We start from the raw sequence: 125,622 nt of genomic DNA on the forward strand, positions 1-125,622 counted from the left end.
TTCCTCTCTCACCACACCCAGAGCAAAACACATCTTCTGGAACCCTGCTAGCACTGTCCCTGCCCCACGCTGGACCCTTCACAGCCTGGCTCAAGCACCATTTCCCTTTCCAAGCCCATCCAGAACCCTCTCTACTGGGGACCGCTTGCACCTTTCCTTAAGAGGGCTTTGTCCGGAGCGGGCACCTTTTCTAATTCACGTAATGGCTCCTTAGGAGCTAGCAGCAGCCTTGTCAGAGTTGGATCCACCATCCTGCGGACCCTCCCACCAGCTCCCCTGGCCTAGGGAGTCACTGAGTCACTCCCGGAGCATTCTGAACATACCCTCTGCCGGCTGGGACAGCGCCAAGCAGAGGAGGAAGCAGAACTCATTGGAAAGCAAGGACACGTGATTAAAGTTGACAAAAATGTGTATATATTTATTGTACAATTACCGACCACTGGATTGGACTTAAGCCACCTAGAGGGTGCCTCTACCTTCCCAATTTATTCTTAGCTACTGAGACCTCACGGTAGAACACAGCCAAAGCTCCCGAAAAGTGATATGTTCCTGGAAGTTCACCACCTGGTCCCGTTCTGGTGCAGGCCAGCCGTTGGCATTGCACTTGGGGACTTCTGCAGCTTCCAAAGTGCTGCAGTGAAAAATTCAGACTCCGTGGTGATGAGAACCTGTGTTCTCTCTCTTTCACCCTCCCAGGCAGCCCTCTCTCCTGTAAATGGCTCAAGAGGGTACTCACTTGTCACCAGAGATCCCAATGCACCTTGGGTTCATTTGGCTTGACCCCTCCTTTGTGCCTGCCCCTCACTCAGAGGGAGTGAATGCCAGGCTGAGAGTATCCCCAACCCCTTCAGGGGAGTGGACCTATGAGCTCAGTAAGGCCAAGCCATGTGAACTAGGACCCCAGCATGCCAGTCAGATGCATTTAGCACCTCCCCCTTTCTAATCTGCTTCTAAAGGGCAGGAGGTAGGAAGAGCTAAGGAGGATGGGTGGTTTGGGGATTCTAAGGAACAGATAGGGCTGCAGCTGGAAACCATCCTCCAGGGGTTCCAAAAGAAGTAGGGAAGTGTGGGGTGGGGGGAGTGGAGGCTGCGAACCCAGCCCTTCACGCACAGCCTCACAGGGCCACACACCACAGGCTGACACACCCAAGAAGTGCCCTCTCACACTCCAGAAAAGCCTATGGTGGGAGCCACGCCACCAGAAGCCTTAGCCAGGATCCAACCCACACTCCTGACTCCTGCACAGACCTGCCCAGTCTGGAGCCCGCACGGTGGGCCTGAGCGGTACAGCTGCACCAGCCCCAGGGTGGCCAAGGGACAGCCAACCTGGCCAGAAGTCACCTTCTAGCTGCAGCCAAGCCAAAGAGAGTGTGGAGGGGATGCACTGAGTACTCGACCTGCCTGCAGCCGCTGGCCAGGGGTGCGCCACGCCCCACCCCATGGCTTGCACAACACCCACCAGGCCCATTCAACTTTTTCATGCCTCCTGCTCCGGAGCTGTTGAAGAGGGCAAGGGAGGGAGCTGGCGGGAAGGTGGGGGACCCAATGGAGACCACTGCTCAGTTTGCCTGCCTTGGTGACAAGTGGCATATGGTGACCTCATGGTGGAGAGCCAGAGCAGAGTGTGTGTGTGTGTGTGTGTGTGTGTGTACATGTGTAGGGGGAAGGTGGAAAAGGGTGCCCCACAGAGGGTGTTCAGGCTCAAACCTAGATAGAGGAGGGGGTGTAGCCAGTGATATGATTTAAATTTTGAAGGACTTCTACAACATCTACCCACCAGCAAAAATAAATTCCTACTACCACCCACCTTCCTCCTCCCACCCCCACCCTGGAATTCTACCTTCTACCTGGAGCTTTAGGATTAATGAGCCCGCCTGCCTGTAAGCATCACTAGTTACTGCCCCTCCACCGAGGGTAATGGCAGGAGTGGGGGTGGGATTTGCTGCTACCCAGGGGGGGAATGGAGGAGAGGGAAGAGGGCTGCCAAGTTTGCCCATCTTTTTTTTATGTATTGATATTAGGGAGAGAGAGGAAAGGAGAGAGAGGAGAGAGAAATACTTTGTCCCACTTATTGATGCGTTCATTGGTTGATTCTTGTATGTGCCCTGACCAGGGATTGAACCCACAACCTTGGTGTACCAAGTCTATGTTTTAAACAACTAAGTGACCTAGCCAGGGACCACGTTTGCCCTTCTTTTTTTTTTATTATTTTGTCTTATTTTTTATTTTGTTTTGGTGGAGGTGGGGCAGGGGGAGTTGTTATGTTTTGTTTTTGCCCTTCTTATTAGTGTCATCAGGGAAAACTCCTGTGAGCAAGGTAAACTCCACTACCCCCAGGTACCACACCCCAGACAACCCCGGTGTCCTCACTCTCAAAGCACTTTCCCCCTTAGCTTTCTCTGCATCTGAGCAGCATCCGTGGAGGGCAAGCAAGAGCCTGGCCCCACTTCCCCATTTTCCAGCAGAGCAAAACTAAGCCTGGAGAAGCTCAGCGAGGTCCACAGTGAAGAAGACCAGGAAGAGGAGTGGGAGCGCAGGGCCCTAGCTCCCGGAGGCTCTCAGCCCACCCGAGGAGAAGCTCTGCCTTGCCCACCCCACCCCCAGCCAAGGTGGACAAAATGTCTTCAAAACTAGCCCCCAGACACCTGGAGTGGGAAAATCTTTATTTCCGCTGGTGGAAGGGAAGGCTGAAGCGGGGCCCATCTGGGAGGGAGGGGGCGATAGGGCCGAGGAGCATCTGCGAAAGGAGCTGTAGAGGCCGGGGCGGCGGCTGAGCCCCGTCATTTGTGGTCCTCCAGGAAGAAGTCATTGTAGGCCATGCACAGCGTGGTCAGGAACACCGAGTACTCCTTAAAGTCGATCTCCTGGTCGCAGTTTTTGTCCAGGCTCTTCATCAGGTCATCGATACTGCCCTCCTGCATCTTCTTGGAGGGCCCAAGTACAGGGACACGTCAGCCAGCCCTCTTGGCCCTGCCCCACCACTGCAGGTGCCTCCTGCCCCTGGAAAGGCAGCCCCACGGTGACCCCCACCTGAGCCGGCAACACTCTGAGCATCTGGACCCCCGGTCCCTCCCCAGCCCACACCCAGCACAGGGCCTGGCACCAAGCAGGGTGTGGGGACCTGATACTTGAACTTAAATAAATTATAGTAGGAAGGCAAGGCCACCCGCCCTTTCCCTCACCACTTTCCACCATCCAGATTTTATATGACACCTGACAGGAACAGCTTGGTGACACTGTGGCATTGAGCATGATCCGAGTCTGACTTATGCTGTCCCTTTGGCAGATAGGTGAGGATGGACGCAGACTATTCGCATCTCTCCACGACAGCAGCGTGTGGGAGCTGAGGAGCCGCAGTACCCTTCACTGCTAGCAGAACTTGCAGGGCAGCTGGACGGAGATGAGTGCCTGGCACCCAACCGTCATCCCTGTCTGGTCCCCTGCCCTCCCAACCCAGCCCCACCAAGAGAACGGAGACAGGGCCCTGGAGCCGTGCAGGAAGAAAACACAGACACCCTGCCCTCCCCTCCCCACAGGGGGAAGCTCCAGCTTTTCCACAGGAGACAGGGCGTCAGGACGTACAGAGATGGAAACAGCTTCTCTGTGACGCAATCCTTGTCCCTAGTCTGGGCTCCTGTTGTAGCCAGACCCTCCCCAGGGCCTCTGTCCTCCTGTAATTAACCCCTACTGGACCCTTGGCCCCTCCCTCGGCCCTCATTAACTCCAGGATGCAGAACATCTGGCAGGAAAGCCGGAGAGCAGGCCTGGCGACACACACACACACCTGCTTCAGTCCCCTGCCCCCCTGCCCACAGGGGCACACTTGGGGGAGCTCCTCTCTGGGGAGGCCCACCAGGGTTCAGTATAAGACTGAACTTTAAAGGAAAAGGGAAGAGCGATACACAGGCCTTGCCTGGAATTCCAGCTCAGCCTCTCACAGGTCAGATGTCCCTAAACAAGTCATATAATGTATCTGAGCCTCAACTTTTTTAACTGTAAAAAAAATATCATAACTACTTCATAGGCCGTCCCCTCTGCCAGTTGTCTCTCTCCCAACATCTGCATCTGGCAACAAGCAGTCCTGTCTCCTTCCAAACCCGTGTTCACAAACTTGCAGAGCTATCCTTTTGGTTCCTGGGGCAGCGCCAGCTGAGAGCGGTGCGTGTAGGGGCTCTGCCCTTGAGCTGTGCCCAGCCCGGCCTAGACCCCCTGGGTCCCCTCATCCCCTGCAATGCCTCACATAGGCTCTGCCACCCCTGTGTGGGCCTGGCCTCCAATCAAAGATTCCTTGATTTCATTCTCTAAAGCCTCACACAGACTTCCTTCTTCCCAGTGAAATCCGACTGACCCCGCAGCCTGGAGGTCTAGAGTCCTGCGGGCCTAAAGCGCTCACCTTCTTCCTTCGGTCTCTGTCCCTTTTTGGCCACCCTGCTCCTGGCTGAGACTACAGTACCCTGGGGGCAGGCGTGTGTCCCCTCACTCTGGGTCTCTATGGAGGCAGGGCCGGGTCTCCCACCTCCACTGGAACACCCCCCCCCCCCCCCGACAGTGGTATCAATGCTTCGGTGCTTCCTCTTTTCCTCCCTCCCCTCCCGTGGGGCCCACAGGAAACACACACACTTGGGCGGGTGAGGCGGCGGCCACCTACCTCGCCAAGACACAGCTCCTTCTTGATCAGCTCCTTCAGTTCCTTCCTACTCAGCGTCAGTTTGCTGCCCTCTCTCCCAGAATATTTGTGGAAAGTGGTGACCATCGTGGCCAGGGCCTTCTCGAGAGGGGTCTCCATGAGGGTGTGCAATTCTGGAGGGGGAAGGGAGGGGACAGGTCACACTTCCTGGGAAGCCAGGTCTTCTGCTGCCCCCTATCACTAGCCCATCTCCCAGACCCATCCCTCAAGGATCAGAGACTGGAATCCATGAGACCAAAACCCACCAACAGGTGGACTCAAATGTGTCACGGATGGTTCTAGTGAGAGCCAAGCTCAAGTGGAACAGTCAGAGTGCAGAGAGACCAGCTCCCGAAGGAGGCTGCACACCGCCCTGCTCCGGGGACGCTCAAAACGGGGTCTCGGGGCCGAAGTATGACAAGATGAACTCTCCAAAAGAAGAACTGGTGATAGATGATGGAGCAAATAAGGGGTCAGGATTTTCTCCCTGCCCCATCCAGCCTAGACATTCCTTTCCAGAGGCACCCCAGTCACCCTCCTTTGCCTCCTGTCCTATGTGGGAGTAGGGAACAGGGCAAAGAGGGAGTTCAGAGGTTGGAGGGGGCTAGAGCTGGACCCGGGAGATAAGATCTCAACAGGAAACAGAACAGAGGTGACTGGGCTTGTCCAGCTGGTCTCCAGTCTCTGGCCCAGAGAACTGTGCCCGGAAACTGGCCACAAGGCAGCAAAGGGGGTGCACTTATTGAATCTCCAGATCATTCTGAGAGCTGGATCCAGAGGTAGCATTGGATGGGGCCCTCTGGTTCATCAGCACAGCCACACCCACCCAAGTAAAGAGGCAGCTGGAGCTCCTGTGACTCAGACTTGAAAACCACTTCCCCCTTTGGGAGGAAGGAGGCGACACCCAGGGAACTTGGAGGCTGCAGGTAAATCTGTGCAGAGTCCAGAGCAAGCAGGGAGAAGCTACTGGCTCTCATTGTCAACCCAAAGACCGCCCCATGATTCTCGAACTGGACCTGTCATTCACCTCACACCTACCAAAAACCTCAGCTTCTCCCCACCTCCTGGAGACTCAGCCAGGACCAAAGTGGAGGCAACCCCAGAACCCCTCTCAGGAAATGCTCAAAGCCACAGTTCAAATGCCCTGCTCACCTTTCCCTAAATAGACGCTTACTCATTGGGCCAGGTCTCCGTTGGTGGAGGTCATTGTGGCTTGTCACCCTCTGGCCCCATCATCACCCAGCTTGCCCTACCATGTAGATGAGCAGGGAGATAAGAAAGAAGAACTCACCAAGGAAAGACCAAACCAGAGAACTCTCGCAGCAAAAACAGGCTCCCTTCCACTTTTCTCCGCCTTTATTCCCTCTCTCTAGTCCCCAGGAAATTAGCAGAGGGGCAGGGCCAATGAGAAGGGGCTAGGGACATGAAGAGACCCAGGTCAGAGTCTCCTGGGACAGGGCTGGGGAGAAATCCCCTCTGCCAATCTTACCTTTCTATTTCCAAAGGAAGGGACGGCACACTGAGCCCCCTGAGACATACACATCATCAGCCCTGGAAGCTTTGTTTCCCCAACAGAAAACCAGAATTCACAATCTGATGGGTCAATAGGGCAGGAGAGAAAAGGCCAGGCTATCCTAGAAAGAAGAAGACCCAAGAGGTGTGGACCAAACACTGGGTATCTCCCATGCCCTAGGCTGCGGTCCACTTGGGCCCTCCCGACCTCTTCAAGAGCAGAGCAGACACACCTGGAGATGAGAATTAGATGGAAAGATGTTTCTTGCCAAGGCGATGGTCTAGGTCATTAGTTAGTATAGAGCCTAAGGTTTTGAAATGGCTTTCAAATGAACGATTTCTTCTACACCTCATTCAACTTCCTGAGAAAGAATTGTCAGAGGCTCTTGGAATGGAGGACTGCAAATCAGGGCCTGGGGAGGGGGTCCAGGGAAGGGTAGGTCCTGGTGATGGGATAGAGGTTTGGATTGTGGACAGCAAGTTCCAGGTGCAGTAATGAATGGGGTAGGGGTCAGGGAGAGTTGCCTTATCCCAAGAGAGACTCATTGTTCTACCATGAACCAGTCCAAGCCTGAGAACAGAATGGAGTTGGGGGCTTAGCCCCTGTGGCTGCTGTAGCCCCACCCTAGCTTGCCTAGGTCTTCTCTGCGGCCCCACTCCACACCTACCCCCAGCTTGCAAGGCCAGAAAGGCAGCGGGGACTGGTTGCCTAGCAACAGAAGTTTCCAAAGCAGAGTGTGAAACTGGAGGAGGCTCTGGGGAGGGCACTCCCCAGGGTTATGGGCAGACTTGGGGCAGGGCGGAAGGCAGAGAGAGAGGAGGGAAGAGGCAAACTTTTTCCTGGACCAAAGTTCTTCCAAAGTCTCTGTAGTCACACTGAGGGAATATCTGAGTCACCTACCCCATTCTTCTAAAACTTGAAAGAAAAACAACACGATGAGAAGGAAAAGGGAAAGCTTAGAAGGTCAAGGGGACAACCCCCTGCCTCTGGACCTGCCCTCTCTACTCAGCTCTTCCTTAGAGGTCCCCATGCACCCAGGTGTGGCCTGGGAAGCTAACCTCCATCCCACCCACTGGAGGCTGGAGCTACTGCCCTTTAACCTATAGAAAAGTAACGCCGTGCCTGACATTTTGGGGGTGGGGGGCAGCCTCAATTTTATTTATCAGATCATATGTCTGGAATTTTGTCTTCAGAACTGTGGCCGCCTCCCACTGTCTCCCTCACTCCCACTACAGCCCCTGTCCTCCACTCACCCCTTCCGAGCTGTTCCGTCCTTCTCTGAAGGAATGCGATCCCTAACTAATAACAGCTCTCACTCCTCCCAGGACCTCTGGGACAAAGACAGGGGGTTAGAGAAGGACAATATTCTCAGGCCGTTGCCAAGAGCCTGGTCTCCCTCCACATCGCCCCTCTGATCCGATCACGCCCAGGAAGGACTCACACTCATGCCTAGGGGTTTAAGCCGTGCAATGGAAGGAGGTACCAGGACCGAGCCCACCTCCACATCCCCCACGGCCTCCCCATGACTCAGCCCCTTCCCCCACCGCACCCTCAAGGCGCACAAGCTTCATCCCAGACACCAACCAGGAGCAGATGTGACCTTCCACCCATCCCAGCCTTAGTCAGAGGTCCGGCCGGAGCCACCATTGGAGAGGTGGGAGTAGCAAATGCCCCAACTAAGATTCTAGAGCTGGCACATTCCGAGCCTCTGGGGGTCCCTTTACCTGCCTTTGGTCCACTCAGAGTCAACTCCGTCACACACACACACACAGTCACACTACATCCCTCCCCCATCCTCCAGTTCTCTCCACAAAACTGCAGCTCAGCTCCCTTAGCCCTCAGCCTCGACCCCATGCCCCTAGCGTCTTTCAGACCATTAGACTCATAGTTTTCAAAAATCTTTATTGAATTTGCTCAGCATCCTGCACACATTCGGAGGAGCCAGGGCGAGGCTTTGTGCTCACTGCCCACAGGGGAAACTCCAGCTGGCAGGCCCCCACCGCATCTGAGGGGCCCTCATTTCTTCCGGGGCAGCTTGTCGGGGAAGCCCTCGAAGAACTCGTTGCACATCATGGCGATGCAGGAGAGGAAGACACAGTACTCCTGGAAGTCCACCTCGTTGTCCTTGTTGCTGTCTAAGTTGCTCATCAGCTTCTGGAATGCTGCTTCATCTGTCCTTTTCTGCAAGGGGAAGAAGCTACAGGTAGACACCAGCACCCGAGGGACGGAGCCAAGACCAGACCAGGTGTCCACATGCAGGTGGGCTCAAGAAGGCGCAGCCAGTGCTGGGGGGTCCAGCTTTGGAACTCCAGCCTCGGGGACTAAGCTAGGCCAGGAGGTGGGCTCCCTGCAGATGAGGAAATCTGAGCCCCAGGGTGTTACTGGAGAAGGGGACCGCATCTTCCCCCAAGGTCTTTTTAAGAATCCAATTCGCCAATGGTCATGAAAGCGGTACACAAACTGCATAAAGTCTGATACAGGTGGAAGCTGTGCCTGATCAGGGGAAATAAGCAGGTGAGTATCTCCTTAACTGTCTTCACATCTAAAAGCCAAATAGAAACTCAAAAGCTGTTCTTTGCTAAGTGATGTTGGGCCATCCTGGTTCGCAGATCTCAGCTTTGCACACTGACTGCCTCAGGATGTTACTTAGCTTCTCTGAGCTTTGGTTGCCCTTCAGTTAATTTGTGCAAAGCCCCTGGCCAATTGTTGGACCGGTAACCTGCCTGTTCATTCTCAGCCTCCTTTCTGCTGGGCGCCAGAAAGTGAGTGGTGGGTCCTCACTCTGTCTCCACCCCGGGCAACCAGAGTAAGCTCTCTGCCCCACCTTCCCCAACTCAACCTTAGGTGCCAGCTGAAGCCACGGCTCTGCAGAAAGACTGGTACCCCCCAGGGCCCTAACCCCTCCTCTGTGGGGGACGCCCCACAATGGAGACTCGTTCCCAGGCAGTAGTCACTCACCCCCAAGAAGCTGGGCATCTCCCGGGTCAGCAGGTCCTTTAGCTCTGACTTATTGAGCTTGAACTTGTCACCTTCCTTGCCCGAGTACTTGTGGAAGGTAGACACCATCACATCCAGGGCCTTCTCCAGAGGGTATGCCATGGTAGCAGTCGAGATCTGCGGGCGGGGGTCACAGAGGCCTCCTTATCTACCCCACCCCAGCTGTGTAATTAGAATGCCCCGCCCCACTCCCATCACTCAAGGTACCCTTGGTGACATTCTACTCCCACCACGGGGGGAGCCCAGAAAGGTGGGGCTCAACTCCTGGGGGGAGCACAGTGGGAAAGGTGTGTTTTGGCAGCACACACTTGCAGGATCCACTGAACGGGCTCTGGGTTTCAGGCAGCAAACTCCCGGGGCCTCACTCAGTCCACTCAGCCCACAGCAGCCCGCCCAGCTCATTCTCCCCCCTCCCAGCACTGGGCGAGGCTGCTGGAGCCTGCCCAGGAGCCTGTAGCGGAAAACACCAGCGGTCTAGTGTAGGGAGGGGCAGGGTGAGGTGGCAAAGGCAGGGATGCCGGGGAGGCCGATCGCCCATGGGCTGGGCTGCTGGGTGCTGGGCAGAGGCTCACGGACACTACCAGACAAAAGCTCGCAGTTGCCTTCTGCCTCCACTTTGCTTCCCACACCAGAGTATGCACACACAAGCCAGCAAACACAAGCCAATGTGCACACCCACCGGTCACACGCACACCAAACATACTAGAGCAATTGAACGTACTATAGCTCAAATCCAGCCACCTGCACGCGTCTTTCTTTGTTTTCTCTTTTGCACATTCACAGGTGTGCATGCACACACATCCCACCCCAGAGCCTCCACCTTGGAATCTCACATCTGGACCTCATCAGCACATCTGGCCCCTACCAGCCACCTCTTTTTCTTGCCCTGAGCCTCAACCTGCCACCCCTTGCTTGCCACTCAAGTGACCACAACTCACCAGTCCAAGAGAGAGGAAGCGCTGAGGAGAGAGGGTTGGGGAGACAGGAAGGGTGGGGAAAGCCCAGCGGTCTGACCTATTTATACCCCAGCCAGGCCCTGCCCATGGTGGTGGATGGGGGAGAGAGGGAGGCAGCCTTCCCGCCTGGGCCAATGTGGTGCATGCCAGGGCCCCCTCCACACGGCCCAGCCTGGAAACACAGCTCCCTGCCCTGAGGGGCCAAAGAGAGACAATGGGAGAGCCCAGTGGGCACAGCAGGGGCCTCAATGAGGTGGGCACCCTCCCCCCACAGTGTACACAGCTCGGCCTGAGTTTTAGGTAGCTGAAGGAAGGGGCAGTCTATGCCTGGGAATGGGGGGCAAAGAATAAGTGGCCCCACCCAGCAGCTAGGAAAGGGGATCCAGGTGTGGTGGGTGATGGGTGGGAAATTGCCCTGGAAACAGGACTGCCCAGGAATTAAGGGACAGGACCCCAGGCTCAGTGACTGGGACAGCTCACGCTGCCTTTCTCCCCTCCCCAAAGGGCTCTCTGCCATGCTGAGCGAGGCCCAGGGCAGGAGCTGGAGGTCTGGGAGGAGGAACAGGCTAACACCTAAAGGAGGCTCTGGGACCACCCAAGCTTGTCAGTGGAGAAGGGACCCTGGGAGAGGTAGTGACAGAGTAGGGAGTGGGAATCAGGTGTGGGAGTTCAGGGGCGGATTGGCGGTACCAGGAGCAGGTGGAGCAGGGAGGGCCCTCCCCAGTGGGAGTTTAGAATTGGGTAGGTGTCTGTAATGAAAAATGGGGTAGAAAGTTAGAGAGAAAAATGACACAAAATGGGAGAGTTAGGGATCAGGGTTAGCCCCTCAGGGTGGGATATGAATTCAGGGACTGAGTAAGGGTCAGAAGTAATGATTAAGACCCTCAAGTGGCTGTGGCTTCAGGGATGGGGTGCACCTCAAGGTCTCCCCTTCCCCTATGGTTTGCAAGGCACCCCTCCCTGGCTGGGACAACACCCTAATCCGATCTCAGGCACCCTAATCCAATTAGTGCTGCTCTCTGGGCTCACATAGCCCGGGGCAGGGAACAAACCCGCCCCAGCCCCACGGCCCCACCCTCCTTCACAACATCCTGTCAGAGGGCATCCCCGGGCTGCCCTCTCTCCCTCCCCAGGCTGCCCTCTCTCCCTCCTGAACAGCCCAATAAAGCTTGTCCCTCAAAGACCCCAGAGAGAGACCCCCAGCCTCTCCTGGACATCATCCTTGTGTAGATCCCACCCTCTCCTGCTGGACCACAGAGACCATTTCATTTCCACAGTGTCTGAAACTGCCCTCCGCCTCTTGTTCTCCAGTGGGAAAGGCCAGAGAGGAGCTAGAAGTCAGCAGACTTTGCCCTAAGGCCCTGGCTGTCCTCTTAAAAGAACAAAACCAAGCCAAGTGACACCAGTTCTTTATTAGGAGTTAAGTCGGCCTGTTCCTGTCGTGGTTTCATGTGTGCGCACACCCTGTCAGGCCCGGAGAGCCTCGAAACAAATCCCCACCCCTGCCCACCCCTCTCAGGCCGCTGTAGGGACGCAGAGCGTGGCTGCTGTACACGTCACTAGCTGTGATCCTGGAAACGGGTCCCTCATGGGTCCCCCACCAAGGGCAAAGGGAGAAGGCTCCAGATGGAGATATCAGGGGCAAAACTGGGAGACTCCTGGTGGAGAGGGTGCAGGAGAGGGGAGGGGGATGTGGGTGACATGATCAGGACCACCTCAGGCCAGGGACGGAGCGGATCCGAGCAGGCCCCGGCTTGCAGGTGCCCCACCTGCTGGAGCAGAGGCTACTGGGAGCAGGGAGGCTCCGGGGGGCAGTCCTTGAAGTAGTCGTGGCAGTAGGTGCAGAGGCAGGCAAGGGAGCGCACGTACTCAGCAAAGTCCACCTCGCAATCCTTGTTGGTGTCCAGAACGCTCATGAATTTATTGTAGTCACACTCCCGGAACTCCGTCTGTGAGGGGGTCGGGAGGGGTTGATGGGGGCAGGTTGAAGAAGGCAGGACACCTTACACAAGCACTGCTTCCTCCCCGCTACTCTTGTGTGATCCCACCCATCCCAACCCACACCCCCCCAGGGGCCAGTCTCACCCTCCCCACCCTGATAACTCACCACACCAGCCCCCTCCCAAACCCTCCTTCTCAGACCACGTACTGAGCACCCACTATTGCCACCGAGTGCCTCTATGTGCTAGGCATTCTTCCCATGCTCCCACTCCATCCTCCCAGCAGCCCTGGAAACCAGCAGGGCTGATGAGGAAACTGAGATTCCAGTGTCAGTTCCCTTCCCAGTACCCCCTCCGCATGGTCTAGCTCCACCCCTCTTGCTGTCCTATGCTCGGAGCTTGTCCAAGCAGTGCTTCCCCTCAGGGTCTGCACCCCAGGTGCTCACCGGGGTCCAGGTGGGCAGCTCCTTCTGTAGCAGCTCCTTGAGCTCTGCCTGACAGAGCTTGTGCTTGTCCCCACAGCGCCCCGCATACTCTCGGAAGGTGCACACGACGGCAGCCACCGCCTGCTCCAGAGGCCTAGCCATCCTCACTGTTGCAGAACAAGGATGTGACCCACAGCAGAAGCCCCGGTCACCCCCCGCCCCTCTACCCTCCATGTTTCTGGGACTGCTCCCAGGCCTGTCTTAATTTCCGCCAGGCTTCTGGCCCTACAAGCCCCTCCTCCTCCAAGCAGCCCACCCTGATTATACCAGTGTCACCTAATCTTCTTCCCTACAGCCCATCCCCTCCACCGAGTTGTTATTTTCCTGGACAGAGGTCTCATTTCCCCATCATCCCTGCAAGGCCCCCAAAGGACTCCCTGACTCTCTCCACATTTTCCCATTCCAGACACCCAAGAAAAACTCATCTCCCTCTGCGCCACCCCAGGACATATAACCCTTGGCCCTGGAAGCTTCCTCCCCTTCAGGACCCCAGAACTTCTGTAGGAACTTGCTCAAAGAGAGCCTTGCCCCATGCTCCCTGTCCTCAGGTTCTTGAAGAAGCTGGGCGTTCTTAGGAAGGGTCAGGTCCACGAGGGACGCCCACTGCCTCGCCATGCCTCACCGTCCCTCCCCTGACTCAGGGAAGCTGCATCCAAGGGAAATACTTCTGGGACCCTCTTGCCCCTCACTAGCTGCGCAGCCCTGGATGAACCGTTTACCCTGCCTGGGTCTCAGGCGCCTTATCTGTCAAGTGGGGTCAATCCCGTCTCACAGGCTGAGTCAGGCAGGTGTCATATCTACAAAGCGGGGCCAGTCTTACCTCCCGGGCCTAGACAGGGAGCTAGATCAGGTATTTGTCTACCTCTAATCTGCCCCGTCTGGGGCCATCCCAGCTTCCTGACCCCTGGGGGCCTTGAGACAGAAGGCTCTGCATAGGGGTACCCTGTTCTGTTGGAGGGGAAACCCTTTCTGGAATTTCCCTCCCCCCTTTCCACTGGCTCCTTTCACTGCCCTTCTGGGAGGACACTTGCAGCCTGGTGAGACCATCGGGCAGCCGGGAGCCAAGTGTTGTTTTCCTCTGAGCCCCATGACTCACTCCCGGTTCCCCCAGGGGATAGGAGTCTTACAACACGAGAGACCCAGGGCCAAGCCTCTGCTTCTAATCTGATGATTCCCCCTCTGCTGGGCCTATGGAACAAATGACCAGCAAACGGTTGTGGCTGTGTGGGAAGAGAAGGCAGGGGGAGCTGGGGCCAAGCACTCCCAGGGGTCTCTTTGTGGCAGCCCAGGATGGGAGCAGGGTGCCCAGGTTCCCAGGAGAAGACAGGGCCATGATCCCAGGGAGAGGAATCTCAGAGGTGCTCAGCTGCCCTTCTGGGCTCCTGCCAGCCTGCCCGGTGCCACCACTGCTGCTTTTCCAGAAGCTCGGTGCCTGGAAACTGGAGGGAATCCTCTCCTCCCCAAGCAGTCTGGCTTGTCTCAACCCGCAGCCAGGGAAGAAGGAAGGAAGCAAGGGGGAGGAGGAGGGAGCTAACCAAGGGTAGCCCCCGTGCTTTTAACCCATCGCCCCCACCCCAGGCCCAGCCCTCAGCTCTGACACACACCCCCTAACCCAAACTTCCCAGCGGACCCCCTCACCGTACAAGGGAACCTCTGAGTCCACTATATCTGACTTCCCTCACCTCATCAACCCTGCTGTGGTCATCCCTCCAGCCCCATGTCCGACCCTGGTCCTGGAGACAGATCCCGCGCTGCCTAACACCCAAACCAGAGCAGGACCCAAGCAGCCGGCACTTACCACTGGTGCTGGTGTTTCAACTGTAGGCACCTAGAAGCAGCATACCCCTATTTGTAGTCTGCCAGGGAAGGAAGAGGGTAATTATAGGAGAGCCCAAGCAGGTCAAGCGGAGGATGCCCCCGGGGCTCCCCCTCTTTCCGGAAGCACCTATTACTGGGGCTGTCACCCACCCACCTGTCCACGCACACATCAAAGGCCCTGTCTGGGCCTCAGTCATCACCCACTTCGTTCCTCCTCTGCTCTCCCCCAGGGCTGGGAACTGGGGCAGCCTCTCGCCCGTCTCCTCCTGGGCTAGCCCACCACTCCCATCCCCTACGCTTTGCTCTGGACAGGCGCCACAGAATGCAAAGTGGGAACACACTCCGCCCGGAGTAAGTTGGTACCCCAGAGAACCCCAGTGCCAGGGGGGTCTTGGAACATCTGGCTGAGCCCACCATTTACAGGTGATGAGAAGGAAGTCAGGGGACAGTCCCCTGCCTGATCTCGATTGCTTTGCGTTTGGTTGCTTTGGGCTGGTGACTGTACCTGCTCACAGCCCTAAGGAGACCACCTGTAGGATGTGTGAGGGAGGAAAAAATTTTTATTTTACCCTTCTAAGTTCTTTCGCTGATCTAATAATCAAATTAGATTACCAGGAGAAAAATTATTAACTTTGTATGTACAGGGATCTCCATAAGAATATGGGGTCCACAAGGGGTCAGACAAGTGGGGTGATAAGCTACTAGGAACTGAAGAGAAGGGGGCTGGAGGCTGGGACTTCAGAGGGGAGAAAGGCAATTCGCGTGGAGGTGGAAAAACAAATGTTCGCTGGGCCCGGAGGAGACACCGGGACACAGAGAGGACTCTGTCCCCAAGCCCGGCTGAGTCTCCCCTCCCGCACCCAGCCCAGCCCACGTTCTTTGCAGATCTTTCTGGTAATAGTGCTCTTCCTGGACCAGGTCCTTTATTTAAATTATTGTAGGCAGCTAAAGGGGACACAAATACTCTTCCTGAGACTTTTGGACCTCAATTGTCTTCGGCTCAAAGAATCCCCATGCCAGGGCGGTGCGTTCTGGGGATACGCATTCTGAACCCCTACAGGCGTCTTTGAGGCGCAGGAGGGAGGTGTGTTGCTCATAGGGCACTCGCAGCAGCGGTCTGGCTGGGCTGAGTTCTCTCACCAGCCCCTGCACGCCGGCCCCCACCACCGCCAAAGTGCCTTAAAGGAGTGTGGCCTGCAGACTCCTGCCCGGCCGCCTGTTTCCTGTCTTCCCCGCTCCCTTCAGCACCACCGCTCCTTGCAGTCCCATGAAGCAAAACGGGAGGCATGGGTTTCCTCTGGTTTTTAGCTTAAACACGTAGCCGTTTATGGCCACGGCATCATGGAGAGGGGTCCCCCTTGTCTCCCCAGCTCGAGTGGACCCTGGTCTTTAGCTCTGTCTTCTTTACTCCACAAACCAACAAAACTAAAGTTTGTTTTGGCTTAGTTCGGTCAATGTCTTCAGGGCACAAGGGGCCCTGGAGCCCCGCTCAACTCCTGGAGTCTGCTTTTACTTAGACTGTGATCCCTTCATTCCTTGCTGCTTTGTCAGCATTTACATACTTGAAAAAGTTGTGTTTTTTTTTCAATTCTGCGCAGCATTTTTTGATGTTTTTAGCTTGAACAGGGCACAGTTTACCATGTCACCAGAAATGGAAATCCCTCCTGTGGGGTTTGGAACAGGCCTCCCGAGACGCAGCATTTGGGCATGTGATTTATTTTGAGCTGAAGGCAATTGAGACCCTGTGGGTTCATAAGAAGATTTTACCTCTCCCTTAAAGTATTTAAATTAGGGGCTTTGTCCATAATAAGAGTATCACCAGAAATAACTTTTACAACCTACCTATATGGCAGTGCAAACAACTAATTACTGAACACCCGCTCTTTTTATCATCCTGCCAATAACCCTCCCCCCGAATCCCTGCCTCCCAACCCCATCCTTAGCTCAGAGTGTCATACATACCTCATTTTAACTTTCTGCCTCTGAACCCTGCATGTGTGGGGGGTCTCTGACTCTCTCGTGCGTGGGGGGTTTCCATGTGTACATCTGTAATTAAATTTGGCTATTTTCTTTTTTTAATCAGGCTCGTGTTGATTTAATTATTAGACCAGCTAGAAGAACCTAAAATGGGTAAAGGAAAGTTTCTTCCTCCCCACACTGCATATTCCTTCTCCATTCCTTATCCCTGAGCCGGACCCTTCCCGTTTCACAGGCGGAGAACCCAAGACCCAGAAGAGTGTGGAAGAGGGAGGAGAGGTCACGTGCCAGGCCCTTGAGGAAGCCCCGTGCTCGTGGAGGCAGCCAGAGAAATGACACCATGAGCTCACCCTGGCCCCCAGCACCCAAACCTTGCCTGCACCATCATCTCCTTGGAGACTCAGCCCCTGTGGCTGAGGGGAGAGAACAACGGGAGGGAAATGGGGCCTGTGATTAGCCCTGTTTTATTGGCAAGGAATTACAAGGAGCAGGGCACGGAAGTGGGGGCCAGAGTGGACCAGCAATTAACTCAGTTCTAGGTGGAACTCACCCCTGATACCCCAGCTTCGCCACCAGCCGCCTCTGGGCAGCAGGCCACTCCCTTACCACCACCACCCCTCATCTTCCTCATCTGTCAGTGACCAAGGATAATAATGGGGACCACTTCACAGGACTGCTGTGGGCCTCAAATGAATTCATCCACACAGAGTTCCTATATACGTAGTGCCTGGCTTTTGGTGAGGGCAGAAATGCAAACTGAGAGGTGGGTAACTTGCCCAAGGTCACGTAACTAATCAGCGGCAGGGCTTAGAGTCATTTATTATTTATATAAATATTTAGAGACACCTGTCCAAGGCATTGAGGATATAGCCACAAACAAAACTGACACAGTCCCTGTTCTGTGAAGATGGCAACTGAATGGCGAAGTCAGACAATAACAAATACATGTGCGGTACACTGTAAGCAGGCAGATTAAATGCCAGGGAGAACGAGAAGCAGGGTTGAGGGAAAGAAAGTGGTGGTGGGGCCCAGGGAACCTTACACAGGCGGTCGGTCAGAGCAGGGCTGGGTCGCCAGGCTCCTGAGCAATGTCCTCGTCCCCCAGCCCCTCATGGTTCTCGGCCTGGATGTCCCACCTTTGTTTGCCCAGTGGGAGAGGCTGAGACTTCCAGAGCAGGGCAGGCCGGAGCAGGTGGGGGGTGCAGACAGGGGTCTGAGTATAGGCATTTTGGGGTTGGAGGACCATCAGGGAAAGAACCCTTGGTGGGACACTTACTCTAAGCTCTAGCACCCTCTTGCCCACCTACCTGATTTGAACACACCCTCTACCTAGTTTGGACCTTAATTTCTTTTTCTCCAAAATGTGTTGTGAAGATTCCTATGGCGAGACTCTGCTGTGAAAGTCTTGCTGTTGCCGTAGCCAGTTCGGGGCAGAGGTCTCAGTCTCACACAGCAGTCGCACACAGCCCTCTCAATGGAGGTAGCAGCACCATGGGGGCAGCAGGGAGAAGGGAGGTGGGGGGAGAGAACCAGCCCTCCTCGCCAGGTCACTTTGTCCAGCCTTCCACCTCCACGCAGGCAGAGGGCCAAGCTGCAGCCTCTCTCCCCTGGCTTTCCAAGCTCTCCTCACAGTGGCTGGGACCTCCTGCACTGCTGGAAGCGCTGCCCAGCGTCCACCGGAATCGCCCCTGCCACAGTGGTTCCAAACGCAGGTCACACTAACCACCCCTCTGAGGCCCTCAAGGGACCAATCCTCCCCTCCCACCCCCACTGTCTACGATTCCACTTGATTCTCTGCCCTGGGGTGGAGCCCTGCCCTTGGCCTCTCACCAGAACTCTCGGGTGAGTGATGGACACGGCTCTGAGAAGCACACCACGTGGGGAGGGTCTCTCCCCGCAGAAGTAGCGCCAGAGTATAAAGGGTGAGACAAGATGCTATCTTGCCTGGCAGGACTTCTTACAGCACTGACCCTCTCCCCAGCTCTCACTGCCTCTGTCCCCCACTATCACCACCATCACCTCACAAAGGCCTCCCAGGAAACTGCCTTGCCTCCCAAAGGTCAGGTCTAGTGCTGCACGTCAGAGAGAAAGAAGACAAAGTGTCCCAGGGCACCTGGGTGTTCACGTGCTTGTGCCAGGAGGACTTGGGCCTGAGGGACAGGGTGACCCATGGGGCCAATGAACCTTGTCACACTGATCCACCTCCTTTCCCATCACCTGAGCCAAGTACAGAGGAAGCGTGGGGAGGGGTGTTTGATTCCTGGGGCTACAGCCAGGGAGGCCTTCGCTCCAGGACTGGGGGATAGGGGTGGGCAGAGGATCTGAAATGGGATCAAAGAGAGCCTGTGGGGCTTAGACCTACCACCCCTCTTGACTGCCAGGTCAATGCCCAATTATGTCCATTTCCCAGAATGGAGCAGTGAGTTGGTGGGGAGATCAAGTGATCCAAAGACAGGGAGATCTAAATAGGGAGAGCCCTATTTCAGTCATGCCCCTGTCTCAGAGCCCACCTTTGCTTTAAGTCTCTCTTTTTTTTAGAGGGTCAATAGGCTGCCAGGGGCTTACCTAAAAGACCAAAGGCCAAAGTGACAGCAGGACCCGATGGGAGGTGAGAGGTGTCTACCTAAGGCTCTCCTCCCGACCGCAGTCCCAGTAGGAGGTGAGAGAGAACCTGGTCAGCGGTCTTGCACACGGGGCCATTTTCCTGATCCTCCTGCTCTCTGCACCGGCACAGAGATGTGAGGGGAAGGTCAGGACCAGGAAAGATTGTTGAAATCAGCTAAGAAAGGATGACGTTTGTTAGATTATCAAATGCGAAAGGAAAAGATATTAGTCCCGTTCAGGCCCGGGCCAGCTGAGGCCAGTCTCCACCAGCCAAATAAGCCCCAGAACCTGGAACTGAGCCCCAGCAGAGGCTGGTGTCCACAGCAAACAGTCAGACTACAGTGTGCCACCACTAGCAATTGGGCCTTGTTCCCCGTTGATCCAGAGCATCTGGATTCTGCTCACCTAGGGTCCCGTCACCTGACACAAAGCCAAGGCTTTGGAGATGGCTCAGGGAAGGGGAGGAAGGCATAGGAGTGAGACCTTTCCTCAGAGACCCGGGTCAAGACCCAGCACGGCTCTTCTTAACCTCTCCCAGCCCCTATTTCCTCTTCCGTGAAGTGCAACAACGGATAGCAAATCCCTCATCCAACGCTGAGGAGTCAATGAGAAGGTGCCCGAATGGGCCAAGCACAGAGCCTGGCCGGAGGAAGTGCTCCACAAGTGACGAGTGCTCTTCCCTCCCAGTTTCCTCACCTATAAAAGCACCTAATGATAGCTCCTCCTGGTGCTACCAGGAGGCTGAAATGACAATGTACACAAACAGAGCTCTGAGAACTGCTATGGAAACGTTAATTACCATTATCATGATTCCCTGACCTATATTCACTGGCTCCCTTTCCTACAGAGTATTAGGAAGGTAGGCTTCTCGTGTTTTTATTGCTAGAACATACCTGGCCTTGCCTCACCAGCCCCAGGCGTGCAGTTAAGGCAGAAGAGTAAGTGAGAACAAGCAAGTGGTCCCAGCATCTCCTCACTCGGCTCCTCTCCATCTCTGGGGAGAAGAAACTCCAGGCACAGCCTTGAACTAATCTGGCAAAGGGTGGTGGGGTTTTCCTTTGGGTGTTTCAGAGGGAACGGGCTCTGAGGCAGAAGCCTGCCATTCTCCCAAAGTTGTGCGTCTTTTGAATAAACAACCTCTTCCCTTTTTCGCCAGGCCTCGGCCTCTGGAGTTTGCCGATAGAGAGCGGGCAGCAGAACCCCATTTCTGTTCAGTAACAATCCCAGTCTGCTCACAGAACCTTAAGAGATAATAAATTTACATTTGAATTCACCAAGTGTTGGGGTAGTTTGTTAGACAGTAACAGGTAACCAGAAGTACTGAACCAAACCTGAATTGCACACACCAGACTTGCTATTGTATAAGGCATTTAATGCCAACATTTAATAAGGTTTCCTGTAACTCACAACTGAATATATTCCTAACTGGTAGAGAATTTAGCAACTAGAAGTGAAATCCATTAAAAAAAAGGAACCAAAAATGTGGAATTGGATGAAGAGAGAAAAGAATAAAATATAAGGACCTAACCTTTGCAAACTGGAAAGTTGGTGACCTTGTTATGAGATGGCAAAGCATGGTCAAACCATCATCTGATAATGCACCATAGGATGCAAAATTTATGGCAATTTTAGGAAAAATGGTAGAAAAAATCAGAATGTTGTTATCAACCAGGTCCTAGTAGCTGTCAGTGGAGACCAACAGGATAGGAATGAACTCTGACTAGAGCTGGCCTGTCGGAAAGCAGATGTAAAAGGAAATACAGCTTTGCTGAAATCAGGGACACGGCCGGCAGTTAGACAAGAAGTCCCTAACACGAAGCTTTGCTGGTTGAGTAGACTAACACAGGTCTCCTGAGCAGATCCTCATACCATGACTTCTCACGGTATAGAACGTCAGAGTCTACCCTTTGTTCTGAGATTATGTCTTTCCTTCTTTGTTAGGATTTTCTTTTTTATGAAATGACAGTGATAGTAGACGGAATTTGCCTTTTTTAATATATTTATTTGGAAAAAAAAAGAAAGAAAGAAAGTTAGCAAACTATCTCAATTTCCAAATTTTCACTGGTATTTGAAACCCCAAAGTATGGGACCTCAGGCCTTGGGGAGACTTCTAGAAGGAGAGTCAGGGCCCAGAAGGGGGTCAGATCTAGGAGGCCTTCAGTTTTCAGCACTCCAACTAAGCCAGCCAGGTTAAGGGGCATCACTGGATTATTAAAATTTTATCAACAAACAAAAAAGTTTGTTGAGCACAAAACTAAAAAAATAGGAAGCCCTCCTGGGCCCAAGAGACCCATGGCAGGGAGCCGAGAGCTCTGCTGCAGGGCCGGTCCGGGGAGCCCTGGAAGAAGTCATTGCACGTAACAGTGATCGGGGCCAGAAAAATACATACTCCCGGAAGTCACCTCCTGGTCGCTGTCGTCATCCAGGCCTTCCATGAGCTTCTTCAGGCTCTCCTCATCCGCCTTCTCCTGAAGGCAAGAGAGAGTGGAGTCATCACCAGGCGGCTCTCCTCCCACCTCTACCCCAAACACACACTCACTGGTCAGAGCCCAGCTCTCCCTGTGAACTGGGCAGCCTGGTAAGGGGGGTGGGGGTGGGAGGGTGGGACCCAGAGCCCCTGGGAGCTACTCAGAGGCCCTGTGAGTAAGGACAGACAGGTGCTTATTGGTGAGAACACCCAGCTCTTTCTGCTGGGAGTGGGGAGCATGCCAGGTACCCCCTAAGCACGGGGTCAGCTCTGCTCCCCACAGGAGCCCAGTGAGGTGGGTATCATAACCCCTATTTTGCTGACAAAGAAACTAAAGCCTTCTGGAGCCACCACCTCTCCCCATTACCGGTAAGTTAAATTCACAAGAAAGCAAACTTTTTAAAAAATCCTCACCCAAGGATATGTTTATTGATTTCAGAGTGACAGGAAGGGAGGGAGGGAGGGAGGGAGAGAGGGAGGGAGGGAGGGAGGGAGGGAGGGAGGGAGGGAGGGAGGGAAAGAGAGAGACATTGATGTAAGAGAGAAACATCAATTGGTTGCCTCCTGACCAGGGATCAAACCCACAACCCAGGTATTTGCCCTAACTGGGGATGGAACACACAACGTTTTGGTGTATGGGACGAAGATTCAACCAGCTGAGCCACCCAGCCAAGGGAGGCAAGGCAAACTTTTTAATACTAGCCAAAATGAAACTAAATCTTAAAAGCTTGGCCAGAAAGAATTTTAATTAACTTTTAATTGATTTTAGAGAGACAGAGGAAGTACGGTGGTAGGGGGTGGGGACATCGATTTGTTGTCCTACTTGTTTATGCATTGATCAGTTGATTTTTATACGTGCCTCGACTGAGGATTGAACCCACAATCTTGGCGCATTGGGACAATGCTGTAACCAACTGAGCCACCTGGCCAGGGCCCAAAAATTTTTATAAAGGAAGGAAGGACATACCTCCTAGGTTCAGAGTCTGAGACCTGACTTAGGGATTATCCAGTAGTCGGTATGGAGAGGACGAGGGGCGAATGAAAGCTGAAAGTTGAAAAGTTGACTGCGTTTCTCTGCAAATGTCTCAGGGGTGCGTCTTAGCTGGACCACTCTTCCCCAGCACTATATATATACATATAAAATAAAAAATGGGGGAGAGCGCACACTGTGTGACCTTGGGCCAGGCTCTTCCCCTCTCTGGGCTCTGGTTTGCTCAACTCTCCAGCGAGGAGGATAGAACAGACAGACTTTGAAGGCGCTGAGAGCACATCCATTCTCTGGAGGGCTGCAGGGGACAGGCAGTAATAGGGCTCTCTCACACGTGGGCCTCTCCCATGGCAGCGAGGCCAGGAAGGGCCCAGCCCCGCCCTGGTGTCTGTGTCAGCAGGCACCTCCCAGAGGAGGGGAGAAGAGATCTAACCGGTGGCCCCACACTCACACAGCAGAACCCTGCCACCCCAGGCCGGCCCCACTCACCCCTACAAAGCTGGGCAACTCTCTTTCAGAAGTTCCTTCAGCTCCTTCTTCTCAGCTTGAACTTGTCCCCCTCTCAGCCGCAGTACTTGTGGGAGGTAGTGACCGTCACAGCCAGCACCTACTCCAGGGAGCCGGACATCTTGGATCTGCAGCCACATAGGTGACCGGTGATGGAGACACCTCAGCCCAACCCGCAGAACCCACTTCTGCCCTTGTGCCCAAACTGCCCCTCCAAACGAGGAAGGCAGGGGCTGTGTCTCCCCCTCTGTCTGGCTCCCTGGGCAAGAGCCGCACCTCCACCTCACACAGAGGGCAGGTCCTAAACCTTCCCTTGTGTATGGAAGTCCCCAAGGGCAGGGCCTCAAGCCTCCTCTTATCACTCTTGGGGCATACCTCTGAGGACAGGGCTCCTGCCTCTGAGTGTCTGTGGGAAGGGAAATGACAGGGGCACCAGAGTCCCATTTGGCTCCTTCTCAGGCCAATGGACTCTCTGCCAGCAGGGGGGTGACAGGCATCCCCATGGGTCAGTTAGTGGAAGATCACTGGGCTGGGCAGTAACCATGGCTACAGCCTAGGGGTGCAAGGTTCCCTGAGGAGCTGTTTCCCTCCTCAGACAGGGGCTCCTAAGGCCAAAGTTGTCACTCTCCCATTTAAATGGAAACTCCCTCAGGCAGGATGTTCCCTCCCTCAAACTAGGGACTTTCAGAGGGTACGAACTAAGGAGCCAGGGTGCTGGCTCCTTGCACATGGGACTTGAATGTCCTCTCCACCAGGAAGGGTCTTGTTGGGTTTGGAGTTAAGGAGATTAAATGCCCAGTGCCCTGGGATCAGGGTGGGGTCCTGGGACACAGGGGCAGATCTCAGAGGCCTTTCCCAAACTCCTGCCTCTGGAAATGCTCAGTCCAGCCCAGGAGGGTTGGGCAGGACCCAGGATGAGGCCAACAGAGCTGGTGAGGGAGACAAAAACCCCACCCCCATCCCGGGAGCCCATCCTGCCAGCAAGGGGCAGGCAGAAGCAGACAGGAAGCTGCAGCGGGCAGAGCTATGCTGCTGCTGGGATGGAGACCCAGTGGGCCCACACATCTGAGATCCCTGACTTGTGCTCCTTCGTCCTGCTAGAATCCAGGACTTTGCAAAAAACAAAATCAAACAAACTCAGGAGTCTCATTAAAGCACCACCCCCACACCTCATACTCCTAGTCCTGGATCCCCAAGAAAGGCCTCTAGACTGAAACATTCAGACTGAGAGACCCACAGATCCTCCCCCCCACATTGAGAGACCCACAGGGAGCCCCCATACTGAGACCCAAGAGGAGGCCTCAGAGTAACCCCTAAACTGAGACCTCACAGAGAAACTGGAAAGAAACCTTCAAACTGATCCTTCGTAGAAGTTCTGCCCGAGTGGGAGAGACGCAGAGAGGCCCCAAGCTGATCTATCGAGTAAATCAGAAACAGACAACTATGGAGAAAAAATCAGGACAAAAAGGCAAAGACAGAGACTCCTGGGGGTCCTCCCTACTCAGCCCTCAGCGAGGCAGAGGTACTCACCAGAAGAGACAGCAGGGAGACTCGGGAAGGAAAGTACAGGGCCAGGTGCCCAGAGTGGGGATTTATATGCCAGCCCCACTGGCCCTGAACTTGGCATTTCCAGGAAACTGAACCTGCCCTAACCTGATCCCTCCAAAGCCTGGCCTTCAGCCACCTCCATGCCCCCCCACCTGGTACCCTCCCTCTCAGAGACTGCCAGCTCCGCCACCAGCTGAAGGACAGCTCAAGGCCCAGAAGGCAGCCCCTGGGCCCACCCAGGCCCCAGAGGGAGTGGAAGGCATCATGGGGAAGGAACAGCCTGGGCCCAGCGTTTGTGGGGCCTGGAGACTCATGTTAGGCCTTGTTTTCATGACATGCCTGTGAGTCACAGCTCATTCATGCGTCACAGGCTACAAAGGCACACTGGGACTTCACAGGCCTGTGTATGTGTGTGTGTGTGTGTGTGTGTGTGTGTGAGAGAGAGAGAGAGGGAGAGAGGGCGTGTGTATGTGTGTGTGTATGTGTGTGTGAGAGAGAGAGGGAGAGTGGGTGTGTGTGTGTGAGAGAGGGAGAGAAAGAGTGTGTGTGTGTGTGTGTGTGTGTGTGTGTGTAAAGCAGTCTGGGATCACCCTTAGAAAGCTGGGGGCCAAAAAAAGGTGGGGGGCTACAGGAGGAGGAGGAGAATAGGGCTGACTTCACTGAATGGGGACAAACGAAGTTACTCTTTACAGCCACCACCAGAGTACTTGTTAATGAGGTAATGAGGAAAGTGCGTTTGCTTAAAAATGCCTTGAAAGGCCCACTTTGGGTAGGAAAAGGTCTGGAAGGAGACACAATGAGAGATGGAGACGGCTCTGTTTATCATCGGAGTCGGCGAGCGGCAGACTGTCCCGAGTGAAAGTGAGTCCAGAGCTGAAGGGAGAGCAGAGTCTCTGAACCCCCTCTCCTCAGTCTGGGGGTCGGGTGATTGAGGAGGGGTGCGACAGCTTTCTAAGCCTGGAGGCCAGTCCTAGGGCAGAGGCTACAGACCTCAGCTCTCCCTCAGCCTTGTCCTACAGGCAGTACCTACGCCCAGAGAACGGTGAACATGGTGGACATTCAGGACCCAGCTTCGGGTGCAGTTTCCTGGGGCAGAGCAGGACTCATGCTGCCCCCTCTCAGGCCTGCTCTGTTGGTCTCTCCCAAACTCAGTCTGGGCGCTGCCCTTCCTGCAGGCCCAGCTCCCCTCCCCCCTCCAGATGTCCTGCAGATTTTCCCCCATACCAGCCCCCTGCACTTCCCCTAGTCCTAGTGAGTCACGACTCACCCCTCGTGCAGGCCCAGATGCCCCAGGCAGTGAGTCAGCAGCTCCCTCACCGCCCTCCTCCCCCAGGGCCAGGGCAGCAGGCAGAAAACCCCAACCCTGCCTGAGACCCTCTACTGGCCCACCCGGGAGCTGTGGATTACCCCACAACAGAGAAGTTCAGACTGAGAACTGACTAGGACCAGAAGTGAAGCCAACTGGCCTCTTCCTGGGGGTCACCTTGGGACTTGGGGGGCAGCCACGCACCATAGATAAAGTCAGGCCCTGGAGCCCCAGTGTCCTCTTCTACACTTTTGCACACCAACCAGTGTCCCCTCCTTCCAAGACACCTGAACCTCCCGTGCTACTGCTCTTCCTCATCAAAACCCATCACGTGGAGCTTGGAATAAAAATTCTTTACCCTGAGTGCCAAGACCACTGGGGAGTGAGAAATGAGTGAAGAAAACAAGATGGAGTCTGCACAGCTAAGCTGACTTAAAATGTATTCTTTATAGTCAATCTGACAAAACTGGTTCAGACCAAATGGGCTGAAGCATGAGGAATAAATTTTATTTTACTTTAGCTAGCCTGAGGATTTAAAGTTTTGAACTTCCCGGTTATACATCAATGTCTGGAGATATATAAATTCCCACAGATAGCCCTCTGAAGGACTTAGAAAAGAATGAAAAAGTTAGGGAAGAGCCTTCACCAGTCCAGACCACCTGACATCCATTGGCCAGACCGCCGAACATCTGGAAGATTACTGCCACAGACCAGTCCAGAGGCTGGGAAAGCAGAACTGATTGTTCTCAAGAATGTACTTTTTCCTACAAGAACTCTCAGCTTTTCTTTCTTCTTCAGAACACTCTGGGTATTGCTTAGTTGTGTTTTCAATGTGCAAATCCTAAGGCCCTTGAATAAACCTTTGTCATTATTTTCTAGCCCGAGCCTCCTGACTCCTTGATGCTCGCTCATCAACAGGTGCAATGCATTATTCTTCTCAGCAGTTCTTCCACTTTAACTGAGGGTTTTAGCGGATGCCTCTCCTGCTCAGAAATTGCAGTGGTGTCCCCTGGCTGTTCTACAAAGCCCAGCAATGAGCCCCACCTGCTTTCCAACCGCCCCTGCATACGCCCTAACTGTCCTGCTCATTGTGCCTGAACGTACAGATACTGTACCTGGGGTGGCCGAGACCCTTTGCATATGCTGATCCCGCTGATCAGAATGTGTGGAGGGATCCTGTTGAAATCCCCCCTATCCTTCCAAGGCCAGGTATATGCCATCTACCTCATGGAGCTTCCCCGGGCCCAGCTGGATTCCATCTCTACCTGCTCTGTCCCGTACAAAGCACTCCTGTTTTTTTCCCTTGTGAGCATTCTGCTTTAGATGGAATGACTTGTGTATATGTCTTCCCTTGCCCTTGCCCCCACATGATGAGCTCACTGGGCAGGGACTGGGTCTTATTCATTTCTGCATGTGGAAAGGGTCTCTCCTGCACCAGCTGCCAACTAGCGTTTGTGATTACCGCATGGCAACAGGGATTGGGGAGCCTAGGGGTAGCATTTAGGAGGCAGGAGGCCTTCTCACCTCCCCAAGTTATGCTACCAGGTCGTAACATCTCTGGATCCCAGGAGTGGAAATGAGTGAGACACTGGGTTGGAAAACAGAGCTTCAGAGAGCTACAAATCCCTGAAGACTGGCTGCAGGAAACATCTCACTCCAGGGACCCAATGAACAAACTCCCATCAGGGAGCGATGGGGACAGGAACGAGAAACACAGAGGCAGACAGATGGAAACTGGGAGAAGAGATCAGAGAAAAATAGTTACAGAAACAAAGGAAACGTGATGGAGAAGCAAATAAGCTGGGAGAGAGAGAGACAGAGAGACAGAGAAAGAGAAGCTGAGCCAATGATTACTAAGGGCCCCACCTACAGATCTGCCCCTGACCTAAGAACTGAGGCTAGAGGGTGTCCATCCAGTGGCCATATGCCTCAGACTGGTGAAAATCACATTAATTTACCACCAACATGCTTTGTGATCTTGAGCCACTCCCTCCCCATCAGCAGAAGAGGAAGATTTGGATAGAACCAACCCTAGAATCCAATCGCCCCTCTTGACTTTTCACTTCTCTGTGAAGGCGGAGAAGCCAGGACACAGACAGGCAGTGGGCACATCCCTGACAGTGATGCTGGCCGCGCCCAGCCTGAGAAGCAGGGTCCTCAAGGAAGCACACTCCAAGGCACATCATAATTACATCACCCAAGGTTAAAGGTGAGGAGAGAATATTAAAAGCAGCAAGAGAAAAGAAGACAGTTACCTACCAAGGAGTTCCTGTAAGACTATTAGTTGATTTCTCAAAGGAAACCTTGTAGACAAGGAGGGGCCGGAAAGAAGTATTCCAAGTCATGAAAGGCAAGGACTTACATCCAAGATTACTCTATCCAGCAAAGCTTTCATTTAGAATGGAAGGGCAGATAAAGTGCTTCCCAGATAAGGTCAAGTTAAAGGAGTTCATCATCACCAAGCTCTTATTACATGAAACATTAAAGAGACTTATTTAAGAAAAGAAAAAGATCAAAAATATGAAGTGACAACAAACTCACAACTATCAATAACCAAACCTAAAAACAAGCAAACAAACAAACAAAAAACAAACTAAGCAAAAAACCAGAACAGGAACTCAATAACGGAAATGGAGATCATATGGAGGGTTATCAGCAGGGAGACGGAGGGAGACAGAGGGGGAACAGGTACAGGGAATACATAGCATAAATGGTAAGTAGAAAGTAGGGGGAGGTTAAGAATAGTATAGGAAATGGAGAAGCCAAAGAGCTTATCTGCATGACCCATGGACATGAACTAAAGTGGGGGAATGTGAGTGGGAGGGGGTGTGCTGGGCAAAGAGGAATAAAGAGGGGGAAATAGGACAACTGTAAAAGCATAATCAATACAATATATTTAAAAAGAAAATAAATAAATGGGATCCTCACTCTGTCCAGCACACACATATACACACACCAGTTTTTCCACCCACAGCGGCTTGTTTTTGCCTGCCTGATTTGTGCCCCCTGGTGGTTCTCTGCTCTCTCTTTCCCTTCCTCTTGGGGGCTGGCCAGCCCTTGCCCTGCCCTGCTCCTGACTCACACAGGAGGACGCTGCTCGGATTCATCTCCAAGGAGCCTTCCCACACCCACGCCCCTCATATCTGCCTCACATACAGTATAAGCTGTTTCCTGGACAGTCCCAGGTGGACTTTTGGAAGTAAGCCAAATGCCTGAAAGCTATTTTAAAAGCCTTAGGAGAGGGGTATGAAACAACAAGGCAACAGAATCCAGGGGCCAAACACTGCCCACTCACCCCTTTCCTTGGGGCGGTTGTGTGCGAAGGGAAATGGCCTCACCATTGGGGCCCCAGGCCTAAGTCCTGGAGTTCCCTGGGCTTCACCACCCCACCTTAGGGGACACACTTGTGAGCTTAAACTTCTTCACTGCAAGGACCACTCTGATTATTTCTCTGCCCTCAGAAATATGCTTTGAAACATTTTCCCCTAGAAAACTGAATTAAATAATTTATCTAGCCCTGGCTGGTGTGGTCCAGTGGATTGAGTGCCAGCCTACGAACCAAAAGGTCACCAGTTCGATTCCTAGTCAGGGCACATGCCTGGATTGAGGGCCAGGTCCCTGGTTGGTGGCATGCAAAAGGCAACTAACTGATGTTTCTCTCACACATGAATGTTTCTTTCCCTCTTTCTCCCTCTCTTCCCCATCTCTGAAAATAAATAAAACCTTTTAAAATGATAATAATAATTTATCTAACTATCCCCTGATAGCATGATCAACATGACAGTGTTGTCACAGTGGGTCTGAGTCATTCTGGACTTACTGTGTGATGGGTTTGTGCATTTGACATATGGAGCACCTACTGTGTGCTAGGTGAGTTCTGTGTATTTTCCCCTTTAATTTACACAATAATCCCAGCAAATTGGTATAATCTCACCTCACTTTACAGAGGAGGAAATTGAGGCTCAGGAAAGTTTGCCCAAGTTCACACAACTAACACGACATGATGAACACAGGTAGTCACCGTGTTAAACCTCCTCTATAGCCCCAGTCACTGAGAACCCCCAAGCTCCCTAACTTTCCAGTTCCTCTCAGACCAGCCTTGGTCTCTCTGCCCATCTTCTCCTCACCCACACGTTAAGTCTCATTTCACAACCTGCCCTGGTGCCCAGGAGCCCATCTCCGCTGCCTGTTCTGGTCTGTCATCTCCAAGGACTCTCTCTCCTCTTGCCTCCAAATCCTCTGGGCTGGATTTAAAATAAGCTTGAAAGAAACCTTCCTCATATCTCCCACCTCCCTTGGCCCTCCTCTTTGCCACAAATAACACCATCATCCACCCAATGACCCAAAGCAGAAACTTGACCATCCTCTTAGCCTCCTGTTTCCCCTTGGCTGCCCTCCAGGTATCTGATCAGTCGACCTTTTCATCCTGCCTTCTACATACTGCTCAGCTCCGTCCACGCTGCCTGCGCTTCTGCAGCCCCTGGATGCTCCAAACACATCTGGACTCTCTCCCCTACTCTAACATTGCCCCCCATTCTGACCCCTTCTCAGCTCTGCCACCAGGGTAATCTTAATATTCTAACCTGAGCGCATCATTCCCCAGGTGAAAACACTGAGTGAACCCTCATAACTCTCAGGAGAAGGCTACAGAGCATGGCACAACTTCCCAAGAATGAAACTTCACTATGCACACGCCAGGCCTGTCCATGCTCCGGAACCCTGCCTACGCCATTCATTCTCTTGGAGAGCCTTTCCTCAGTTTGTCCCTCGGTCAATCAATCTCCTCATCACCTTCTAAAGTCAGCTCATATATCATCTCCTCTGTACAGCATCCCTGAATCGACTTCCCACATACCAGAACACGTGAGTGTACATATGAGCATGTGCACATGCACACGCAGAGTTAGGTATTTCTTTTATGTAGTTTTGCAGCCCCTTGCTCATCCTTTAAGTTTAATTGCAGACTCATAGACACAGAGAGCAGGCTGATGGTCGCCAGATTGGGGGCGGGGGGCTGGGCAGAGATGGGGGATTGAGAAGTACAAACTGGCAGTCGCTGGGTGGTCAGGGATGTGGAGTGCAGCATGGAGAGTGTAGTCGACGGTATTGTAACAACTGTGTATAGTGAGCACTGGAGTTATTGGGGGATCACTTTGTGGGTTATATGGGTGTCTGGCTACTGTACTGTACTCCTGAAATTAATACAAAATGATGAATGTCAACTGCAACTAAAACATTATACACACACACACACATATATATATACATATATATATATGTATATATATATATATATATATAAAATTTTTTGCCTTGGTCAGTTAGCTTAATTGTTTGGAGTATTGTCCTGATAGGCCAAGGTTGAGGGTTCAATTCCCGGTCAGGGCAAATACAAGAGTCAACCAGTAGAACAACATAAATGAGTGGAACAACAAATTGCTCTCTCTCATCAATAACTTATTTTTTATTTTTTTAAATTTAATTGCGACTATTTATGTGTCTCCCCCACCAGACTGGGCTGCTGGGAAACACAGAGTACTGTTAATGACCAGGGTCCCAGGTGCCTCACACAGAGCAGGTGTTTGGTGAACGGCCAGAGGGGGGCACTAGTGCTGTCCCGATGGCCACCATCCTTCTCCCCCCTTCAATGCCACATTTCCAGACCCCGCCCTAAATTCTCTACCCTCACCCCTGAAACTTCTAAAAGCTCATTTGTTATACTCTATGGACCAACTTTCTCCAGTGGTACCAGAAACTTCTCTCTTGCTACTGGCAGTGTTCTGGGGAGGGAACAATATAACGCCCGCTCTCAGGGGGCTCTTGAGAGGGAGGAGCCCGTCCACCCCTCTCTCCATCACTCCCCCTCCTCTGCAGGAAGAGGGGTGAGTTGCTGCCCTGCCCCTTCCAGGTTACCAGCTCCCTCTTTCTCAAGCAGCCGGCCCCTCCCCCTCTGCACCCCCCAGGTGACCCCACCACCCCATGGGCAGGGTGCAGTTGGGCAGCTGTTCTCTGCGATGGGTTGAGGGAGGTCAGTAAGGAAGCAGCAACATTAGAATATAAAGATTTTTTTGGCTTCAGCTCCAGATTACATTCTCTGGTGCACAGGTAAGATTTGGAGATTTTATCAGCACTCAAAAGGAAGAGGGGTGTGCACAATCAGCACCCTTGGAAGCCCCAGTGCCAAGGCCTCCTCCTCCTCCTTGGTCCTTCTGTTGTCATCTATACCATTAACCAGGGTCATTCCTCAGAGAATCTGGTCAAGAACAAACCATTTCTTGTGCCCCCAACATCCATTTGTGTCCTCGTGAAAGCAGGCTCACAGGAGCACAGCCACTCTGGGCCACCCCCTGCACAGCTCAGGTTTGGAGACTTGCCTCCTCAGCCCACAGCATTTACAGAAACTCAGGCACAGAGACCTGTAGTTACTGAGGTCTGACACCTGACTCGGGACCCCAGGACACTTCACCCCAGCCTGTAGGCTCCTCACAGCCTCCCACAGCCTGGAGGCCAGCAGTTGTCCCAGCAAACAATCAGGCCTGGGTGTCAGGCAGACTTGGGTCTGAAGTTGGGCTCTGCCATTCGCCAGAATGGAAAGGCCAAGGATGGAAAATGTCACTTGGTGAAACCGGTGCTAACAAGAATCAACATAAAATGGAGTGATTAACCTCCTTCCCAGGAGACTCAACTTGAGAGACACTTTCTGATGTGTCCTGATAAACCCAGGGAACTTCACAAATCTCTGAAAGGGACTAAAACCAGCTTCAAAAAAAGAAAGGTGACTCAGGGGACTGAGCAGTGATTTTAAAAATTATAGGGTGTTGCTCTCGAGAAAGTGGTTTAAAGCTATGTTTTAAGAGATCAATGTGTAATAGTAGATGTTTATTGCAGAGAAGAGGATGGATTTGGGGTTTGAATCTTGACTCCCCCCTGTTGGAGTCCCATCAATGCCCACTGACGCAAAGAAAAGGGGAAGGAAGTGTCGTGTTACATACTGGTAAGGTCACTTGGGTGACACGCAGAATCAATGGACCACACGCTCGGAGGCTGCCACAAGAAGCTCCACAACAGCGATCCTTCCATCCGTCCATCCTTCTCTCACCACCGTTTGTCTCTCTTTGCTTGTTGGCTTTACTCTTGCTGTAACAGGACCTCTCTAAGTTATGAGAAACATGGTCACAGACTGTTCCAGCTTTGTAAACCCAGGGTTCATGCATCCCGGGAAGAGCCTTGATTGGCCCTGCTTCGTCCATGCACTCAGCCATGAACCCATGCCTGTTTCTAGGAGGTCAGGGTGCTATGACTGACCAGTGTGGTCAGGGACTCAGCAAGGATCTCTTACCAAAAAAAGAAAGCAAGTTACCGCACCAAGTGACCTTACTAGCGTTACTTAACCTCCCGCTGAGCATCGGTTTGCTCTTCTGTAACACGAGGATATTATCACTCACCTCACAGGTCAAATGAGATAACACATGCAAAGTACACAGTGAGCACTCAGTGTATGTTACTGGATCCAGCAGTAGAAAAAGAAACCATGACACACGGTGAGAACCGGCATCCTTGCTGAGATGAGGCTGTCTGACATGTCAGCGGCATTAAACCGCGATGGAACCCACACAGCCACTAGCATACAAGGACAATCGTTTGCTCCTGGTTTCCTGTCAATACGTATTTATCCTTTGAACCCTCATGTTGTCATCTGCTAACATCAAGTGTTAACAGTTTAAGAAAAAATAAAGAAAACCTTCAAGTCGAGAAATCTGTCCATTTGCTTCACTCTTTCTCCTAGCTTGGACATGGTCGTATTTTTCCCACCATAGCAATTGATGATAAACCCAGACTCAGTGTTCAAAACTAGTGGAGTATGATGACAGCGTAGCCTGATCTAAGTCAATGCCTCTCCATATCCCCTTTCACAGATAAGAAAATAACTCTTTGCGTGGTGTGGATAACGCCCACGGCCTTCCCAGCCTGTGTGTGCCACCCTTTAAGATCTTGCACTTCCGGTCACCTCAGCTCTCTACTTGCCAACCAACCTCCGGTTTGCACTTAGATTCTCAAAGGGACTTTCCTTCTGGCAAGAAATCGAGCTGATTCCTGGAATGTTTGCATTTACCATGCAGTCATATGAATAAACAAGAATGTATCTCTCAGAACAAGGTCATCCCTAAGGGAAGTGATTTAAAAAATGACTTTCTGGACCTGCTCAGCTTTGGCCAAATAAACATCTTCCAAGAAGGGAAGAGGGTGGCAGACAGGTAAAAGAGAAGAAACTAAAGTTTACTGAGTGTTTACTCTGTGTAGACATTGTTCTAATACTCTATGTGCATTGTCTAATTTAATCCTCCCAACCACTTTATAATGTGTGCAATATCTATGATTAATAGATCAGGAAACGGAAGCTCCAGCAAGTAAGTATTGAGCCAGGGTTTGAACTCAGGTTGGCAAGGCTGGAGAGTGCCACTCCTCAATCACCCCGACACCTGCTCCCCCACCCAAGGTTCCCTCCCTGGCCACTTCCCTGGTTCCTCCTCCTCTCCCTACCTCCGTGGGTGAGCCTATCTTCTTTTCTCTCTTAATTGCTTCTCTCAGACTCCTTTCCCTTTTCTCTCAGTCTCACAACACCACCATCTCAGTTTAGAGAACTCTTAAAATCGAAGAGTGTGAAACTGTGCTCAGCCAGCTCCATCCTCCCAGCCCCAAGCTCTCGCTGCCCCCCTAGCCGTCCAAGCCCCGATCCACAGCATCTCTGCCATGCTCTGTAGGATCCCAGATCTGGCCAAGCAGCCTTGGCAGCCACAAGTCCTCCCCAAGTGCTGCCGAGTTTTCCTTGCAACCTCACCTAGCGAGACAGACCCTTCCTCTCAGTACCCGCAGTTACTGCCTCATCCCAGCTGTCCTGGGGCTGCAGCCTCCTGACCTATCTTCTCCTGGACTCCAGTCTCTCCCGGCTTCGTTCTGATCATAGCTATCCATTTTGTCAGTCACTTGCTCAGAAACCTTCTGGGTCTCTCTACTGATCTCTTTATCAGACTCTTTGGTGTGGCTCTCAAGGATACCACTCTCCAATTATTCTTCATTTGTACACTCAACAAAAGTTTATTAGGCATTGACACAGCACTAAGCCCTGGGGATACACTGGTGAATAAAACAGACACATTCTCTGCCCTAGAAGAGCGTGTAATCAAATGAGGAAGACAGGAAGTATATGTATAATGACAAGTGGCAGTAAGTGTTATGAATGAAAACAAGGGCACAGTGATTGAGAATCACCACCTGACCGGAGTGCTCAGAAAATGGCTTGCTAGGGAGATCTTCCATCCGAGACCTAAAAGAGGAGTAGTTACCTGCACAGGGAGTGGAGGATGTGCATTTCAGGCAGCAGCCCAAAGGTAGAAAGGAGTTTAGGGTGTGAAATGAGTAAAAGAAGAACCGTGTGAGTGGGGCATGAATGATGAAGGAGAGAATGGCATGAGATGAAAGGGAGAGGTCAGGAGGGATTAAATCACACACAGGCTCATAGGCAATGTAAGGAGTCTGGGTTTTATTTGAAGTATAACAGGAAACTAGATTTCCTCAAAGCGAAGGAGGAGCTAAAAATCAAGTAAGCATGAGTTAATGCCACAGCTGTCCCTGGGAAGGGGTGTTGTCCAGTATGAGGAACAAGGGGCTTCAGTTTTTAAGGACCAATTAAAAAGAGATGAGTCTTTGCATTTGCAAGTAGCTAAGAATTGGAAAGCCCCTACATGAAGCCCAGACTTTCAAAGGATGACACCATCTCCCTCCCCACCAGCAAAATGAGATTACAGGGAGGTTTGTGTATGTCGGCCTGGGCCCTGGATGGGAAAAATCATTTTCTTAGAGAAATTTTAATCATGGCCTGCCTTCATAGAGATTTGAGATTTTAGTTCACATGACAAGCATGGGTCAGGAAATCCCAAAACAAAAAATTAATATTAAAATGATACTAAATTTGTAATAGCCCTGGGGCACTTGGGGAAAGTGAAATTACTTTGCTCACACCCTTAATCCAAATTAACCAGATTCCCCAAATAAAACCAAGATTGAAATTTGAAAAATTCCAATAAGTAGGCAGTTTTGCAGAAATATATATTTATAAGTTGCCAACATGGATGAAAAGAGAGGAAATCTGAAGATCTGTTACCGTTAAAGAAACGGGTCGTCAGTACACAGAGCTCCACGGAGAGAGCACTGGGGCAAGTTACGAGCCAGACAGCCAGACAGGCTCTGGTGCTCGCTGGGGAACAGTAAGCAAACAATCCGACGGGGCCGAGAGACAAAAATGTCACCCTGTGCTTTCTTTGTGCAACTTGCCGGGAGGAGCTCAAGAAGAAGCACCCAGGTTCTCCAGTCAACTTCTCAGAGTTTTCTCAGTGCTCAAGAGGTGGAAGACCACCTCTGCTGAAGAGAAAGGAAAATGTGCAGACATGGCAAAGGCAGGAAGGCCCATTATGAAAGAGAAATGAAAATATATCCCTCCTAAAGGGGAAGCGAAAAAGAAGTTCAAGGATCCCATGCACCCAATAAGACTTCCTTTGGCCTTTTTCTTATTTTGTATTGCCTCAAAATCAAAGGAGAGCTTCCCAGCCTAACCCTTGGTGGTGCTGAGGCAGGAGAGCAAAATGCCAGGAAAGTTCCTTGGCAAGTGGATTAGGGAAACTGAGAGAGACAAACAGCAGTTCGCAGCCATTGAGTAAATCCTACCTTCCCTAAACCCAGGACTCTTCAGAGTAAATGATTTGCATTTCTCCCCAACCAACCAGAGAGTGAACAGCTTAAATCACTCTACTCCGGTATGTAAATAGCAGAAATCCAATTAGTGCCATTGGCCAACCACACCACGGACAGATGCTTTTGAGGTAATAACTCTCATTTGTGCATATTAACATAAAGCTGGTGAACATTCTATTAAGTTCCTTCCCTAAGACCTCCCCTAAACTCCCAGCCTTTAAAACCCCTCAGCGCCTTGGCTGGTGTGTCTCTGGATTGAGCACTGACTGGCAAACAGGAAGGGTTACCAGTTCAATTCCCAGTCAGGACACATGCCTGGGTTGTGGTTCAGGCCCCTAGTTGGGGGTGTGCCAGAGGCAACCAATCGATGTATCTCTCACACATCAATGTTTCTCTCTCTCTTCCTCCCTCTCTAGAAATAAGTAAATAAAATCATTTTTTTAACCCTCAGAACAAAGGTTCCCCAAGTGCACTCTCCCTCCCAGGAGCACACCGCACAGCCTTTCCTTCCTCATCTTCTTTCCTCATAAGCACGCTTCCTCTAAACTGTAAGGTACTCCACAAGGCTTGCACCCAGGGAGCAGTGGGCAGCAGCAGCTATTCGGGGCTAATGACCCCTGACCCTGTCCCCGAGGCCCCCTTTTTTCTGACTTCTTAGTTAGCTAAAGCAGCCCCGCCAAGGTTCATTTCTTTCTTGTAACATTTCCTGTAAATTATACAGTGTCTTTTTTTGTATAGTTAACACACTACCAAATGTGCCTTTTTCTTTAATCCTCACACAGGTATATGTTTTCACTGCTTTTAGAGAGAGAAGAAGGGAAAGAGAGAGATGGAAACATCAATGTAAGATGGAAACATCAGTTGGTTGCCTCCTGTGGCACCCCAGCCGAGGACCTGGACCACAACGCAGGCATGTGCCCTGACGGAGAGTCAAATGGGACTTTTCGGTTTGCAGGACGATGCCCAAATCACTGAGTCACACTAGTCAGGACAACAGTGACAGCTTTAAAGTATTCTTACTGAAGTCAAGGACAAGGAAAGGATTCTCGCTACTATCACTTTACTCAACATTGAGTTGAAGATTATGGCCACTTCAGTAAGGAAAACTTTTTTCTTAAGGTTCAAATAAAACTGGAGGGCAACCAAGTCCTGGGCTCGTGGTACCTTGTCAGCGCTCAGCCGAACCTCGAAGACAAGGACTGCATTATAACTGTGCTTTTATTAATATCAGAGGCCAGCAGTCTGAGAAGGTGGCAGGTAAAAACCCTAACATCCACCTTTCCTTGAGCTTTCAAAAGCAAGTTTATATAGGGAATTTGGAAGGAGGAAATTCCTAGGGGGAGCTGAAAGGGAAGCATGGCTTCCTCCCAGACTGACTGCCTGGGTCCCAGTCTTATCTCTCCTGTTTGCATTAGAATTCCTCCCTCCCCTGGAAGCCTGTGGGTTTATGGCCAGGGAGGTTATGTGTTCTCTGGTTAACAAAGATAAGGTCTTGCCATTCACCAGCTGGCTGTAAATTGCTCAAACTGTTTGGCTTTATTTAATTTTCTTGCCTCAGTTTCCTTATTCCACTGGCCCAGGAATTTTCCCAAGAATTACTATGGTGTCTCATAAGGATTAGAAAAAAATAAGCTGATATGATTGCCTCCATAGAAAAGACAGGAACCCTGAGAGCTGACTGCAGAGCAGCACAAAGCCTTCTTGGGAAACAAGTGGAGGAAGATGGGTAACTGGAAAAGCTGGTGTTCGTGCTGCCTGTCACCTACCAGACCCAATAAGCAGAGGCCAGGATTCTATCTTTGTGGGGCTTTATTCAGATGGTCAGCGATCTGAGAAGACAGAGGGTCTGCACCCTAACACCCTGCCTTAAATTCTATTTTCAAATGGCCCTTTTCATAAGGAGGCAAAGTGTAGGAAAGGGGATTAAAATTCAGGGGAAAGTTAATTGGATTTCAGAAAAACTGCAGCATTCTCACCCCGGGCAATGGTCTGCAGCTGTGCCTCAGGCCGTGCTCTTTAGCTTTGTCCTGGACAGTGGTCACCTCACCCTCAAGTACAATGGCTCAGATACCGTCTTGAATTGCTTGCAGTCCTCCTGAGGCGCAAAGGTGGAAAACTGCTTATGGTCTCCTGGAGTCAGTTCCTGGAACAATAGCTTTTACATGCATTGATTACTAAGCTTATTAGCTATTACTTAAGCTAACATTTTCCAATTTTCCAGTCCCCCATCAGGACGACTTGGGGCAGCCAAGTCTCCTCCCCCTTTAAGTTCCCAGAGCTGGAAGATGACAATCTAAAGACATTGCCCCTTCCCAGAGCTGCATTTTAAAGTTAAATTTAAAGGCAAATCCCTGGCCAGGATGTTGTTCAGTGGAGTTGTTACAGAACCCCAGCCTATGCTGTTCTCGAACAGCTGTGGGGTGCTATTGCCCGCTGCCAAGAGGTATAATGCTCAATGCCAGAATTTGATAAAAAAGAAAGGAATTGCTTGTTTAAAAATTATACAGATTTAGCCTTGGTTGGTGTAGCTCAGTGGATTGAGCACAGGCCTGCGAACCAGGGGGTGGCCAGTTCAATTCTCCGTCAGGGCACATGCCTGGGTTGTGGGCCAGGTCCCTGGTTGAGGTTGCACAAGAGGCTGCCACACATTGATGTTTCTCTGTCTTTCTCCTTCCCTTCCCTTCTCTCTAATAATAAATTTTTTAAATATTTTTAAATTATTTTATTGTTCAGTTACAGTTGTCTGCATTTTCCCCCTAAAATCTTTTAAAAATATATTTTTAAAAGTTATACAGATTTAGAATAATGGGAGAATTCTGCTGTTAAGTCCCACTCCCTTTAAAATACCCACAAACGCACAGTCCTGCCTCTCTTTGCCAAACCAGGCCAGTTTCAGAGAATGCCATTCAGACGTACCCTCTTTCAGAAAAGTAGAAACCTGCAGCTCAGCACTCCCGGTCACAAATTCAGCATTCCAGGGATTTCCCATTAATCTGTGCTTGGCTGGGCAGGCCCCAGCAACTCCATAAGGCAGGTTTCCCATCGGGTCTCCTCTTTTTTCCTCCAGCTCTTAACCCACAACCACATGACACCTCCTTACTCCAAACCGTGTGGCACCTCCTTACACACCAGACCACATGGCAGGCCAGTGGGGGCCCTTTTACCCCCTTTAAACCACATCGCCCCATTCATGATTGGTCATCCTAATTTTGAATGCTGACCCAGGGTCCCCTATGTGACTTCATGCTCCACACTATACTGAAGGTCACAGACGCCTTTACCCAGATGGCAGTACAGCTTCTCTTCAGGAAGGACTCGGCTATTTACTTGCCATTGTAATGCAAAGTGTCTTAAAAAGGGTACCGTTTCCTTCCCCCATTCCCCAACCATGGGCTGTGGGGGTTTTCTAGGGGTCATCACCCAACTCTGTACCGTGTTTCAGAGTGGCAACAAGAAGAACGATGACACCAGCTCTCTGGTGTCTGTCTTTAGCTGTCGACACTGAGGATCATCCCCAGCACCCACTCACTACCAGATACAGTAACTGAGAACAGCCCTTACCCCAGCCCAGAAAATGTGTGCTCACAAGCCTAAGTAATCAGAACCTGAGGGGTGTAGCTCTTATAATGATGAGCCCAAAAGGAGTGACATAAACCATTTGAAGCAGAATTATTGAAATTGTTGGACCAGGAAGTTAAAATAAGATAATATTCTCAAAAAGATAAAGGAGAAGATTAGTGATATAAATAAGAATAAGAATTCATTTTAAAAAGTAGACAGGGAGGAGGGTATGGGGGGCTAAATGATAGTGGAAAAAATGCAATAAAGATTAAATGATAAAAAAACAAAATTAAAACAAATAAATAAAAATCAGATATATTAGGTATTAAAAATATTAGTAACATAAAGAACATTAACAATTGGTAAAAATAAAGAATGCACACAGCTAGAGAACAAATGGGTGAGCTGGAAGATCAGATTAAGAAAATGTCCCAAAGAGATAAAAAAAAAAAAGTTTAAAGATGGTGGGGAGGGCTGGGATGGGAGTAAAAGACAGAAAACTGTACTTGAACAACAAATAAAATTAAAATAAATTAAATTATAAAATAAAATAATAGTTTAAAGACATGAAATATTTTTAAATAAGCTACATGACATAAAAGAAGTGTGGCTATCAAAATAATAAGACTTCCCAAAGAAGGGAAGAAGAAAATAAAAGAGAGGAGATAATGGTTGAAATGATGGTGATAAGTTTTTGAGAATTAGAAGACGGTAGAAGACCTCAGACTGGAATGGCTCCCAGAGTGCTACATAGGGTAGCAAAGGGAGAAACAACACATCCAGACTCACTACATGGAAATATAAAAACATCAAAGTCAAACATCAAATGTAAGAACATCAGAATTTTAAACACCTCCAAAAGCAATACAAAGGAACAAGAATTAAGTTGACATCAGACTTCTCAAAAGAAACACTAGATGCAAGATTAACACTCTTAGAGACAGTACTCAAATGAGAAATAAATCACCATCATACCTGAGATATGGAGAGGAAAATTGGTTAAATATAAGAAAACTGATTGTTTTAAAAGGCTGAAGGAGGAGGCAGGGTAAGGGGAGAGAGAGAGAGAGAGAATCGGAATGGAATAGTTGGAGAGCAGTCTCTAGCTGCTGCGATTGTATTTGCAGCTGGACTCTGTCAGCAGATGAGCCAAAAGCAAAAAGGGCTTAGCACAGAATTTTATTAGCAGCACGAGGAAAAGTACTTGAAGGACACAAGAGCTAGCCTTTGGTTGGGGACTTACACAAGAGAAGAATCAGCCTGAATTTAAGAAGTGTAAAATGGTGGGATATTAGAGAAAAGAAACGGCACAACTGAAGGGATATGATGGTATGAAAAAACACTTCTCCTGTTAAGGGAAATATCAAATGACTGGTACACTTAGAAATTATTCAAAGGAATAACAATGAGTAATAACAACAACATTTTAAAAACATTGCCCTGGCTGGTGTGGCTCAGTGGATTTAGTGCAAGCCTGCAAACCAATGGATCGCCGGTTCAATTCCCAGTCAGAGCACATGCCTGGGTTTCAGGCCAGGTCCCCAGTAGGGGCTGTGCGAGAGGCAACCACACATTGATATTTCTCCCTCCCTTCCCTTCTCTCTAAAAATAAATGAAAATTAAAAAATACTTTTACAAAAATAAAATAAATAAATAAAAGCATAAGATGTAGCCCTGGCCAGTGTGGCTCAGTTGATTGGGTGTCATTCCACAAACCAAAACTTCACAGATTCCATCCCCAGTTGGAATGTGTACAAAGGGCAACTAGGTTGAACATCAATATCTTCCTATCCCTTTCTTTCTCCCTCCTTCCCTTCTAAATAAATAAATTTAAAAAAATGAAAATACAGACTGTGTAGCTCAAAACATAAGAAGAAAGTTGTCTCTGTCCAATGGAAAACAAGCAAGAAAAAAGGAAAAAGAACCAAACTACAAAAAGCCTGAGATTTTCCCATGGAACTTGTACTGACCACAAACAGGGTTGCCATATCTTCGGGGTGCAGAGAGAAAGAATGCATGACCACAGAATTGTATGCTCTGCCAAACAGCAACAATCTCTAGCTGGAAGAACTCAGGGAACACATAAGCCAAGGGCTCTTTGAAATCCAGCCGACCAAATGATGAATCAAATAAAGGAGGCAGGAATGAAGAAGGCAGGCTAAAAGGTTTGTTAGTGAGCACTGAGTTTATAGAACTAAGACTACACTTGTATTGGAAATCATGGTTACAAAACAGAATGTAAATACTGTGTATGTCAACATTTTTAAATTAACATGATTATCAGAAATTGGGAGATTTGGACAGGAGAAATGGCAGTTAAGTGTAAATGTACTGTTTTCCTCAGTCTTCTGGCAGAGTACAAAGATTCTGTCTAAAATGAAAACATGTGGAGAAACATTTTTTTAACCTCTAGAATCTTTTACAGATTAATATTTCTCATGATAACAAAAGATTTATCTGAAGTTCAGCAATTGGTTCATTTTCCCTTCAGTATTTTTCCTTTTTGTTATCTCTAAGTAAAACTGAAATACTATAAAGAACAATATTATTGTTCCATTTTTGTAACTTTTTTTCAGTACATCTACCTCTGAGTCCTTCTAACTATGTATACTGATAGAAAGCCAAATGATATTCATTTAATGTTAATGCTTATTTCTGTGTGGCACTTATTAAACTTTTTCTTTTTTCTCTGTATTTTGCTGCATTATTTAACTTATTATTAGTGGTGGTGTTGCTAATGGGTATGAGCCCTGAACATTTAATTTAAGATTTTATTTATTTATTTTTAAAGAGAAGGGGGGAGAAAGACAGGTAAGGGGACACTGATGTGTGAGAGAAACATTGATCAGTTGCTTCTCACATGCCCCCAACTGGGTAGCTGGCCAGCAACCCAGGGCATGAGCCCTGACCAGCAATCCAACCAGCAACATTTTAGTCCATAGGTCGGCGCTCAGTCCACTGTGCTACACCAGCCAAGGCCTGGACATTCTAAAAAAGATGCAGAAAAGATGACCTTGGCAGGTATTTCTCAGAATAGGTTGAAGCAGGACTTGTGGGAAACAGAGAAGACTGGCTCTTATATGGAGGAGATGGTGGTGGGTTTGAAATGATAGGAGGGCCTTTGAAGAAGGAAATAACTGGAAAGATTAGGTATTTATTTTTTAAGTAGAACCAGAACTTGTTGGTCAATTGGCTCTGTGGAGCAAGGGGTAAGGAAGAACCCAAGAAGTCTTCTAGATTTGACTGGAACAACTGAGTAAATTAATAATTATGAGTAAATTAACTAAGCACCATTAATATCGGGGGTTGGATTTGGAGGGAAAACCAAGAGTTTGTTTTTGGACTTGTTCAGTTTCAGACACTGAGATATTCACATAGAAGTTCATTTATTCAACAAATACTGAGCACTTGCTATGTCCTAGGCACTGGGACACTCCAGACAATGAAATCTTCCCTCATGGAGCTTCTGTTGTAGTAAGGAAAAACAATAAACAGCAAGTAAAACATACAGTATTTTGGAGGTTATAAATGCTGTGTAGAAAAAATAAAGCAGGGATAAAGGACAGGGCATGCCAGCCCGCAGGAAGTTTCATTTTTAACTAAAATGGTCAAAGAAGGTTCTACTCAGAGCGACATTTGAACAAAGACCTGAAGTACTTTTTCTTTTCAGCTGAACTGCTATCTTCCAGTAATTCACCAAAATGACTAACACAAAGGGAAAGAGGAGAGGTACCCACTATATCGGGGATATCAAACTCATTTTCACTGGGGGCCACACCAGCCTCACAGTTGCCTTCAAAGGGCCAAATGTAGTTTTAGGACCGTGTAAATGTAACTCCTCGTTACCTAGGGGCAAGGAGCTCAGCACTGCTGCCTCATAGAAGCAAGGTGGAGGGCCGGATTCAGCCCGCGGGCCTTGTGTTTGCCACCTGTACGCTACATGTTCCCTAGGTCTTTTAGAAAACATGGAGTTGTTCCTTTGGTACATACATGAGAATCTAAAAGAAAGGTGGTAGGTAGACATCAAGGGAATGGACACTCTTCAAAAAGGAATGGCCCACAAATGTTACCATGGCAAAACCGAAAGAGTCTACAATGTCACCCAGCATGCAGTGGGCATTGTTATAAACAAACAAGTTAAGGGCAAGATTCTTGCCAAGAGAATTAATGTGTGAATTGAGCATATTAAGCACTCTAGGAGTCGAGATAGCATCCTGAAACGTGTGAAGGAAATGACCAGAAAAAGAAGGAAACCAAAGAGAAAAGTACCTGGGCTCAGCTGAAGCACCAGCCTGCTCCGCCCAGAGAAGCACACTTCCTGAGAACTCATGGAAAGTAGCCTGAGCTGTTGGAACCCTTCCCTATGAATTCACGGCATGGTAAGTGTGAAAAAAATAAAAGACTCCTATGCTGATAAAAACATTAAAAAAGAAATGGGAAAACACTGGTGGATTTTGAGCAGAGGGCAGATATGACCTGATTTACATTTTTAGTTTTTATTTGTAAACAACAGAAATTAATTTCTTGGCAGTTCCGGAAACTGGAAGTCCAAGATCAGGGTGCCAGCATGGTCAGGTTCTGGTGAGAGCTCTCTTTCATGTTGCAGACTGCCAATTTCTCATTGCATCCTCACAAGGTTGAAAGAAGTCTGATTTTTTTTCCACTTGATGTATGGCATGATAATTTAATGGGAAATATTCACAACTGATTTGTTGTTGTTGTTGTTGTTGTTTTAATTTTTTTCCCTTTTTTTATTTTAATCATTGTTCAAATACAATTTTCTCCTTTTTACTCCCAATCCAGTCCCCCCTCCCACCCCAGAAGTCTGATTTTTAAAAGAATCATGCTGACTGCTGTATGTGTATATAAATATATAGTATATAGTCCCTATAAAGGGACAAGGAGAAAAGCTGAAACATAATTAGAAAACTGTTCCAAAAGTCCAAGTGCAAGATGTGCATTATTTGGATCAATGTGGCAACCGTGGGGGGAGAGAAGCACTCGATCTTGGATGCATTTTGAAGGTGGAACTGGCAGGACTTGAAGACAGACTATATGTGGGATATGAGCTACAGAAAGGAAATGTAAAAAATAACATAGGCTATGGAGAGCACTGGTTGTGGGAGTCATAGATAAGACTCAGGGGGCCCCAGCAAACCTAGAAATGGCTACTAAGGAAGCCTGGAGACACTTGCTGTCTGAGCTGCTGCTTGCTGGGAGCCCCTCCTATGCATTGTGCTGCCCTGTGTAGCTTTGTTGACCCCACTGAGCCTCAGTTCTGCATACAGAGGGCTCTGAGTTGACTCATTGCGTTTGAGGAAATGGTTGTAAACTTCACCCTGGAGGAGTGAGCATTGTTGGATTTATCCCAGAAGAAACTCTACAGAGAAGCTGAGAGATCCAAGATGGTGGGGGAGTACGTGGAAGCTACACTAACCTACTCCCCAAACAAGTCTGAAATCACAATTAAATTATAAAGAAATCATCCTGAATAACCAATTGAACATTACCTGGAGAGAAGCCTTATAACCAAGGACAGATAAAAGAAACCACTTCACCTCAACAAGACTGGTAGGGAGTGCAGAGAACAGGTGAGAGCACTGGCTGGGCTCCCATGAGCATCAGCTCATGAAGTTCCAGAGAAATATTTCAGCATTCAGGGGGTTCTGCTGAGAAGCGTGGGGTCTAACCCTCAAGCTGGCTCCCCAGCCTGCAGCACCACAGCCAGAAAGGAACCCAGATAACATCCAGCTGTGAAAAGCAGGGTTTCTGTCTGCCAGGGAGAGATGGCTGGAAATGCAGAGACTCCTAAAGGGTCAATGCACAAAATTTGGTTTGCAGCCACTTACTCTGGGCTCTGGCAGAGAGAGGGCAGAGTTGACTAGAGACACTTGAGTAGAGTCTGGGGTTGGTGGCTGTGGGGAGAGAACTAAAGGAACAGCCACTAGGATCCCTGTGCTGAGTTATTCCCTCTACTGCAGGAGCCATCTTTCTCAGGCAGAGCACTCCTCTCCAAGTGGCTTCAGCCTGAGGGGAAGCAATAGCCCAGCCTGCAGGAATTACTCTGCCCCACCCTGCGGTTCTTAAGCCACCCTGTGGCTACTGATTATAGCGTGATTAGATTAACAACTGATCAGTTTAACAACTAAGGCAGAAAATACAAAGAAGCAGCCAAAATGGGAAGACGAAGAAACAGACCTCAAATGTAAGAAGAAAAGAATTTTCCAGAAGAAGAACAAGATAACGTGGAGGCAAGCAATTCAACAGATAAAGAGTTTAGAGTAATGATTATCAGGATGTTCGATAGTGTGAAAAAGACATACAAACCATTAAAAAAGGACCAGTAAGAAAAAAGGAATGCAATATCTGAAACAAATAATACATTGGAAAGAATAAACAGTAAGTTAGATGAAGTCAAGGATTGAATCATTGATTTGGAAGACAAGGTAGGAAAAAACACCCAGTCAGAACAGCAAAAAGAAAACAATAATTTAAAATAATGAAGAGCTTGTACTTGAACCACAATAAATTTTAAAAAAATAGAAAAAATAAAATAAAATAATGAAGAGCACTTAAGAAATATTTTGAACAACATGAAGCATAACAGCATTCACATAGTGGGACTAACAGAAAGAGAAGAGAATGAGCAAGGGATAGAGAACCTATTTGAAGAAATAATGACCAAAATTTCCCTAATCTGGTGAAGGGAAAAGGCATACAAGCTCAGGAAGCTCAGATTGTCCCAAACAAGTTGAGACACATCATGATTAAAATGACAAAGCTTAAAGACAAAGAGAGAATCCTAAAAGCTGCAAGAGAAAAGCAGGTGGGTTACCTACAAAGGAGCACCAATTAGACTGTCATCTGATTACTCAACAGAAACATTTCAGGCCAGAAGGGAGTGGCGTGAAATATTCAAGGTGATGGAAAACAAGGAGTAAAACCAAGGCACTTTACCCAGAAAAGCTATCATTTAAAGTTGAAGGAGAATAAGGAGCTTCCCAGACAAGAAAAAGCTAATGGAATTTGTTAACACCAAACCAGTACTGCAACAAGTGTTAAAGGGCTTGCCAGAAGAAAAAGGAGAAGGAGAAGGAGGTGGAAAAGAAAAGAAAAAAAAGAGGAAAATAGCCTAACAATAAAATGGTACTATGTATGTATCTATCAATAATTACCTTAAATGTAAATGGCTTAAATGCTCCAACCAAAAGACATAGCTGAATGCATAAAAAAAAAAACACACATATATATGCTGCCTCCAAGAGACCCATCTCAGATTGAAAGACACACACAGACTAAAAGTAAAAGGATGGAGAAAGATATTTAATGCAAATGGAAAAGAAGAAGAAAAAAGCTGGGGTAGCAGTACTTATATCTGACAAAATAAACTTTAAAACCAAGACTATAGTAAGAAACTAAGAGGGGCACTACATAATAATTAAGGGAATAATCCAAAAAGAGGATATAACCCTAGTAAACATTTATATACCCAATGTAAGAGCACCTAGATATGTAAAGCAAATCTTGATGGAAATATAATTGGGAGAGATCAACAAAAATGCAGTCATATTTGGGGATTTTAACACCTGATTGACTTCAATGGATAGATCTTCCAGGCAGAAAATCAACAAGTAGACAGCAACCTTAAATAACAAACTAGATCAAACAGATTTAATTGATAACTTTGGAGCATTTCACCCCAAAGCAGCAGAATATACATACTATTCAAGTGCACATGGACTGTTTTCTAGGATAGACCACATGTTAGGACACAAAACCAAGTCTCAATAAATTTAAGAAGATTGAAATCATATCAAGCATCTTCTCTGACCACAATGCTATGAAATTAGAAATTAACCACAAGAACACTGAAAAACACACAAAGACATGGAATCTAAATAACACGTTATTAAATAATGAATGGGTCAACAACAAGATCGAGGAAGAAATCAAAAGATTCCTTGAAACAAATGAAAATGAGGACACAGCAATCCAAAATCTGTTTGGCACTGGGAAAGCAATCCTAAGAGGGAAATTTATAGCATTAAGACCTATCTCAAAAAAAAAATCTAACTTTACACTTAAAGGAACTTGAAAAAGAACAACAAATCCCAAAGTGAGTAGAAGGGAGGAAATAATAGAGATCATAGCAGAAATTTAAAAAATAAAGTCTTAAAAAATGATATAAAAGATCAATGAATCCAAAAGCTGGTTCTTTGAAAATATAAACAAGATTGACAAACTTTTACAATACTCTTCAAGAAATAAAGATAAAAGACCCAAATAAATAAAATCAGAAATGAAAGTGGAGAAATAACTCACACCAAAGAAATACAAAAGATTGTAAGAAAATATTATGAACAGCAATATGTCAACAACCTGGACAAAATGGATAAATTCCTAGAAACATACAATTTTCCAAATCTAAATCAGGAAAAATCAGAGAATCTGAAGAGACAGATTACACCTAGTGAAACTTAACAGTAATCAAAAAACTCCCAAGAAACAGAAGCCCTGGACTGGATGGCTTCTCAGGTGAATTTTACCAAACATTCTGAAAACTAACACCTCTCCTTCTCAAACTCTTCCATAAAATAAAAGAGGAGGGCAGGCTCCCAAACTCATTTTAAAATGCCAGCTTTATCCTAATTCCAAAACCAGATAAAAACACTACAAAGAAAGAAAATTATAGGCCAATATCCCTAATGAACATAAATGCCAAAGTCCTCAACAAAATATTAGAAAACCGAGTACAGCAATGCATCAAGAAGGTCATATACCATTATCAAGTGGGATTTATTCCAGGGATGCAAGTTTGGTACAACATTCACAAATCAATAATGTGATTTACCACACAAACAAAATGAAGAATAAAACCATATGATCATATCAATAGATGCAGAAAAATCATTTGATAAAATCCAGCACTCATTTATGATAAAAACTCTTAGCAAAACGGGACTAGAGGGAACACACCTAAACATAATAAAGGCCACATATGGCAAACCCACTGCTAGCATCATACTCAACTGGCAAAAACTACAAGCGTTCCCCTTAAGATCGGGAACAAGATAGGGTCGGCTTTCACCTCTCTTATTCAACATAGTACTAGAAGTCCTAGCTACAGCAATTAGAGAAGAAGAAATAAAAGGCATCCAAATTGGAAAAAAGTAGTAAAACTGTCTTTATTTCCAGATGACATAATACTGTGCATAGAGAACCCCCAACAAAGATTCCACCAAGAAACTACTAGAACTAACAATAAATTTAGCAAAGTAGCAGGATACAAAATTAATATCCAGAAATCAGTTGCACTTTTATATGCCAATAATGAGCTAACAGAAAGAGAAATTAAAAATAAAATCCAATCCACGATTCCTTCAAAAATAATAAAATACCTAGGAATAAGCCTACCCAAGGATGTAAAAGACTTTACTTGGAAAATATTGATGCTGAAGAAAGGAATTGAAGAAGATACAAATAAGTGGAAGCACATACCATGTTCATGGATAGGAAGAATTAACATCATTAAAATGTTCATACTACCCGAAACAATCTATAGATTCAACACAATTCTTATCAATGTTCCAATGACATATTTCACAATAGAACAAATATTTCAAAAATTTATATGGAACCACAAAAGGACCCACATTGCAATGGCAATCCTGAGAAAGAAGAACAAAGTTGGAGGAATCACACTACATAAAATCAAACTATACTATAAAACCATAGTAATCAAAACAGCATGGTACTGGCATAAAAATAGACACATGGATCAATGGAACAGAATAGACAGCCCAGAAATTAACCCACACCTTCATAGTCAATTACTATTTGACAGAGGAAGCAAGCACATACAATGGATTAAAGATATTTTATTCAATAAATGGTGTTGGGGAAATTGGACAGATATGTGCAGAAAAATGAAACTAGACCACCTTGTTATACCACACACAAGAATAAATTCAAAATGAATCAAAGATTTAAATGTTAAATCCAAAACCATAAAATACATAGGCAGTAAAATCTCAGACATCGCTGGTAGCAATATTTTATCGGATATATCTCCCCAGCCAAGGGAAACAAAAGAAAGAACAAAACAAATGGGACTACCTCATACTAAAAAGTTTTTGCACAGCAAAGGAAATCATCAACAAAATAAAAAGACAACCCACAGAATGGGAGAGCATATTCGCTGATATATCTGATATCTAAAATTTATAAAGTACTTACAAAATTCAACTCCAAACAAACAAACCCAATTAAAAAATGGACAAAGGACCTGAATAGACATTTCTTCAAAGAGCATATGCAGATGGCCAATAGACATATGAAAAGATGCTCGACATCTCTAATCTCCAGAGAAACCCAAATTAAAGCCACACCTGTTGGAATGGCTATCATCAATAAATCAACAAACTACAAGTGCTGGTGAGGATATGGAGAAAGGAGAACGCTTTTGCACTGTTGGTGAGAACACAGATTGGCACTGCAATTGTGAAAAGTAGTATGGAGATACCTCAAAAAATTCAAAATGGATCTACGTTTTGACACAGCAATCCCACTTCTAGGAATATATCTGAAGGAACCCAAAACACTAATTCAAAAGAACATAAGCACCCCTATGTTCATTGCAGTGTTATTTACAATCACCAAGATATGGAAGCAACCCAAGTGTCCATCATTAGATGAGTCAATAAAACAACTATGGGACATTTATGCAATGTAATACTACTCAGCCATAAAAAAAAGATGAAAAATTTACCCTTTGCAACAGTATGGATAGACCTGGAGAACATTATGCTAAGTGAAATAAGCCAGTCAGAGAAAGACAAATATCATATGATTTCACTTATATGTGGAATCTAATGAACAAAATGAACTAACAAGCAAAATAGGGACAGACTCACAGAGAGCAGGCTGACAGCTCTGGGTGGGGTGGTTAGAAGGTGAAAGGACCAAGGGGGAAAAAGGCCCATGGACATGGACGACAGTGCGGTGACTACGGAGGGGAGGGGGATGGGTGGAGGTGGAAGAGAGCATAAGGGGGATAAGTGGTAATGGAAAAAATACAATAAATCTTTTTTTCAAAACAAGAAATATGGAGAGGAGCTATGTAAATGTAATGTGTGTGGGCGAGATCTTCAGTTTTCTCTAGTGCTTTGGAAATCATGAAGAAAAACCCTGTAAATGTAAGGAATGTAGGAAAGCTGTCATGTGGCTCCAAATCCATCAGCCATACTGCAGAAGGCCTTCATTAATGTAAGGTCCTTATAAACATAAGGGGAAACCTTTAGTTCTTCAACTTCATTTCTAATATGCAAAAAAGCCCTCACTGAAGCCCTGGCTGCTGTGGCTCAGTTGGTTGGAGCATTGCCTCATAACCAAGGAGCTGTGGGTATGATTCCCAGTCAGGGCACATGCTTAGGTTGTGCACAAACAATCCTGGCCTGGCACAAACGATCCTGGGTTCTGGGCACATACTAGAGGCAACAGGTCGATTTTCTCTCTCACATTGATGTTTCTCTCTCTCTCTGCCTCTCTCCCTTCTTTTTTCTCTAAAAAAGCAATGAAAAAAAATGTCTTGAGGTGAAATATTTAAAAAAACAACAACCCCACAATGAAGAGCCTAATCAGTGTTAAAAAAACGCAATAAAGCATTCAGGAATCCCAGTCATCTTTGAAGATATAGAAATCACAGTGCTGAGAAACTCTATGAATGTAAGGAATGTGGAAAGGCCTTAAGATATTCCAGTTCCTTACAAACACATCAAACGAGTTTCAGACACTACAATTCCTTACCAGGACACCAAATGTTTCACACTGGAAAGAAACCCTATGAATGTAAAAAATAATAATAATAATAAGTAAAACATTCAATGTTCCCAGTCTTCTTCAAATACATGAAAGAACGTCCCTGGCCAGGTGGCTCAGCTGGTTGGAGTGTTGTTCTGTACACCAAAATGTTGTGGATTCAATTCCCCGTCAAGGTGAATATGTGAGGAAACCGACCAATGTTTCTCTTACACATCAATGTCTGTCTGTCTGTCTGTCTCTCTCTCTCTCTCTCTCAAATCAATATTTTTTTAATGAAAGAGCTCACATTGCAGAAAAACAGTATGGATGTAAAAAGTGCAGAAAAACCTTTAGATATTCCAGTGTGTGACAAGTACACAGAGGGACTGGCGCTGAAGAGAAACGCTGTAAATGCAGAACATGTGGTAAAGCACTCAGGTGTCCCAGCAGTCTTCAAATACATGAAAGAACTCGCAGTGGAAAGAAACCCTATGAATGTAAAACATGTGGAAAAGCCTTCAAATTGTATAGTTCCTTATAAATCCAAAAAAGGATTCACACAGGAAAAAACCCTGTGAATGTAAACATTGCAGGTAAAGCCTACAGAGAACCCAGTTCCTTATGAAACACAAAAGAACTCACACCTGAAAAAAGCCCTGTGACTGTAACAAATGTGAAAAAGCCTTCATTTGTAACAATTTTTTTTCAAAATTGCAACATGAGAGTGTGCACGGCAGAGAAATCATATAAATGTGAAGAATGTGGAAAAACCTTCAGTCATTCCTATTTTTCCCAAAGACATGAAAGGACTCACTGGATCAAACATCTAGTTTAGTATAGGAAAGACTTCAATTAGCCCTCATCCTTACATGTAAAACTCCCACCAAAAAGAAATAAAATGTAGATAATGTGAGAAGGCTTGATGGAAATTAATTCTTGTGCAGTATTTCAGAAAACTTCCGACACTGAAAAGTTGTTATCAAAATAGTAGATAATAATAATACAAACAGAGTCATTTTAAAATGGAGTCAGAGCCGCCACCCCAGAGGAACTGCCTGCAGGCCTTACTCCTCAAACCTTTGGGATGTTAAAACCAGGCAAAACAGTCTTTGAACTGGGCCCAGCCAACACGTCTGCTTTCCTGCTATCTTCCTGTTTGCAAATATAACAGGAAAGGAGACATTACGGCTACCTGACTAAAAATTAAAACATTCTTCATTTTTAAAGATTTTGTTTGTTTATTTTTAGAAAGAGGGGAAGGGAGAGAGAAAGAGAGGAAGAGAAACATCAGTATGTGGTTGCTTCTCGCACGCCTCTCCCACTGGGGACCTGGCCTGCAACCCAGGCATGTGCCCTGACTGGGAACTGAACTGGCAACCCTTTGGTTCACAGGCTGGCACTCAATCCACTGAGCAACAGCAGCTGGGGCCATTCTTTATTTTTTTAACTTTTTCTTATTACTGATTTTTAGAGAGAGAGAAACATCAATTTGTTGTTCCAATTATTTATGCATTCACTGGTTTATTCTTGTATGTGCCTGACAAGGGATCAAACCCACAACCTTGGCATATAGGGATGACAGTCCAACCACCTGAGCTACCCTCCAGGGCAACACATTCTTTAGAATGAGCTTCACTGTGTTAGCCTATCTGCACCTATAGAAATTCCTTCCTTTCATCGATGTACTAATTATCCCCTTGCCCGCTCTCATATTAAAAAACCCTTGCCTTTACCCCGTAATGGGAACACTTTTGAGTTGTTGCCTGCATCAGTGCTTCTCAAATAGTTATTCTTTTGGATCTCAAATAAATGCTTGTTGCCTCTCACCTTCTCTCTATCTATCTATCTATCTATCTTTTTTAACAGAACTGAACATGGCTCCAGGTTTCGGTCCTCAGCATTGGCAAAATGAAGTTGCCAATTGACTTGAGAGTGGGGAAAGCATGGGAGGAGCAGATCGAGGGCAAACAAAAGGCGGTAGTTTGGGACATGTTAAGCTTGGAATGTTGCGATATTGTGATTTATAATAAGAAATATATATTTGGGCGTCCCATTTCTGGCACAGAGCTCTCAAAACCCTTGGAACTCCTGTGATAAAAGCAATAAAGGTGTCATGATATTTGTAACAAAACCCTCTCAACCACAACTCAGTGCATGTTAATAAAGTGACGGTGGATGAAGGCTGGTTGCCAGGGAAACCAGCCCTGTGATTAGAGCGGTAGAACTCTCCCATGGGACTCAAGAGGGGGCAGGGGGTTGAATGATCCTTACTGTCCAATGATTTAATCAATCATGCCTGTGTAATAAAGCTTACATTTTATAAAAAGAGAAAAAGGTCAGTGTTCAGAGCACTTCTGGGTTGGTGAGCACACGGAGACTCAGAGATGTGCCACCCCTGGGAGACATGCACCCTTTCCCACAGAACTTGCCATATCATCTCTCCCCGCTGACTGTTCCTGAGTTATATCACCTTATAATACCAGTTATCTAGTAAGTAAACTGTTCCTCTGAGTTCTGTGAGCCACCATAGCAAATTAATCAAACTCCAAGAGAAGGTCGTGGGAACCTCTGATATATAGCCCATCAGTCAGAAGCACAGGTAGCAACCTGGCCTTGTGTTTGGCAGCAGAAGTGAATGCGCATTCAATCAGACTAAGCCCTTAACCTGTGCAATCTGCACTATCTTCAGGTAACTTGTGTCAGAATTGAGTTGAATTGTAAGACACCTTGCTGGCGGAGAAATTGCTTTGGCATAGGGGGGAAAAACACAGCAGAATTGGAATTGGTGTCAGAATTAGAGATGCTATTTATTTATTTATTTATTTATCTTAGAGATGCTTTTTAGACAAAACCTCTTCTGTTCTCACTCCATGCTCTATCCCTTGGCAATTTTATCCACACCCAATGCATAGGTTTCCATCTATATGTTTCTGACTCAGGCTGCCAATCCAGCCCCACGCTCTGAACTATAGGTATATATATATCCAACTGCTTCTTTGATATTCCCACATAACCAGTTCACAGGAACATCTACAACTAAACTTCCAATATCTACATACCCATCCCCTCCCCCAACCATCTGGGCCTCTTCCTCTCCCTGGCCCATCATATCCAGTCCCTCGAGGCCTCACTATTTTATAGCCTAAGTCTCTCACAAATCTATCCCTTTCTCACATCTCTCCACTGCCTCCTTCCCCAGAGCTCACTGTTCCTTTCACCTGCTTCGTTGTTCTCTATGTACCATACGACGCCTCCACCTGGACAGACCACGAGTGCCATGAGAACAGAGCTAGAACAGTGTCTGGACATCATAAGTACTAAATACGTACACGCTGACTAAAGGGATGAGTGTCCACTTCCGCCACCCTAGCTCAGGAGACAGCTGTAGGTAAGAGCAGCAGCCCTCCTAGATTCTAGCAGACTTCCTGGATTCTAGCCCTTACCAGTTTCATCGTCTCCAGCAAGTTTTATAATTTCTCTGTGTCTTGGTTTCCCTATCTGCAGAATGGAAATAACAGAAGCACTTCCTTCATTGCATTGTGGGGAGTTAATACATACAAAATATTCAGAATAGCATATGGTATAGATTAAACACTTGGTTTAAAATTAGCTATTATCTGCTTAAAATTACCTCCTCATTAGTCTCCCTTCATCTACTCTGCCCCTCTCTCTTTGCCATATTGAAAACTGAGATTTTTCAAAATGCAAACCTGATTACGTCACACAAACAAGGGCACACACATGTACTCATATCGCTGAAAAAAAAATTTAGTGGCTACCAATCCTTAACATGTCCCCCAAGATCCTGCCCGCCTCTCTAGCCTTTTCTCTTGTCTCCACCTTGCTCTTAGGCTTTGCCCACACTTGCTTTCCCTCAGTAACTCAGGGCCTCTACATATGATGAGAAGCCCTTCTTTCCACCAACTCCACTCCTGCCTCTTCTCTTTCTGGACAACTTCTGTTCATCTTGCAGATGTGAGTTCAAGTGTCACTTCCACGAGGATATGCTCCACTCCCAGTCTAAGTCAGGTTTCTCAGTTAGAAATTACCACAAATGTGATCCCTCCAATGTTCTCTTAGTTTGTAATTATCTACTTGTTTGTGTGATCATGCGTGTATTTGCTGTCTTCTCCTCCACCTCTAAGCTGAAAGCCCCATAAAATCAGAAAATATATATGTTGCTATTCTTTTTTATAGCAGCATCTACTGTGAATGGCACCTACAAGGTACCATTTTGAATGAATGAATGAATGAATGAATGAATCTACACAGAAGCAACCACAGTCACCTTACAGGGCATGTAAAGGGCACTCTTGGCCCTCCATAGTTATTGGGACTAAGACCCAGCAAGAGCCTCCTCCCTTCAGGCAGTCCACACAGAGTTAGTAAAAGATGGTCTGAGTCACAGAGCTAATGGTCACCAGTAGTGTGTCCTTGGCTAAGTCACATCAACTCTGATATCTTCATCCGTAAATGTGATCATGATTCCTGTTTCACAGGGCTGTCAGGAGGACCGATGAGACTTGAATAAGAAAGTGTTTTAAAAACATTTAACGCTGGACAAACTGAAAGAATTGTTTAGTTTTTCAAAAGGAATTGTAACAGGGTGCAGCCCTGTTACAAGAGGGGGGCCAAATAAGGATTTGGAATGGGATCCAGAACTCCAGGTGTCCAGGAAATATTAGAAAAATATATAGGATGTCCTCCCCCTCCCCGCCACAAGTGTGAGTTGGGGGAAGGGACAAATGGAGCAGGGCCATTGAGAGCTATTTTGTATAGCCACAGCTTTGCAGCTAACCTCTGGCATGGTCATTTAACGTATCTATAACATTTAACCAGTTTCACAGATATGTTAAATAGCTGTGACCACACTTTGAGCCAAGGGGATGGAAGTGACTTCCATCCAAGATGTAACTGGGAGGCAGCTCCCCATGGTTACAGTACCTGCATGAGAGCTTGGAGAAGATTGACTCCATGCCATGGGGCCACACCTGCCCAAACTCATTATGGCAGCCCAGAAAAGCTGGAAGAATACAGGAGTGCTGACGTGTGTAGCCGATTATAGGAGGAGTTGGAAATGGGGCTACAGAGGAAGATTGGTGCGGGGATTTAAACCCAGACACAGCAGCCATGCAAGAGAGGACCACGTGGCTATGAGTGTAGAAAGGGGAGAACCACACGGCTTTGGCGAGAGTGAGGACCACGTAGCTTTGAGGTGCTCCCTTTTGCCACGTGGCTTAGGAAGTAGGAGGGACTTTGCCTGGAAGAAAAGGGGTGAAAGGACTCTTGCTGGTGGGCCATGAGAAGGTGCCACATGGCTTTGAATTAACTGGAGATCTTGGTGGCGACACAGCTGATGATGCCAGGAGCTCAAATCACAGACTTCTACTTCTTTTCCTGAGATACAGTACCCCAGATTAGGGCAGAGGGAGAAGAAAAGGCTGTGTGTGTGTCTGTGGGTATCCTAAAGGACTTTAATATTTTAAAGAAGACATTAAGCCACTACTCTAAGTCTGTATAGCTTTAAATAAACATTTCCTTTACTTTTCACAAATCTCTGGCATTGAGAGATGTCTTTCCTCTGGTGGCAGGCATAGCAAACCTAGTGAGGGGTCCTTTCAGTAATAGTATATGGTACACCCACCCCCCTTAAGTCTGTTCTGTAACAGAATTACTAGAAATCTAAATGGAAAGAAAAAACAAATATACAAGAAGTACAAAATCTGACACAGGTGGTTTTTGGTTTTCTACTCTAAAATAGCAAAATAAACCAGGTTTTCATCCTAAGGAATGACAAGTCTGGCTACAGACAGGTTTGATAGGCAAAATTTATTGGGCACCCACCACTTTAGACCCAAGTGGTTTAAATACTAGGTCAGGCCTGTGTGAGACCCCAGACAGACAGACCCTTCTCAGTACTACTGTGGGACCTACTTCTGACCCTCTCTCCCCTGCTCTGCTCAGGCCCTGCTCAGGCTGTCCGGTCCCTGGAGTCCTGGGTGAGAAAAGGCTTGCCCTTCTCTGGCCCCACCACTCCCCGGGGAGGTCTCGGACTGAGCTGCCTGATCCTGCAGTGGCAGCTCTTGTCCCTCTGGGGCCTGTCTGGCTCTAGGCCCTGAAGCCCAAGTCCTGACTGCTGTTAACATTCTCTGACCTCCACTGAAGCTCGGTGTTTTCCCCAGCACTTTAGGTTGGAACTTAAGTCTCCTAGAAACAGTCTTCGAACTGGGGTCACATGCTCTCTCATTTCCTGCCAACTGTTCAGAAGTCTTGAAAGCGGGAAGTGCTGAGCTCCAGATGTGTGCCCAAGCACGGAAGGGGGCATAGCCACTTCTCTCAAAGACGCAGCAGCAGTGTTCTCAGGAACAGGGCTGGGGCTGGCCCACCAGACTCTCCCCCACTACTCCCCCCACCCACATTCCTTTAAGAAAGATTCAATGTGGAAGACTGAAAAATGAGGAGCCAGTCATTGGAAGGGAGGTGGCAGAAAGGAAGTGCCTCTAATATTTCTCATGGCACCCAGGGGCCGCTCTGTGGCTTTGAGAAACCACCTCCTTCACTATGCCAAGGCCTTGGCACCTGATTGTTGTCCCTATCCTGTTCTCCAAAGCCCCCTTATCTCCCTACCTGATCTGCTTCTCTCCTGTTTCCATTCCAGTTCAGCCCACCCAGGTAGCCCCACTCTACATCCCCCGTGCCCCCAATGCTCTCTAAAACAGTGGTCTTCACGGGGTTTTCTCCTGTGCTCCCTAAAGAAATTCTGGGTTCCAGCCAAGATGGAGGCATAGGTAGATATACTTCGCCTCCTCGCACAACCGGAAGGACAACAAATTTAAAAACAAAAAATAACCACAACTGCCAGAAAATCGAACTGTATGGAAGTACAACAACCAAGGAACTAAAAAAGAAACATTCATCCAGACTGGTAGGAGGGGCGGAGATGGGCAGCTGAGGTGGAGAGGACGTGTGGCAAGGCAGGGGCTGGAGGACCAGAGCAGGCAAGGAAGGGCTGGCAGGGTGAGCAGTCCCACATTTGCATGCGGGTAAACCAGGAGGAACAACTGGGGAATGAGGGAGACCACTGGACCCATGGTTCTAGCCCAGGAAAATAAAGCCTCAAAAGCTCTGACTGAAAAAATCTGTGCGGGTTAAGGTGGCAGGAGAAACTCCCAGCCTCACAGGAGAGTTCATTGGAGAGACCCACAGGGTCTTAGAATGTACACAAACCCTCCCATCCAGGTATACGCACCAGAAGGGCACAAGAGGCTGAGACAGAAAGAGAAAATGGGTATATAACATACTTTTTTAATTTAATTTTTTAAGATTGAATTTATTTATTTTTAGAGAGAGGGGAAGGGAAGGAGGGAAAAAACCATCAATGTGTGGTTGCCTCTTGCGTACCCCCTACTGGGGACCTGGCCTGCAACCCAAGCATGTGCCCTGACTAGGAATTGAATCAGTGACCCTTTGGTTCACAGGCTGGCACTCAATCCACTGAGCTACGCCAGCCAGGGCACATAGTCTTTTTTTTTTTAAGATTTTATTTATTTATTTTTAGAGAGAGGGGAGGGGAGGTAGAAAGAGGGAGAGAAACATCAACCTGCAAGAAATACATCACGGCCCCCAGCTACATGCCCAACCCACAACCCAGGTATGTGACCTGACTTAGAATCAAACCAGCAAACTTTCAATTCACAGATCAGCACTCAACCACTGAGCAACACCAGCCAGGGTGGATATATAACACATTCTGAGCTAGGAATGAGGTGAGGCACTTAGGGGCTTCAAAGGATGATAAGAAGAATAGATGTTTAGTAAATAGAAGTTTGTCCTGCCCTGTAAATAAGTCAGAAGAGTCTACCTCTGATAATCTCTTATTATGAACAAGGTTCCTAATTCAAGTTCTTCTGGGGAGTTAACGAAGAGGCAGAAGTTTCTCTTGAGCCCATGGCTGCAGTTGACTTTAGTTCAAAACAACACACACACCACGAGGCCACCTTTGGGTGGCTCGTTCTGAACCCCGACAACAGAACAACCAGACAGAAAATAAGTAAGGAAGCAGAGGACTTGGACAACACGACACACCAACAGGCCTAACAGACATATACGAACATTCTACCTCACAGCAGCAGAATATACATACTTCTCAAGTACACGTGGAACATTCTCCAGAACAAGTCACATGTTAGGCTACAAACAAGTCCTTTTTTTTTTCTTTTTATCCTCACCCAAGGACTTTTTTTAATTGCTTTTAGACAGAGAGGAAGGGAGACAGAAAAACATCAATGCAGCCACTATGGAAAACAGTATGAAGTTTCTCAAAAATTCTAAAATATAACTACCATATGACCCAGCAATTCCACTCTGGGTACATATACAAAGCAGTTGAAAACAAGATCTCAGAGACATATCAACACTCCCATGTCAATACTATTTAGCCTTTAAAAAAAGGAAATTGTGTCATATGCGACAACATGGATAAAATTTGGGATTATGCTAAGTGAAATAAGCCAGTCACAGGACAAATGCTGAGTGATTGCACTCTTGTGAAGTATCTAAAGTCCCCAAACTCACAGAAGCAGAAAGTAGAATGGTGGTTGCCGGGGGTTGGGGGGAGGGGTTGGGGAGGTGTTGTTCAGTGGGCAGTTTCAGCCTTGCAAGGTGAAAAAGTTCTGTGCGTACAGCTAACAGTCCTGTAACGCACACTTAAAATGTGTTCAGGGTAGATTGTGATGTTTTTACCACAATTATTATATATGTGTGTGTGTACATGCATGCATGTGTGTGTGTATACACACATACAGAGAGGGGTTGGCAAAAGTAGGTTTACAGTTGTGAGTACGTAAAACACAGGATTTATTATAGCGAGTGCCCTACGAGGTTGTGTAAATAATGAAGGCCAGCAGTTTGGGCACTTGTTATGAGATTGTACTTAGGTACACTGTGTCATCATGACATTCTTGAGCTAATAAAGCTATTGTAATAGTCAGAACTGTATGTCTTTTTCCATGTAAACAACCCTTGCCCACCCCTGTGTGAGTGTGTGTGGATCCTCTCAAAAATGGGAATGAGTTCTTCACCATTCGGTCAGGGCAGCATCGTAACCGCTCCCGTTCATACCCGGGCAAAGGGTGGAAGACACCAGCCTGCTACCTCGTCTGCAGGCTTCTTCTGAGGCAGGTCGATTTTAGAAGGTTGAGGAGCTACAGATGGATTCCAGGAAAATTGCCTGTGCCTGTGCATCTTTGGAAAAATCTTAAACCTTGGAAAACACTGCCCCAGGTTGAAAACCATGGCTGAAGAACCCTGCAGGCCGGACTTTGCTGCTTCCCTGCCTTCCTGTGGAGCACAGGCCTTCTCTCCACGGTAGGGGCTTCACCAGTGGAAGAACAGGGAGAAATGGAGAAGCTGGCATTACCCCTCCAGCAGCTACAAGCTTTGATTTCCTTTCCCCCTCCCAGTTCCAGCTCTGGCCTCCCACACTCCTCTCTCCTTGAACCCTTATTTTCCCATCCCACCAAATTCCCTGTGTATTAGAATAAGCTGTTGCTGAATACTCGGGGCCTCAGTGCCACTCATGGCTCAAGAGTGAGGGTCAGCCAGGCTGTTGTGGCTCAGTGGGTTGGGCATTGGCTGGAAAACCAAAAGGCCACCAGTTCAATTCCCGGTCAGGGCACATGTCTGGATTGTAGTTCATCCTCCAGTCGGAGCACATACAGAAGGCAAGCTGATTAGTGTTCTCTCTCGAATCAATGTTTCCTTCCCTCTCTCTCTCTCCCTTCCCCTCTCTAAAACAAAAAATTTAAAAAATACAAATAAAGCCCTGGCTAGCGTGGCTCAGTGGATTGAGCTCGGGCTGCAAACCAAAGTATCGCAAGTTCGATTCCCAGTCAGGGCACATGCCTGGGTTGCAGGCCACGGCCCCCAGCAACCGCACATTGATGTTTCTCTCTCTCTCCCTCTCCCTCCCTTCCCTCTCTAAAAATAAATAAATAAAATCTTAAAAATAAATAAATAAATAAATAAATAAAAATAAAAAGACCGAGAATCATGGCCTCTCTCTCACAGAATTGCAGTAAGGACTACCTGGGACAGACTGTGTACCCGGAAGGTGAGTTTGAGTCTGAGTCTGAGTCTGGGCCAGGAGGGACCCAGACGGTGACATGGGGTCTTCAGACCTTTGTGGAGCTGGAGGGAAGGAGCTGCTGGCCCAGGGCTGACAGCCAGGAGTTTTACTTCTTCCTTGCTCTGCCAGTGGCCTTGAGAAAGACCACCAAGCTTGAGGAGGTTCCAAGGAGTGGAAAGATTTTAATGAGCATCACAAAGGGACTGCGTGAGGGGGATACAGATTTCAAATCCAGCCTTTATTGCCATGCTTCAGGGGCTGAGTAGGAGGGAGGGGGCTCAACCCTGCTTATCTCTTCCCAGACCCAGAGGCAGCTGGAAGGCAGTCCCTGGAAGTCTTTCCCCAGCAGAGGGGGTGCGGGGAAGGAAGGGGAGAGGTCTCTGCTGCTGACACCAGGAGCAGGAAGACCTGGAGCAGCGAGCTGACCTCCAGAGGTCAGGAGAGACCTAAAATCAGGCAGGAATATCAGATGTTGGAAGGGTAGGTGGACTGAGGAAATTCTTGGGGTCCCCAAACAGCACTGGGATCTCAGAGGGCCCAGCAGGGTCTGCTGGCTCCAGGGACTGGGACCCTGAGGGAGGCGACCCCAGACTGAGATGCTCACAGAGGCCCTAACATCATCCCCTCCCCCTGCTCAGCAAGGGTCTGGAGAGGGTCTGGAGGGAGAAGTGAGGATGGGGCCTGGGTGGGCAGGAGGCTAGGAAGAGTGTGAGGGGACGGTGGGGTCCTTTAGCTGCTGCTCTGCTGCTCCTGCTCACGGATGAGGTTGGCAATGGGGCTGGTGATGCCGCCTATCAAGGTCCAGTACTCATCGAAGCTGATGCGCCCATCGTGGTTGGCATCCAGGTTCTGGATGAGCTTGTCCGCAGCTTTGCGGTTCCCCGTGTCCTGGGGAGAAAGGGGGGTCAGCACTGCTGAGAGTGGCAGTCTCACAGGACCCCGGGCAGGGCCCAAGGCAAAGGCCAGGATCTGGCCTGGGCAGCTGCTGCCCTTGGCAAACAGGAACAGAGCCCTCACTGGCTCAGGCCTGGGTACCCCAAGAGGACAAAGGCTTGGGTGGGGTCGAGACCCTGGCTCAGAGGGTAACTCAGAAAGAACAGAGGCGACACCCTGAGAGGACAGGGCTTTGGGGGCTGGAGAGAAAAAAGGCCCTTGGGTGGGGGCCTTACCGTCAGCATGTGATTCAGCTCTTTCTGAAGCATCTTTCGGAAGCTGCTCTTGCTGATCTTGTTCTTGACTAGACTGTGCTTAGACACATACTTGTAAAAGTTTTCCACCAGAACCACAACCGCCTTCTCCAGCTCCGTGTAGCAGTCCGCCATCTCACTGCCTCACTCCTCGAGCGTCCTGGGCACCGTGAGAAGCGCAGATGAGAAGAGACCCCACAGGTCAAACCTCCTCCCACACCCACGCTGGGCGCTGGGTCCTCCAGGCTGGCAGGTCCCCCGGGAGGAGGAGACAAGGAAAGGGGGGCACAGGATAGCCCTGGAATGAGAACTATGTGGCTCTTCTAATCCAGGTGTTCCCCAGCTCAACTGCCTTAACAGGTTCTCCGGGCCCTTCCCCAGCCCCAGGCACTGGGCTTGTCAGAATTCCAGTGAGAGCAAGAGTCTGCCGTGGGAAGAGGCGAGTGAATGCCCATTGCTCTGCCCTCTGCGCACCGGGCCGATCCAGGCCCCCTGCCCCAGGTGCAAACACCACTAGGAACTGCTAGGATGAGCCAAGAGGGCCTGAGGGGTAGAGGGTAGGAGCCATGTTCCCTCACCAAGACACCAAGACTGTCTGAGACCCCAGCCCCAGGCAACAAAGCAGGAGGCAGGGACCTAGGCTCTCCCCAGTCCCTTCAGCCAGGATCCAAGACAGTGAGTGACTCCGGAGTCTTAGGCCATGGCCGCTCCTGGGAAAGGACAATGTCCTGATTCACTGAGGCAGACATTCAGCAGACTCCCAGCCACACCCCGCTGGCCTAGCCTCCCTCAAACCCACCCCGAAATATACAGCAAGACCCAAGGACCCGGCACCACATTACCTAAAGAGGAGCCAGGCCGGGTCTGCCCCAGCTGGAGACAGAGCCGCAGCCAGCCAGAGGCCACAGTCACCCCCTCACCCCAGGACAAAAGACACTCACATTCCCAGTGATTACAGCCTTCTGAATAACAGGATATGAAGGGAACAGGCGGATCTACTCTGAGTCGCCGCCCATGCCCAGTGCCCCCCCAAGTGAGCCGGGCAAATGAGCCTCCCCTCACGCCCCCAAGCCCAAGAATGAGCTACAGCCACCCTGCCCATCAGGTCCTGGCTAGGGAAGGTAAGCACAACCACTGTACAGTCTGGGCATCCAAAGTTTCAGTCCCTGCCCTTGCCACCTGCCCTCTAATCCCCTTGGGGCCCTCTTCCTCTGTGCCCTCATCACTCAGCTGAAGCCTGCTGGAGCCGCACCTCCCACAGGAAGGCTGCCCGGACCCCTACCCTCCATGCCCTTCTTCTTCCCCTGGGTCCTACAAACTCAGTCAGCGCAGTCCAGCGCCGCTAACCGGTGTGGCTGCAGCCTTTTCCTGGGTCTTGTCTCCCCAGACACCAGCTATTACTAGAAGCAAGGAAAGTGTTTCTGACACACAGCCACTGTGTTTTCTGAACCACACAGAAAGATGAGGCTTTGGAACCATTTTTTTTTTTAGTCCTGGATAGACTACCTCCCTGCTTTTTGAATCTCTGCACCTGGCCTAGCCTGTATCGCTCAGCCCAGTGCTTTGCTCAAGGAAGATGGAATATAAATGCCCTACTTCCTTCCAGCCCTGACACCAAGTACGCAAAGCCCCTGACTACCCTTCTAAGGTTGTTTGTTTGTTTTTTGCCACTTTTTTTTCAGAAGGAAGAATGAGACTAGTCCAGGATACAGGAAGGAAAGAGAGTTGAGAGGGTGAGGGAACAGGCTTCATCATCTCTGAACAAGAATCCTGTCCTTCCCTCCCCTGGTCTGTGGCCAAAAGGATGAAGTATGAAACCAGCACTGCAGGATTCTAAAAGTTGTACCCATTTCAGCAAGGACTGTGCCCAGGCTACTCCCAACCAAGCTTTGTGAGTGGCAAGAGAGTTCAGAGAACGTCCCCACCCTTACTCATCCCAGACCTTGATCTCTGCGTGAGGGATTCGGTGGGAAATAGGAGGAGGAAAGGGAAAGAAATCTGTTTGGAAGCATGATAGGTCTTGCCCCTTTCCCCAAAGTCCACCCACCACCTGCCTTCCTGGAGCCTATTCCTCTGACCAGAGGAACCCCACCCTTCCTTGTTAGCAATCCCCAATCCCTACCGAACTTCTGGCAGCCAAGTAGGCAGGACCCAGGTGAGCACCTAGGAGGTAATCATCCACCTGCTGTCAGGTGTTCAGATCAGCCCAGAGAGGCAGCTTCAGCAGTGCCCAGGCCTCCCAATGGTCGGCCCCACCCCTGCACCTTGTAGTCAGATGGACACTGCTGGAGATACATCTGGGCAAATGCCTCTCTGAAGGAATGTCAGAGTGAGATAGTCAGATGACCCTCCCCTCTTCCGCCCTCCCTCCCTCCCCTGGGGGCCAGGAGACAGGCTCTGCCACTACACTGATGTCATAGCCACCTGGTCCTCCTGCCTGTCCCATCCTCCCACCACCCAGGCTGGACGGTCCCAGGCACGGGACTGGGGCGAGGTGGGCGGTAGGTGGCGTGTTGTCCTGCACTGACTTGAGAGTCGGTAGACATGTACATCGGAGTCCCCCCCAAAAAATGGGGAGACCACTGGTTCCCCCAAGGGCCCTCTCACCTGGGGTCCTCACCCCTCTAAAAATATTCTCATTGTCTTCCCCTTGGCTGATTCATCACTGAGCAACCAGGAGGCCCCGTCCCCACTCTGCTCACCTGAGCTCAGCTTGATGGCTTGATGACTTCTCCAAAAGCCCAAATGGCCTGACACCATGCTCCTGGGTTTCAGCCACCCCAGCCCCACCCTCCCACACCAGCCCCAGTTCTGGGCCCCACCCCTCCAAGTGCCTGCTAATCATCCCCCATCTCTTCATCTCTCTAGTCCCCTTCGATCTGCAGCCCGAACATCCACACACTCTCCAAAATTCACCCTCCTCTCCCACCTCCACAAACACTTCTTGAGCCTTGAACTGTTTTCAAGTGTTGGGATATGTCCCTGGACTCCCATCCCTCCTAGTCACCTTCCTTGGACAGCCTAGCCCACTCTCAAGCCTAAACCGGGCAGGCTCTGTGTTCCTTCCATCTACCTCAGGTTTTTTCATTCATTTATTCACCATTCATTTGCTTATTCATTCACTTATTCATGAATTTATTTATTGACTCATTCATTCATTCTCATTCACTCACTCACTCATGCATTTCCTTAATTCACTTCACTATACAGGGAAGGCGTAACCTGAAGTGCTCTGGTAACGCTTTCCTCAATTTCCAGGGCTGTTTCACCCTAACCTCTTCAGCCTCGATATCCCCACTTTCTACTCCATGTTCTCACGGTCTTTTCCCAGTTCCACAGGCTACTACCTCACACAAGCACCCTGCCTCGCCCTCCCCCACATCACAGGACTCACTGCATTTAATTCACACATACATATACACAGAGCGAGGGTTCTGCCATTCCTGATCCCCTCTGCTTGGGTAACTCATCTACCTTCTACCCACTTGTGTTTTTGGAGAATGTAGCCAGAAGAAGAAGCCAGCTCCTCTGAATGTTTTTCCAGAAAAGTGAAGTTGGAGGAGTTTTTGGTGGACACACACACCACGGCCGCCCCTGGCTTCGCCAACACCCAGAGAGCTCTTCACTTGTGAATGGGGAAAAGCTGAGCCAACGCATCAGAACGTCCAGTGCTCCCTCCCCTAGCTCCCCTGCCCTCGCCCCCACAAAGCCTCACCCCCACCCGGACAGGACTGGGCAAGGGAAGGCTCCCATAGTACAAGTGGATCCACCAAACAAAGCCAGTCAAGCCAGGACCTGCCTGGGTCCTGAGGTGAATGAGAAGCTACCCAGACTTCTGGCCCCTCTCCCAGAGCTCCCAAGCTCCCCTGGGATGTCACCCAGGTTCCTCCAAGTTCCACACGCCCTCCCAAGGACCCACTCTCAGAGCACAATGGCACCTACGTCCAGGGACTTTCCTGAGTCCTGAGGTGGAGAGAAGCCACCTCAGCACCCCTCAGGCTCTCAGGCTTCCTGGACCCCAATACCTCTCCCAGAACACAGCTCCCAGAGGCCAGTGAGGCCTGTGTCCAGGGTCTGACCCCCCTCCAAACCCCACCAGCAGGCATTTGCCCTTTTTCTCTTAGGGGAGGATCAGAGCAGCTGCGGGCAAAGCTTCCAGACACCCTGCCCAGTGGCCCAGCCCCTGGAGAGGAGCCCAGACAGCTGCTGGGCTGGGGAGGGGTCTCACCAGCCCTCCACTCCTCTGAAGGCCTCTCCAGTCCCCCATCCCACCAGGATTCTCCATTCGCAAACCAGCCTTTTGGAAAAGTTAATCATGAACGAAACCTCCCCCGCCCAGTCACTGGCAGGCCCCCCTCCCCAGGACCTTTTCACTGCCCCTTCTCCTGGCCCCCCAAGCCTGTGGGGCCTCTGGGGTAGCCCCAGACCTCCCAGGACGGTCCTGGAGTACTCACCTGCCTCCTGGGTTCACCTCCTCTCCAGCAAGGCTCTGAGGCCTGGGCTCTGGCACAGCCAAGCAGCAACCCTCGCTCAGCCCAGCCAGGACTCCTCCCCGCCGCACTCCCAGAACGTGTCCCACTCCCTCCTTCCCTGCCTGGCTGAGCTGGCTGAGTGGGGAGGTAGTGACTGAACTCCCTTTCACTTGGCCCTGGGATTGGGCCCTCGTTAAAGGGATACACACCTTTTTTAACACCCCTCCGCCCCCACCCCAGTAGGAGTGGTGGAAGCTGGCACTCCCCCAACCCCACCCTCCTAGACCCGCAGGGCCTGACAGAATTTACCGGGCGGAAAAAGGAAGGGAAGGACTGTCACCTGCCCTTCTCACCTGGGTCACTGGGAGCTCAGTTTCAGGGGCCCCAAACAGACAAGGTCAGTTAGCATTACAGGCCGGCTTGGCTAGCCACAGAAATTTCCTTGCTCTTGGGATTTCAGGGGTTATGCTTGACTTTTGTGTGTTCAAGTCAGAAGGCAGATACCGGGGACCAGGCTCTGACCACCCCCAACCTCCCCCCAACCCCAACCCCCCACCCCTGGGTTCTAGCTCCAGGTCAGCCTACCAGGAGCTCTCCTGACCCCTACCCCTGGGACCTCTCAAGTGCAGCAGAGGATTCCTCTGGAAACACCCTCTAGCTCCTCCCCAAACTAACCAAGGAAACTGGCCAGTTCCACATCTGCCTGGGGAGGCAGAGCTGAAACCAGAGGGGACCCATTCACCACCCCCGACAGTTGCGACTTCACCTCACCAGGCACCCACTGTGTCAGGCTCTCTGCTAAGGACATGAAGCCTTGAGTTAGCCTCCTAACCATCCCATGAGCGAAGAACTATTAATATCCCCATTTTAGAGATGAGAAAACTGATACCGAGAGCATGCCCACCTTTCCAAAGGTTCACACCCAGGCTACCAGCCTCACATTTCCCTTGCTCATCAGCCAGGCTCCAGCACACCTGGGTTCATAACCCCAGGTGTGCACTCGTGTCTTCCCCTCCAATCAAAGGACCGGCCCACGGGCAAAGAGGAGCTCGTCCCTCACAGGGGACCAGACTGTCCACCTTTTGGGCCTGAATCCGTGAGGTGAAGTGGGTCTGCGTTCACTTCCCTGACGACCGCTGCAGCAACACGTGTGCCCCCCACCCGAAGCTTCTGCCCTGCACCCCGACCACCCCTCACCCACAGCTTGCCCAGCGGGCCTGGAGGGAGGGTGTCCAGTCAAGACATCTTTCACTTTTTCCATTTTTTATTAATCAAATGATACAAAATAACCATCATTCTTTAAATACCCAAGCACCCAGCTGCTCCTCTCACTCTGAAGGTCACACCCTCCTTAGCCTGTCCCCCACCCTGCTCTCCCACTTCCCCTGCCCTAGCCCAAGGACAGTCCTGGGAGGAGGCAGGGGCAGAGCTGGAGGCAGGAACAGATAGCATTGGACGGACAGCTAATTTGGGCTGGGGATAGATTAGGAGAGGCAGGTTCTTGGAGACCATTTTTAATACAAAATATCCAGCTCTATTTTCAGCCCCTTCCAAGTCATTTCCCCTAGCCCAGCTCCTCTCTGCCTTGCACCCACTACCTAAAGGGGTGGCCCTTACACCATCCCTACCCCTCCACGTCCATCCCTGGCCCCAACCTGACCCGTGAGCCTCCCTCTGGTGGGGATTCCTGGACCCTTCCTGGACCCATTAGCTCCATCCATGGAGCTCCCAGGGATGAAGTGCAGAGAGCCCCAGGATGGACTATAATGAACCTGAACTTTGCAGAGGTGAGACAGGTGCAAGCTGGGGAACAGTGTGGTGATGATAGAGAGGAGTTTTATTTCCGTGCCCACAGTCTCTAGGCTCCCCCTTCCCCAACTCCCCCCCAAAGAATCCCAGGGTAAGGTTCTCAGCTCCCTGGGACAGGGCTCCCCAGCTTCACGCTCTTGGCTGCTTCTCCAATCAGCTCCCAGAAACTCCCAAATTTTAGTTTCGAGTCGTTACAGCTGCCCAGGTTGGCGATTCTCTCTTCCAGTCCACAGTTGCTCTGAAGGGAGGAAAGACACCACAGCTCAGGGAGGCAGCGCCTTCCAAATCTTCCCACCCCGCCCTGCCCAGGGGCCGGAAGCAGGGCCTGAGCCTACCTGGCTCTGGCAAGGGGGAAGGGCTAGGGGTTGCTAGTGCCAGGGGCTATGGCTGTGTGGGTGGGGCCTTGAAGCACTTGCTTGGGAAATCAGGGTTCTGCCTGGTGTGGGGTCACCCCCTCAGTACCGGCATGAGGTGAGGCAGCTGCTGGGTCACCAGGTCATGTAGTTCAGAGGGGGTCAGCGTCTCCTTTCCACCCTCCACCGAGTACTGGTGGAAGTTCTTGATGAGGGTCTCAATGGCCCTTTCCACGTCACTCAATTCCTGGGCATCCTGAGGGCAAGGGACGTCACCCACATCAGGGAGTCTCTACCCCACCCTACCACACCCTACTTTCCCCAGGAACCTAGCCAGGCCAACAGGGCAGAAGACAGCTGGGAGGCACACAGGCTCCCTCCCACTCCAGAGCCCAGCATCCAGCCCTCCTCACCCCCACTGGCCTCTGCCCTGAGCTACAGGTTGGACAAGGCTTCCTTCCCCACACCCCAGCCCCTCCTTCCCAGGCAGGGCAGGTCTCAGCACATGGCCCAGGCATCCTCTTCCTGGGAGGCCTCCATCTGCAGCACCCTGTGTGGGCACCAGAAAGGGGGTTGTGGGCATCAGAAAGGGGGGGAGGTCCGGTCTTATAGGCAGAGTCTGGAGGGTAGGCCAAGGCCAAGATGAGGGAGAAGTCCATGGGGGAACACAGACCCACAGAGGAGAGGAAAAGAGTGTGAGAATAGAAAGACAGGCCAGGAATGAATGGGCCCACCTCAGCATTGGCTGACCGACACTGGCCCATGGTGCCTGGTGTGCTTGGTCCTTTGGTGAGAGTTGTGTCGTCCTACTGCCTGCCCTGGAGGAGCTGATGGTTCATGATCTGCCTAGAGGAGTGGGGAGGTCGAGGAGAGGGCAGATCCCAGGATTTCATTTTTCCACGAGCCCCTTTGGCTCCACCCCAGATATTCTGAAACCCAGGCTCTAGGAGCTAAGGTCACCACCCCCAAGCCAACCCATTTAGAGAGAATCCCTTAGGCCTCACCTTAGCTTCATTCCTTCCTCCTCCTCCAAATACCCATTCAGTTCCACGCACACACACCAGCCTCCAGTGCCCGCCCTCCAGCCCTTTCCCTGGTAGTCTAGGGTAGGAGAAGCTAATCATGCCCTTTGGACAGGGGGAAGCCCATTTTGGGCGAAAAGCCCTTGGTAGCCTTACCTGCTGACAGCCTCTGAGACAGGACAGGATGAGCCAGCTCACCTGAGCTCAGCTCTTATACCTGGGGGAAGGGAGGGGAGGCAGGGGCTGGGCCTCTTCCCTAAGCCACCCCTGCTATTTCGGCTGCTTGGGTGGTGAGACAGCTGTGGGCCACACCCTCCATTGGCCAGAGCTCCAGAGCCTGCTGCCATCCCTGCCAAGAGGAGGGAGCCATGGAAGGCCAGGTCTGAGGTGTCCCTGGCCCCAGACCAGAAGACAGAGTCCTGAGAAAAGATAGGGGAGGAAAGGTAGGGAAGGGAGAGGCGGAAGGTGTGGCAACACTCTAGGGTCGACCTGGGGAGGACAGGCCTGGCTGGAGGAATTGTAGGGCAAGGAAATGGAGGGGCCCTGAGGTAAGAGCCGGGAGAAGCAGATGCTGATCAAGGCAGAGTTTGTGGTACAGAGAAAATGAGGGACACGTGGGCTGAGAGAGGTTGTCAGGGACCCCTCTGTACTTTGATGTCACACACACACACACACATACTCTCACCTGGACCACTGTGGTCAGTGACACTCAAGCCTGCCCAGATCCCATAGCCCAGCCTTCCTCAGTCCGGATGGCAGAGAGATGAATGAGGACCAGATCAGGAAGGAGCCAGAGAGAGGCAGCCTGGTAGAGGGGCCAGACTGGCTGCCGTCCTGACTTCCCTTCAGCTCCCCTCAACCAGTGTGCACATGTGCAAGGCCCAAATGAGTTATCTGGCAGCTAATGACCTCTCCAAACTTGTTGGGCTGCCTGCTGCTCCCTCTCTCAGAGCCCCGAGCCTTCCCTGACCCAGCCACTCCACAGCAACCACACACACACAAACACACAGGCCACTACGGAGGATGTCATCTCAGGGAGCAGGCCCAGGGACTCAGCTCTCCTCGCCTGATGGGGAGGAGGAAGGGAGAAGGGCAGGGGGTCAGGGCAAGAATGGGGTGGGGCCCAGAGTCAAAGCTCCTGGGTTCCTTTCCTAAACCCTGAGCTCAGAGCATACCTGATGAAAAAAAATAATAAAAGAGCCATTTTATTTTCACTTATTTTTTTAAAAATTATTTTTATTATAAAAATTTGTATTTATTATATTTATTTTTAAAGGAGCCACTTTAAAGTGAAGTCCAGCCCTGGCTGGTGTACCCCAGTGGATTGAGCACAGGCCTGCAAATGAAAGGGTCTACAGTTTTGCTTCCCAGTCAGGGCACAGGCCTGGGTTTCAGGCCAGGTCCCCAGTAGGGGGCACTCGAGAGACAACCTCACGCTGTAGTTTCCCTCTCTTTCTCCTTCCCTTCCCCTCTCTCTAAAAATAAATAAATAAATAAAATTTTAAATAAAAAATTAAAAAGTGGAGTTTAAGGTGCCACCTCAGAGGAACTGCCTTATTTATCTCACCCTTCCAACACCTTCGGAATGTTAAAACTGGACAAATAACCTTTCGAATGGACCTAAAGCATTGTAATCCAAACAACTGTTTGCAGAGATAACAAGAAAGCAGACTGAAATTAAAGACATTCCCAAGAATTAGCATCATTATGTTAGCTTATCTGCACTTACAGAAATTCCTTCCTTAGTATATTAACACCATTAAAAAAACCTCTTAGCCCTGGCTGGTGTGGCTCAGTGGACTGACTGCCGGCCTGTGAACCAAAAGGTTGCTTCTTCAATTCCCAGTCAAGAACACATGCCTGTGTTATGGGCCAGGTCCCCAGTAGAGGGCACACAAGAAGCAACCACACATGGATGTTTCTCTCTCTTTTTCCCTCCCTCCCCCTGTATCCATAAATAAATAAATAAATAAATAAAATATTTAAAAGTAAAAAAATTTTAAATCTCTCCACCTGAAATTATTCCCCTTCTCTTTCTCATAAATACTCCCCTTGACCCCAAGTGGAACACTATTTGAGTTTCTGCCTAAATCAGCGCTTCCAGAACATTTATTCTTTTGGATCTCAAATAAATGTTTGTTGTTTCACTTTGTCCTTTTATTTATTTTTTTTAAAGTAACAACTTTTCTTTAGATTTTATTTATTTTTAGAGAGGGAAGGGAGGGAGATAGAGAGAGAGAAACATCAATGTGCGGTTGCTGGGGGTCATGGCCCGCAACCCAGGCGTGTACCCTGACTGGGAATCAAATCTGCGACACTTTGGTTCGCAGTCCTCACTCAATTCACTGAGCTATGCCAGCCAGGGCTGTCCTTTTATTTTTAGAAGACCAATCCTGAGGCCCCTCCAAGGCCCCTTTTAGGTCTCTCCTGTACTTGTGGCCTCAATGAGAGGGATCTGTTAGAGTCTCAATGAGGCCCTTTCGAGAGTATCATTTCTGAGGGCTCATCTGGGAGGTCTCAAACTGGGAATGCTCTGGAAGTCTCTCAATCCTCGGGCTTCTCCAAAAGTGCCTCAACCTGGGTCCCTCTGAGGGATCTGTCTGGGGATCCCTCCAAGGGTCTCTCACTGTGGGAGATCCCCTCAGTGTAGGAACCCCTCAGTGTGGGTACCTCTCTGGAATATCTCAGGCAAATGGCCCCTGGGAGTCTCAGTCTGAGGGTCCTTCTCAGTCTGGGGACACTTAGATAGAAGGTCTCAATCTAGGACCCTTTCATGGTGTAGAGAGGGAGCTTACATGTTCCTCTGGACTAAGAACTGCCCCAGATGGACACCTGAGGGTATGCAGTACCAGCCCCAGAAGGTGGTACCCATTAGGCTGCCCCACCCCTGCTCCCTCTGGTGGCAGGCAGAGCAAGCCACATACCCCTTAAGCCAAGGACAGGGAGAGGGGCACCATGGCACTCTGAAGTTCTGCTTCCTGCAGGACCTCCACCACCCTGACCCCACAGTCCTCGAACCAGAACCTCGTCTTCATGCTTCTGCGTCACCATTGCTCTCCAGGGAGTGGGGGGGAAGGAGGGGCCAGTGTTCTAGAGCACCCATCAGAGGCTCTGGAATTCCAACCCAGTTCCACCTGATCTTGTCTTTGTGACTTAACCTCTCTCAAATCTGTTTCTTCCTCTTTAATATGGCACTTAAAAATAGAACCTACTTCAAAGGGCTGTGAGAATTAACTAAGATAATGCAAGAAATAGCAAGCCTTCGACATATGTTCCCAGCTTTCATTATCATTCAATGACACAAACCCTAGGAATAAGAAAAATGGGAGCCGAGCACACGCCCCTGAGCCCTAGGAGGCACCTGGTAGGATGAGTTACCTCGCCTGCTCCAGGAGGTCTGTCTCTGTCTTTCATATAGTCATTCACCAACCGTTTACTTACCGAGCAACCACCCCTGAGCACAAGATCTAGGTGTCAGATGCTGCATAATGTTCAAAGACGAATAACATTCCTTGTCCTCGAGGAGCTCATAATTTTTAGACCCACCCTCAGGTCAGGGCAGAGCTTTCCCACCCCTCAGTCTCAAGAGAAGAAATCAGGGTAGGTGTGAATAAAAAACATTCATGTTTTAAGGAGGAGGTTTTATTTGGGGTAATGGGATTCTGTGTGGTCCTGCCCTACCCTGCCCACCCCCCACCCAGCATCCTGGCCAGCAAGTTTTACTTCTTCCGGATCTCCAGGGCCTTCTCTTTCCTGATTTCCTTGGCCAACTCCCCAATCAGCCTCCAGTACTCGTTGAACTTGAGCTCTGAGTCCTGATTCACATCCAAGCTCTTCATCTTGTCATCCAAAGAGCCCACATCCTGAGGAGACACCAAAGGGAAGGATGGGGTTAGAAACGAGGGCTGTCCAGACCCGGAGGGGGAAGAACTGCTAATTGTCATTCCCTTCCCTCAGGGACCGTGAGGACCTGCCCCACACCTTTAGGAGGAGGCTGCAGCCCCAAGACAGAGCTATCATGGTGCCCAACTCCAAGGGGCAGCAGCACAGGGAGGTGGAGAACTTGATACACAGCACTTGCTGTGGAACAAATACTCCCACCACAGCAGATTATGAACCACAAATGTCACTGAATGCAGAGCTGGGAAGAGGTGCACACAGTGGGCCTTCACCTGCAGGGGCAGGTGGGTTCCAGCACAACACAGCACCAGCCCTGGGATTTGTCCAAGGACCTCCGGGGAGCCCCTGTAGACACAGACCTACTCTGACCACCCTCAGAGCCTACCTGGGCCACCCTCCTGCTTCAGAAAGCTGGAGAAGTTCACACTTGGCTGTTCATTTGCATAAACCTGATGTCTTCTCATTTTTCCATTTGAGTCACTAGCCTGGTAGATCAGGGGAATGGTAAAGACACAAGGTATTTGTTTTTCTAGGGAACCCTTGACAAAGTCCCTCACGACAGGCCTGTGACATCAAAGGACACTGTAAGCTGGACCATCACTATCACAAGACTTGTTGCCAGATAAACAGTCACAACCAAAACGTGGACTGCTGAACAACGCGTCCATGTCAAACCAGAAAAGGGTGCCTCGGGCCATTCCACGTTAACCATCTGAATCAACGTTTGGATGAAGGCAGAGAAGACTTGCCAAATCCATAGATGGCACAAAGTTAATCCATGGAAGAGCTACACAAGAGTTTTTGAAAAGCCACAGTCATAATTAATTGTATATAATACTATAAGTAATGCCAGCGGAAGGCTAAGGTATCCAGTGTAACACTATATGGGCAGGAAGAGAAAACACAATTAGTCAAGAGAAAGGAATAAAAAATATAGTAAGTGTTAGGAAAGAAGAGAAAAGTGCACCTCTTACTATATCAGCAATTATATCATTGCGTACCTAGGGGGAAAAAGGAATCATAATGGCTATATTCCAACAAGTGTAAGCACTTTACAGTGCTGACGGTTCCAAGCATTATGCTAAACACATTGCACTCTTTGACTTCATTTAATCTTCATAATCTACTGGAATGAAAGGCTCCATGAGCACAGGGACCTCGTCCCTCTGGCTCGCTGCTGTGATGCCAAGGCCTGGGAGACTGTTGGGCACACAGCAGGTGCCTGCTCACCACTGTAACCGAAAGCCTGGGACAGTGTCAAGACAGCACAGAGTACTGACTGAATAAATGCAGGACCAATCCAACAAAAAACATTACTATGAGTCCATTTCACAGATGAAAAAGTAAGGCTCTGAAAGATTAAGTAACTAACCAGGGATGACATGCCAGAACCCACATTTGAACCTAGATTGTTTGACTTAGAGTTTATGCCCCTATCCACTATTCTGTGTTACTCACCGCCCCACAAAAAAAAATGATTTGAAAGGATAAAGTATTTGATTATAATATTAATATTCAAAAACCAATAACTTTTATGTATATAAATAGTAATCAGTTAGAAACTATACTAAAAAAGATTGCATTTAAAATAGTAAAAAAGGAAATAAAACACTTACCATAAATATAGAAATCTATCTGGCTTTTGTGAAGAAAACTGAACTGAAGGATATATGTGATATTGTGATTTATAAAAAATATATGTTTGGTCATTCAAATGCCCAACCAAAATATAACGCTCATATGTATGTGGTCTTCCTCCACAGTCCCAAACTCACAACTCCCAAAATCTTTGGAATTTCCTAAGGGTTGAGAGTGATGATGTGTCTTTTGATATGTAAATGAGGTGAGCCTCACCATACTGGAAATTGGGTCTCAGATGATGTATTTAATAGAAAAGAAAACTGGAGCCCTGGCAGAGTAGCTCAGTTGGTTGGAGTGTTGTCTGAATAGGCCAAAGGCTGCAGGTGTGATCCCCGGTCAGGACACATACAAGAATCAACCAACAAGCTCTGACTGGTGTGGCTCAGTGGGTAGGATGTCATCCCACAAACCAAAAGGTCACCAGTTCAATTCCCAGTCAGGGCACATGTCTGGGTTGTGGGCCAGGTTCCTGGATAGGGGTGAGCAAGAGGCAATCGATCAATGTTTCTCTACCCACCTTTCCCCTCTCTTTAAAAATAAGTAAATAATTTTTTTTAAGATTTTATGTATTTAGTTTTAGAAGGGAAGGGAGAAGGAGGGAGAGAAAATCAATGTGTGGTTGCCTCTTGCACACCCCCTACTACTGGGGACCTGGCCGGCAACCCAGGCATGTGCCCTGACTAGAAAATGAACCACTGACCCCTTGTTTTGCAGGTGGGGCACTCAGTCCACTGAGCCACACCAGCCAGGGCATAAATAAATGTTTTTAAAAAATCAACCAATGAATGCATAAATAAGTAGAACAATAAATCTATATTTCTCTCTTTCTAGAATCAATAAATTTTTAAAAATTAATTTGAATAAATAAAAAACATACTTTTACTTAGAGAGAAAGGCTCAATAGTGTAAGATGTCAATATTCCCTAAAATATATGCATGATCCCAATTAATCTACAGGATTCTTTTTTTTTTTTTTTTTTTTTAAGATTTTATTCATCCATTTTTAGGGAGGGAAGGGAGGGGGAAAGAGAGAGAGAGAGAGAGAGAAACATCAATGTGTGGTTGCTGGGGGTTATGGCCTGCAACCCAGGAATGTACCCTGGCTGGGAATTGAACCTGGGACACTTTAGTTCCCAGCCCGTGCTCAATCCACTGAGCTATGCCAGCCAGGGCCAGGATTCTTTTTAACATGATTAAAAGTTACTAAAATTCTTCTTGAAAAATAAACATATGAGATCCACCAGTAAAATTCTGAAAAATAAGAGAGAAACAACCCTACAAGTTATTAAAGCATATTATAAAACTACAGTAAATGAACCCTGGCTGGTGTAGCTCAGTGGATTTAGTGTGGGCCTGTGAAACAAAGGGTTGCTGGTTCGATTCCCAGTCAGGGCACATACCTGGGTTATGGGCCAGGTCCCCAGTGGGGGTCAGGTGAAAGGCAAACACACACCGATGTTTCTCTCCCTCCCTTTCTCTTTCCCTTCCCCTCTCTTTAAAAATAAATAAATAAAATCTAATTTTTAAAAAAAACTACAGTAAATGAGATTGTTACTAAATAATAAACAGATAAATGAAACAGAATAAAGACACCCAAAACACATGGGAATTGGATAAATAATAAAGGTAGCATTTCACATCAGTAGGAAAATGTTAATAAAATAAAGTGGGGTTTTTTAAGATTTTATTTAATTTATTTATTTTTAAAGATTTTTATTTATTTATTTATTTTAAAGATTTTATTTACTTATTTTTAGAGAGAGAAGGGAGGGAGAAAGAGAGAGAGAGAGAAACATCAATGTGCGGTTGCTGGGGGCCATGGGCTGCAACCCAGGTATGTGCCCTGACTAGGAATCGAACCTGCGATGCTTTGGTTCACAGCCCGCGCTCAATCCACTGAGCTATGCGATTTTTATTTATTTTTAAAGTGTGTTTTTTTAATATGTTAAGTTGGAGGAGATCTTTCTAAGCATGACAATAAAACACAGCGGCCATTCAGGAAAAGTTGGAGAACTTGACTACATAAAAACTTTTAATATTCTGTATGGCAAAAAACTACCCGAAATAAAGTCAAAGGACAAAGGGCAAATTAGGGGGAAATATTCACAACACACATAATAGATAAGAGCTGATTTCTTCATTCTATAAAGAGCTAGAAAAAAATCAATGTGAAAAAAAGAACTCTTTGATAAAAGAAATAAACAAGTGGCTCCCAGAAAAAGCAATATACATGTCCATGAAAAAGTTTTTTTTAATGTTGTATTTTACTCAGAATTTTAAAAGTAGTATAAGTCAGAAAAAGTACCATTTTCACCTATTAGATTGGCAAAAGTTAAAAGCTTGCTAACTTTTTCAGGGCTCCTCAGAGGCGGTCAGCTGCTTCAGTATGAAGCTGAACATCTTTTTCCCAGCCACTGGTTGCCAGAAACCCATTGAAGTGGAAATGAACACAAATTTTGTTCCATTTATGAGGCGTGTATGACCCAGAAGTTGCTGCTGATGCTCTGGGTGAAGAATGAAAGGGCTATGTCATTCAAATCAGTGGTGGGAAAAACAAACAAGGTCTCCCCAGGAGGCAGGGCGTCTTGCCCTGACCCTGTTCTCCTGCTACTGAGTAAGGGGAATTCCTGGCACAGACCAAAGACGACTGAAGAAGGCCCAAAACTACTCAGGGTTGCATTGTGGAGACCAATCTCAGTGTTCTCAACTTGGCCGTTGTAAAAAAGGGGGAGGAAGATATTCCTGATCTCACTTGATATTACTGTGACTCATCGACTGGAGTCCAAAAGAACTAGCAGAATTCACAAACTTTTCAGTCTCTAAAGAAGACTGATTATATCCGCCAATATGTTGTGAGAAAGCCCCTAAACAAAGGGAAGAAACACAGGGACAAAGCACCCAAGATTCAGTATCTTGTTACTGCGCGTGGCCTCCAATACAAATGTCAGTGAATTGCTCTAAAGAAACAGGGTACTAAGAAAAATAAGAAGGCAGCAGAATATGCTAAACTCTTGGCTAAGAGAGTGAAGGAAGCCAAAGAAAAATGCCAGGAACAGATAGATTGCTGAGAGACGAGAGTCCACCTTTGAGTACAGTCAAAAATGATCTGGCCCTGACTGACGCAGCTCGGTTGGTTGGACGTTGTCTGTCCTGCAAAGCAAAAGGACTGGTTTGATTCCCAGTCAAGGCACTACCTGGGTTGGGAGCTCAGTTCAGTTCAGTCCTTGGCCGGGGAGCCAATGAAAGCAGCAGATTGATGTTTCTCCCCATCTTTTCTCCCTCCCTCCCCCTTTCTCTAAAAACTTAAATGTTTTTAAAAAATAATGCGGGTTCAATATCTAGTCAGGGAATGTACAGGAGGCAACCAATCAATGTTTCTCTCATGAAAGAATAAAGATGGCACCATTTGCAAAGCAGGCCTATGACCTTGTTAAACAGAACTGCCATTTTATTCTTCTAAGTTCATGTCCTTGAGACTGGAAATGAAAGCAAGAGCAGAACATGACTAACCGCCCCCCACAGTTTCAGGCAAAAGATAATATTGTAGCAAACTACAGCTTATGCAAAACCACCCAAATCTGTATTTCAATGGCCCCAACAGCCCAGGGGCCACACCAAGAGCAACCTTGACACCCTTTTATAATCTAATTATAATCCAAAAAAACCTCAAAGCTCCCGCCTCTCAGTGCTGGTGTATCCCTCCACACCATGCCCCTTTCCACTCTTGGTTTATTTTACTTTGCATAGCCTTCACTGCTTCCTCTGTTTTTTCGACCATACTCAACCAATTCTGTGAGCATCCTGATTACCAATGTTTTGAACTTTTCTCTCTGCATTTTGTTCTCTTTGAATTCTTTATTTTTTTTAATATGAGTCTGTGCCTTTTTTTAATTTTACTTATTTATTTTTAGAGAGGAGAAGGGAGGAAGAGAGAGGGAGAGAAACATCAATGTGTGGTTGCCTCTCAGACACCCCCTACTGGGAACCTGGCCTGCAACCCAGACATGTGCCCTGACTGGGAATGGAACCAGCCACCCTTTGGTTCGCAGGCCAGTGCTCAACCCACTGTGCCACACCAATCAGGGCTCTTTGTGAATTCTTTCATAGCCTGCATCACTGATGACCCTAACATCTCATATCAATGTTTTCTCTCTCTCCCTTCCTCCCTAAAGACAATTAAAAACATACCTACCTTCGGGTGACGATTTAAAAAAGAAAGAGTAATAAAATAAATAAGATCAGACATTTTTTTAACAGCTTCGTAAGATTTAGTTTGGGCTTTAATTGTGCATCTAAAGAAAATTAATCTTTCTTCTTTTGTTACTGAAATAAATACATTAGCGGGGGCAGGGAGAAGACTCATATTGGGTAAGGACATGCGGAACAGGCATTCACATGCACTGCTGGCAGCCATACAATGGGATGCAAACTTGTTGGGAAACAAATTGGTAACACCTATAAAAATTAAGAACAGTCATGCCTTTTGACCTAATATTTCTGCTCTCAGACCTTTCCCTCAAGTATGTAAAGATATATAAACAAGGATGTTTGCAAAAGGGAAAAAATGGACATAACAGAAAACTCCAATGAAAGATTGGCTGCACAAATTTGTGTTAACCCATATTTTTTTATTTTTAGACAGAGGGAAAGAGAGGAAGGAAAGAGGGGAAGAAACACCTATGTGCGGTTGCCTCTTGCACCCCACACCAGGGACCTGGCCCGCAACCCAGGCATGTGCCCTGACTGGGGATTGAACCAGTGACCCTTTGGTTCCCAGGCTGGCACTCAATCCACTAAGCCACACAGCCAGGGTCAGTGTATCAATTTTTAAAAATGGGGAAATATCTTTTATGCACTGTAAGGGGGAGCAGAGTTTGCCATCCCAAAATATCCCAGAGGTACTGATTATTTGAAGCTGGTTATTTTTTTTCATTCTTTTGTTTTAAATACCAGGAAATGTCCTTTTTAGAGATTTGATGGTCCTTTTTTAAAAAGATTTATTTATTTATTTTTAGGGAGAGGGGAAGGGAGGAAGAAAAAGAGAAAGAGAAACATCAATGTGTGGTTGCCTCTCACCTGACCCCCAATAGGGACCTGGCCTGCAACCCAAGCATGTGCCCTAACTGGGAATTGAACCAGAGACCCTTTGATTCCCAGGCCAGCACTCAGTCCACTGAGCCACACCAGCCAAGGCTCACTCATTCACTATTTTATTGAGCACCTACTCCTAGTCAGATACTGCTCTAAGTAGAGATAAAACAGTAGATTCCTTTCCTCATGGGACTTGCAGTCTTAGTAATGTATGAGCAGACAGTGCAAGTCAAGTTGTGATAGAAGTATTCTAAAAGAAAATAAAGCAGAATAAAGTAATAGAGCTCGAGGGAGGTGATCTTTGTATTCAGTGGTGAAGGAAGACCATGCTGAGGATTTGCTATTTGAGCAGAAATCTGAGTAAAATAAGGAATAAGCCTAACAAATACCTGAGGAATGAGCATTCTAGATCAGGAGAGGAAAAGTAAAGACAGTAAGTATAAATATCTCTCATTGCTTTTGAGGAGTTTTGCTATAAAAGAGAAGTAGAGATCTATGGCATAGCCAGAGGGAGTTATAGAATCAAGAGAGGTTTTTTTTTTTTCTTTTAAAGATGGGGTATATTGCAGCATATCTGGAAACTGATCAGAACAATCTAGTAGAGAGGGAAATGTTGATGATGCAAGACCAGGAAGAAGAGTTGAAAGGGTAAAGTCTTAAATAGGTGAAAAGGGATGAGATCCAGGGCACCAGTGGAGAGTCTGGCCTTGGGAGCACATATGGATCATTCATGGAAACTGGAAGGCAAGTGCGGGGGGTGTTGATCATTGGTTGATTTGGGGCAAGGAGTACACAGATGCTGCTGACTGCTCTTATTTTCTCAGTGAGAAAATTTCTTAGTGAGAGGGAAAATGTGGAAAGAGGTACTAGAGTTTGAAGAGAAAGGAAAAGTTGTGAAATAATCATCTGAAAGAGCTAATAAATGAATCAACCAGGGAAATACAGTAGAATTGGCAGGCATCACTGAAGGCCCCCTTGGGGTTGTGGTTACAGATTTCAAGTGAGACAAATCAACCTGGCGGCACCTTTTCTCCAGCCAGATTCTGCTACGTGAGAGCGGACACGGAATGGTGGACTTAACCAGCAAGGTGATGAAGATGAAATGTTGGATTTAACCTAGGTTGGGATTTTGTCAGACAAGGATAGAGAGAAACAGAATCAGGGATTGAGGGAGTGGTAATAATGATGAGCCTCAGAACCCAGCTGAGTAACAGGAAATGAGGACGCAAGGGATAATGATGGAAGACCAAAAAACCATAGGGAGTCACGAACACACTGGAGTGGAGAAACCAGCTAGAAGTGGGGGGAAGCAGAGTTTGCACCCCAAAATATGCTCTTGGGGATGGAAACTGAATACTTTAGACTGGTTATTTTCAAAAAAACAAACTCAGGGAAAACCTTTGACCTTCCGCCTAAAAGCTTAAAAGAATTTAGATAGAGGACCTGCTTCAGGAAGGGAGCTATCATTACAGATTACTAGAGTTTACATGAATTAGGTGTGATAGAGAGGCCCATTAGCTGTAAGTTTTCTCTGCATCCCATGTTAAAGATGGCCCACGAACATTTATTTACCAAACATTTGCTCTGCTGTCTCCAGGTGAATTGCCTTCCAGCCCTTTCAAGTCCCAGACCACAACCCGCTCACCCTTCTCCTTAGCTCCAGAACCGCACAGAAGCCTCAACTGCCCAGGATGTCTGCAGATCCCACATTCTTTGGAACCCCCACGTGTACATGTGTATAAACTTTGGTTGTTTCTGCCTGTTCATCTATCTCATGTTAACTTGATTATTACGCTAGCCAGAAGAACATAGAAAGGTAGGACAAAAATTCATTTTTACTCCCCTACAGAGGAAGAGAATCGGAATGATGGGGGTAGAACACAGAGAAAGGGAGTCTTAAAACTAAGATTTGGGAGGTGGTGTGCTTATTTTGGTAATGACAAAATCTGAAGCATAAACAGAGGAGTGGAGTGCTGAGATGCAAGAAGACAGAATCTTTGGAAGTGAGGAGCTCAAGAAATGGAAAAGCCCAGGAGTTGGATGAGTAGTCCGTGTGGATACTGAGGTGAGAAGTATCAGCGGTGAGAAGAAAAACGGTAAGCTAGCATCCAAAGAGCTATAAGGAAGGCAGGAGGTATATGAGCTTCCAAGGAACTGGGCATCTTAGGAAGAAGAAAAGCACTAAGATCTGGAAGCAGCAATGAAAAACAAAGAGCTCACTCCTGCACTTCCAGGCCCAGAGGAAGTTGTATTTGAAAGAAAAAACAGTCGTTACATTATTTGACAAAGCTACAGGAAATGCTGTACTTTCGGGAAAACTTTCAGGAAACAGCCCAAAGTTTCCTGTGAGAAGAGGAAGGGAAAAAGTCCAGGAAGTCTAAGGGTGGAAGGGATTCTGCAAAAGACAGACTGTGAATTTCAGAGACTTGTTTGGGTTTTTTTTTCTTTTTTCTTTTTTTAAGATTTTATTTATTTTAGAGAGAGGGGAAGGGAGGGAGAAAGAGAGGGGGTGAGAAAATCAATGTGAAAAAGAAACACTCATCAGTTGACTGGCATAAGCACCCTGACCGGGGACAGAACCTGCAACCCAGGGTATGTGACCGGAAAGGGGACCAGCAACCTCTCACTTTGCGAGATGACGCACAATCAACTGAGCCATTCTAGTCAGGGCTGTTTGTTTTTCTTTTAAATCTACCTACAGACACTTTTATGTGCCTGTGAATTTTCAGAAAAAAAGTAAAAGAAACTGTTAGCAGCCTTGGATGACGTACCAACCCAGAGTGGATGAAATTTAAATCCCTACTCCGCCCAGTGAGGACAGAAGGAATGACCTTGTTGGGCGCATTATTGAGGGTATTCCCAGAGAGGGCGGGAGGTCACCATAGGTCACTGATATTCTATGACTACATGAACTACCGTAGGCTGTGGGGCTTGGGTGTGTGTCTGACAAACTTCTTCCCACAGCTGGACCTCAGCTTCCACTAATTGTTAAGTGAGGAAAATAGGCCATGTTTTCTCTTACCCACCCAGCTCTGATGGTTTATGAACCTCCTGGAAGCAGCTCTGGGTCCAGTCTTATGTTCGTGAAATGAGACCAGAGAGGCACCGAGCAGGCACAGGAACCTAACAGCATCTTCTTCTTTTTTTTTGTTTTAAGATTTTGTTTGTTCATTCATTTTTAGAGACAGGGAAAGAGAAGGAGAAAGAGAGGGAGAGAAATATCAATGTGTGGTTGCCTCATGCATGCCCCTTACTGGGAACCTGGCCCGCAACCCAGGCATGTGTCCTGACTGGGAATCGAACTGGCAACCCTTTGGTTCGTAGCCAGCGCTCAGTCTACTGAGCTACACCAGCCAGGCTAACAGTATCTTCTGATGACAGCACAAAGCCCAGTAATATACTTCCCCCCAGACAGTGTTACCTAGTTACACACACCAGGCAAGAACACCCAGAACCACTTATACAAGCAGTCACCTACACCCTTCACCACAACACACCTGTGGTCACATTATCATGCCTAGCAATATCACATCACACACCCAGTGTCCCACAGCCACTGTCTCCCAAAACCTCAGGCCCAGAGACCCACACCTACCCTGAGCAGGTGAGGCAACTGCTGAGTGGCCAGTTCCTTAAACTCATTGATGCTGAGGCTGCCCTTCCGGCCCTCTCGCCCTGCAAAGGTGAAGAAGGTGGTGACCACTGTCTCGATGGCCGCCTCCAGCTCAGTCAGTGGCTCTGCTGCCATTAGGACCCTGGGACAGCAGCTGATGGCCTCACAGGGCTGACCTGCCATCAAAGAGTAAGGAGAGAAAGGGAGACTCAGGATAGACAGAGTGCCCCGTGCCCCTGCCCTGAGTCACCTCTCACGCCTCTGCCTGGAGGGAGCATTATGTGGAAGGAAGGAGGGAACAGGGATGGAGCTTGGGGCAGAGAAGCTCCTCAGTGTAGGCAGGAGAAGTGGCATTCACTTCCAGACCCCTTCCTCTCTAGATCTCAAACTTCTGAAGTCCCTGTGTTCTAAGGACCCCTTTGTGGTGGTCCCTCAGCCTGAAGACCCTCCTCTCAGAGAGAGGCTTTCGGTCTGAGCGTGGTCTTTGGAGCCCTCTCAGTCTCCTGGCCCCTCTGTGGAGTTCAGTCCCAAGGGTCCTTTCTTGGAATCTCACCCGGTCTCAGCGAGTCAGAAGGTTGTTTGCCTCCACAGCTCGTTTGTTTGTTAGGGAACCTGGGTCTTCAACCACAGGCACGGTGCCTACTCCTCCCAGCAGAGCTGCAGGAATCCAGCAAATGCCCAGCTGTGGTCAGGGCTGGCTCCTTCAGGCCAGACCCGCCCCCCGGTGGCCCCTCCCTGCTTCCACACAGGGACAGCTGGGCAGAGCACAGGACCCACCGGACCTCCCGCCCATTTCCGGGTAACAGCGGTCCAGGATGGGTCTCTCCGACGGCCGCCTCCCAGGAAGGTCTCCATCCAGGCACACACAGCCGCAGGGCAGGAGGGGGGCTTGATGTAGGGGATGTGCCCACTAATCCTCCCTTTTCATGCACCCCCCCCTACTCTTTCCCAAGGGGCTGTGGCCTTTCCCCAAGCCTCTTCCCAATCTGAGCGGGCTCCTGGGGAGGGACCTGGGATCCCCAAGAGGAAAAAGGCTCCCCATGCCCTGACCTGCTTGGCTCAGCTGGTTGAGCGTTGTCCCACAAAGAGTCACCAGTTCGATTCCTGATCAGAGCACATGCCTGGGCTGTCCCCGGTTGGGGCACAAGAGGCAGCTGACCAATGTTTCTCCCTCCCTTCCCTTCTCTCTAAAAATAAATAAAATCTTTTTTAAGAAAAGAAAAAGGCTCCCCAGGCTCCCTTCAGAGTTAGGGGGACTCACCGGGACAAGTCACAGAGATGGGTGGAAGCGTGCGGAGCTGAGGTTTACAAGCCTGTCAGGCTGGGACGCAACCGCTCCCAAGCCCAGAGGTGTCAAGTTTCCTAGTTGATTCTGAAGACGAGAGACGCCCAAATAGGGGCGGGGTAGGGGGGAGACTGCAGATTGCCAGCGGAAAGAACCAACAGAGGGAGCACTGAGAGGCCCAATCTAAGAAACACGCGTCTCAGAACGAGATCCCACAAAACACCCTGCAGCCCAAGATCATCCCCTCAGAGGATTCCAGACAGAGACCCCACAATAGGGGAATCAGAATGAGACCCCACAGAGGAGACCCCAAATTGAAATCCCTCTTGGGGTCTCATACTGGAACCTCTGAGGGAGACTTCCAAAACCAAATTATTCACTGAGGGGTCCCCTCACTGAGACCCTCAGTGGGCTCCTCCCCTTCCCTGCCTAGCTGGCGACAACTGGGTACTATGGGGTGTAAGGGGCTCTCAGCGTCCTTCCCAGGACCTTTCCCTGCCGACACCCCCCTCCCTTCCTCCTGGGCCCTGACTGCCGGGGGCCAGCAGCGGGGGAGACGCAACCAAGACTGGAGAAGACACAGGGCAGCTTGTTCCAGCACAGAGGGCGCCTCTGTCCACTCCTGGCCCCTTGCCCCACTGGGTGTCTGTGAAGGGGTGGAGCTGGTGGAGAGGTGGGGTCAGTGGGGGAAGGAGGACTGAAGACAGGTCTCCCGACACAGCTCCAGTAGCCACATTTCAGCCTTGTCTGTCTGTCCAGAACCTGCTCCCACCTCAGGCCCAGGCTGACAGTGAGTATCCTGCCCCAGCCCTGGCCACCTTAGGGGAAAGGGGACTTCAGCGGGGGTCCAGGACTTTGGGGACAATGGCATTGTGGTGCACTGAGGTGAGGGTCTGGGAAGAGTTTGGATGATGGCAGTTCGGGACTGGAGGGAGACAGGAATTGGAGGCAAATGAAGGTCAGAGGGCTACCTGGGAATGAGGTGAGCAAGGAAGCCTGAGGGAAACCCAGCCACGGAGCTTCCAAAAGACCAGGCCCTCCTAGCAGGGAGCCCTCGAGTGCTCTCCCAAGGCTTCCTCCACCTCCCAGGTCCTGGGGATGGGACCCAACCCCTGGCTCACTTCCAGTGAGGTAAGATCGTGCAGATGGAACAGCTGTTTCTGCTCACCCCCTGCAGTCTCAGCCTCTGCCACCCCCACCCAGCTTTGCCAAGATCTCAGGGCCCAGGGAAGACCGGGGGTGGCATAGCACGGACCATGAATGAGATTTCAGGAACAGGGGCAGTAGGGTACTGCCTATACCCACTCCCAAGTCTCACTTCATACAACCTCCCCTTTCTCCTCCTCCTCTTTCTTTGCCCAGACCTCTAGATTCCTCTTCCCCCCAATTCTTTTTTGTTTTGCCCTCTTCCTCCTCCCTGCCAAGATCCTCTCAGAACTGCTCCTACATAAAACACCTGGCTGCTCAAGGGCTCCAGGCAACCTCCAGGAGCCCCTCCTGGATGGGGCCAGTAACTGAGCCATCAGCACCCCTCCCTCACATGCTCCTTATCCCCTCCATCAGCCGGGCTTGGATTCCATCTCCCCCATGTCTCTGTGACAACCACTTCTCATGTCCGGAGTTCAGGTGACACTCACAAGGGCCCCATTGAAGAGCTGGGACGTCATTTGATCAGGGCCCATTGTCCAGCCCCTCAGGCCTGGGACAGGATGGGGACACCTGATCTGAGACACCTGAGCTGCCCCCTGAGGCTGTGGAGGGGTTGACTGTCCCAGGACCAAGGGAAAGAGCCCCCTGGCTTGGCAGTTTCCCCTCCTCAACAGACCCCTCCGTGTTTCTCCTCCTGTTTCGCAGACCCTTGAACTCAAGAGTTCCTCATCTCCCCTAATGCATTCCAACCCCTTCTCCCCGCTGCCCCTGTCCCCACATCTACCAGGCCGGGCCCTTGGGATAGGAGGGCCAGCAGCAGGGGACACAAGTCTCCTCTCCTCTTCCCTGGAAGCTCTGGCTCCAGGGCAAAGGCTCAGACATTCCTCTCTCCCTTCCCACCACCACCCAACAGAAGGGCTGATTCTGCAGAGGAGTAAAAGGAACCAAAGTAGAGGTAACGGAGGCACACCCCGGGGAGCCGTGTGCCATGTTCAGGACAGAACAGAGTTGAAGGACCAATAGAGGCCCCCAGTCTGCTGACAGGGAGCTCACAGGCAATGAGACTCCCTTCCCCATGAACCCTGGGCCGCCCACTCAGGCTGGCACCTTCTCCACCAGGTGTCCAGGGGTACCAGGCTGACTCCTTGCTAGGGGTGGCCAGCAGAGTCTATAGAGAGGAGCCCAGCCCACCACACCCAACGGCAGAGCTTGGCTATGCTTGGCAAGCAACGTCCAGGGTAAAAATAGAGCCGGAGGAAGCCTGGCTGGGTCCTGTGACCACCCCTGCCTCCCTGTCTGCCTCCCACGCCCTCCTCAGCGTCTGCTCAGGCAGCCAGGAGACGCTGCAAAGCCCACTGCAGGCCTCCAGAGCCAGCCCTGCTCCAGTTGTCCTACCTCCATGCTCTTAGCTGTGACTCCCTCTGGCTGGAGTATGGACTGAAGGGCACAAAGAACAGCTGTGGGCTCAGATATATTTGGGTTCTCCTATGTCATAACATCCCAGCGAGAGGTTAATTGCGATGGCAATGGGACTCCAATCTCATGGCTATTTGGGCTGTGGGACCAGGGCCAGGTCTGAGGACTCCCCTCACCCTGACCCCAGATACTCTGATCACAGTTCCCAGCTCACTTCCCTGGTGGGGGGTGGGTAGGTGAGCTGCGCAATGGGTTCTGAGCTGGAGACGGCGATGGAAACTCTCATCAATGTGTTCCATGCCCACTCGGGCAAGGAGGGGGACAAGTACAAGCTGAGCAAGAAGGAGCTGAAAGAGCTGCTGCAGACCGAGCTCTCCGGCTTCTTGGATGTAAGCACAGGGCCAGGGCGGGGGTACAGGGTGGAGTGGGTGAGGGGTGGGGGAACAGAGTGGGCATCTCCCTGCCATCTCCCCACCCCCTCCCAGCACAGCTCATCCATCACCTTACTCTCTTGGTTCAAGTCAAAATGCCCTGAGATATTGACCACCTATTAAGTGCCAGGCCCTCTATAAATGCAGCAATAACAAGGCGCACCGTCTAGAAGGAAAAGACTGACATTCGAACGTAAAGCCTGAACACCAGGAAGTACACAGGCCTTAATAGAAGTGGCAGAAAGGATTATGGGAGAATATTAACCTGGCTGAAGTGGGACAGCTGCTCCAAAGATGTGGTGCTTGAGCGATAGATTCCCATGGAAGATTTATTAGGATAAATGTAGGCATTTCAGAAGGTATCTGCATGAATAAAAGCACGGCAGAAACATGCAGCATGCTTAGTAGTTTTGACTGGAGTGAAGGATGTAGAAAAGTAGGCTAAAGGAGTAGAAAGGCACCAGCTTTGAGGTTTTATTAAACCTGGGTTCAAATTCTGGCACTGCTACTTTCTAGCTGTGTGGCTTTGGACACATTTAACCACCAACTGTCCATTTGTTTCTTTTTTAGAATGAGAATAATGAAATCTACTTCATACTGTTTGTGTTGCAATCAAATTAGACAATACTTGTAAACTCCTGGTAAAGTGCTTATCCCATTGTAGGCACTCAACATATAATAACTAGTGTTATTACTCTGCCTTGTTGAGGAGCTTATTCTGTAGGCAACAGGAGGTCACAAGTGTTAGTTCTGAGGACGGAAGCAGAAGAGTCCCATTAGATGTAGTTCTCCTTGCTTACCTATGCCTCCCTCTCCCCAACCAACCATCCCCTTTGCCTCTGACTTAGTTCTATTCGTCACTTTACAACTACCTCTCCATCTCCTCACTTCACAGGCTCAGAAGGATGCGGATGCTGTGGACAAGGTGATGAAGGAGCTAGACGAGAATGGAGATGGGGAGGTGGACTTCCAGGAGTATGTGGTGCTGGTGGCCGCCCTCACAGTGGCCTGTAACAACTTCTTCTGGGAGAACAGTTGAGCAGACAGCCCCAGTGGGCAGCGCCCTTCCCCTCTGTACTGCCATACCTGCCTCTACACCCTGCTTTCCTTTCACCTCACTTTTCCCTCCCCACAATCCCACCTTTGCCCACCCTCCATCAAGGGCGCAAGAGTAGTGGGCCAGTCCTGCAACTCATGTTTCATTAAAGGCTCCTCTCTCGCCAACTGCTGTGTCTCCTTTGGACCCTGGAAGTGGGTGGGGAAGTGAAGGTGGCTCACTCCCAACTTGCCTAATTTGGGGCAGGATCTTATTTGACAAGAAGTCAAGGGACCATTACATCTTCCTACCTGAAGAATGCTCAAGGCCAAGGAAGGTAGGGGTTCAAAGTTCCAGCTGGAAGTGGATGAGACCTTAGTTTCTCAGCTATAAAGCCAGAAAAAGAATTTCCCTTCAACCTTCAAAGAATATTTAGAGGATCTTCCATGTGCTAGACATAGTGTAGGAACATGGGATACAGCAGTGAACAAAACAGACATGACCCTTACCCTCACACAGGTAAACTCCACTAAGGGTACCAGACCACTAAACCTATACACATAGTTGCTAGGAAGAAAAACAAAAGGATTCAGACCGGCATATATAGGGGTGGGGGGGGGGTGTGGGAAGGTTGAAGATGTGTTCATTTACTCATTCATCAAACATTTGAGCACTTTGTGTACCCGGGCTTTAGAAAAATCCCATATATGTCTGTATCAAAACCGACATGGATGGTAGATAGGGATCCCACACAAATAAGAATTTAACAATATTTAAGCCAAGGTGAGGAGGGGAGAAAGTGAAGAAGAAAATACCGACTGGGCTTCGGTAACTGGAGCAGAATCCAGTAGATGTGGGCTGTTAGCACTGGCCCCCACAGGCCTTGCCTGGGGCGATCACAGCATTCCACAACTGTGAATGTGAGCGAATGTGAAAGAGAGCAAATAAGAATAAAGAGGAGAGCCAATGCAAACTACCCAATTCCAGTGGTTCCAGAAACGATGCCAGTCCCATGTAAAGAACTTCAGTAAGCCCTGGCTGGTGTAGCTCAGTGGACTGAGCGCAGGCTGCAAACCAAAGAGTTGCCAGTTCGATTCTTGGTCAGGACACATTCTTGGGTTGCTGGCCAGGTCCCACCCAGTACAGGGTGCCCAAGAAGCAACCACACACTGATATTTCTCCCCCTCTCTTTCTCCCTCTCTGCCCCTCTCTTTAAAAACGAATAAATAGAATCTTTTTAAAAAATAAAAATAAAACCATTTTAGACAATGTGACTTAGCTGGGACCTGGCCAGGAACGTGAAGTCCCTCCAAGACCCAACCGCCAGGCTTTGGCCACGCCCCCTCATGACCCATGCGCACTCAGACCGGAACTTTGCCAAACGCCCGCCTTCTCCCTAGGACTCCGCTATTCTTGCGCAGGCGTCATACAAATCTTCCCACCTCCTCCCCTCGTCGTGCGCGAGTCTGACGTGTGACGTATTGCGCCGACGCCATTTTAGCCGGTCCCACACCGCACTGGGCGTGGCGGCCATTTTGTTTGGGCACCGAGCGGTAGTTGGCGGCAGTGGCTGTGGTGACACAGACGAAAGACAGAAAAGGGCAGGCCAGGCGAGCAGGTGGACCGGTTGACCAGACAGCCAGCCAAAAACAACGGACTAACCTAGCAGGCCACCGTTTACACATCTAGCCAACCGCGAAACAAGTTAACCCGAGCCCCTCCACCATCAACTCAGGTTCGGCCGGCTTCCGGCCCGCCTTCCGCAGCAGTCGTGGCAGCCCCAGGAGGAGCACTGGCGTCATTTTCCTTCGGTAAGTTTCTACAGTGAGAACTAAAGTCTTGGGGAGCAGAAGGGGCCGGTGGACCGGCCGGTGGTGGGCTGTGGAAGCAGATACGGCGCTGGAGCGTGGAGGCCCCGGGGAGGGGGCGGAGCCCCGGGGAGAGACAGGGGCGGGCCTGAATTGGAAACTGGTGGCGGGATTGCTCGGAATGGTTGGGGTTTGAAATGGATAGAAAGGAAAATAGGCAGATGGAGCAAAGTTGGTGGTCTTGCCAGGGTTTTGAGATGGTAGGGAGATGGAATGAGGATTACGGGACTTTGGGGAACGTTAGAAAGTAATGGCAGCTTTAGGGTTAAATCTCGTAGAGCGGTGTGAGGTAAAACTCCCAAGTGCCCCATTAGGACACTTTGTCTGCTCCCACCCCCAGGTCCCCAGTCCCTTGCTCAGGCCCCTACCTGATTTTGGAGTCGAATGTCAGTTTTGAAACTGGGTTTGCCTGTGTCGTCTCTAGATGAATGGTTCTTGATTCCGGTTGCACGGACCCACCCTGCAACTCTGACTAGGGGTCTACCTTTTCGCTTTGTGGGAAGACGCTCAACCAGCTGAGCCGCACTGACCAGGGCCGCTTCTGCACCTTTTTTTTTTTTTTTAGGTTTTATTTATTAGAGGAAGGGAGGGAGAAAGAGAGTGAGAGAAACATCGATGTGTGGTTGCCCCTCGAGAACACCCTGTTGGGGACCTGGCCCGCGATCCAGGCGTGTTCTCTGACTGGGAATCAAACCTGCGACCCTTTGGTTCTCCGGCGGGCACTCAGTCCACTGAGCCACACCAGCCAGGGCTGCTTCTGCACTCTTTAAAGAGCTGCTTGCAGCCAAGGTTTTTTCAGAAAGGACTCTGCTAGATGAAAAACCAAACTCCTAACACTTCCTTTAGCTAGGCTTAAGTCTGCCATTTTGGAGGCTTTGGAAGATTACTTTCTGTCCTGTGCCGTGGCCTTGAAGTGTATTTGACAGAAATATCTTATAAACATAAACACCTGAAATGAGTTCAGTGTGTCGTTAAGTAGTCTTTAATACAAGCCTCTCATTCAGTATTGTTTTGGGCCTTGTAGAAATAAGGTCGTTGTTACTTTGATTTACTCATTCTGCCTATTGTCCCTTGTAGATCCTCGGGATTTGAAGATGGCTGCACAGTCAGCGCCGAAAGTTGTGCTAAAAAGCACCACCAAGATGTCTCTAAATGAGCGGTGAGGCAGCCAACAGCAACTTCAGCTCATTGATAAGAAAACATACTTAAATTGGCCCTGGGGTCCAATACACAAAAAAACAGTTTTAAAGTAAATACCAACAGAAGGCTACAGACCTCTGTTCATAGTTGCATCTTATTTATGTGGTACACAGAGCAAATTGGGCGGTTGTTTCAAAACCCCTTATCAGTAGATTTTTATGTTAAGCTGTCTGAAATATTAATCTGGTGGGATGTATTTTAAAAAGACTCCTCATACCCTCCCTCTTCTTCACATTTTTTTAACATTGATACAGGGATGGTGCAGCTTGGTAGCACAGTACCCTGGCTGCAGTAGGCTTGCTGCCCAGTCCAAGGCCAGCAGTTTGTGTCTGGCCTGTAAGAGGCAGGTAGCAAGCTTTGAATATGTCCAAAGGCCCTTGAATGCCATTCTTGGGCCTTGTAAGAGGCACTTGCTTTTGCTCCATTTCACTTTCTTTCCATTCTGCTTTTAGTTTGTTTTTGTTTTGGATTCTCTTACAGTTAAGTGTTCTTCTCTTCCATTCTGTTAAGCTTATTTTTTTGTGGAGAGACACATCAATTTGTTGTTCCACTTATCTCTGCATTTCATTAGTTGAATCCTGTTATGTGCCCTGACCTGACTGAGGATTTAACCTGCAACCTTGGCATATCGGGGTGATGCTCCAACAACTGAGCTACTACCTGGCCACGGCTAAAAGAGTGTGCAACAGCTTTAAACAGTTGGACTAATCTAACTTTTTCAGAAGTAATCAGTTGACGTCAGAAAAAGTAATCATTTGAGACTAAGAAAAGCGAAGCTATTCAAAGGCAGTTTGTGTTAATGAGAGTTCATTGACTGCCTTTGACCAGTGATTTTAGTAAGTTGACATTCGACCATTGTACATTTTCACTTTTTCTGAAACATATTTGCTCCTTTTCTCTTAGGTATGATACACTAATTGTTCATACTCACATAACTAAGCAAACATATATTTAAAAAATGCACTCCTGTCTTACATGGGTGCATTATTTTCATAAGTTTTGGGGGTGCTCTAGTCCTTCCTTATATTTGCCCTTAAAATACACTCTCAGTTCTCTAGGGTTTTGGCTCTCTTCGTTTGTCTTTGAAACTACATCTCCTGTCTCGTGTTGTCACCATATCTGCTTATTGCGTGTATTTCATACCTTCCGCCTCTCTTAAAAGCTGTTACTTGAGCCCTTGTTATCACTTTTGATTGAATGTGCTGCACTTAGCTGCATTTCTAAGTTTCTGATTCTTGCAAGTTTGTGGAAGCAGAGGAGTCTTTCACCCACATCAACCTTGATCTAAGTGTACCACTTTACTTAAAAGTTCGTGGGATCTGGAGTTCCTGGTCTAGCAAGCCATGAAAATGCCAATAAATGTTTTATAATAAAGCTTTTATTTAAACATCCATTTTGTTCGACCTTGAAGCTTTACTAATATGCTGAAGAACAAACAGCCGATGCCAGTGAATATTCGGGCTTCGATGCAGCAACAACAGCAGCTAGCCAGTGCCAGAAACAGAAGACTGGCCCAGCAGATGGAGAATAGACCCTCTGTCCAGGCAGCATTAAAAATTAAGCAGGTGAGAGAACAGGTCTAAACGTTCCAGAAGCAGCTGGTGATCTCTGTCAGGCAGTCCACTAAGACTGTCAGGAGTGATTGAGGGCAAAAACTGAAACTTCTCTGGAAGAAAGAGAAGTTTCAGAGAATTCCCCTTTTGGCAGGTACCAATAAATAACTTTTTGTTGTCTTTCTCTTTTAGGGAGTTTGCCATCAGTGTGGCCTGTTTCTTTGTTAGCAGTGAATGTTAATCTGTTATTTTCTGATCCTTTGCCCTTACAGTAAATTCACTGGCTTTTTCCACAAAGAAATTCTAGTTGCTGTTTTAGAATAACCGTTAAAAGAAAATCCTTTATTCCTTGTTAAATGATTTACGAATTAGGGAGATGATGCTGTTATTTCTCCCCTAATCTAGGGTATCTGAATGGCCTTAGTCAATGGCTTTTAGTGCTAAAATGTAGAAAATGTAGGGTGACCCTCATTTCCACAGCAGCTAAAGTTTTCTCAGTAGAGCAAGAGCACTGAGTAATTAAAAGTTAATGGGTTCTCTTTCAAATTTTCAGTAAGAGATAATCCTATTCAGACCTGAAATAAAACCTGCTCTTTATTATTCATAGACTTTTTATGCAAGTCCGGACAGTGGCTGTGGAAGGATATGTCCAAGCTGTGGCTGGGCGTCTGGAGGGCGGTGCCATGCAACTGTAAGGACTTTAACTGGTAGCACTGCATGGCTGTGCATAAATTCAGCAGTTAAATATAACCTTCACCCAGAACCGTTGGGCTCACTGACCAAAAATAAACAAGGCCTTCTGCTTCGGCTGCCTTAAGCCTTGGAGTGATTGCATTCATTCCTGACTCAGGAAAGTAGTAAAAGGCACCACCATTTTCTAAGAGTAAATACAAAATTGCTGAAGATATGTCTCTGATGGATTATTCCAAAGGATCTTTTAAGCTTTAAATGCAGAAATAGCCACTAGAGTGGTACTGCCCAATAGAACTTTCTACAGTGGTAGAAATGTTCTATATTTATGTTCTCCAGTACAGTAGCCACTAGTCCACAGGTGACTTCTGAGCACTCAAAATGCAGCTAGTGAAATTGAGGAACTTGATTTTTCTTTTTTTAATGTGTAATTTGAATAGCCACGTGTGGCTAGTTGCTATCTTTGCACGCAGAACAGCTCTAGAGTAGAAACTGGATGACAGTAGTGGATGTCCTTAAGCTTCCTGTCAATGTTAGAGACCAGTATTGGTGGCAAATACAGCTTGAGAAGGGAGAATATTCTCAGGATGACGGGACACAAATGACATGTAGAATGAGGTATACTGTCAGGGGAGTGATGTAACGGGCTATTATGTTTGCCTACACCTGCTCACACTAGGTGCATAGTGTTCAGAGCCTGCTCCTCTGATTAGAGTTTATGATCTTGTGGTAGAAAGCTAATAATAATAACTTAGAACATACGGTTGCAAAAGAAATCATTGGTAGTTGCTTATGGGTAAAGTCTGAGGGTACATAGAATTTATTTCCATTTATATTGACTGATGAGTTTATAGGAAAACAGGTTTGGTAAGACCTTGGTTGTGTTCAAGGCTACATAGTCACCTCCTTTGAAGGAATTTAATTATTTGCAATGTGGTCTTAATGGTTTTTCTTTTAAGGACAGATTATTAAAAATCTTCATCTCTGATATGTCCTTGTCCTCAAGTGTGGACCTGAATTTTGTGATTGTAGCCTGTCTTTATGCTAATGCAAATTTGGCTGGCTCTCTATGGATACATTTGAGTTGTATGTTTATTTTGAATTAAAGGTCATTACACTGACTTAATGGAGCTGTTTGTGAGGGTAGAGATGGAATTGTGGCTATTTAAGAAATGTAAGAAAAGGAAGTTTGACTTTGTGTTTGTTTACATCATATGGTAGAAAGTAGACCATCTAGCCATACATACTCAGGGAAAATGGAACTTACTGAGAAATCAGATGTTGTTCTTAAGTCACAAGAAGTCAGATGAATTTTTAATTTAAATTTTGCCCAGAGTGTGATGAACTTCTATAGTGTTTGAGTAAGCCTTTGAAGAGAGTGGTAGTTTTTAGGCAGGTATAAATCAAGTCATACATTGTCAACCCGTGGTTTAAAAACAGAATCAGGCTTTGAAATACAGTGTCCTTATTAAAACTTAAGTTTCAAGTAGTGGTGTATGGCTTAGCCAGACTAGCAAGATAATTTGTGGTGATGCCAATTTCATGGGACCATACTCAAGCTTAGAAGCTCAGTCAGAATTCTTTTATACCATGTTTTGAGGCGAAGGCCTGCTTCTGGTGTAGCTTCCTCATGATACCCATAGCAGGTTTAAATGCCTCACACATCTCACTGGCTTCCTTTTCTCTGCACGTTGAGTTACCACATCCCACTGGATTGCTTTTTTTTGATCTCAATCCCCAACACCTTTTCTTCCAGAAGAGCTTAAAGCAGCGCCTGGGTAAGAGTAACATCCAGGCACGGTTAGGCCGACCCATAGGGGCCCTGGCCAGGGGAGCAATCGGAGGACGAGGCCTGCCCATAATCCAGAGAGGCTTGCCCAGAGGAGGACTACGTGGGGGACGTGCCACAAGAACCCTACTTAGGGGCGGGATGTCGCTCCGAGGTCAGTGCTATGTACCTGGTAATTGTTGGGTCCCACCCCCTTTCTTTTTCTCTTGGGCTGCTTATGGACACGTTGGTTTTAACATCTTTAAGCCTGAATTTGTATTAACATAATTAATAACTTGAAATCACATATATTTAATAGTGTTGCATGTCCTTTTATCAATACCATTCCTTTTCTGATAATGTGCAGTGGTGAGAGACTATGACCTGCATAACAACTGGTAATCCATGTCACCTCCATCCCATTTTAAAACACCCTGCTGCTGCTTGAATCAAACCACATTCAAGTTCTAGAAATAAGTCAAGTCTAAGAAATGTATGGGTCTGTTGGCCTGTGTCTTAACCAGTCATCTCTCTTCCCTGGTGCTAGCAAAATACATTTGTGAAAAAGAAAAGACAAGTTGACCCATAGCACTTAGCTATGTATTACATTTGGGGCACTGTTTTACCATTCCCTATATAGTTCTTGGCCCCAGTAAGAGTGTATTGAGAGCAGGAACCATATCATTTATTTGTAAATCTATTGTAATGTTAGATGCCTGTCTGATTATTCAACAGATATTTATTAAATGTATGTGCTTACTGATTACTTTAACTCCTCCCAGGTTCTTCCAAAAACAGATTTTTGGTCAGACTTGTTGAATTGATTGAATAAAGAGCATCTTAATCTATTCACGCTCAGTATGCAACTTGCCCCACCCAATTAAAAATTACCTGAATTAACTCATCTAACCCTCACCACCTTCCTTTGGTTAGAATCTACTTTGTCTCTCTTGGACTTACCTGCATATACATTGTATGCCTCCTCTCCAAGGTCAAAACCTGCTCCGAGGTGGACGAGCCGTAGCTCCCCGAATGGGCTTAAGAAGAGGTGGTGTTCGAGGTCGTGGAGGTCCTGGGAGAGGGGGCCTAGGGCGTGGAGCTATGGGTCGTGGCGGAATCGGTGGTAGAGGTTAGTCAGCTACCAACTTCAGAGAGTAGCTCCCTCTTATTTCTCTCCCTTCAAAACTCAGAGCCACCTTTCTGCACAGCTTTAAGTCATAGGCAGGCTTATTTGTTTGTCTTGTTTTGTTTTTTGAAACTGGCTTATTTTCTGAATTCACGTGGTGGTAGTGCAAAAGTCTGTCATGGGTTTTCCAAGAGCTAGTCAGGTACATGTTACAGAGCCAGATTATCTGTAGACTTCTCCCAGACTCTTACAAATTTAAATTGTATTGTTAAAATGACAAAGTGGTCAGTTTGGGGTTTTACCTTACTCTGTCCTTGCTCCACCACCACATACAACCCACCCCATAACTCAGAACCCCACTTTTAAGTCTTAAGAATCCAGAAGAGGAAGATGTACAAAAATGAAGCAGAGTTAAAGATAAGGATAATGAGACTTGGAGCTGGGTATTGACTCTGAAACCAAGTAAATCCAAGGTAAAGTTGTGTCTGTAGGAAACCAGAGATGACTTTTTCTTTTCTTTTCTTTTCTTTTCTTTTTTTTAACTTTATTTTTAAAGAGAGGGGAAGGGAGGGACAGATTGCCTCTCACACACACCTCAACCAGGGACTGGCCCACAACCCAGGAACATGCCCTGACTGGGATTTGAACCAGTGACCTTTTGCTTTGTGGGACAATGCTCAACCAGCTGAGCTACGCTGGTCAGAGCAGAGATGACCTTTTTTGATCAAGGTAGAAAGCAGTATGGCACTACCATATTTTGCCATGTATAATGCGCACTTTTTGGCCCAGATTTTTTAGGGGAAAATAAGGGTGTGTACTATATATGGGTATAATAATCCCGTGCATAATGTGCACAAAACTGGGTGCACATTATACACAGGGGCACGAAATCCCATATGTCAGTTAACTAACTGACTCATGTTAATCTTTTTTTCCCCTCTTTTAGGATTAGATTTAATTAGCATTTTAATGAATCATATCTTTTTTATTACCTTTTAGTTCCCTTATACCTCCCTCCCCCCCATCATGTTGATAATACCTTTGAGACTTAGTGATAATTCTTTTGTGACCTCATGACCCAGATTGGAGAAGTTTAATGATGTTGCTGTTAAAATGCCAAGCCTCAGGTGTTCTCTGGCTTACAGAGTTTAGGAGAAAACTCCCAGTAACACCTGTCCAAGAAAAAGAACATTTTTATTCTCTTAGTCCCTTTGTATATTTGCTTTGATCCTTTTAAAGTGTGTGGTGTGTATTCCATAATTTATGGCCTTGAAATTGCCAAGGGATAAAAACTTAGGAAAGGAAATTTGATAACTGAGGGCTTGTTTTCTTCTCTCCCATTGTATGTTGCTTGGCTTATTGAGTGAAGTGCAAGCTAGTTTGGGTTTCAGGATGAAATGGCATGTTTCCAAATTATCTTGACTTGGTTTCTGAGCAAGGACACGGGTGGGGAAGTCTAAAGTCTAAACTGGGTATGTTTTGCTAAGTGAATTGAAACCACCTTTCAGATAACCATAAGTCTCTAGAATAGGAGATAAAAGTGGCTGGGAGTACTCAAGATGTTTTTTCCCATCTCCCCACATTGTTCCTGTGTAAAAACAACTCCTCAGTCTCCTGACATGGGGTCAGCTCATTTTAGGTCTTTAGGTTTGAAAATTGCCTGGCTTCACACCCCTGTTGCTCTGTGCCTTTATTAGTTCCTGTCTTACTAAATAGGCTTATATGTAATTTAATGAGGAACTTACAGTGGGCCTCAAACTTTAGATCATTTGTTTTAGAAAAGATTAAGATTTTTTAAAGTATCAGTTTCCCTTTGTTGACAAGAAGTTTAAGTGACATTTAGAGATGAGCATATAATAAGGGATTCATTATTTGTGCTTTCCATGTGTTGCTTGCTACCCAGTGTGTTTACTGTTTTTCCAGATTTCTCCTCCTTGCCCTGCCCTTCAGCATTTCAGCTAGGCCCCTCTGCTCTAAGGGGCATTTACTATAGCACCTGTTAAAACTACTTGTAACTGTCTTTTTTTCCTTTGGGCCAGGTCGGGGTATGATAGGTCGGGGAAGAGGGGGCTTTGGAGGCAGAGGCCGAGGCCGTGGACGAGGGAGAGGTGCCCTTTCTCGCCCTGTACTGACCAAGGAGCAGCTGGACAACCAACTGGATGCGTACATGTCGAAAACAAAAGGACACCTGGATGCCGAGTTGGATGCCTACATGGCACAGACAGATCCAGAAACTAATGATTGAAGCCTGCCTGCCCTCCTGTGAGAGACTCTTGTTAAAGTTATCACGTCTGTAAATAACCTTGAGATACCAGATGAGAAGAAACCTACCTGATTGATGCTGGAAGGACCTATCAGAATAGACTATGGACTTAACTTGCCACCAGTTTGTGCATTTAGTGTGTTCCTTTTACTTTTTTGATACTATATTGTATGAAACCCTTTTTTCCTCTGACTTGGATTTGGTTTCATTTTGTTGTTTTTGGGGTTTGGGGTTTTTTTTTTTCCTCCTTCTCCCAGACTTCTCTTTGAACATGAATGTGTTGGCCCTCTTTCCACCTCTGCCTCCCCTCACCTGTTACATATGCCCTGACATTCTAACATCTCTATACCCTCTGGGGAAAGTCCCAGAAATAACCCATCCCTAACGCCTAGGTTTCTGAGATATAGTTTTGTTCTGTATCACTCTGATAGCCTCTTAGAAGTGTTGAGAATATCTGGAGTTCAAAATGCACTCTGCCACGTTGATATTTTAATGTAAGTTAGGGACATTGACCTGGCTACAAGGCCACATAACAGGTTATATACATGGTAGCAGCTCTGGTTTGATTCAAGTTGCCACCATATGCATTGATACCACATAATGTGTGCTGGCTTGGGTGTGTGCATACTCTACGCTGGAATAAGGTTTATAAACCTTCCCGTGGCTTTGCATCACATCCAGAGGGGTCCTGTTAGGTTGGCCTATGCCTGAAATATGAAATAGAGAGGGAAAAGCCATTTGGTTAAGCAGGTGCTGCAGAAAGAATGGGAGAAATATGGTAGACCTGCTGGGGAGGGTTCAGAAGATACTCATTCTGAACATAATCCTTATGTTTATCCTAAACCAATCAGGCTTTTCTATACATTGGCTTTGTTTGACCATCTTATTTTCCTTGAAGGTTTGTAAGTTCAACCATATCCTGTCAACTGTCCCAGTTTCGGTGAAATCTTGTATTTCTGGTTTATTATAACAAGAAATCATTCTCTCAGACCCAGCCAGGACTTTCTCTTTATTTGTTGTGCTCTTTGAAATGCTATGGCTACTATAACAACATCTTGATATATACCCCTTGTAGAGCTGAGTCCTACATAGTTGTGTTGAAATTCTGAGGAGTGTTGTGGATTTGGTATAGAAAGTGAAGAATCTGTCCACCTTTGAGTAAGCCTTGTAGAAAGTTTAACCACACAAAGTAATGTACTGACCCATTTGGTCCATAGAAAGCTCAGGCAAGGTGGTCTTGGGCAATATGTTGGACCCTGGCACGAGTACCCCTTTTTCCCTGTACTATTTAAGGGGCAGGAACCTTAACTACCACCAACCAGACTAATTATACCATTGAGCTACCTAGTACCCTGATCTGTTGAGATGTGGGGTTTATTACATGCTGGGGAGGAAATTTTGGTTAGGACATCCTAAATTTGAATCCTGTCGGTTTGACCAAGTCTACTTGACTTTGTGCAGCAAGTGTTTTAGCCCACTTGGGAGAGCTTGAGAAGACCATGTGCAGGTAGAGGACTTAATTATGCTGATGTGGGTTCCATTCTATTAAGAATGGACCATGAAGTCTTTTTCTGTGGGCATGACTAGTGGTAAGGATATCTCCTTCGGCAGGCCCCAAGGCTTCTGTGAGGGTGGTGCTGATTGGCAGTGAGCAGGCTATCTTGCAAACTTAACATCCCCTGCTTGCCTTACATCAAGCATCTCTCAGGGCCTCTAGAAAACCATTAAGAAGAAGAGGGATCTGCAAGATGAGTTGGGTTCCTTATCCTCTTCATACAACCTGGGATCTGGGATGACACTGAACCCTTACTCCCAAGTGCTTGGCCCCTCCTCTAAGGTAGCTGGTAAGCTCCCCCAAAATGACTTTTTGTTTTTAGAACTTTCCCTCAATATTTTGGTGGCTCTTGATACATCCCCAATAATATGAGAGAATCCTTCATCTATGTAAGGAGTAGAAGGGGCATAAAGGGCTCTGGAGCAGTATGAGTAAAGGAACCTGGCAGAGTTCATAATGGGTTACAGTGGGGCCCTTCAACAGCTGTCTAATAGAGTGCCCCAGTCTATTTCTGCTCATACTGGTCTTCACTTATATGGAGCACTCCCCACACTTGGCAAGATTTCCAGGATAAAAACCAGAGCGGGTTGGGGGGCCAAGGAAAAAACGTTAGGGCCAGAATATCTGGGTCTTTTGAGACAGGAACTTCCCAAGGTGCTGGGTATACCTGAGCTGCTCTGTCTCCTAGGTTGGCCTCTTCTAGCTCAGGCTCCCCCTGCCCAGGGTGCTTCCAGTCCCACCCATTCTGCTGACTCATTGTTCTTACTACCCATGGGGACTGGTTGTCCAAAAGAACTTTTTTTTGTTTGTTTAAATTTATTGATCTGAAAGAAAAAAAAAAACATTGGTTTATTTTATGTACTCATTATTTGGTCTTGACAGGAGACCAAACTGCAACCTTGGCACTTTGGAATGACTCTAACCAACTGAGCTACATGGCCAGAGTTGTCCAAAAAGACTTGCCCCATGTGTTTTACACCCCTTCTTTTGCTCTGGCTCCACTTGGCAGTGTAGGGGCTGGTGTTCTAGAATCTGAATCTTTGCTACTATGAAAATGTCGAGACATGGCCTGGTGGTCTGGGAACACTGAGGTATCCTGGTGAGGTGGAGTGTGGGGGCTTTGAGGGTCTCAGTAGAGATAAGCAATGAAGTGACCACTGGAGCCTAAACCCCTCCTTCCTTTCTGCCTTCTCTATATTTCCCCTGCTCCATTCCCTAAAGTGGGTGCATGGAAGTCCCCTACAGTTCATGGGCTCTCTAGCTCCACCTGCTGCTCACTGCAGTTCCAGCATCTCCTGGGGCTTGTGTCCTGTTTCTGCTATCCTGTCCCTGGTGAGTGCCCCAGGTAGAGAGAGACAAGGAGAATCAGCCTGGCTCCTGGGTAGTAAGTCTTCCACTCATTCAGCCGCAGTCTGTGGAGGGTTTGCCATACAGACACAAGACATTGTTAGAAAGGCATAGGGAGCACGGAAGAGATCAATAAACTGGATCTTGAAAGTCAGTAAAATTGAACAGACAAGGGAGAAGAATATTCCAAATAGAGGCAACAATACTCTGGTTTCTCTTCAGACCATGTATATCTTTAGCCTTTTACCAAATAGAGGCAACAACAAATAACAAAGGTATCCAGACCTAAAAGAGTATGTCATATGCCAAGGAGAGTGAGTGTTAGGTGGAGATAGGCCCAGACACTCGGAACTGTGATGGTGGCAGCGGTCCCTAGTCTCAGGCCTCTTAACTTGAAGGGCTGGAAGGCCAGTAGGCCTGGGGCAGCTGAGGCCCCATGGGGCCTCTAAAGCAAGAGGTGAGGGGTGGGCAAGCAAAGCTTCATGCAGCTCCCATTGCTTGAATTATTGCCTGAGTTCCAACCCCCTGTCCCATTGCCCCCTCGCCCCATCTGTGGAAAAATTGTCTTCCATGAAATCAGTCCCTGGTCCAAAATGTTTGAGGACCACTGCTCTAAAGGATTTGTTTTGAGGAAAGAGTGAAAACTAGGGAATAAAAAAAATGGAGTTGCTTTAATCAAGTTGCTACAATTATCAACACTGCAAAAGAGGGTTCTTGTTCTAACCAGCCTGAGGACTTAAACTTCGAACTTTTCAGTCTTGCATCAATGCCTATAAATACATCTGGACCTCCAGGTAACCCTCTGATTATGCTTTGAAGGACTCATACCCACAGCACTAGACTTGACCAGACCTCCTGGTGCCCATCTTCCAGACCACTTGACATATGACTGATAACCATCCTGGACCAATCCTGGGCTAAGAATGCAAGAATGTACTTTTTACTCTAAAAGCTTAATGTTTCTTTCTTTGGAACACTTCTGCATTTTTGCCTAGCTGTGTTCCAAGTTTGCAAAATTTAAGATCCTTTAATAAATCTTTATCATTTATTTCTCACAAAACCGCCAGACTTTGAGTTTGACAACTTGATTCTCCATTTAGGCTTGATTTATTTAATTCTTTTGCCCTTTAGGGTAACATGATTATTGGCTTAAGATTTAAACACATGTATGATGTAATATGTGATATATGAGAAATATATATTTGGTCTTGCACACTGTTCCTGGCACAGAGATCCTAAAACCCTAGGAATTTCATGTGATTAGAGCAATAATGGTGTCTTGTTATGTTAATGAGCCCCATAGGTTGGGGGCTGGTGGCTAGTGGAGCCAACCAGGTGATTAGAAGATTGAAACTTTCTGTCCCCCTCCCAGACCTCTGGAGAGGTAGTAGGGACTAAAGGTTGAGTTATATTAATGAGGTGCTTTTGGACCCCATCTGGAAGTGAAGGCTGGTTGCCAGGAGAACTAATCTTGTGGTTAAAGAGCTAGCAATTTCAATCCCCTATCCCTTCCTCCTCCCCGCCACTCCAGGGAAGAGGGGTAGAGGTTGAGTTCAAGCACCAATAGCCAATGATTTAATCAAACATGCCTATGTAATGAAGCCTGTATAATAATAACCCAAAGGAAGTGTTTGGAGAGCTTCTGAGTTGGTGAACATGTGGAGACTGGAGAAGAGAGGAGCACCAGGAGAGGCCACAGAGCCTGTGTGCCGTTTCACCATACTTTGCCTTCTTTCACCTCTTTCATCCAGCTGTTTCTTGAGTTACCTCCTTTTATAATAAACTGGTAATCTAGTAAGTAAAACATTTGAGTTCTGTGAGCTGCTCTAGCAAATTAATGGGACCCTAGGAGGGCATCATGGGGAACTTCTGAATTATAGCCAGTAAGTCACAAGCACAAGTAACAACCTGGACTTTCAAATGGCAACTGAAATGGGATGAGGATGGTGGTTGATCTTATAGGACTGAACCCTCGACCAGTGGGATCTGATGCTCCTGCCTGGTGGACTGTCCAGGTAGACAGTGTCAGACTTGAGCTGAATGCTCAGACACTCAGCTGGTGTCTAAGAATTGCTTGTTAAAGGTGTTAAAAAAAAAAAAAAAAAGAACAGACCAAAATGGAGTCATTTTTGCTAAGCTATATCACCAAACCAAAATTTAGTAACTAATTTAATTGCAGTTTCAGTTTCTTCCCAGAGTTGAATTTTAAACCAATCAGTCTGGAATTACCTGGTCAGCACCAGTGAGGTAATCTGCCTGATAAGACCCTCTGCCTTACCCTAAGGGAAGGTGACCTTTCTTGAAGTAATTCATTATTAATTTCCTCATTCTACCCTCTTTCTGCCTATAAAAACCTTCCAATTTATACAACTCGTGGTGTTACAGGGTGCAGCCAAGAGGGGGGCCCCAAATGGGCATTTGAAATGGGGTCCAGAACTTAAGGTGTCCAGGATATTTTAAGATGTCTCCATCCCCCACCCCAGGGTATGGGTTGGGGGAGGGGACAGATGGAGCAGGGCCATTGAGAGCTGTTTAGCATAGCAACAGCCTTGCAGCTAAGCTCTGGTGTGGTCATTTAACATATCTATAGCCTTTGACTGGTTGCATGGATATGTTAAGTAGCTGTGATCAGCTCTAAGCCAGGGGAATGGAAGTAACTTCCCCACCCAGATGTAACTAGGGGGGGGGGTCCCCTGAGTTACAGCTCCTGCGTGGGAGCTCAGAGAGGATTGGCTCCAGGACATGGGGCCACACCTGCCCAGACTCATGATGGCAGCCCAGTAAAGCTGGAAGGATACAAGTTCCGGCATGTGAAGCTGAGTGTGGGAGGAGTCGGAAATGGGGCTGCAGAGGAAGACTGGCCTCGAGGATTTAAAACCCAGATTTGGCGGCCATTGAGGAGGAGAACCATGCTGCTTTAGGAGAGAGAACCATGCTGCTTTAGGAGGAGGAGAGCCATGCGCAGCCCTGAGAAGAAGAGCCATGTGCAGCCACTGGGGGAGAACCACGCGGACTTGACGGAGTGGAGACTCCCGCATCCCAGAGAGAGGGCACCACGCGGCCTGGCAGAGTGGGGACCCCCACAGCTTTAGAAGGGGGAACCACCACCTGGTTTTAGCGGAGATCCCGGCGACTCAGCCAAGGGTGCCGGGAATCCAGGGAGGTCTCCCAGTCCAGAGGGAGTACTAACTGGGAAGAACCAGGGACTGCCTGAGCCATGGACTTCTATTTCCTTTCCTGAGATACGGTACTCTGGACTGGGCAAAGGGGGAAGGAAGGAAGGACTGTGTGTTTGTGGGTGTTTTTAGGGACTTCGGGATTTTGGTGAAGACATTAGGTCACTACTTTAAGTTAGTATAGCATTAAATAAACATTTCCTTTCCTTTTCACGAATCTCTGGCATTGAGAGATGTCTTTTCTCTGGCAGTGGACATAACGGACCCAGGGCCTTCTTTCAATAATAGTATATCATCCCAGGCCCCCCTTGTTGTGTTCTGTAACACTGGGAACATCCTTCTAATTACTAGATGGTATGCTGCCCAACTCTTGAAATTTATTAATTGCTTAATAAAGCTAATTAGTATTCAGATTTACTCAGTTGAATTTTGTTCTTTAATAGAGGTGGAGGGAAATACATAAACACATGTTGGAACTGGGGTCCAGGGACCTAAAAACACAGGGATGGCAGACACACAGAGTGAAGCCATCTGTAACACCGAAGTCTCCCAAAATTTCTAAAACTTGACCATTTGGACTTCAACAAAAAGCACATCCTTTAAAGGAATTTCATTTCAGGGGGAAAGCCAGGTCAGAAACTGGAGAAAGGAGGAGATGGGAGAAAGTTAGACAAAGAAGATAAAAGAAGAGGACAGGCCTCTTCAGACACTTTGCAGTTCCCAGTGCTGCCAATGGCAGGACCCCACCTTCAGCCTCTGACTCCTCTGATAAGCTGGAGCCCTAGAGTCTGACCAGATATTGGCTTGACCAGAGAATTCACCCATGGGGGAGGTGAGATGGCAGCTCTCCAGGAGCACCAGTTGATAAAACAGCTAGAATCTCAGGCCTCCTGACTGCCTATCTACCCCATCCCTGCTTCTACCATTACTGTTTCCTCCTTCAGCTCTGCCTCTGAAGTATCGTAGGGCTCCCTAAACAACGTTCTGGCCTCCCAGAAAGTAGGGTGGACCAGGAAATCCCTGTCCCTTACCTGGACTTAACAGGCCCAAAGAAGTCTAACTCTCAGGTCCCCCTCCCCAGTTAAAGCTATCACCAGATGCCAGTATCTGTGCACACCACCACAAGAAGGACCCTCTGCTAACCCTGACTACACCCCCTGCCCCATCTGTGGTCCACATTGGGTACAGGGGTGCAGCTAGCCTTCGAGGCAGAGGGCACTATGTGGCTGTACTGCCTGAGCCAGGACAGCTGTTCCTACAAAGTTTCCTCATGGACCTACCCCGCCCGAAACCCACATTGAAGTCCCCAGCAAGGACGGGGCAGGTTAACCTAAGCACCACCCAGGGGGTGGGAAGGTAGGAGACAGAAGAGAGGGGGAGTTCTTATGACCTACATCTCCTTCTAGCCTCTATGGAAAAGCCAAGGACTGGAAGGCCACTGCAATGTGATATGGGTGCAAGCTGGGAGGAGGGGGCTTTTGTGCTGAATACCTTGTGCCGTGATGCCTGGAATTTGATAAGTGTTTAGAGAATGAATAATTGAACCAGCACTGGCCTTCAACCTGTTATCAGACTTCAGGGTTTCTGTGAGACCCTTGTCCAGTCTTCCTCACAGACATGTCCAAGGAACCCAGGAAACAAGGATTCCAAAAGTCCCTTTCAGCACTTACTTTCTTTTTTTTTTTTTTTAAACTGGTAGGTCTTTTTTTTTTTTTTAAGATTTTATTCATTCATTTTAGAGAGGGAAAGGAGGGAGATAGAGAGAGAGAGAGAGAGAGAGAGAGAAACATCAATGTGCGGTTGCTGGGGGTTATGGCCTGCAACCCAGGAATGTACCCTGGCTGGGAAAGCACTTACTTTCTCAGAGCAAGGTTATTATGTCACCTGACTGGTATTTTAGAATGCAGAGTGACCGGGAGAGTAGAAAGACTAGAGGCAAGATCAGACAGGAGGGTGTTGCAATGCCTTCCTGAGAGACAACAGCTAACTCAAGGTGATAAGAACAGGAGTGGAAAGGAAAGCATAAAAAAAGGAAAAAAACCAAAGTAATATTCCTTAGAGAACCAGCCTTTGAAGTAGGATAACTTATACTAAAAATTATTTGTTGTTTACCTAAAATTCAAATTTACCTACTGTCCCAAGGTTTCTGTTTGTTGTTTTCTAAATTTGGTAACACTACTTCAAAGAGGTACCTGTAAGAAAGAACTGCAGCATAATTCAGGGACTTTGTGTCTACATACTAGGCCATCAGCTTTCTTTCCCAGTCCAGGCCAGTTTGTTCTCAAGCCTTAGACTTGGTCCTCTTCTCTTTCCTTTTCAACAATGTCACCACTTTTTTCCACCTCCTGGGCTTCCCCTTCTGAAGACCTGACTGTGAAGTAGGCTACAATTGCCCTACTCACTTCTGTACTACTTACTCCCAAAATAAGTCCCCAGCCTCTCATGAGAATTTTACCTCTAATCACTAGAGAGAAAAATACAGGGAAATGGGAGACAAACAAAAAGTGCACAAAGCTTTAAAATGACCACAGTTACAGTCTCAAGTTTACAGCTGCTGACCAACACTCTCTCACAGTGATTTAAACATCTCCTCCTTTACTCCTGAGAATGAACTCAAGACTGAACCCCTTGAGTTGTGCCTGTAGAGATGAATGGCTGAACCCCATTCATCTCTACAGGCACATCTCATCCTATGGCCCACAGAATTGTGAGCCACTGGGATGGAGGGCTGTGCTTCTTGCTGAAAAATCAACAAGATTGAAAGAGATGTAAACTTTCTGAAAAGCCGTAAAAATGAAACAAAACTTAGGAAACTTTTGGAAGGAAGAACAATGAAAATATGGAAACACATGCAAGTCTTATTTTTTAATTTTAATTTATTTATGTATTTTTTAATCCTCACCAAAGGACATGTTTACTGATCTTAGAGAGAATGGGAGAGAGAGAAACATGGACTGAGAAAGAAACACCAACATCAATTAACTGTCTCCTGCACCCTCCCAACCAGACTTGGGATAAATTCAGCAACCCGAGTATGTGCCCTGACAGGGAACCAAAGCCACTACCCTTTGGTGCATGGGTTGCACAGGATGAAGCTCCAACTAGTTGAGTCACCCTTCCAGGGCTACTTTTTTTTTTTTTTACTGTAACAAAACATGCGAAACATAAAATTTACCACTTTGATCATTTTTAAATGTACAGTTCAATGGCATTAAGTAAATTAGATTATTGTGCAACGGTCGCTACTCATCCCACACTGCAACTGTACCCATTAAACAGTAACTCCCCATTCTCCCTTCTCCACAGCCCTTTTCAACACTGTTCCGAAACACAGATAAAACATTTTATCTCCATGAATTTGACTGCTGTATGCACTGCATATAAATGGAATCATATAATATTTGTCCTTTTGTGTCTGGCTTATTTCACCTAGCATAAAGTCTGCAAGGTTGATCTATATGGTAGCAGGTAGAAGAATTTCATTCCTTTTTCAGGGTGAATACTATTTATACACGGTTTTGTACATATTTTAGTGCCATTAAAATATACTCATAAATTTAGAAATAGCAATATAAAACTATACTATGAATGTATTCTGGTTTTCTCATAAAGTTAGCATAGCAAGGCTATGGACAATTAGGGATAGAAGAATTTATTTCGCACATTCAGAGAGAACAAAAAGTACCCACCCCTCCCAAAATCAATCCTTTCCCTAGCTCCTTAAGTCTGGAAATTTAAAAAATATCCGCCCCTTCAAGGCTTATAAAGAACTACAACTACCGAGAGCATTAAGGTCTGGCCCTTCTCCCCACCCTGCGGGCTCCAGACTTCATTTCCCAGAAATCCCGGAGGCTGGGTGGGAGTCGGCGTTTCCCGGGCGCCCCCTCGCGGCCATTTCAGCTGGGCTTCACTTCCCGGCGGCCCTCGCGGCAGATTCCGGCGTAAGGGCAATTCGAGATGGCGGGGGCTGGTTCCGCTGCTGTATCCAGGGCGGGGACCCCGGTGGCCGGGCCTGCAGGCCGCGACCTTTTCGCCGAGGGGCTCCTCGAGTTCCTGCGACCTGCTGTGCAGCAGCTCGACTCTCACGTTCACGCCGTCAGGTGCCGGAGAGGGGAGATTGGGGCGGGGCCTCTCGTTTTGGCTTTGTAGGGGCGGGGCCGAGAGAGGGCGGAAACAAGATGGGTTTCTGCCAAGGTCCTGAAGAGAATAAGAATAAATTTGGGAAACTGGAGGAGGGCGGAACGGCCTCGCCGGGATGGGAAGTAGTAGGGTGTGAATCTGCCTTCTCTCTGCAGTGGGGAAACACGTAGGGGAAAGGGTTTCTTCAGTTCCGTTGATTGACCCTGTAGGCCTTGTACTTCTTTGCAGAGAGAGCCAGGTAGAGCTGCGGGAACAAATTGACAACCTAGCTACTGGTGAGTAAGCATCCCCGTGTATCCGGAATTCTCCAGCTCACTTTTAGAATCAAATGTTTTGCCGTCCTCTGGGCCGGGTTTGCCGTCATTTCCTTGCAGCGCAGCAAGCCTGCCAACAGATTCCTTTAAGTTTCTAGTGACTGTGGGCCATGGAGGTGCACGAGTGTTTTCCATCCCATTTACTAGCCTGCTTTGCCTAAGAACAAGAAATGAGCCAGTAGGTGTTAGTTGCACGTTACTTCCACTCACAGAACTGTGCCGTATCAATGAGGATCAGAAAGTGGCCCTGGATCTCGACCCCTATGTGAAGAAGCTACTTAATGCCCGGCGACGAGTTGTCTTGGTCAACAACATTCTACAGAATGCCCAGGTAAAAGACTATCCTAACAATAGTGAATCTTTGCTCTGCTTTCTAAGTTTTCAGGATATGACTTCAATTTTCAAGGGATGTCTCAAAGTCTCCAACACAAATCTTTTTTTTTTAAAGATTTTATTTTTAGAAACAGGGGAAGAAAGAGGGGGAGAAAAACATCAATGTGTGGTTGCCTCTCGGATGCCCCCCGCTGGGGACCTGGCCTGCAACCCAGGCATGTGCCCTGACTGGGGATCAAACCCGCGACCCTTTGGTTCGCATGCCAGTGCCCAGTCCACTGAACCACACCAGCTAGCGCAAAAAAAGTAATTTTTCAATTAGAAGGAGAGTTGTCAACTAAATTAATGTCTGTCATGACAGAATTGTTTCTCAATACCAAGTTGCTGTCATTTACATTCCTGTATACCTTAGAAGACCTGCATTGAGATGGAGCAAATCTGATACTTTCCAGTGCCTGGATGACAGTGTGCTCTAAAGCCTTTCACAGAGGAGTTATTAAATCTCCAAATCTTGTCTTGTAGGAACGGCTGAGGCGGCTAAACCACAGTGTTGCCAAGGAAACAGCCCGAAGGAGGGCAATGCTGGATTCAGGAGTTTACCCCCCTGGCTCCCCAAGCAAGTAACAGGCCAGAAGATGGTCCCCGTGGCCTCAGAATAGCACAAGTACTACTTTCCAGCTGCCTCATTGCCTCCAGGATATCCTGGGACATCAGGACAGTGCTGTCGTTTGTGTTGGAAGCACTTAAGTCTTACCCATTTAAGTGGGAGTCCAAAGAAGCCTATGTACCTACAGGACTCAGGATCCCAAAGGATTTATTACAGCTCTTGCTTCCTTCCAAGAATGAGCTGAGACCTCTACATTTGATTTTTCTTTTTTACCCTCACCTGACGACAGTTTTCATCGCTTTTAGAGAGAAATGTGCCCCAACTGGGGATCAAACCTCCCAACTTGGATATGTGACCTGACCGGGAATCCAATCCATGATCTTGGTCTCCACTCCAGACCACACAGGCCAGGGCTACATTTAATTTTCTTAAAGGTACATACTTAAGACCCAGTTACCCTCAAGCCTAGTTAACCAGGGAGGGGCTTCCTGTTACATGGTTGGTTGTTGGCACTTGAGCAGCATATCCTTTGCCTATGACTTCTCATTTTTCTATTTATACTGAGGATTTGGAGGGCACGCAAAGTCAATGTGAATGACCTATCTACCCTCTTATGGATTTCACTAGCTTGAATGCAGCAGCAGTGTTCAAACAGTTTAATAAATGCTCAAACAACATTCTAGTTTACTCTGGTACATGGAAAAGTTCCAAGAATCTTTGTACTTCAGTTCAAATACAGCTTCAAATTGTGATCTAGTGTTCACAATGAAAATACTTTATAGTGTTTTCTTTTTTTTTAGATTGTATTTATTTACTATTTTTAGAGAGGGGGGAAGAGGGAAACATCCCTGTGATACATCGATTGGTTGCCTCTCACACGCCCCCAACTGGTCACCCAGGCATATGCCCTGATAGGGAATCAAATCAGCAACCTTTTGGTTCCCAGGCCAGCACTCAATCCACTGAGCCACATCAGCCAGGGGTTGAGTAGCATTTTCAATGGAAAGAAAAAGCAAGCAAAATAGTAGCCAGATACCACAGAAAAACAAGACAAAGAGCCCTACTAGGAAGTACTTTAATCATTTTTCTTAGAAAAAAAAAATTCGAGGCATGAACAGTTGACATTTCAACAACAAAGTACTGGTTGAAAGAGGTTTCCAGGAGCTGGGGATTGTACAGTATTATGAAGAAAAGTTGTTACCTTGCTTCATTATACATGGGAGACTTCTGGTTATTAAGTTAATATATGAACTAAGTGGGATGACACTTCCTTCCATAGAGCTTATTTTTTTTTTTTCCCCTTCCTGTCTCCCCACCCTCAGAAATGCTACCATGTAAAGCCCAGTAGCAGTTAGCTTAATTAAGCTCCAGTCTTCCCTCTGGGTAACAAAGGGTGAAGATAAAGGACAGTCACTCCTGAGTCTCCATGCTTTCCTCCTCCTCTCCTTGAGGCGGTTCTTCTGTATTCTCCTCTTCTTCCTCTCCTTCCTTCTTCTCTGGTGGCTTCTCATAAGCCTTTTCTGAAGGTGTCACTATCACTCCATCCCAGGTAGATATTTCAGAAGCAAGATCTAGAAGAGTAAAAAAGGTGATTTCAGACAAGTAGCCCAACACAGAAGTCATGATCTACACAGTGAAAATGTTAAGATGTTTGAGCAGTGTAGAGCTGTTTTGTAGAACACAGAATACTCCAAAGAACCCCTGGCCCAGTGGTCACTCACAGCTGGCATCACCCTCCTGGCCAAGGATCTTCCTAAAGCCACCATGTGAGAGGATCCGGACCAGAGTCTGTGCTGTGTAGCAGACCATGTCCTGAAAGAGAACAAAGTGAGAGCAAATAAGCAACGAGAATCAGAGTACCATTATGTTACTAACATTCTCATGAAAACAGAGATAAAGGCAACTTTTTAATTTCAAGACCAAAGTATGTGAGAACCCCCAAATCCTTGACCCCTAAAGACCACATTCCCTTTGCCTTCTGACCCAAGGATATTCAAGAATGAGACAAAACAGACCATTTAAGAGCTGTCCTAATACCTGCTGTTCCAAAGTCATGACCGTGTGTACTCTGAAGTTGCCACTCTCACAGGGGTCTGTGATACCCATTGACCCTGGCAGGAACAGTCCTGCGGCCAGAATCTGCAAGCAACGCCTGAAACACAGGAAGGTATTAAAACATCAAGATGGTTTACATCTAGCCCCAAACCCAGAGAAGTATGCTCTACCTGTATGCCACGTTTAGGGCCAAAGGCTGTCTGGTGGGGTTGTTCATCACGGCATAGTGCCCCTGGAAAATAAACCTGGTAAGTGTGCCATAAATAACAGCAGTCTATCTTCAAACAAACTAAAACCATAAACCATTATAAGGAAAACTGGTTATTAAGGCCTAGCCAAAATTTTCATGGTCTGAAGAGATTCTGAAGTGACTGCTCATCTAATATGTTCTCTCCATTATCATATTAATGAAATGACAGCATAATAAAAAAGACAAAGGGGCAGTAATAACTATTTAAAGCACTAAAAATCCCTGAAGTAATAATAATAAGCACTAAATCTTTTTTTAAATACATATTTGATGAGAGAAAGACAGGGAAACATCAATCACATGCCCCTTGTATGTGCCCAACCAGGGTCCAAACCTACAACCTAGGCATGTGCCCCAACTAGGAATCAAACCCAAACCCTTCAGTGCACAGGGCAACACTCCAACCAACTGAGTCACACCAACTGACTCAGGCAACTGAGCCAAGGAAACACTGAATCTTTATTGGGTTAGTTGTCCACCAATGAGGTTTCTTTTAAGCTTCATCAAATTTCAGGTTCTGATAGACATCAGAGTAACTACTGTTAAATAGGAATGACCAGGAAGAAACCCCAAATGCCCTTCTTTACTTACAAGGAGGTCAAGGATCCAAGGTGTAAGGGGCTCAAAGCCAGGAAAACGAATCCTCAAGTCCTTCAGAAGTCTGATGAGAACTTTAACTCTGAAGGTAAGAACCCAGGGATTAAAAGTAGTATGACCATGTACTTCCACACCTAAGGTGTATAGCTGAAGCTATTTCCAGAACTATGCAATCTCTTGTCTCAATTTAAATTTGCTTATTTAAGGTAAAATTCAAAATCCAGAGAGAAAATCGGGAGCCAGAAACGTTGTCAGATGAAGTATAGGGGTATCCTGCTATTCACTATACTTAGAAGAGTTAGGTTATCTTAATACCAAGGGAGGGACTCACGTGGACTGAGAAGCATTTTCCTCAAACCAGCGGGCATGTCGGATGGCTGCTAAGGCACTCTGCAACACCTTTATATCCACTAGAAGCATAACAGGCCAAGATGAAACATTTCTATTATTAAGCAAGCAATTCAATCCCATTGCCATAGTTCAGTAACTTGGAAAGAGGACAGGATACTGTATTTCTTTATACCACTCCATGTTCCTCAGATCAGCAAATCACTTGTCCAAAACTCACTATTCGTCCCCTAGACCAAATCTAGAGGCATACAAAGTCCACAATCTTCTCCAAAAGCCTAACCCACCTCCATAAATATTTCCTTGGTTCTTTTTCTTAAGTCCTCAAACTGCTTTTCTGGTCATCCTGTCTTTGACAATTTCACTAGCAAACTTGTCTTCACAATACAGACGGAGGTAGCAAATTTTGAGAGTAAACTTAGGTCCTAGATGGTTTCATGTGGAATGGCAACAACCTAAGTAAACTCAACAGCAACTTTATACTATGTTTTGAACTTCCCCCAAATTTCCCAGCAACGGAATAAAAGTACTAACGATGGAGTTCTGGATCCAATTTTCGGAGATTGGGTGGCACTGTTGTAATGAGAATCTTCACTGTAGCATCAGAAGAACTGATCTCAAAACCAGTTTCATTGGTCAGCATGGTCAAAACTGAAAGAAAAAGTGGACAGGGGGTGGAGAGGATGGAGGTACAATAGGGAAGGAGGAGAGTGGTAATAGAAAAAATAAACTTTTTAAAAAGGAAATTAAAAGCTCTCTCACATTTCTGTTAGATGATCAAAGATAAATCTGGGGTGAGGGAATAAACAGGTTTTCAAAAGTAGCAGTAGTTCAAAATGAGGATTTACAATAGAGTTTTTAAAGTAAGGGTGATCACCGGGATTTTGAACACTGGAGATCTCTGCCAAAACTTCCCCAACATAAAACTCTTCATTCACTCTTCCTTCTAGCCTGACCAGACTTTGTTAGCTATGTACTTAGAATTACAGACCTGGCTCCTCTGACCACTAAATACATGCTCAGCAACAAACTCAAACCTTCAGAAGGATCCTGTGCTCTTAGGCTTTCCACGACTTTGTTCCCTAGGGCAGCAACAGCTTCCACTAGAATGAGAGAAAAGGAGATGTAATAAACATTACAATTACCTAAGTACTCTGATTTCTGCCCCAAGTTCAAGGCTGGAGTAAGAGTAAGCAATAGGAAAAAAAAAAATCTTTTACAATGGGGAAGCTAATGGCTGGGCAGAGAAATCGGAAGACTCAGGACACAGGACACTTTCTCCTAGTCCCACATCCTTTTTATACAGGAGGGTAGCCCTAATGCTATTTTGGGCTGGATAATTCTATGGAAGTTGAAGGGTAGGTAGGGTCCATCCTGCATCCCACTTGATGCCAGTAGCCCAAACATATCTCCAGACTCTGCCAAATGTCCCCTATGGGGCAAAATCACTCCCATTTTAATAACACTGCCCTATAGTAAATGGCCATACATTTTTAAAAATTACTTGATTTTTAGAGAGAAAAAGGAAGAGGGAGAGAGGGAGGGAGAAACAGATTTGCTATTCCACTTATTTATGCATTCATTGGTTGATTCTTATGTTGTTGGGTTTTTTTAAATTTTACTGATTTACTTTTAGAGAGAGGGGAAGGGAGGGAAAAAGAGAGGGAGAGAAACATCAATGCGTGAGAGACACATTGATTAGTTGCCTCCTGTGTGCTCCCAACTGAGAACCTGGCCAGCAACCCAGGCATGTGCCCTGACTGGGAATCAAACCAGCGACCTTCCCATCCCCAGGCCGGTGCTCAACCCACACCAGCAGGGGGTCATTGGTTGATTCTTGTCTGTGCCCAATCAGGGATGGAACCCACAAACCTGGGATCTCAGGGACAATGCCCTAACCAACTGAGCTACCCAGCCAGATTGCCATACCTTCTTTCAGACACATACTCCATAGTTTGTCCCTTATTACCCCCACACTTTAAAAAAATATATTTTCTGCTTTTTCCTCCCTGGCTACTTGAAGATTGGCTACCATCATGAACAACACAGGAACTATCATAACCAGGAAGTTCAGACCAACAGACTACTTCAGTGGAAACAAATGATCATTGACATCCCTCACCCTGGGATGGCAACAACAGGACCTACAGCAGAAAATCTGGAGAAACTAGCCCAGATGTATAAGACCACACCAGATGTCATCTGTTTGTACTCAGAACCTATTTTGGTGGTGGCAGGATAACTGGCTTTGGCATGATTTATGATTCCTTGGATTATGCTAACAAAAATGAACCCAAACACAGACTTGCAAGACATGGCCTATATGACAAGACCCCCCATCAAAACAGAGAAAGGAATGCAAGAACAGAATGAAGAAAGTCTGGGAGACTGCAAAGGTCAACATAGGTGCTGCTGGCAAAAAGTGAGCCGGAGATTGGACAACAGAAGGAGTAAAGATTTTTCGGGGACTTTAATCTGTGGTGATTACACACAGTTTTCATGACAGAATTCATAAACTAAGAACTTTTATAAATAAGTATATTTTCCCATTTGTCTCCCAAACATCCTTTCTCACAAGAAATTAGGGCTTTAAAGATCCCTGTGCCTCAAATCCAACTGCTATGTTGTTCCCATGGCCAGAAAGAAGCACACTCACATGTTGGCAAAATCTTTAGGATCACCACCAGGTCAGCCACGTTGTGTCCTGTTGTCATCGTTCCCTTTTTATATGATCCAACCTGTCGGACTTCTTCAATTTGCTGTTGGAAAAAGGATTTCAGAAAAAAAGGGAAAAGGCTGCCTAGGTCCTCTCAGAGTTCAATTACAGCGTAGCTTGTTACTCAGATTTGGAAATTGCAGAGAGCAAATCATATCCCAAAACCACACAAAAGCTTGATACATCATGCCTAGCTGATAACAATGATTCAAATCTTATCTCCAAAATCAGTACCACAAAGGAGCCAACGAAACTTCCACACTCCTATGGCTGCCCTTTTCTAGGGCTAAATCATCAAAAACTCACCACTTCAAATGTTCCGGGGGCCACAATCAAATTGTCAATCACATTGTTTATTTTTGTCACCAGAGAAAGGATAGAGGCCTGAAAAACATCAGGAAATAAAAATAACCTAAGGTGAAAAATTGTAAGTAGTTTCTCAGTTTCACTATTTCCCCTTAATCCCTTCCTTACAAACTGAATCAATACTGACACAATGCTTTGAAAACACTGACCTGTCTAGCCTTGAACATACCAGAAGATATCAACTTTTTGATCTCAGAGACAGATTCCCCAGTAAAAAAACAAAAATAGATGTGATCTAGCACTCTCCCTCCACCCACAATGAGAAATAAGGAGAACAATTAGAGTAGTCAAACCAAAACCCCCTGGCCATGGTTTTGGTTTTCCATGGTTTCAGTTACCCAGTCAACTACTGTTGAAAAATATTATATGGAAAACTCCAGAAATTAACAACTCATAAGTTTTAAATTGTGTACCACTCCCCTCAGGACATGAAGTAGCCCTCTGTCCAGCATACCCACACTGTATATGCTACCTGCCCAAGGCCCTCTTGGTTATCAAATCTACTATTAAGGTGTCATATTGCTTGTGTTCAAGTAACCCTTATAGTAAATAGCCTAAGCCTACGTCACAGTGCCTGCCTCCATCATTTATCTCCCTTCATTTCATCATGTAGGCACTGTACCTTTTATTACAGTATAATGTTATCATTGTTCTACTTTATTAATTATAGTTATTGCTGTTAAGCTCATACTGTGTCTGGTTTATAAATTAAACATTATCAGAGTTGTGCATGTATAGGAAAAAAGATAGTACACACAGGGTTCAGTACCGTCACAGTGTCAGCACCCAGTGGGGGTCTTGGAACATACCCCCTATGTAAAAGGCTAATGTAAAACTATGGAGTTTAGGCTCTGATAACAGTAACCTCACCAGTAGTTATTCACTTCTCTAACTATCTTTGAGGAATCGCAGGTAGAAAGCCAAAAGGATATACCTGTTCAGCAGAATTAGGAGCAAGGTCCTGATTTCTCTTCAGCAAGGCCTCACTGAAGGAGGTTTCATCAGGTGCTGGCTTGACCCGGGGGAAGGCCATTTCACACTAAACCAGAAGCAGACAACTGTTATTTATAAAAAGTAATACATAGGTGCCCTGACCAGTGTGGCTCAGTTGGCTGGGCATCGTTCCACAAAGCGAGGGCACAGGTTCAGGTTCTGTCCCTAGTCTGGGCACGTACGAGAGGCAACAGATCAATGTTTCTCTTACATCAATGTTTCTCTCCCTCTCTTTCCTCTCTCTAAAAGTAAATAAATAAAATATATATTTTTAATTATATACAGGAGAAATTGATTGTTGTTGCTACAAAAGAAAATATTGGAAATTTTACACGTGTTTCTATTCCTTATGTTCAAAGTAGCTTACCCACCCAACAGTGTAAACAGAGGCTTACACTGTTTTTGTATGTAAAGCAACTCAGCTGACTCAAAACCCCAACTCTACACACTAATTCCTTTTCCTACTGCAACCAGTTTTAACAGGGGGATGCTGGGCTCCTGGAAACTACAAGTGACAAGTTGCCAGGCTCACTGCTACATCCACGAGTGAACAGGGGCCATGGTACTCACCAAATAGAAATCAAATGGGATATGTGGCACAAAGGGCCTGAACCTAAAACACGAGAAACAATCAGAGTTATTAACCACGGATATCAAGTGACTTAGCACAATTCAGCCAAATTCATTTAGCAGGAGAGCTTGTGGTTTCTAAATCACAGCAGGATCTCACAAAAGCAGGTAACATTATTAGTCCACTCCAGGCTCCAATTAAGATGACTGAAATGGGAACTAACCAGTGCAGAGATGCTAAAAGCCGGCACTCACCCTCCTCCTGGGCCTCCTCTGGAGCCAAAGCGCCCACCGCGACCTCGGCCTCTGTCCCCCCTGTAAGTGCATAAACAAGACTAACTTGTCTTGACCTCGTTAAAGAAATCTCTCCACCACACTGGCCACATCATCTCGTTTGCCTACTTCCATCGCTCTGAACTTTCCTTTGGAAGCCAAGTATCCCCATTCCCACTTACACTTCTCTCCATCCCAAAAGCCAGCCTCACCCCTTTACCTCCTCGTTCTGGATAATTTAATCACAGCCCACACCAAACAATGACGGGGCTCAAACAATGAGCCCCGGTAAGAAATACCCATAATCCCAAGACACGCCAACCCTAACACTTCAGAGACTAACTGCTGATTTATTAACGTAGTTGGCAGAGGATGAATGAGGCTCGTTTAAGCCTTCTCAGGCTAGATGGGGGGCAAGAGGGGTGCGCCTCCTGGGACTGAGGACATCCCCTCGCCTAAGCCCCTCGGAAACAGAGTTACCGAACCCGCCACCCCGCTCCTGAGCCCCACCGCCATCCCAGGCCCAGGTTTCCTCGCCTTTGCAGCCTCGAGCCTCCCCCACTCGCCCAGACCCGGTGTTCTCAGGTTTTAAGGCAGCCCCCAGACATGTGGTCCCTTCAAGTCCTCCGCGCTCCTTCCCGAAGTTTTGAGCCAAACACCCTAAATGTTCCCAGAGCATCTAGCGTCCTTACCTCATGGCGCCCTAAATCCCGAACAATAGAAACCACACCAACCGCCCCTCTCCTCTGAGCAGCCGACACTGGGAGAGGTGGCTTGTCGCCGCATCCCAACAAACTCTGTTGCGATTGGCTCCCGCCTTACCCCTCCGCGTAGGCCTATTGGTTCACCTCGGAAAATGATCATTTTTTTCTAAGCACTAGACGGCACTGTGTAAAAAGTGAGGGCAGCGACCAAGTAGAAAACTTTCTCTAGGAATCAAAAGAAGGTTACTCCGGCTGACAGCAGAGTGGCGCAGCGGAAGCGTGCTGGGCCCATAACCCAGAGGTCGATGGATCGAAACCATCCTCTGCTATCGGTAGTCCTTTTTACCCTCTTTTGAATTTCTGCTTTTTCAATAAAAAAAAAAACCCCGCCATCTTTCCACTTTTTTCCTTCTTCAAAAATGCAGCCTTTTGAAGCTGTTTTGGCCATCAGCAAGTGAAATGGGGCAATGCGCAGAAGAAGCGGCTTGGAGAAAAGGAGGCAGTGTATTGGTTGAATCAGAGGGAGAAAAGCAGTGATGGTGAGGGACCAGAAGGGAAACCGAGACACCTTCTGAGAGAATTCAGAAAAAAGCAAGGAAAGTAGCAAGGAGGGAAGGACCCTCCCTAGGCCCTTTGCCCAGTTCCCCCGCCCCATTTATCTTCTTTCCTTGCTCAATATAAACTAGAAGATTTCACCTTTATGCGAGGTTTCACCAGCCACATACACGGGTATACTGTATTCGCATTTAAACTAATCAGATTACTATGTGCTTTGTCCTTCCTGTAATACTTCCCTTGTTTACCTTCTTTTGCACTGATTAGTTTATTATTCCCTCTCCGCCTTTGTTGAGTTATGCGCTCTTTTTCTCCTCGTACAGTGACTACCCTAAAAATTACAACATGCGTCCTTGACTTAGCAAAGTCTGATTTTACGTAATACTTTTAGCCTCCTCGTGGAAAATGCAGGAATAACTGAATTCCATTTACCACCATTACTGTCTCTAGAATTATCCACTATTGCTGTTGTGTGGGTCTTTTAAAGATATACGATTTATTACGACAAAATGCGCAGATCTTAACCCCACAGCTCAATTATGTTTGAGTAATTATTACGTCTGTATAACGAACACCCAGATTAAGATAAAGAACATTCTTATCACCTCAGAAAGTTCACTCATACCCCTTTACCCTGCCCCTAAAGGCAATGACTACTCTGATTTCTGTTATCATAGAATAGTTTTGTCTCTTCTTGAACTTCACATAAGTGGACTCATATTGTATGTAATTTTTCTGCCGAGCTTATTTTGCTTGGCACATTTCAAGATTCTTCCACATTTTTGCATTTATCAGCAATTTCCCCCTTTTTATTACCAGTAGCATTCCATTGCATAATTATACCACAGTTTGTCCTTTCTCCTTTTGATGAGTTCAGAACCTCCAACTGGCTGAGGAACACGCAAACACATTTGGGTTGTTTCAAGTTTGGAGACAGTATGAATAAAGCTGCTCTGAACATTTTTGTACAAGATTCTTGTGGTCGAGATGCATTCACTTCTCTTGGGTAGGTTTAGGTGTGTATGTGCACAGAATTTAATTCCCTCTATATTTTTAATACCATAAACATAAGTGTTTATTAATTAAATTAGTGGTCATTTAGATTTACCATTTTTAATGCTCTTTTTTTCCTTCCTGCCACTCCATTTGACCTGGTATAAATTCCCTCTGCTCAGGAGTCAGTGCCCATCTGCTAGTGGCTTTCTTGGTTTTTATTTGTATGAATAATACATCTGTATTATTTCACCTGTATTTCTTTTTCTTTTCTTTTTTTTTCTCTCATAGTCAAGTTTAATGATACATTGCTCTTCACACAGATGGCTGCAGAGGCTTTAAACTATAATCCAGGAATACACAACTACCCAACACAGACCAATTAGCTAGATCAAAAGTAAAATCAGGCCCTGGTTGGTACGGCTCAGTGGTTGAGCACTGGCCTACAAACCAAAGGGTTACCAGTTCAATTCCCAATCAGGGCACAGGCCTGGGTTGCGGACCAGGTCCCCAGTGGGGAGCACATAAGAGGCAACCACACACTGATGTTTCTCTCCCTCTTCTACCCTTCCCTTCTCTAAAAAATAAACAAATAAAGGCTTTTAAAACAAAAATAAAATGGCTTTTTCTAACTACTCTATAAACATTACAGCTCTTCTTCCATCCAAAATGACTCTAATCTCACATGAAAACAGGTAATGTAGGGGAACTAGAAACCTACCTTTGTGGCCAAAAGTAAAAACCAAAGGAAAAATAGCAATTCAGTGGTTAGTTGGTGAAATCAGGGAATCTGGTGCTCTTCACTGTGCTGCTTTGCTCTTCTTACTCTTGCACTTTTTGTCCCTCTACAGCCCATTCATGTTAGCTCTCAATAGGTTTGAATAAGCCATCTGAAACTTATTCACTTCTTTGGGGCTCACCACTGTGCGGATCTTTTTCCTATCAGTAGCTTTTAACAGACACTTCTTGTCTGAGGACTCAAAGTGCTCTACAGAACCTTTCATTGAAATGGGTTTAGTTCCACCATCATACTTCTTCAGGGTGATGACCACATGGCTGGACAACCAGCACTTCTGAAAGAGCCTGGGCAGCACCACCAGGTACTGCTCACTCTCTAGCAGAACCATTCCAGCTCGCTGGCTCCCCTCTGTCCTCACCTGTGTTTTTTATTGCAAATTCTTTTTAAATTTATTGATTTTAGAATGGGGGGGGGGAGACAGAGGGAAACATTGATTTGTCAATCCACTTATTCATACATTCATTCGTTGATTCTTGTATGTGCCCTGTCCGAAGACGGAACCCACAACTTTGGGCTTATCAGGACGATGCTGTAACCAACTGAGCCACAGGGCCAGAGCAGGAGTTATTTTCTTTCAGCTCATTTACACTATTATTTTTACTATCTATGGCTTCCCTTTTTACTGTAAAAAAAAAACCTGTCAATCTAATGGTTTCTCCTTTGAAAGTAATTAATACTTGTCCATATTTTAACATTTTTATTTAGGTTCCTGCAGTTTCATTCTGATGGGTCTAAATATAGATTTTTAAAATATCTTGTCTGAGTTTTGTTGAACTTGAATTTGTGGCTTGACATTTTACCCACTTTTTCAGATTCTCAGCCATTATTTTTTAATGTATTTTATTGATTATGCTATTACAGTTGTCCCATTTCCCCCCTTCTCTCCCCTCCACCCTGTACCCCCTCTCCCACCCACGTTCCCCCCTTTAGTTCATGTCCATGTGTCATACTTATGAGTTCTTTAGCTTCTACATTTCCCGTACTATTCTTGCCCTCCTATCTATTTTCAACCTACATTCTATGCTACTTATTCTCTATACCTTTTCCCCCTCTCTCCTCCTCCCACCCCGCTGCTGCTAGCCCTCCATTTCTGTGGTTCTGTTCCTGTTCTAGTTGTTTACTTAGTTTCTTTTGGTTTTGCTTTAGGTGTGGTTGTTAATAATTGTGAGTTTGCTGTCCTTTTACTATACATGTCTTTTCTTTATCTTCTTTTCTTAGATAAGTCCCTTTAGCATTTCATAAAATAAGGGCTTGGTGATGATGAACTCCTTTAACTTGACCTTATCTAAAAAGCACTTTACCTTCCCTTCCAGTCTAAATGAGAGCTTTGCTGGATAGAGCAATCTGGGATGTAGGTCCTTGTCTTTCATGACTTGGAATATTTCTTTCTTTTTTTTAATTTTATTTTAATCATTGTTCAAGTACAGTTTTCTCCCACCTACTCCCATTCCAGCCCACCCACCCAACCCTCCCCCCTTCCCCCCCATTACCCCCCACCCCTAGTTTTTGTCCATGTGTCCTCCAAATTTGTTCCTGTAAGGAATATTTCTTTCCAGTCCCTTCTTGCCTGTAAGGTCTCTTTGGAGAGATCAGCTGACAGCCTGATGGGAACTCCTTTGTAGGTTACTGTCCCCTTATCTCTTGTTGCTTCTAGGATTCTCTCCTTCGTTTTTACCTTGGCTAATGTAATGATGATGTGCCTTGGTGTGTTTCTTCTTGGGTCCAACTTCTTTGGGGCTTTCTGAGCTTCTTGGATTTCTTGGAAGACTGTTCCCTTTGCCAGATTGGGGAAGTTCTCCTTTATTATTTGTTCAAATACATGCTCCATCTGTTGCTTTTCTCCTTCCCATTCTGGTACCCCTATAATTCGGATATTGGAACGTTTAAAGGTGTCCTGGATGCTCTTAAGCTTTTTCTCGATTTTTTGAATTCTTATTTCATCATGCTTTCCTGCTTGGTTGATTCTATCTTCCTTCTGGTCCACTGTATTGTTTTGAGACTCAGATTCCTTCCTTTCACTATTGGCTCTCCTCTGCGTATCTTCCTGCATC

The 125,622-nt window shown here is 47.4% G+C and overlaps 11 protein-coding genes, 1 non-coding gene and 1 pseudogene across 19 annotated transcripts; 5 read left to right on the forward strand and 8 right to left on the reverse strand.

Annotated features, from left to right (window-relative positions):
- Nucleotides 1-2,625: 2,625 nt before the first annotated feature.
- Nucleotides 2,626-6,073, reverse strand: S100A5 (S100 calcium binding protein A5). 2 transcript variants are annotated; one of them, XM_028503219.2, is made up of 3 exons: nt 5,958-6,073; nt 4,649-4,800; nt 2,626-2,921 (listed from the first exon to the last, which is right to left on the reverse strand). In XM_028503219.2, exons 2-3 carry the CDS (start codon nt 4,784-4,786, stop codon nt 2,781-2,783), a joined length of 279 nt encoding a protein of 92 aa, XP_028359020.1. In that variant the 5' UTR covers nt 4,787-4,800; nt 5,958-6,073; the 3' UTR covers nt 2,626-2,780. The 2 variants fall into 2 exon arrangements, with proteins under 2 accessions (XP_028359020.1, XP_028359019.1); XM_028503218.2 differs by having other exon boundaries at nt 2,626-2,924; nt 5,958-6,072.
- A 1,990-nt stretch (nt 6,074-8,063) lies between these two features.
- S100A4 (S100 calcium binding protein A4) lies at nt 8,064-10,266 on the reverse strand. The gene is made up of 3 exons (XM_028502820.2): nt 10,115-10,266; nt 9,138-9,293; nt 8,064-8,360 (listed from the first exon to the last, which is right to left on the reverse strand). The coding sequence occupies exons 2-3, from the start codon at nt 9,276-9,278 to the stop codon at nt 8,196-8,198; spliced, it is 306 nt and encodes a 101-aa protein (XP_028358621.1). The 5' UTR covers nt 9,279-9,293; nt 10,115-10,266; the 3' UTR covers nt 8,064-8,195.
- Nucleotides 10,267-11,524: 1,258 nt separating this feature from the next.
- S100A3 (S100 calcium binding protein A3) lies at nt 11,525-14,435 on the reverse strand. Its single transcript, XM_036014984.1, has 3 exons — nt 14,356-14,435; nt 12,519-12,664; nt 11,525-12,081 (listed from the first exon to the last, which is right to left on the reverse strand). Exons 2-3 carry the CDS (start codon nt 12,657-12,659, stop codon nt 11,917-11,919), a joined length of 306 nt encoding a protein of 101 aa, XP_035870877.1. The 5' UTR covers nt 12,660-12,664; nt 14,356-14,435; the 3' UTR covers nt 11,525-11,916.
- Nucleotides 14,436-21,185: 6,750 nt separating this feature from the next.
- S100A2 (S100 calcium binding protein A2) lies at nt 21,186-23,039 on the reverse strand. Its single transcript, XM_028503110.2, is given in 4 exon segments — nt 21,186-21,355; nt 21,357-21,424; nt 22,901-22,922; nt 23,023-23,039. Coding segments are annotated over 4 exon segments (252 nt in total). The 3' UTR covers nt 21,186-21,210.
- Nucleotides 23,040-43,632: 20,593 nt separating this feature from the next.
- On the forward strand, nt 43,633-44,723 carry LOC114489100 (annotated as a pseudogene).
- A 17,442-nt stretch (nt 44,724-62,165) lies between these two features.
- Nucleotides 62,166-67,845, reverse strand: S100A16 (S100 calcium binding protein A16). Of its 2 annotated transcripts, none has more exons than XM_028503177.2 (3): nt 67,649-67,845; nt 63,177-63,354; nt 62,166-62,895 (listed from the first exon to the last, which is right to left on the reverse strand). In XM_028503177.2, exons 2-3 carry the CDS (start codon nt 63,327-63,329, stop codon nt 62,737-62,739), a joined length of 312 nt encoding a protein of 103 aa, XP_028358978.1. In that variant the 5' UTR covers nt 63,330-63,354; nt 67,649-67,845; the 3' UTR covers nt 62,166-62,736. The 2 variants fall into 2 exon arrangements, with proteins under 2 accessions (XP_028358978.1, XP_028358979.1); XM_028503178.2 differs by lacking the exon at nt 67,649-67,845 and adding an exon at nt 64,037-64,136.
- Nucleotides 67,846-68,910: 1,065 nt separating this feature from the next.
- Nucleotides 68,911-71,067, reverse strand: S100A14 (S100 calcium binding protein A14). The gene is made up of 4 exons (XM_028503140.2): nt 71,007-71,067; nt 70,563-70,674; nt 69,938-70,084; nt 68,911-69,713 (listed from the first exon to the last, which is right to left on the reverse strand). Exons 2-4 carry the CDS (start codon nt 70,590-70,592, stop codon nt 69,576-69,578), a joined length of 315 nt encoding a protein of 104 aa, XP_028358941.1. The 5' UTR covers nt 70,593-70,674; nt 71,007-71,067; the 3' UTR covers nt 68,911-69,575.
- A 3,403-nt stretch (nt 71,068-74,470) lies between these two features.
- Nucleotides 74,471-86,475, reverse strand: S100A13 (S100 calcium binding protein A13). 5 transcript variants are annotated; one of them, XM_028502866.2, is made up of 3 exons: nt 86,357-86,475; nt 85,078-85,271; nt 74,471-74,713 (listed from the first exon to the last, which is right to left on the reverse strand). In XM_028502866.2, exons 2-3 carry the CDS (start codon nt 85,228-85,230, stop codon nt 74,570-74,572), a joined length of 297 nt encoding a protein of 98 aa, XP_028358667.1. In that variant the 5' UTR covers nt 85,231-85,271; nt 86,357-86,475; the 3' UTR covers nt 74,471-74,569. The 5 variants fall into 5 exon arrangements, with proteins under 5 accessions (XP_028358667.1, XP_035870926.1, XP_028358668.1 ...); XM_036015033.1 differs by lacking the exon at nt 86,357-86,475 and adding an exon at nt 86,146-86,179; XM_028502867.2 differs by lacking the exon at nt 86,357-86,475 and adding an exon at nt 85,649-85,762.
- A 555-nt stretch (nt 86,476-87,030) lies between these two features.
- S100A1 (S100 calcium binding protein A1) lies at nt 87,031-90,600 on the forward strand. Of its 2 annotated transcripts, none has more exons than XM_028502716.2 (3): nt 87,031-87,170; nt 89,182-89,334; nt 90,272-90,600. In XM_028502716.2, exons 2-3 carry the CDS (start codon nt 89,194-89,196, stop codon nt 90,413-90,415), a joined length of 285 nt encoding a protein of 94 aa, XP_028358517.1. In that variant the 5' UTR covers nt 87,031-87,170; nt 89,182-89,193; the 3' UTR covers nt 90,416-90,600. The 2 variants fall into 2 exon arrangements, with proteins under 2 accessions (XP_028358517.1, XP_028358518.1); XM_028502717.2 differs by having other exon boundaries at nt 87,047-87,170; nt 89,171-89,334.
- Nucleotides 90,601-91,922: 1,322 nt separating this feature from the next.
- On the forward strand, nt 91,923-101,874 carry LOC114489090 (chromatin target of PRMT1). The gene is given in 7 exon segments (XM_028503098.2): nt 91,923-92,223; nt 93,358-93,439; nt 94,892-95,045; nt 97,480-97,666; nt 98,483-98,620; nt 100,657-100,697; nt 100,699-101,874. Coding segments are annotated over 6 exon segments (636 nt in total). The 5' UTR covers nt 91,923-92,223; nt 93,358-93,374; the 3' UTR covers nt 100,750-101,874.
- An 8,997-nt stretch (nt 101,875-110,871) lies between these two features.
- SNAPIN (SNAP associated protein) lies at nt 110,872-113,047 on the forward strand. The gene is made up of 4 exons (XM_028502832.2): nt 110,872-111,058; nt 111,327-111,373; nt 111,625-111,743; nt 112,268-113,047. Exons 1-4 carry the CDS (start codon nt 110,916-110,918, stop codon nt 112,367-112,369), a joined length of 411 nt encoding a protein of 136 aa, XP_028358633.1. The 5' UTR covers nt 110,872-110,915; the 3' UTR covers nt 112,370-113,047.
- Nucleotides 113,048-113,411: 364 nt separating this feature from the next.
- ILF2 (interleukin enhancer binding factor 2) lies at nt 113,412-121,341 on the reverse strand. Its single transcript, XM_028502861.2, has 14 exons — nt 121,213-121,341; nt 120,503-120,562; nt 120,248-120,290; nt 119,619-119,723; nt 118,625-118,702; nt 118,259-118,361; nt 116,640-116,705; nt 116,137-116,253; nt 115,586-115,664; nt 115,249-115,336; nt 114,578-114,639; nt 114,390-114,504; nt 114,074-114,164; nt 113,412-113,923 (listed from the first exon to the last, which is right to left on the reverse strand). Exons 1-14 carry the CDS (start codon nt 121,215-121,217, stop codon nt 113,763-113,765), a joined length of 1,173 nt encoding a protein of 390 aa, XP_028358662.1. The 5' UTR covers nt 121,218-121,341; the 3' UTR covers nt 113,412-113,762.
- A 140-nt stretch (nt 121,342-121,481) lies between these two features.
- Nucleotides 121,482-121,553, forward strand: TRNAM-CAU. The gene has a single exon. It is a non-coding gene; the product is annotated as a tRNA-Met (tRNA).
- Nucleotides 121,554-125,622: the final 4,069 nt, after the last annotated feature.

This window comes from Phyllostomus discolor, chromosome 14, assembly GCF_004126475.2.
Source record: "Phyllostomus discolor isolate MPI-MPIP mPhyDis1 chromosome 14, mPhyDis1.pri.v3, whole genome shotgun sequence".
Lineage (NCBI taxonomy): Eukaryota > Metazoa > Chordata > Mammalia > Chiroptera > Phyllostomidae > Phyllostomus > Phyllostomus discolor.

Bases quoted from the DNA above. Each gene is read 5' to 3' on its own strand.
- S100A5 (XM_028503218.2), bottom strand. From the start codon at position 4,786: ATGGAGACCCCTCTCGAGAAGGCCCTGGCCACGATGGTCACCACTTTC. The intron at 2,925-4,648 runs GTAGGTGGCCGC...GGGCCCTCCAAG, and splicing joins AGGAGCTGTGTCTTGGCGAG to AAGATGCAGGAGGGCAGTAT.
- S100A4 (XM_028502820.2), bottom strand. From the start codon at position 9,278: ATGGCATACCCTCTGGAGAAGGCCCTGGATGTGATGGTGTCTACCTTC. The intron at 8,361-9,137 runs GTGAGTGACTAC...TTCCCCTTGCAG, and splicing joins AGATGCCCAGCTTCTTGGGG to AAAAGGACAGATGAAGCAGC.
- S100A3 (XM_036014984.1), bottom strand. From the start codon at position 12,659: ATGGCTAGGCCTCTGGAGCAGGCGGTGGCTGCCGTCGTGTGCACCTTC. The intron at 12,082-12,518 runs GTGAGCACCTGG...ACCCCCTCACAG, and splicing joins AGCTGCCCACCTGGACCCCG to ACGGAGTTCCGGGAGTGTGA.
- S100A16 (XM_028503177.2), bottom strand. From the start codon at position 63,329: ATGGCGGACTGCTACACGGAGCTGGAGAAGGCGGTTGTGGTTCTGGTG. The intron at 62,896-63,176 runs GTAAGGCCCCCA...CTTTCTCCCCAG, and splicing joins AGCTGAATCACATGCTGACG to GACACGGGGAACCGCAAAGC.
- S100A14 (XM_028503140.2), bottom strand. From the start codon at position 70,592: ATGGGCCAGTGTCGGTCAGCCAATGCTGAG. The intron at 70,085-70,562 runs GTGGGCCCATTC...CCTTGCCCTCAG, and splicing joins GTCGGTCAGCCAATGCTGAG to GATGCCCAGGAATTGAGTGA. The intron at 69,714-69,937 runs GTACTGAGGGGG...TCCTCCCTTCAG, and splicing joins AGCTGCCTCACCTCATGCCG to AGCAACTGTGGACTGGAAGA.
- S100A13 (XM_028502866.2), bottom strand. From the start codon at position 85,230: ATGGCAGCAGAGCCACTGACTGAGCTGGAGGCGGCCATCGAGACAGTG. The intron at 74,714-85,077 runs GTAGGTGTGGGT...GTGTCTCCTCAG, and splicing joins AGTTGCCTCACCTGCTCAGG to GATGTGGGCTCTTTGGATGA.
- S100A1 (XM_028502716.2), top strand. From the start codon at position 89,194: ATGGGTTCTGAGCTGGAGACGGCGATGGAAACTCTCATCAATGTGTTC. The intron at 89,335-90,271 runs GTAAGCACAGGG...CTCACTTCACAG, and splicing joins AGCTCTCCGGCTTCTTGGAT to GCTCAGAAGGATGCGGATGC.
- SNAPIN (XM_028502832.2), top strand. From the start codon at position 110,916: ATGGCGGGGGCTGGTTCCGCTGCTGTATCCAGGGCGGGGACCCCGGTG. The intron at 111,059-111,326 runs GTGCCGGAGAGG...ACTTCTTTGCAG, and splicing joins TCTCACGTTCACGCCGTCAG to AGAGAGCCAGGTAGAGCTGC. The intron at 111,744-112,267 runs GTAAAAGACTAT...CTTGTCTTGTAG, and splicing joins ACATTCTACAGAATGCCCAG to GAACGGCTGAGGCGGCTAAA.
- ILF2 (XM_028502861.2), bottom strand. The intron at 119,724-120,247 runs GTGAGTACCATG...CTTCTGGTTTAG, and splicing joins TCCCATTTGATTTCTATTTG to TGTGAAATGGCCTTCCCCCG. The intron at 114,640-115,248 runs GTAAGTAAAGAA...TTTATTTTCCAG, and splicing joins CTTGGATCCTTGACCTCCTT to GGGCACTATGCCGTGATGAA.